The following is a 135,365-nucleotide window of genomic DNA, read 5'->3' on the forward strand; positions in this document are numbered from 1 at the left end:
GCCTGAGAACCCCAGCTTCTCGGGGTCTCTGGAGCCCAGTCCCTGTTGGGTGACCCTCTGCCTCCCCCTGGTGGTGAAGAGCCCACACTGCCGTGGGCCCGGGTCTCCACTGGACGGTGGAGCAGACCCCTCCAGGCTGCCCTCCACCACGCATCTCACCCTGGGGCGTCTGCTGAGAAGAGCCCATTGCGCCCAGAACCCAGGAACAATGCTGAGCCTGCGTGGCCCACTGTCCGCTGACCGATCTAGCGGCCGACCCCTCCACTGTGGGCCCTCCCGCCTCTCCAGTGGGGGTCCTGCTGTGATGGGCCAGCCAGCAGAAGACCTCAAGTACCCGCCTCCCACCACCCCCCGCCACTGCCGCTGGTCCAGATACACCCACATGACCCACACGCAGCCCCTCTGTCGGTCACCAAAGGCTCAGAGAGGGCAGGGCCCTGGCCCAAGACCACCGAGCCAGGCAGCAGAGTGGACACTACAAACCCATCTCTGCACCAGGCAGCCACCCTCCCTGTCCCATGTCACACCCTGGCCTCAAGTCCCCAGAGTGCCCGGCTGAGACTTCAGCACCCCTTAAGGGCAACAGGATGCAGTGGGAGCTCTGTGGGTCCCCAACATACTCAGCCGGGGACCCCGTCTGCCACCAGCCTGGGGAGTGCTGGTGCTGAGCCCCTGGGGACGGTCCACCAAGACCGCCACAATGGGCTCCCACAGTGGTTGGAGACAGCACAGACAAACAGGGAGACAGGCCCATGGAGAAGTTCCTCTCCTGGGGTACCCGAGTGAGGGCAGCATGGGGCAGGGACTCAGGGTGAGCTGCAGGGGGTCTGCTCCCCTTTGACCTTCGCTGACCTGACTGTGCCCACTCCACCAGACATGGGGAAAGGCAGTGAGCCCCCCTCCCTGTGGGACACCAGGCCCAGGCTTGGATTCTTCTGTCCCCTCTCCCCTCTGCCCCCAGGCAAGGTCACAGATCTCAAGCTTTGGAGATCCCCACTTGGGGCCAGTCCCTGAGTGCAGTTGGCACAGACCTATCCTGTCCCTGGCTGAATCCATGCAGCCAGGTCAGGAAGCAGGCCCAATGCCCATCTAGGAGCATCCAGACCAGTTAGAGAGGGTCAGCACCTGCTCAAGGCCATGGGCACATCCCCACCGATGCATAAGTGGACGCTGGGTAAGACCTCAGGCCAGGCGCCAGGCCGCCTGGGAACACGTGGCGAGTAAGAGAGCGAGCCCAGTCCATGTGGTCACTTTCTTTATTGTGGCAGCTCAGAACCCACAGGGAGGAGGGTGCAGTTCCCCACCCCCACGGTGCCCGCCCTGCCCAAACTAGGGGCAAGGGTGTTCTAGCCGGCCAGGCAGCTCACTCAGGGGTCCTGCTTTTGCTCCTCAGGGACAAGACCCTGGACAAGCTGAACTTGGACTTCTTCTTCTGGTCTCCACTGTTTCTCTGGAGGTCTAGTGGGGGAAGGGGATAGACACTGAGGATACTCACCACCTCTTGGCCACCACCCCTGCCACATTTGTCCCTCCCGCCCAGTCCTGGGAGCCCTCCCTGGGCTCCCAGAGCCTGGAGGAAGCCAGCCCCCGACAGGAGCCCTGAGCCTCAGCCCTCCCTTGGGGAACTGCCTCTGTGCCTGCTGTTAGAGCTCCCGCTGGCCTGGGCACCCTCCTACCCTGACCACATGGTCAGCAGCTGCCTCTCAGCCCCACTGAATGATGGGAAGCTAGCTCCCTTGGGGTGAGCCTTCCTGTCCTCAGGCTATATCTGTCCATGGGTCCTGGCCCCCACCCCCACAGGAGACCCAGCCCGGACCCCCCACCTCTGCCCTGGCCCCCCCGTTACCCAGCCTCTGGATCATGTTCTGTAGCATCTCGTCCTCCTCTAGCTCCCTGAAACAGGAGAAGCACAGCAGTGAGGGGCTGCCCTCAGGGGCGAGGGACGTAGGGCTCCCTGTCAGACTCATAGCCGAGCCCCCAGCCCATGGGACACCTGGGTCAGCTGTCTCCCATCGGCCAATAAGGCAGCGCCTGCCCCCTCTGGGCCTGGACCCTCATCAGTGGCACAGGGACAGGAGGGCCCTGAAAGGATCTGGACCAGGGCTCCCTCAGCTCAGATGGGAACACGTTTAAATTTGGCCACTGACTCTGTGACCTTGGCAGGTCCCTCCTTTATGCACAGGGACAGATGTGCCCCTAGGAATGGTCAGGAAGCCGGCAGCTGCCCCCAGGGCTGGTTGGAAGCCAGAGGCCATCCCCAGGGCTGGTCAGGAAGCCAGCAGCCCAGTGCAGCACCAGGAGACATGGGTGGCTGTGTGTATTTAAATAAAAATAAAATCTAAAGTTCCACTCCCCTGTTGAATGGATCCCAGTGAGCCGTTCACATTGTGGAATGTTCCAGCAGCAGGTGCTGACCCCTGAGGGTCAGGGAACATGGGGCTTGGTTGGGGGGCAACCTCTAAGACAAGGCAGCCTGGGTCTGCCCTCGGCCTCAGGGCCCCCTCCTGCAGGACACAGTGTCGGGGGGGGGGCATCCTCCCTGCTGATGGTGGGGAGAGGCTCTGTGCAGAAGGTGACCAGTCAAGGCCTGGCAGGGAGGAGCTGGGGTTCTGGCTGCCCCTCACCTGGGCCCCAAGCCCCGCCCTCACCGGAGTCGGTCCTCCTCCAGGAAGTCCACGATGTTGCTGCGGTCATCCACCGTGCTGATGTACTGGCTCAGCAGCTCTTCCTCACGCTGCTGGTCCTGGAGGGACTTCAGATACTCTGCAGGGACAGCCCGCCTTCAGTGGCAGCCCTGCTATCCCCACCCTGCTCAGGGACACAGCGTCCCCATCCTCGAGGGTCAGGCTCCTCCCCTGGAGGTGGGGGAAGGGTCTTGGGGGCAATGGGAACAGAGTCTGCCCTTCTGCGGTGAGCTCTTGGCTACGCCAGATGGACAGATAAACGGATGGATGGGTGGACAGCTGGACAGGTGGGTGAGTGAACGAATGAATGAATCAGTGGAAGAACGGCCAGATCAGACCCAAGTGCCGCTGCCCCCATCCCACAGCAAGGAAGGGCAGGGGCAGGACTGCCGGGCTTCAGCCCCACCATCCGCAGTACCCAGAGGCCATGCTAGTCAGGGCTTACAGCCTGCACACCCAATCAGCTCGCCTAACCACTGCAGCTGATGGGCGTGGAGGTGGTAATCACTGTAGTGAGAACAGAGAGGGTGAGTGCCCTGGCCAAGGACACACAGCCAGGAGAAGAGGTGCTGAGACTTGACCCTGGGCAACCCATCAGCCTCTGCCAAGGTGGCTGCCCAGGTAGCCAGGAGGGGCCTGGGAGAGGCCGCCCCCACCCGCCCACCCCGCTGGCTGTGGCTCCCTGGGGTAGGCAGGACTCACTGGGCTTGGCCATCAGCTGCCGCAGCTCCCCCTCGAGGTCCAACTGCTGCTCCACCAGCCGCTGGTCCCTGGCCCTGCCGAGGGGACACAGGCGTGAGGCCCAGCCCACCTGGCTGGCCACCCCCACCTGCCTAGTGCCTGAGCTGGGGTGGCTGGAAGAGGAGGTGGCCGTCCAGGAGAGGGCCCCTTCCGGGGGAGGAGCCTCTGGACCCCTCACTTGTACATCAGCTCCGACTCCTGCCGCAGCAGCAGCTGCTTCTTGTGGATGAGCTGGAACCAGTCCACCATGAGGGCGTCCTCGGAGGCATCTGTGGGGAGTGGAGGGGCCAGGATGGCTCAGCTAGGACCAGGGCGGCTCCAGGGCAAAGCTGGCTAAGGCCAGGCTGGGGCACCAGGCAGGGTATGGGCTCACCTCCCTCGGCGGCACGGAGATGCTTCTCCAGTTCCACGCCCCTGAGCTCCAGGGCGTCCAGCTGGCTCTCGATGTCCTGCATTTGCCTCTGGATCTCCTCTGGGGGCATGTAGTTAGGGGGCAGCTGCAGACAGAGGGCTGGTGAGGGGCCGTGGGAGACGCCGGGCCATGCCCCGGTGGGCGGCGTTCCTGGACCCCCTGTACCGGGGCTTACTCACCCTGGCGGAGTTGGTCACTGCCTTGCCGGGTGAAGAGGGGACGCCAGCCGAACCCAAGGGCTTCCCTGCTAAGGGCGAAACAAGTTTCCTGGACCTGGCGGCACCAGGCCCAAAGCTGTGTTGACCCCACCCTGCCTGCCCAGCAGCCCTGCTCGCCCCTCACCCTGGCAGCCCTAAGCCGTGCCCTGCTGGTGCCCAAAAGCCAGAGCTCACAGACGATCCAGGCACCATCCCCCCGGCCCCTGTGCCCCCCCGTTAGCAGCCCAGGCACCCCAAGTGCAAATGCTCCACCATCACCAGGAGGACCTCTCTGGTCCTCCCCTCCCTACTGGTGGGCAAGGGCTCAGAAACAGGGTCCTCCAAGCCTCCTGCCCCACCCAAAGCCCCTCTGACACCACTGGGTCGTGTTCCCCAGGCCGGGCATCTGGAGCCCCCGGGTTCCCACCCAGCATTACCTGAGGGGCTGGGCGGAGGTCTAGCTGCACCCACTGTCCTGTCAGGCGAAAGAGGAGTCGGGGGAACGTGGACGGGCCCCTCGGAGCTCTCACGGGCCTTCCCAAGTGCCTCACCGGTTCGGGGCATCCGGGGCTCTGCCAGGACCCTAGACAGAGGGCAGGAGGTCAGCTGAGGGAAGGACAGGCTGCCCCCACACCCAGGTGCAGACAGCCTGAGGTAGGGATGAGCTCGTGACCAGCTGCGACCTTCCTAGAGCACAGATGTGTATTTCCGTGAGCACTCACCTGTGGGTGTGAGCCGCGTCCGCACACCTGGCGCAGGACCCCACCCCTGCTTCGGGCCCCCAGGCCACACTGCTACAGTGCACTCAGGGCGGCTGGTGTGACTGCCCCTGCCGTGACTTAGGCCGGTGTGACTGCCCCCCCATCACTCATGCTGGTGTGAACTGGCTTCTGCTACCACTGCTGAGATCCCGGCAGATGTGCACACATCCCTCCCATGGGTATGTCAGTCGGTCTGTTTGTGCGCCATTATTCACCTGCGAGCACTGGTGAGCGCCTACTCTGTGCCTGACCCTGTGTTAGCCCTCAGACCCCATGAGCACAAAGCCTAAGGCCCAGGCGCAGGTGCAGGTCCACGGGTGCGCCCCACCCCCCCGCTTCACCTCTCAGCAGGGTTTTTCTTCACAGGCTTCAGGCGGGTCCTCCATCCTGCCGGCCCGTCCTCCTGGTCTTCCTGGGGGCTGGCACTCATGCCTAGGTTGTAGGGCAGGGACACAGGTCACAGGGGGTGTTCTGCTGGATAAGACTGGCTCTCACCCACCCCCACCCCAGCTTCCTGTAGCCAGCGCCTCTTGAATACCCACACAGCCAGCCGGGCCCACAGGACAGAGTCGGGCTAGGAGTTGGGCTCAGGACTTCAAGCCTACACTGTGCTGTGTGTGCTCAGGGGAATCGCTCCCCTCTCTGGGCCTCGACTTTCCCTGATGCCAAACGGGTGAGGGGGAGGCCAGGTGAGCCCCATGGATGCTGAGTGCCCATGTGTCTGTGGGACGGATGGCTAACGTGGGACAGCCCATCTGCTGGCTTCCTCGGCTGAGAACAGAGTGGCTTTCTTACGGGGGGACTCGGCTGAGGGAAAGACCTCGGTAAAACACTGAGCATGGGGTGTCATGTGAGCCTAGCTCAGTAACGCCAGGGTGCCCGCAAGAGATACCCAGGCACCCAGAAACAAGGTAACTCCACAGTTACCCCAAAAAGTGTATGAAACGGCGCCGGGAACACGAGGCCACAAGATGGTAGTAAGTGGTGGGAGGGGCCTCTGGGAGGGACCCAGGCTCAGGGGTGGCTCCAGGACGCAAGGAGCCCCGGGGCACTGCTGTCGGGACAGAGCAGGAAGGACAGACACACACAGGAACCATGGACGCGAAACCCCAGGGAAGAGGGGGTGAGGCCACGACCAGGGCAAGGCAAGAGAGGAATCACGGACACCCTGGTGTGGTCACCAGGGACAGTGACGCCGATGACCGAGGCCATGGGGCCTCAGCAAGAAGGGCCTGTGAGGCAGGTGGGTGGCTAACAGTGACCATAAAGCCGCGCCACCCCAAGAACATCGGCCGTCCCGAAACTTGAGTCAGGCAGAGTGGGGAGAGAGCAAAGACCAGGCTGTGATCCAGGAGATACAGAGGACAGACACTCAGGGCTGGCGAGCCCAGGCGCCAGGCAGGAACCCGAAAATCACTGCAGAACCACAGGCCAGGGAGCGCCCACCCCACCTCTGCTCCAGGGGAACTCTTACCCTTCAGTGGTGGGGCCTCTGGCTTCGGCCTGGAGCCGGCACTTGCCCGACTGGCCCCGGAGCACACAGGCGGGCTCTTCCTGCCCGCCTGGGACGATGTGGCTGCCCCTGACGTGGTGCCCACCTTCAGGGGGGCTGGAAGCTCAGGCCTCGCTGGGGGGCTAAGGGCCCGGGGAGGTCCCAGCTGTGCTAGCTTGGCTGATGGACTTGCTTGTGGCCCTTCCGTGCTGGTATTGGATTGCAGAGCAGGGGAGGGCCTATGGGTGAGAGCGTAGGCATCAGATACAGGTGGACCCAGGAGCCCTTCCCGCCACAACCCCCAGGCAGAAGCCCCTTGGCCTCCCCTGGCAGCTGATTCCTAATGTCCACCCTCCTGACAGGGACAGACAGCTCCTCCAAGGGAGTAGCCAAGGGCACCCACTTCTGGCACAGGTGTATACGGCCCTGGATATTACCTTCCCATCTTACTCTGGTATGGGCTGAGATTAAAACACCCCCAAAACACACTGTGCACGGGGTGTGGGGAGGGGCCACACCCACAGCCCTGCCCCCTTCCAACTACCTGCCCAGAGCCAGGATGCACTGGGCCCGCCTAGCCCCATCTGAGAAACATGTGTGAGGCCTCCCCATGGGTGGCCCATCAGCGGCCATCCTGCACCCTCTTGGGGCACATGTGTGCAGGAAGCAGGACTGCCAGCTCCCAACAGGGCCCGGGGCAGGGGGCTGGGACCTCCCCAAATCAGAGCAGCTCCTCCATGTGCCCCATGATCCCTAGGAAACAAGTCTCTCCCTCCTGCTTCTCCCCGCCATCTGAATGCATGGTGACCAGGGTAGCCCTAAGCCAGAATGCCGCCCCCAAATAAGGGGCCCCACGAGGTAGCAGGGATGGCATCGTCAGCCAGCCTGGTGTGCAACCTTCTTACTCACTAGGCCACCGTTGCATGGTGAACGGCTCCCCACTCCCCGCCCCAACATTCACATCCACTTGGAAGCCCAGAGCATGGCCTTATTGGGAAACAGGGTGTTAGCAGACGTAACCAAGTATGGATGAGGTCATCCTGGATTAGGGAAGCCCTAAGTCCAGTGACGGGTTCCTTATAAAAGACAGAAAAGTAGAGGACACAGACACAGAGAAATTCAGGTGACCCTGGAGGCTGAGAGGGAGGGTATGGCCGCAAGCAAGGAAAGCGGAGCCACCAGGAGCTGGCTGTCCAGTAGCCTCCGCACATGACCGCGGGGACACTCCATCCATCAGGGCCCGTTCCATGTCCAGCGTGCAGAGGGGACCGGGGGAGTTGTGGGGGGATGCGCTCTGCCCAGGTCAGACAGGACACTGGGACCTCTCCCATCCTTTGGTTCCCCATTGGGTGTCCTCCACGTGTGCCATGTAGAGGCCCCAGGGGACAGCATCCATGCCCCTGAAAGCCGAACCACCACAGCTCTAAGTGACAATGGTGTCCCCTCCTGATGACCACCGGGCACTCTGGGTCCCGTCTTATTCCCACTTCCCAGACAAGGAAGCTGAGGCTGGAGAGCACACCCAGGTAGGGCCTGGAAGCCTCCTCAGCTGCCCCTGACCCTGCCCAGCCCCTCACCCACCTGCCAGGCAGCTGGGCCCCGGTGTCCCCGAGCCTGGGAAGGGCCTTCCGGAGGCAACTGAGCGCCTGCTCCCTGCTGCTGTCCCCAGAAGCCACATCTGCTGGAGCAGGGGCCCTGCCCGCCAGGCCGGGGCTAGGGGTGGGCCTGGGAGTCTGGAAGAATCTCTCGCGGGCCTGCTGCATCTTGGAAGTTGATGGGGTGCCGTCTGGGGCGTCTGCTGGGACTGGAGACGCTGGGCCCACACTGACCTTGGTCTGGGGGACTGCCACATGGGGGGTCACCGGGCTTTGCGGGGTGGCCAGGTGCGAGTCCGCGGCACTTGGCATGAGGGCAGGACGGGGACTGACAGCTGCCTTGTCCTGGACCAGCGGTGACCACCCCGCTGGGGAGCTGTTGGCCACACGCATGTTGGCTTTGCCACCCTGGAGGCCCGCCGAGAAACCGGGCCTGGCTGAGCTACCCGCGTGGACGTGGGAGGAGGCGGAGGCCGGAGGCTCAGCTGGAGTGGGGACACCCTTGGCCGCTGAGTTGCCCACCACCGGCTCCAGGGCCGCTGGCCTGGCTTTTGGTCCTGTGTCTCGGAGCCCATTTGCCTCCTGGGCCTTGCACGGGGCACTGAGCGGCTGGGAGTCCGAGGGCACAGCCCCTGGCCGTCGGGGGCCCGGGGTCCGCAACGTGGGGCTTGCGGACGTGGCTTCCAGGTCGTGGCTGGAACACACGAAGACGCCGGGCTCGCCGGTGGGCCTGTAGGCCCCAGAGGGCAGCGTGTGGGAGCACTGCTTACACCTGAGGAGGGGCAGAGGCAGACCCGTGAGGATGCTCCAGGCAGGCACGCGCGCCCCACTCACGCACACGCCTGGGCACAGGTTCGTGCAGCCCCATGTCCACGTGTGTGGCGGGGACTCACTCGACAGGCAGCCCTCCTCGGGGTCATTTGTGTCTGTGCCTATCAGCGCGGCATACGCACACACACATGAGCACACGCACGCGCCGGCCCCACCTGAAGCAGCTCCGGTGGTAGAGTTTCCCGTCAGCCAGGTGTCGCTGCACAAGGTGCACGTGCTTGCCGCAGACCCCACAGGTGCTGCTGACTGAGCTGCTCGGCGAGGCCTGGCCCATGGGAAGGGTGCCAGCTGTCATTTCTGAGCACCCCCCAGGCCTCCCTCCTGACCGCTGCCCCATCAGTGGGTGAGAAGATCCCACTTTACAGACCAGAGAACTGAGGCCCCGAGGGGAGAAGCCTGCCAGATGCTGCCAGGAGGGCCCATGCCCCAGCTGGCCAGACTTCAACTTCAGGGTCTGCAGCCCAACCCCAGCATAGGGGGTCTGGGGGCACAGAGGACAGGTTCATGAGCTCCTGCAGCCACGGGAGGGGCAGCAGCCCTAACAGCAGGCTCGAACAGCAGGGGGCGCCCAACCACAGCATATTCCCTGCCTTGTCCCTGCCTCTGAAAGTGGGGATACCCTAACGTCCTGGGCAGGCCAGGAGGACACACCCAGGATTCTTTCCTGGCCCACCCACAACAGAGGGGCAGAAGGTCACAAAGGTCAGGACTCAGGGTCCCAGCTGTGCTCAGCCTGCACCACCTCCCTGGGCCTCAGCGACCTATGAGTACAAGCGGGGTCCTATCCCGAGGTCGGGATAGGATCCCACTCCCAGGTGGTGTAGAGGTCACACTCAGTGCCAGGAGCCAGAGGGAAGGCAGAGCTGGGGCACTTACGGTCTTTGGCAGCAGGCCCCTTGAGCTGCCGTCCTTCCACTGGATGGTGGGGTTTCTGTTGGCTGGAGACAGTGGCTGCTCCTGGGCTGTAGTGGGTGAGGGCCTGGCCGGCTGGGATGTGGCCTTCTTCCCAGATGGCTCCTCGCTGGACTCCGATGAGGGTCTCTTGATACCAGCCATGCCCCCAACTGCCATGACACAAGCAGGGTCAGGCTCTGAAAGCATCTGGGGCCACCCCTGGTCCAGGTCTCCTGTGGGAGCCCAGGGCTGCTGGGAAGGGCAGCTCCCGCTGTCCAGGGGCGCGGGAGGGGTGGCCGAGAGCAACTGGGCGCACATTCCCAGCGGGGGCCTGGCCTCTCCCACAGCCCTCCCCTCTGGCTCTGAGAGCCCCGATCTGGGGTCAGGGAAATGGAACTTTTCTGTTTCTCCACAAAGTAGAAAGATCAAGGAGGGGCTGGTCCTGTGCCCAGAGTGATTCCGGGGATTTCTGAGGCCTGGATGAGGAATGTGGGGGGAGGGGAAGTGGCTGAGCTTTGGGGTGCACAAAGCAGCTAGAATAAAGTCCCTTGGGCCTGTCCCTCACCCACGTGCCCTGCCGGAGGCCCTGGCTTGCCAAGGCCAGCCTGGTGTCTATAAGGCCAAATGTCAGGACCAAATGGCGTGGTAGGGGGTGCGGCCTCTGGAGCCAGGCCCGGGAGCCCACACAGGGTCTGCCAAGCTGCCTGAGGCAAGAGTTGTGGGCACAGTTTCCAGGCGTGTAGATGGGCAAGCTGAGACCGAGAGGGTGAGCAGAGGCAGGATCTGGGTGCATCCGTTTGGTGGACAGGTGTTGGGGGGCCTGCAGGGTCTGAACCCATGCTCATTACTTCCAGAGCATGGAAGGGCCTTGCTCCCCTGGGGAGACCACACCTCAGGGAGCCCCACACATGTGGCACCAGAAGGGCCTCCCTGCCCGCTTTCTGCCCTACCGGGCAGCACTGGCAGCCAGTGCTGAGCTGGTGCGGGGGGGTCATGAGGGCCAAGAGGGCGGGTGGGCCTGGCCGTGCGGGCCGTGCAGAGGCAAGGTGGGAGAGGGCCTCCTGACTCACTGGGGGAGCGTCCGTGGAAGTAGTTGTAGTACTGGGACACATAGGTCAGGATGCTCAGCCGGTCAGGCACCTTCAGGGCCACCATGTCCTCAGCGTCCAGCAGGGCTGGGATGCCCAGTTCCTCCTCGGCCACACGGAAGGCCTGGTAGGGGGTGGTCAGCATGGGTGGGCTGGGGGACAACCCCTCCTCCTTCCCTGCCAGCCCACCAGTTCCTCCAGGAAGGAGGCCAGAAACCCGCTTGAGCCCAGATAGTTCTGGGTTCAAGGCTCACGCTCTGCTCAGGCTGCATGACCTCCCTGAGCCTCAGTTTACCAGTCCGTACAACAGGAACCATATCCTGGCCACGCAGGAGCCGGTCCCTGCCGGGGCCAGCCTGCCGTCTCCTGCCGGCAAATGCCCGTCCCTCACCTGATGGTCCTCGAGTCCCACGTGCACCCTTCCCCTAATGGCTGACACAGCCACACCACACCTGAGGGCAACACCTCAGTCTCCAGGTGTCCGAAACAGGGCTCCAGGGGTGACCTTCCTGCCATGCTCAGGCCAAAAGCCTCAAATCTCCTTTGACTCCCCTTCAAAGTACATTCAGAATCTGACTCGCGGCCATCATCATCCCCTTGCCGCCCACCCCGCTATCAACACAGTTCCTGTGGACCCCGAGCACTCCCACAAAGCAACCCAGGAGAGGAGGCCAAGCGCTTCCCATGCTCTGCCAGCCCCACTCTGCTCCCACCGCCTCCCTCACTCTGTTCCAGCCTTGCTCCCACTCTGTTCCCCGCCTCCCCAAGTCTGTTCCCACCGTGCCCCCACTCTCTTCCAGCCGCACCCCGCCTCGCTGTTTCTCCTCCTACCCAGGTCCCTGCCTGCCCAGCGCCCTGGCCCGGGGAGCAGCCCCCCCACCAGGCACGCCCCTCCCAGAAGTGCCCAGGGGGCTCCATCTTTCCGGGGCCGGACCTGCCCTGTCCCCTCATGAGGCTGCACACAGCTCTGCCGCACTGTCCCTGCATGTTCATCCTGCTGGCGCACGCTACAATGTCGCTACAGGACTTCCTGCCGCGACGGACGAGCTCCCGTCCAAGCTGTCCATCCTGAGGGCGACACGTGGAGAGCGCGGCTGCAGAACTGAATCTGTCCTTTATTTCATCTAAATTAAGTCAAATTGAAAGGCAAACCACCAGAGCCCAGTCCGACACCCCACTGGAGAGCCGGCTCTGGGAGGAAGGGCGTGAGTCTGTCTCTCTAGGCAACGGCCTCCAACGACAATGGGGTGTGTTCTGCAGCAAGGAAACTGAGGCAGGGAAGGGTCTGGCGGCAGCGCGGCAGGCAGTGTGCCCAGGACCCGGCAGCCAGGTGGTAGGCAGGCTCGCACTGCAGGTCCCCGTAGGGCAGGGCAGGGCCACCGGCCCGCCAGGACCCACCCCAGGGCTGGTCCTCCCAGAGCCACCTCTGGCCCCTGTCTGCCGTGGGTGGGAACTGAGTCCCGACCCCTGCCTTCCCCCACAGGAAGAAAGGGACCAGGAGGTCCAGGGTACTAGACCAGAGGCTGTATTTCTAGGGTAGGGTGACCTGGCTCAGGACAGGCTGCGGAGCTCAGCAGTGTGTCTCTGGCCACCAGGTGCTCACCTGCTAGGCCAGGAGCTCCCACAGCTGCCCTGGGGGCGCCCAAGGGGATCTGGCACCTGCGTGACAGTGCAGGAAAGACTGGAGAAACGGGGGCACTCACCAGTTTGTTGTTCTCATAAATGTTTTCCTTCCTGAGAGCATTGAAGTCTCTGGAAGAGAGAAAGACAGGTGTCTGAAGTAGCTCAGGGAGGGAGACCGAGGCACGAGGTCACCCAGCACCCCAAGCGGGCAGAGCTGGCCCTGTTCCGGGCTCAGCAATGCTGGTCGGCACCTGGGCAACCAGGCTGACCAGCATGCTCCAGGCAGAGGGTCCCCACAGGGTGGGGAAGGGCCACAGCCAAGGCAGGATCCACCGCAGGGCCCTGTCTTCTGAGAGCCACCTCCGGTCAAGACAAAGGCACCAGCCTGGGCAGCACAGCCAAGCACATGTCCCAGTGGGCTGCTTCCAAATTCCCAGAAGCCTGTGGGCCTCGTGGGTCACCGGAGGCCCGTGTCCCAGGGGTGAGAGCAGGGGGTGGACATAAGAGGCAGTGGGGAATGGAGCTCCACGCTGCCCACTAGTCAGGGCACCGCCAAAACCTGACCTCGGGGGTGCTGAATGTCCGAGGTGCCAGGCCCAGCCTGGACGGGACTCTGGATCCCCGCCCAACGCGGGCACACCTCAGCTCACTGCCCCCCTGCAAGGTGGCTCCAAGCAGGAAATATGGCCGGCCCGGCAGCCGCCCATCCTGACACAGGCCACTCAGATACCCACTCGCGGGGCCTCTGCCGCAGCTCAGCCCCTTCAGTATGTGCTGGACGGTTCTGGAAGCCCCGCAGCCTGGGGAAGGGCTCAGGCTGGGAGCTGCATCCTGACCCAGCTGGGCTGCGCTATTGGACCCAGGGGGAGCCCTCTCCTCTCTCTCTTAAGGCCTTAGTGTCCCCGTCTGGGAGGAGGATGGCAGCTTCTGACCGGAACTGGGGGGTCTGGCTGCAGCGGGTGCGGCAGGGAGGGGACGGGGCTGCCGTGTGCCCAGCTTCCTCCAAGGAGGCCCCCGCCAGCCTCCAGCCCCGCGTCCATCTCCCTGCCCTGCTTTGGGGAGAACTCGCCATCTGCTCAGACCACCCCCCAGGTAACGTGTTCCAGATGCTAAGACCACCCCATGAGCACAGACGGTGCTTTTGTGCATGGGACAAGATGGAGGCAGCTCTGTCTCCAGGAGACAGAGGGGCGGGCACGGCACCTCCTGGTTCTTCAGCGCAGCCTCACGCAGCTCACCCGGGGTCTGTCCCACCAGTGTCCACAGCACACGGAGGGGCCTGTCTCCACCCGTCGCCCAGGGGGCTCTCGGCAGCTGGGGCCTCCGTCCACCGCCCCCCTCCCTCGCCACCCCATCCCTTTGAAAGTTCAATCTCTTTTCCAGACCTGCCCCGGGTCACTGACCCACACGGCCGTGTCCTCAGCAAGATGCCCCGGTGGTGGGAGGGCAGGATAACAAGGTCTGTTTTGTCTGCAAACACGCGGGGAAGGGGGCCCCGGCCCCTGCATCTGCCGTGGGGAGGGGGCGCAGCGGCTCGCCTGGCGGAATGCGGGGAGGGGGGCCCTCGCTTCGCCCAGACCCCAAGGGAGCACCTCTCCGTGATGGTGCCGACCCCGCTGAGCAGGCGCCAAGATGGGCAGGTCAGAGCCTACCCCGTGGCCCTTCCACTCAAGGTCAAGGACCACCCTGCCCCCAGGACCCTGGGCCCTCAAGGCCTCCACAGTGGGCCCAGACTCCCCCGGCCAGTCTCACGGCAACCACACCCTTCTGCCCAGGGTCTTGCCCTCCCAGCCTCTTGAGCTCAGCCCACACTGCCCCCTCCGTGGGGCACACACTGGCCCTGCCTGATGCACCCGCCACGGCCCCTCCCCAGAGGCACCCCCCCGCAGGGCCCCAGCAGACTCTTCTCTGCCTCTGGCTGGTGGCCGTGTGAGCTCACACCCCCACAGCAGGGGCCTCGGTTGGCGTCGCCTTTGTCCCCGAGGGCCGCCTGGCCCGGCGCTCTGGCAGAAATCCCTGGACTGAGTTGCCCAGCAAACCCTTCAGAGACTGCCAAGGAGAGACCACACCCGTCCCTGCCAGGAAGTCCAACAGGACCAGCTCTCCACCCTCGGGGACTCTTGCGGGGACTGGCGGAACTGGGCCCCCCACAACGATCTGTTGGAGAGTAACCCCTGCCCCGGGACCTCAAAACGTGACCTTTGGAAACAGGATCTTCTTTACTGACAGAATCCCGTTCAAATGGGGTCATGACAGTGGGCCGTAATCCAGGACGACTGGCGTCCTTATAAAAAGGGAAATCAGGCCCCGGATGCAGAGGGGAGCCGGCCCTCCACCAGCCCAGGGGGGAGGCCCAGAGCCTCGGGAGGGGCCCCCCTGCTGGCTCCTGACTCAGAGGACACACGTCTGTTCCAGCCACCCCATGTGTGGTGCCTCGTGGAGCAGGCCTGACAGACAGACAGCCCGGCTTCGGCCAACCCTCCGTGGGAAGGTGGCATATAAGGCCTTGCTGGACCAAAATGCATGAGCTGCACCCTCAGGGGCCGTGCTGGCTGACCCTTGGTGCGACGGCTGCGGCTCAGAGCACCCCCACCCCTTCTACCCCTGTTAGATCGTGTTTTAGTCGAATTCCTGTCATTTAAATTCAGTTCCGTTCTGGTACGACTCCCAGGTGCCTGGGGCTCTGCACACACTGGCTGATGAATTAGTTCCCAGGCTCCCCGAGCGAGGGGACTTCTGGGGCGTCCATCTATTCTTCTGACATGGGCCAGCGAACGGACTCATCGCGTCTCTTCGTGTGTCCTGTGGCCGCTGACTGGTCTGCTGTCAGCTGGGCGCCGGCGTGGGCCCGGCCCTGGCCTGGCCATGAGAGCCAGGACACAGCCCCCCACCGCTGGCCACAGCTGACCACGACTGTTGACCTCACGACTGTTGCGCCAGCCCGCCTCCTGCCCCCACGTTTCGGGGCTCTTAGGAATGCGTACCCCCTTCCGAATTCCTGGAGAGCTGACCTCACGCTGTTTATTTCCCAGAACAAAACGCAGCCACGCGGGGGGTGGGCGCTGGGCTGGGAGGGGCTGCCCGAAGGGAAGGCGCCTTTTCCAGGCACCCCCAGTACATCTGGAGTTAATCCCACAGGGAAGGGGAGCGGAGAGGAAGGGGAGACACAGAGACAGACACACAGAGATGGAGAGGGACAGAGACAAGACCGAGGCCGCACGGCAGAAGGGGAGGGAGGCACTGGGCAGACTCTAGGACAGACCTCGGCAGCGTGGACGGCACGGGAAGGAATGGGACATGACAGGCGCCGGAGGCCCGAGGCAGGGAGAAGGGTCTCGGTTGGTGCAGGGCCCAGGGCCCCACCTCCTTGCACCCGGTGGACAAGTGAGACCCCTCAGCCTCACTGCCCAGCCGCAGGCCTCCCCCAGGCGGGAGTAGACCCTGACCCCGACCCTGGCCCGGGGCAGGGCCCAGCCAAGAGTCAGCCCTGGGGCTTCCGTGGTGGCCTGAGGCGGGTATCACAGGTCACTGGCCCCAGGTGGCCCCAAGGAGGTGGGCTGGCACCTCCTGGAGAGTCTGGCCGGAAGGAGGCCGCAGGGGCCTGGGCAGCAGGCCCTCAGGCCGGGGAACAGAAGGCCTCTGTCCCCAGGCAGCTTCCCGCTGGCCGAGAGGCTGGTGCGGGAGGGGAGGCCAGCCCGGCCGCCTGGGCCCAGCCCACCCTCTGCTCTGGCCCAGGAAGGGAAACAGTGCTGTCTCCAAGCATCTGGGTGGGGGGCTCTCCGGACTCCGGACTCCGTGTGAGTTTCAATGCATGTCTCAGGGAGCCCCGCCGCGGCCGCAGCATCACCGTCCCCCCCACCGGCTCTGCCCCAGCCCTGATGTCGGCCTTCCGAGCTGCAGGGACCTGGAGAAATATCAGGTCCCCCCACCTCAGGAGTGAGGGGCTGGGAAGGCCTCCTGCCCCCTCTTCCTGGTGGCAGCCGCCAACCCTACCTCCTGCATCTCCCCTGAAAACCTCAGCCACTTCTGGTCAGACCAGAAGAGGAAGGAGCCTAGCCGCCCGCTCCAGCCCTGACAGGTCTACCGCCCGAGGCAGGAAGGGGCTGTTTGTTCTGGGTGGCTCGGGCATGTACCTGGCTGCTTGGCTGAGGTGGCATCCCTGGGGACATGAGGCCCACCTGAGAAAGCCTAGCACTCTGGGGCAAGCTGACCAGAGAGGGGCCCTGGCTGCTGCTGCCTGGCCAGCTCTGGTGGGGTATCTCGGGTACGCTTGCCTCCCAGGGTCCCCGCAGGCCACCAGCATGTCACACGTGCCTCCTGGAGCCAGGCCGCAGGAGCAGAGCTGTAGTGTCAGGCAGCTGACCACCACCTGTCCAGCTCAGCGCCTGGGCTCCTTCACAGCTGTTCCCCAGGAAACCGCGGGAGGAAACGGTTCTGGTGTAGCAGGAAGGCTGGAGATGGGGCGTAGGGAAGGACTTCCTGGTGGCCAAGTCAGAGGACACAGAGCCGGATGTCCACTCTCCTGTGGCCAGAAGGCTTCTAAAGGACAGGGAGCCTAAGGGGGAGGGTCTTGTCCAGTCTGGCCTTGGAGGCATCCTCCTGGAGACAGCATCCTGGACTACTCCTTACTTAGTACTTCCTCCCCTCCCCACACCCCTAGGCAGTGGGTCGGGGGTGGGGTGGGGGGCACAGGGACTGGGGCGGGGGAGGGGTGCGTGAGCACAACAAAGGACACATGTGTACCCACAGTCAGCATGTACACAGCACCAAGTACATGCACAGCCTTCCACCAGCCCTCCAGCGCCTGCCATGCATTAAAAACTACTAACGTTCCACCAGTGACCACAAACAGAAACCCACTCCCTCCCAGTTCCGGAGGCCAGAAGTCCAACATCAAGGCACCGGCAGGGCTGTGCTCCTTCCGGAGGCTCGCAGGGAACAACTGTTCCTTGTACCTCCCCATGGGCTCCAGGCGTTCCTTGGTGTGCGGTCCCATCACTGTGTCTTGGCCTCCATGGTCACGTGGCCTCTTTCCCCTCCCCCCTGCACACAGGCACCTGCAGAGCCCCAACCTTGCAATGACACTTCCCAAACCCCTACTGTCCCTACAGAGCCCCAAGTGCACGCCCTTATCTGTAGCTCTCCAGCTATGTGCTCCTATCCACCAGACACCTGGCAGGTGCCAGACACAGTTCCAGGCACTGAGGGCAGGCAGTGACCAAAAAAGACATCCCCACCCTTTTGGAGCTAAAGGGCAGTGGGGGCAGATGGACAAAAACCAAGTCAGCAGTAAATGAGATAACTGATGCCCTCGATGTCACTCCCGGAGGCAGGGGCCAAGTTCACCTTCTTCAGTTTGCAGTGCTGAGTACACAGCAGGCACTCATTAACGGTTAAAGGACCAGTTGCTTGACGCCTGCTTGTGCCAGCACGGTACACACCCATATGTGCACACCTGTGCTCACGCTTGGGCAGTGCCTGCTGGGACAGGCTCAGGCGCCACATACACACCCACACACCCATAGGGGGGCCTCTACTCCAGCAGAGCAAGGAGCAGACAGAAGGCCCAGGGCTTGGAAAAGCCCTAAGTCTCCAGTGACACCCACAGTGTCGTCCTGAGGCTGACAGCCCGGAAACGGCCATACCCCATTTGCCTGTAACTGTGGATTTCTCCTGCTGCTCGGTCCCAGCTGCCTGGGCTCGGGCCCCAGCCAGCCTCACCTCAGACCCTCCATGCTCGCCGGGGGGCTCTGCCTGTCCGGGTCCTACCCTTAGCCCTCCTCCCCATCAAAGCTCAGCTTAGGATTTTCACTGTGGAAGCCCACTCTGCCCAACAGCTCTGCCTCCAGGCGTGACTGAGGTGCACCCCTGGGCAAGGGGCAGAAGCTGCTGCCTAAATGCCACATGGGGCGTCCCCAGGAGGCTCCAGTAATGCATTTCACAACCTGGGGCAGGAGCAGGAAGTAGGTGCAGGCCTTTGTCAAGACGAGCTTCCCTGTAGAGTGCCTGGGAGTACAGAGTTCCTCTGAGTTCAAGGGAGGGGCCCCAAGGGCCAGCCCCGGCTCCGCGGACGTGTTCTGTGCCCTCAGCAGGCTGTTTGGCCTCTAGGCCTCAGTTCCCCAGTCTGGGCAGACAGGGGCCTCGTGGAGGTACTGTCTCTGGCCTCTCCTAGCTCCAAGACCACCCTGGCAAACACACACCCCAGCCTACCCCTGGATCCAGCCACAGCTTCTCAGAATGCTTTTGAACATCATGCCTCTTCCGGAAGGCAGGTGGCCTTCAGAGGACCCCCTTCCTAAGCCCTGGTGCCCCCAGTCCAGGCACCCTCCCCTGGAGCTTTACCCATCTCTAGTTCACGAGTCGGGGGCCAGGCCATCAACACACAGACCTCTGCCCCAGCAAGCCAGGTCCCAGTCATTCAGCCGAACAGCATTTGCTGTTCGTGACAGACGTGGGGACAAGATCCAGCCTGCGAGCCACCAACTCCAAGAGCCTCCTGGGGCAGTCGCCCTAGTCCCTTCCCCTGCCCACGTTCCTTGTCTCCCAGGCATAGGGGCTCAGCCTCCACCTCATACCTGTCACTCTGGGGTGCCCAGGCAGGCCTGTGGGACAAGAGCTAGGAAGTCTGGGGCTTTCAGCTCTGTGCCTGTCCCTCTCCCACACTGTCCCTGGGCTGCATTCTTAAAGGTGCCTGGACCCCCTGGGGCAGAGACACAGCTCCTTCCATCTGGGGGGAAGTCCCTGGGCAGCAAGGCGCTGGGGTGGGGGTTGCACAGAAGGGCAGCCCTGCCTGCGCTCTCCCGGGGAAACCTCGGGGTGGGCCGAGTGGCTGTGTCCGGAGCCCAGCCTGACTCACGGACTGACTAAGCCAGTGGGGGCGGCCGGCCGGCCAGCCTGGCTCCAGCCCCGCTCCACTCGGTGGACGGTCAAACGCCACAGGGCGGGTCGTGATCGCAGGGACCCGGCTCCGCGCCGCCCATCCCGCGGTTCCGCACACACACCCCGCCCGGCGGCGCCACAGGCCCCAGCCTCAGTTTCCCCGCCTGCGGTGCACTCACAGGAGGTCGGGCCGGTGGCGGTGCAGGATGGCGCAGAAGGCCAGGCCGTCGCGGAACGACGTGGTCATGTTGGTGATGTTCACGTCCCGGTAGCCCTCGCACTGTTGCCGGCACCACTGCTGCAGCGCCTTGGTGGCGGCCATGCGGGCAGCGGCGCGCGCCCCGGCGGCGGCGGGGCTCCGACTGCGCCTCCCGGAGCCGCTGGCCGCTGCCCGCGCCCACCGCCAACTCCCCGCGCCGGCGCCCGGCGCCGACCGCCGCCCGAGCCCAGCCCGAGCCCTGCCGGAATCCTGCCAGAACCCTGCCGGAGCCCCGCAACCACAGCGAGCCTCAGCCGCGCCGCCGGCGGGAGTGCGGCCCGAGCCCGCCCCCGAGAGTCCCCGCCCCCGAGTCCCCGCCCCCCTGAAGGGCCCGCCCCCGAGTGGTCCCGCCTCCAGGAAAGGGCCACGGCCCCTAGGGTCCTCTCCCTCCAGGCTCCGCTTAAACCGACCACGCCCCCTCCAGGGCCCGCCCCCGCCCGGAACCACGCCCACCCCACGTGCCCTCGGAGCCCCTCTGACCTCCACTGCTCTTGGGCTGCTTCGGGAATTTCTTTTCTTTTTTAAGAGTTTTTGTTTGTTTGTTTTTTAATTTGACAGACAGAGATTACTAGTAGGCAGAGAGGCAGGCAGAGAGAGAAGGAGGGGAAGCAGGCTCCCTGCTGAGCAGAGAGCCCGATATGGGGCTGGATGCCAGGATCCTGGGATCATGGCCTGAGCCAAAGGCAGAGGCTTTAACCCAGTGAGCCACTCAGGTGCCCCCGGGACTTTCTTTTAAACGCTCTCCCACCAACAGTCGTGGAGAAGTCGGGGACAAATCCGATCTACAGACGGGAAACAGGCTAGGAAGTGTTGGAGCGCCCCGGCCTGCCTTTGACCTTGGGCACTCTTGACCCCAGGGAGGCCTCCCCGAGCCCCCCAGCGCGGGAACGCCCCTCACGTTCCTGGGCTTTCAGGGGTTTTTCCTCCCGGGTGCTCACGCTGGCGGGGGGCCAGGCTAGGCGGTGATCTCGCCTCTCCGGTTACAGCCCAGGGCGCTGAGGCTGGGAAGGGGGCGCGGTCCCCTCGTGGCCCTGCCAGTGTGCGGGAGAGGTCAAGCCCTCCAGGAGTCTCCCCCCACGGGCCTGTCCACAGGGCTGTTCCCGGGGCTCTGCGACCCTCGCAGGTCATGCTGATCCATTGTGTCCTGCTTTTCCACCCAGATCATCTGTGACAGAAGTCATGGGGGAGAGGCACCTCCTGTGGGACTCCCAGTTACCCAGGCGGCTTCCTCATTCTCATTTCTCATTCTCATGGAGCCCTGGCTAAGGCCAGGCCGCTGGACAGCCAGAAACACTGATACCAGAAATGGAAGATGACCTCACCTTCCCGGCCCCCCAGCTCCAAGGCTTGTCCAGACAAGGCCCACAGGAAGGAAGGTGTTTTCCCATGATTGGGCCCTGGCAGGGCTAAGAGGTAGCTTCTCTGTGCCCACCTGAAGGAGCAAAAACCATGGTCTTCTAGGCCAGAGCCAGGACATGGCATTCCAGCTCTTTACAGCACCTGGGCCCTGACGGGTGGACATCCAGCTGCCCAGCAATGCGAGTGAGGCCTGTGTATGGGTGGTGAGCTCCCCATCACAGGGGACATGCAAGCAGGTGCTAGACAGGGAGCCCTCAGACATGGGATCAAGGCTGACAATCACCACAGCCCTGACCTGCTGGGGGTTTCCCAGTAGGAGGACAAAGGACAGTGTCATGCCAGTTTAGCCAGGCTCATAGCTGGTCCTGGAACGAGGAACCAACTGGGTTTTCCTGCCTCCCAGGGCAGCAGTTAGGAGAACTGGAAAAGCCAGGGAGGAAGGGAGAGGCCTGGGGGGGAGGGCAGGGGGTGAACACAGGGACTCACAAGAGACATACAGGGCTAGAGGCCCACCTCCCTCAGAAGGAAGAGTGGGGAATGGCTGGAGCTCTGGTCCCAGGGGTTTAAGCTACATCCTTGCCCCTGCTGGTCACATGCAGCTTCCTCTAGGGACAGTGACTTAGAGAGCTGCATTTGTGGTGGGGTCCTCATAAGCCTGTCATGTCCTTCCATTGGCCCTGCTCCCTTCTAGGACCTCCAGGCCAGGGCACCCTGGTCCGCCCACTTCCTCCTACTGCCCCCTCCAGCCACCATAGCCCACTCCTCCCCAGCAGCCAAGGGAGATTTCTAGAAAGCCAACTGGACAAGCAGTTTCCTGCTTAGCCTCTGCAGCACTCCGAATCAAGTTCAGGCCTCGTCATATCTCCTGGTCCTTATCACGCCTGCCCTCCCTGGCCTCACCCTCCTCTTCTGGCCTCAGGGCCTCTTCCCTGCTGATCCCCTGAACTCAGCCCCTCCTCCAGGACCCCAACCAAGCCCTACCCACAGCTGGCCACACAGTGGTTAATGGCTCCTTCTTATCTGTTCCATGCCCAAATGCAGTGCAGCAGAAAACCAACCATGGCCACCCCCTCCACCGCCACCACCTGGTATGAGCTTGGATTCCCACTGGAAACTTCTGACCCTGCCTCTGCATCAGCTTTGCTACCTAGAGTGTATTATCAACCCAAAATCTGGAACACTGGGAGTGAGAGCATGCTCAAAGTCTCCTCTGCTCTCTAGGAAGGACATGTCCCTCTAGCCATCAGAGCGGCCATCCTCCCCTCCTTCCCGCCGGGGCCTCTCTGCCTTTCCTCCCATGGCTGCGCTCCGCCCCCCCCACCAAGCTCACTGTCCTGCCTCTGGACCTCCACATTCATGCTTTCCTCTGCTGGGCTCTGCTTCTAGCATCTCCTGCAGGACAGTGAGGCCTTGGGGCTGAGTTCTGGCTAACAGAGGGGACAGGCACACCTGCAGACTCGACTCCCCATCTTGCCTGGTTTGCCGGCCAGGTGCACAGGACACGCAGGTGAAGGCTGAGGCCTCACTGGCCAGAGAAGGCTATGTGGGCCTCTGGGCAAGTGAGACATGGACACCCACTGGGCTCAGCTGTGGGCCTTTTGCTGGCACAGCCAGCTGGCTTTCCCTTCCCATGACACATTCACAAGCAAAGGTAAAAGTGCCCCTAGCGGGACACCTGGGTGACTCAGTGCGTTAGAACCTCTGCCTTCGGCTCAGGTCATGATCCCAGGGTCTTGGGATCGAGCCCCACATTGGGCTCTCTGCCTCTCTGCTCAGCAGGGAGCCTGCTTCCCTTCCTCTCTCTCTGCCTGCCTCTCTGCCTACTTGTGAGCTCTCTATGTCAAATAAATAAAATCATTTTTAAAAAGTGCCCCTGGTATGGCACCCCAAGGGCACACAAGGTGCCAATCACTCAATGGTAGAAGGACTCTTGGTTCAGAAGGTGGCAAGGGGGTATCCCTGATGAGGGAGCACAGGAACTGAGACCTGAAGGATCCACAGAGAGAGGGCAGGAAACACTTTCCCAGGCAGAAGGAAGGGTGTGTGCAAAGGCCCTAAGGCAGGAATGATGGGTCTGAGGAATACAGAAGGCGAGGGCAGCTCCCACAGAGGAACTGGGGAGAAGGGGGCAGGGCCACCAGGCCCCCTACTCCAGTCTGTCAGTTTCACACCCATTTCCCCTTTTAACACAGCCATCCTTTAAAAGTGGGTTGATCAGGGCACCTGGATGGCTCAAGTGGTTAAGGGTCTGACTTTTTTTTTTTTTAAGATTTTTATCCTTTTTTTTTTTTTTTTAAGATTTTATTTATTTATTTGACAGAGATCACAAGTAGGCAGAGAGGTAGGCCGGGGGGTGGGGGGGAAGCAGGCTCCGAGCTGAGCAGAGAGCCGGATGCGGGGCTCGATCCCAGGACCCTGAGATCATGACCCGAGCCGAAGGCAGAGGCTTGACCCACTAAACCACCCAGGCGCCCCAAGATTTTTATCTTTAAGCGCTCCTCAACTCAGGTCTTGATCTCAGGGTTGAGTTTAAGCCCTGCTTTTAAGCAAATAATAATAATAATAATAATAAGTGGGTTGATCATCCCTTTCCTGTAGCCCAAGAAACTGAGGTCCCAAGAAGAGAAGGGACTACCTGACTAGCAGGAAGAACCCAGCCCGGAGAAGCCCCAGTCCCAGTGTGGGGCGAGGACCCGAGGAGCCTGGATCAGCACAGGCCAGTGCTGTCCTGCCTACGTGGTCACCCTGGTGTTGAAGGCAGGACTTCCAGGCCAGACAGCATCAGTTCCCCTACCGCCTGCTTCCAGAACATTCTGCCCCTCTTAGTGATGATGGGACCTATTCTGGGAGGAAGGGGAGGGACAGGGACAGAGACATTCTTAATCTCCATCCAAAAGCTAACCACAGCTGGTGTGTCAGTTTGGTTTCTGGAGGAGGCATGGGCCACTGGGCCCAAGGAAGAGTCCCAGTGGTGGGCTGGGACCCATAGACTTGTCAAGTGGATTCCACCCCAAGTAACTAATTTGACCCAGGACTGATGGGCCAAGCAGGAACAGCAGCACCTTAAGCCTCTGAGGCAGAGAGGAGAAACCGGGAGAGAAGCAAAGGCTGGGGGGACCCAGGGGGGCTCGAGATCAAAGGGAGGTGTCCTGGCCCTACAGCTTTCTCTGCAGGGCTTCTCAGAGCCTTTATGTCCCGCGGTACACCAGGATGCCCATGGAAGCAGCCACACTGCACAGGGGTGCCCACAGAACTCCACAGAAATGGGGGCCCTGGCTCCCTCCGAAGATATGGCTTGGTATCAGATGTGTGGGCCAAGTTGGCGCCCTTGCTCAAACACGAGTTTGCTCTGGGACCTTGTGAAAGGCTCCCCACTTCTGGGGCTTCCTCATCTTCCTGGTAAGACATGGTCTCTCATCCTCGGGCGTTTAGGGACGATGGCACCAAGGGTGACTGCTGGAGATATGGTTTCCTGCCCGGGGCCACTGGCCACAGCAGTCATGGTTGCAGGAGATGGACACTTGGCGGGGCGAGCTGGGCAGAGTGCCCCCGGAGTGGACCACAGCCCGCTTACACGTGGCCTGCACAGGAAGGACATTTGAGGGGGGTCACGCTGGCCTCACTGCGGAACCTCAGGGATGTCCTTCGTCCCCCGGTTCCCAAGGCCACAGTCAGGTCGGCCGCAGCTTCACCAGATTGCAGGGGATGCCAATGCCGTGCGGCCCGGGCAGGGGAGGGAGCTGGAAGCTGTGACACCCCATTTTCAGGGGCCACCCATTAATTAATTAGGCCCAATGAATAATGCATGCCGCCTGGGGTATATTAATAGCATATTTATATGGCGTACTATGGGTGGTACACATTCGCGTCGGAACACCTCACAAATAATTCATGACCCTGCTCCTTTCCTGGGCTCCAGGAGAGCCTGGCCAGTGCTTCGGCGAGGGCTCGTGGGTTGCTTCCGACAGCCAAATTTTACATTTCATTATAAATGGCTTTGCTGGGCATGTCGGTAACTTCTCCATTTCCATCCACTTTATTATTAATGGCTTTCCTGAACTGTAGCAGCCCAACGTCGCACACAATGCGTTATAAATATTTGATCCAGCATCCATAGTCTGCCATTTATCATTTATAACGGGTTACAAAAACATTATAAAACATTTACCGCACATTTATAGATCATTTTCGGCTACCGCGACGATGTGTTATAAATACATTATTAATCCTCCTCACGCCGTTTATAGGAGCCCCTTGTAATGAGGCCTGGCCTGCCCAGCCCCTGGTAAACAGAGCGTGCAAGGGCTGGTGGGGGTAGCCAGGCGGCAGGCCCAGGGCCCACGGAAGCCCGGCCCTGCTTCTCATGGCTGTGTGTCCTTGGGCGGCTCACTGCATGTCTCTGTTCACAGAGCAGGTCATTTACTGAGCACTTCCTGTCAGACGCTGCTCACGGCCACCCTGACCCTTGGCTTCAGGCCCATTTCACAGATGTGGACGCAGGCTCTAGGAGGAGAAGGAGGTGCCCGAGGCACAGCTGGGCTGGTGTGAGAGCCGGGGGCAGCCCCAGGGCTGGGGATGAGAGGTCAGGCGAGGCTGCTCTGGCCTTATGAGAGCAGGACTGAAGAACTCAGAAATTTAGGGTTGGGGAACACCCCTCCCACTGGCCTCTGACCAGGCGGCCCCTTGGCTCCTGCGGTGACATGCTTTGCTATCCCAGAGGCTCTCGGGGCTGCAAGTCTGGCCCGTGGGTTCCTGGGATGCGGGCTGTAATGCTGACCAAGGAGGAGAGGGTCTGAGGAGACTTTGGGACCCAGCTGCCCCTCCACGGTACCCCGGCTCCAACTCCGCATCCTCGGGAGGCCTCCAGGGAGGCTGAGGTCAGGGGCAGCAGGCTGGGTGTGCAGCTAGATGGAGGTCAGCCCTCTTACGGTCACGGGGACCCTGGGCCCTGCAGCTTAAGTCCCATGCTCACCCAGATCCTCTCTGCCTGTGGCTGTGTGACCTCCCGACGCCTCCTCTCCCCATTGGGAATAGCAGGACCAGACCACTTGCCAGACAAGTGACCACCCAGGCCCACTACGTGTAGGCCGGCCCCTTGTTCCCCACTCAGCCCCACCATCCCCCATAGGCCAGGAGGGCACAGGCAGAGAACCAGCACCGCGCGCTCACCACTCACACCCAAAGAGAGACCAGAGCCCGGCGGCTCCAACTGTAGGTTGATAGGCGGAGTCCTCGCCTGAAAACTCCTATTCATCCTTCAAGACCCACTTGGCAATCTACCTTTTGTGAAGAACTCTTCCTGACTCCCCAGGTGTAGGCCTTATTTGTCCCCTGGGGGCCAAGCTGGGCCAGGCACTGGGGTCTGGACAGGTGAGTGGGCTCTGGGGTAAGGGAACTGGACAGTCCTTCCAGAGCGGTCCTAGCAGGACCTTTGTTCAGGGAGGGAGGGAGAGGACAGCAGGCCCTGGGGAGGCCTCGAGCCACACTCTCCCTTTCGACACCTGAAATAACCCCACCTCAGCCTGGCTGGGCCTAAATGGGTCAGTCCTCGGTTGCTCTAAGGAGACAAGGAGGAAGGTCCTGACGCAGGACCTAAGCAGATCTGCCCTGTGAGCCCTCGCTGCCCTCATCTGTGAAACCGGGGTGTCAGCCAGCCCTCCCAGGGCACGAGGCCTGGAGAGCCTGGTGGGGAGAGCGCCAGGCCGGTCAGGGTCCACCCCTTCCTGGGACTGAAAATGAAACCAGGTGTTTGTCCTGACACCTGTTGGGAAGCTGTTGGGAAGTGGTGCCCGGTCACTATGGCAACGCCTCACCCGGCCCCACCCCTTCCCACCTGCTGAAGAAAGCCCAGTGACTAGCTGCCCTTGCAGTGGGGCTGGCCTTGGCCTGGCGTCCTCCCCGGGGCCTCCCCTCTCTCCTACATTGAAAGGGGCCACGAGTCTGGTGCTGGACTGCTTCGGAGCCCCAGAGCGGAGTGGTCCTGACCACACTGGCCCCTGCAACAGCGAGCTCCCTACCCCGCTTACCACTGGGCTTCGCTGATGGCAAACAGACAAGTGGGGGCCCATCCTCGGGGGTCCTGTTAATGTTCCCTCCTCACAGCTGGACCTTGGGGACCCTGGGCTCTGAAGGGGGGGGATCAGAGAGACAGAGGCCAAGGTCACGGGTGGGCTCTGACAGCCCGTCCCGCCAGTGGGAGCCCCCGGGGAGAGCCCGGGTGTAAGGGCCGAGCAGGAGCATACACAGCACGGCGCCCCCAGCCCCCGCTGCCAACCCAGAGTCTGGAGCCAAGCCTCCCAGAGACCGGACCTCCTCCTCTCTCTTGGCTGCTCGGCACGGCAGCCCCACCAGGAACAAGCAGCCCCACAGCCAGGACCCCACCTCCAGCCTGCCGTGGAGCGACGGGCAGCACTGAGCCCCGGGTGCTGACCTGGTGAGAAGATGATCAGGACCCGAAGGTCCTGACTGCGCTGAGCTCCAGGTACCTGCTAAGCCTGTGGCGGCAAAGACCCCACGCTCAGGCCAGGGGCCGAGTGGGCAGGGCAGTTCATGACCCTCTGGGAGGTGAGATGACCCCAAGTGGGGGGCTCAGCTGGCCCCACGCACCCTCGCTCCTGTGCGCTCCCTCGCCTGGAACCTGGGGGCGTGCACACCCCTGCCGGGCCCCTTCTCCCACACTTGGCCCGGCCTGTGCACCCGGTGGCCGGGATCTCTGCCATCTCCCCACGCGAGGAGTGGCGCTGGTGGTGGTCACAAGCAGACTTTGGCCCCACGGCCCCTAGCACTCGCGTCTCAACCATCCAAGTCCCGGCCAGAGACCCCGAGCCCATGACTCCCACCGCACCTCTCGCCTGGACTGCAGTGCCCAGACTGCCGGTGACCAGGAGCGGGCATCCGGCCGGACCACCTGCAGCGACGTAACAGCCAGCGCCTCAGGAGCGCCCTGCCCGCAACGGCCAGAGCCTGCACACCTGCGTCGAGCCCCGCCATCCCTCTGTGTCTCACCCTTGTGCCCGGCTCCCTGCGGGCCCTCGGGCGACCACCACGGCCAATGCCGTAGCGAGCGGCCTGCCCACCTACCCCCATGCCAGGACACCGTGGTCTTCCCCACGCTGACGGGGGCAGGCGGCATTTCGGGGCCACTGGGGCTCCCGCATTCCCCATGGCAGAGCTGAGCCCCTGCCTGTCGCCCTTCTCTGTCGCCAGCTGTCGTGCAGTGAGGGGAGCAGCAGGGCAGGCCAGGCCAAGGTGGACAGGGGCCTGGGCTGTATCTGGCCCTGAGCTCCCCTGGACCTTGGCCTTAGGCCGAGAGATGGGTGAGCTGCCTCCCTGCCTGCTGGGACCCTTCCCACACGTCAGTGCCAAAGGTTCCGTGCGCCGGCTGGCGGGCAGCCTGCCACCCACCTACTGGAAATCCTGGGGCCCCCTCGGTGAGGAGGCACCACTCTGGGGCACTGCATCTGTGACACGATCCCATTAGCTGGGCAGCCTCTCAGAGCCCACCCTTCTCGGGGTCTCTGGGCTGTAGTTGGGGGGTGGGTTAGGCCAGCGTCACTTGCCCCGGACCAGGCACTGTGAGCCACGTGGGATGGGGGACAGCATGTGAGAAGCGACAGGATCTGGACCCGGGGGGCTGTCGTGGGGTCAGGGGCATGGGGGCCGACCTCCGGAGAGCTCAGAACCAGCAAGCCAGGGTACCTGGGAAGGGACTCTGGAGAAGGAACGGGGCACCAGCCGGCTGCACACAGGGAGGGGCATGGCAGCTGTCCCTGTGCTGAGGCCAGGCTGGGGTGCAGAGGCCCGTGGAGGGAGGGGCGAGGAGCATGGAGCAGCCGGGCACATGCCAACTCTTACCACGCTCGAGGGCCAGCCCTCCCCTGAGGCCAAGGCCGAGGCCGAGGTTCAGCCCCGACCATCCTGCCTCCCCACCAAGGCCCAGCATCTCTGGGGCCAGTTCAGCCCTGGCACCCCCTGGTAGCCCCACTGAGCAGAAGGAGACCTTTGGGGGTGGGGGGTCAGCGACTAGCCGGTAGGAGGGTAAGGTTGGGGTGACATGGACGCTGCTGGGAACCTGCCGGGGTTCATGAGCTCTCCGGTCCCACCCCAAACTGGTGAGATGCTAATACAGCCAGGGACTGGGGCCTCATGTGAGGGGCTGACTTCATGGGGCACTGGCCCAGCCCCGATGCCTCCAGGTCAAATTCTGGGGCAGGGCCCCCATGCCAGCACCCACAGCTTCACTGGGGAATACTCGCACCCCAACGATCCTTCAGGGCTGCCCCTCCCCTCGTGAATGGGATCATCCGGGGCCCCCACCCAGTGCTCGGGGCAGTTTGGCTGGCTTCTGTACAGGTGCTCACGGCCAAGGGTCCTGGCCTGTGGCCCCTTCTGGGGCGGGACGGGAGTCAGGTTCCCAGGTGCCACCAGCAAGCCCTGCCCAACCCAGGCGCCCAGGAGCTGACACCTCCCTCTCCTGACTGCCCAGAGAAGGTACTGGCGCGACAGTAGGGACCAGAGGCGGAGGGAGTGAGTGCCCCATCTTGGGCCCTGCTCAACCCCCAGACGACTTGAGGGAGGAGAACACAGGCAGCCAGCACTCGGAGAATTCAGAATGTTTCATTTCAGACCAACCCCTTGCTGAGGTTCGCCAGGACATCAGCCTCTGTTCCTGTCACTGCAGGCATGGAGCCACGGGCCATGGATGCTGTTGCAGTGGCTCGATGTTCTCCATGCCCCGGAGGAGACCAGTAGGCAGCCGGAGGAGGAATGCAGGGGCAGCGTGCGGTCAGACTGCCACACCGGTTCACATCACCGCCTCCATGTGCAGGATCCTCAGGGCCTCAGAGATCTGGACGCTGGTGTCCATCTGCCCATACATGCCCACCAGGAAGGCCCGGTGCAACAATACAGCCGCGTGCTCTGTGCGGGAGACAGGACAGGACACGTCTGGCCCCGATGAGCTGGTGGCTCTTGGAAGCAGGGCATCTGGGCCCCCCTGAGAGCCAGGCGTCAGGGAGCAAAGGCCTTGCAGGCACTAGACACCCTGGGCGGGCCAGGCCGGGCTCACCTTGGCAGAGGAGGGTGTACTCAGGCAGGTTCCTGAGGGCCGTCTGCACCACCTCGAAGTCCCGGCTGCCCAGGCAGCACATGAATGTGGGCAAGAAGTCCGCTGCAAAGCTGAGAAGGCGCACACTCAGGCGGGCACCTCTCCTGCGCCCGAGATTGCCCTGGAGAGCCTCGGCCAGGACCTGAGCTAAGGGGGCCCAGACAGGGCCGGGGCCCGGGGTGCTGGGGATGCTGGGCTCACCTGGGGTTGTTCTGGATGGAACGCAGGGCCAGGCCGAAGGCCAGGTTGCGGCAGGGCTCCTCGGCAGAGCTCATCAGCCGCTGCAGGTTGGTCTGCGGGGGGCGGGGGTGTTACTGGGACCCCCTCCTGCCAGGAGCTCAGCCCCTCAGCCGCCAGGCCGCCAACAGCAACCATAGACCCTGCTCCCCACCCCCCCACCCCCGCCGCCACGGCCTCAGGACCCAGGGTGGGAAGCACTGGTAGTCTGCAGGCTCCAGCCCAGGCCACGGGTAGGCTCCCACCTCAACTGTGAGCCCCTGGAGCAGGGCCAGTTCGGACGCGTGGTGCCCCGTCCCCTGGCCTGGCACGCTTCCTATCAGAAGGCTGATGGACTCCCCTGGCCCCCAGCTCACTCACCGAGAAAAAACCCAGGATCTCCGGTCTCCGCCGAGACATCTCGTCTATGTCGCTCAGAACTTCCAGCACGTCTGAGACAGCCAGAGAGGCACGTGAGGGCCACGTCGTGGCTGCTGGACTCAAGGTCGGACCTGTGTCCCCACACAGCCCAGACGCAGGAGGGGGCAAGCCCCGGGACCAGAGCCTGTGGTGTGGCAGGACCCCGGCCCATGCTGGTCCTCACCCTGCCTGTGAGGCAGGGGCAGAGTGGAGGCTCCACAGGGACCCTGGCCAGTCCCTGGTCCAGCGTCAGCACAGGTTCCAGCAGAGGGACCCTGTGTTCCAGCTGCAGTACGGCCCCTCAGAACGCCGGTGCCAGGACCTCCAGAACCTTCCATGCCACCTGAATGCTGGATAAGCCTAGGAGTCCCCAGCGCCTCCAGATAAAAAGCACCAGGACTTAGGCTAGCTTCCCAGTCCCACCAGGCCAGCGACCCCAGAGTGTAGATGCTGGTTGACTGGGAGGGTTTTGGAGGTACAGGCTCCCCAAACTGTTGTCTGGCAAGTCTGAGGCGCCCAGTGGTCTGCGCTGGAACCCCCTGCCAGCTGCCTATCCCTGGCTGCCCAGAGCCACTCCCACTGCGAGGTAGCACCCGGCTCCCGGAGTTCCTTTCTGCACAGGGACACCAACCCCCAGATGCACGGCCATTTCTGAGGGTCGCCAGCACCATGGTACACCCAACAGCCCAAATTTGTGCAGCTGCCCTGCCCTCTGTTCCCCTGCACACTGCTGGCCCTCCCCCTACCAGCCCACAGTCAGGCCTCCCTTCTGCAGGTGCCCCTCAGCCCTGGGAGTCCCTGATCTCCTGCCGTCTGCCGACTGCTGCCCCGTAAGACCACCAGCCAAGCTGCCCGTCCCCGCCTCAAGCCCCTGCGTCTTCCCTATAGGCCCTCTCTGGCCCCTGACCATGAGGAGACAGCCCTGCTCCTCCTGAAGCCTGGCAGGGACCCTGCTGTCTTCTGGAGAGCCACAGCACCACGGAACTCCGATGGGAGCCCACCAGCCACCAGGGGCCGACCTGGCCTGCGGGAGCTCGGCTTCCAAACTCACCCTCAACAGTCTGGCCCCGGGAAAGCCTCTTCATGTAGGGGGCCATCTCTGCTGCGGTCAGGGGGGTGAACAGGGAGACGCTGACCAGGGGCAGGGAGCCGGCCGAGCTCTCATCTGGAAGCCAGGAAGTCAATGCCATCAGGCCGCAGGTAGAGACCGTGCCGGGAGCACAGTCCGGCCAGGGCCTGCAGGGAGGTCCGTCCGGGGGAATGGCCGGCCAGCACTCAACACCCAAGCTCCAGAACCCGCCTGTAAGCAAGGGCTGTCCCTGCCAAGCAGCCCCTAGGACCCCACACAAGTCCAGAAGATGCGGTCACTGCCCCAGGCCTGAGCACAACACCCGGGACACAGTGAGCACCCATCAAGGGTGTGGGAACCGTGAGCCCACTGGGACCTGCCCCCCAAGCCCCTCAGCCGCTGCATGGAGCGCAACCTCACGGCAGGCACAGCGATGGCCCAGCTGAGGCCTGGGCACGCCCACAGACACCGGATGGTCCGCAGGGCTGCCAGGCCCGCAGAACCCACATGGGCCCTACTCACCCTCGCCCTCCTCGTCCAGGCCCCGGTCGGCTCTGCCATCTCTGCTGGGAAGGCTCAGCCCCGCAAGGAGGGACTTGAGCATCACCAGGTCACTGCTGTCGAAGGACAGGTCGCTGGGGAGAGCACAGGTGCTCTGTGAGGACGCCGCAGACGGCAGACAGGGCAGGGAGGAGGATGGGTGTGGGAGGCCAGAGCTTTGGGAAGCGGGTTCAGAGCTGCACGGCCCCAGCCCCCACCACCCTGGGCTCTGGCCCTGCAGGCCCCCTGACCCCGTGGCTCGGGAGGCCCTCTCCCCTGCAGCCCAGCAGCGGGACCCTTGCCAGACGGAGCCCGAGTGCCCGAGCAGGCCAGGCCGGACGCACACACACACTCACTGCAGTGCGTCCGCGTGTTTCTGTAGGAAGGCCACAGCCGCTGGGGCGTTGCAGGTCACGTACTTGTGGGTGAAGTGCACGAACTTGTGGATGAAGGGCGCCAGGTGGCGGGAAGACTTCCTGTAGCTCTGCAAAGCAGCAGCCTTGTGTTCACAGCCAGAGCACCCCCACCCTGCCCCCCGCACTTGCCCAGGTCTCAGGACGGACCACGGATACCAGCAATGCCTGTGCTAAAGATGGCCTTGCCATTTGGGAGCCACCGGTGCAGCCAGACAGGTGTCTAACGAGCACCGGCAGCAGCCAGCCACAGAGAAGACAGCGCTGAGCCCGACCATGGCGCCTGCTCAGCCCTCTGCAGAACACGCGCCTTCCCCGGGCATGCCACCAGCGAGGAGCTGGTCCCCAGGGCGGGCAGCAGGAAACACTAGAGATCTGCCCTTGATCAGAGCCCACGTCCTGTGACTGCCCTCACCCGACAGCCTTGGGCAGAAAGGTCAGGCCAGGCCGGGCAGCAGAGGGGGCCGCAGGAGGGGACAGCGGGCAGAGGAGGGATGGGACACATGGGCGGGGCCGGGCAAATGTCCCACGTCCCCACCGTCCCCACCGCCCAAGCAGATGCAGGCAGCAGGACGCACCAGAAGCAGGCGGACGAAGGAGCGCATACAGTCCCACAGCGCCCCCTGGTGCTCGTTCTGGAACACCTGTGGCTGCAGAAGCTCCAGGACCCCCAGCACGTGCAGGAAGAAGGTCAGGTGGTTCTGCTGGCGGAACTCCTGGAAGTTGAGGTGGGTGCGGCCGTGAAGGAGCGCAGCGATCATGGGCAAGTGCCTGGGGACGACCAAGAGCGCTCACTGGTTCACGCCCCCAGGAATCCAGCACCCCTGCCTGGCCCCGCAGGAAACCCACACTCGGGGACACGACAGGCAGGCACAACCCAGCTTCCCCATGGGGTCTGGGGCTTGCAGACATGTCCCCTTGCAAGCTGGCCACCCTGTCTGTCCCACCTGATTCCGTGTCTATAAGGTGCTCTCTCCCCCAATCCCCACCCCAGGGCTCTCCCGGCCAGGCTCTGCTTAGTCAGGAAGCAGCCGTCACTGCCCTGCACTGTGCATGGCAGCTTGTAGACGCAGACCCCGTTCCTGCACAAGCCCCCGAACGCAGGAAGAGCCCCCAGAGGGCCTCCCGGGCCTAGAGTGGAAGGGGCCCGCTGGGGCGCCCGTACCTGAGCAGCAGGATGGGGTGCGCCACAGCCAGCTTCCGGCAGGCCATGTTAGCGTCGGCCACTCTGTTCTCCGAAGACCGGGAGTCGCTGGTGTCCGCGAGGAGGGTGATGAAGCGGTGGATGAGGCCGTCCAGCTGAGGGGATGGGGGAGGTGAGCCCCAGGAGCCGCCCGCAACTCTAGTGTCCCATATGCCTGCCCCCCACGGGGCCTAAGGCCACCACAGAAGGGCCCACAATGGGGCTCACTAGGGGCGGGGTGCCCCGGGTCCCCTGAAGGCCTGGCATGGCCGCCCAGTGACCAGAGAAGCTACTCACCCCCAGGCCCCCTGCTTTCTGGGTGCACGAGGGGCACGTGCCCAGACAAACTCCAGGGGGGGCTGCCTAGAAGGGGCTGGGGCGGGGCACGGGGATGCCCAGGTGGGGGATATGCAAGGAATGGGCCCCTCCGGCGCACACAGTCGCCACTGGGCAGCAGGCTGTGTGTCTCCAGCACCTTGGGAAGGAGACACAGGGCTGCCGGCGGACGGCCCCTCTGCTCGCCCCACAGCCTGAGGGGCTGCTTGAAGGAGAAGAGACGGCTTGTGGCCCTCGGAGAGACATACCAGGCCAGGGGGGTGGGGTGCGAGGCGGGCTCTGCCCTCAGGCGCCGACGAGGGCAAGGACAGCTGCCCAGAAGCGCCAGCACTGCCTGCATGTCGTTGTCCTCCTCGAACCCGAGGAAGCGCACTTCTCCACGACCCGGCTCGGGTCTCTACACCAGCAGTAAAGAATGGAGGTGGCCCAGAGCAGCCCCTCATCAGGGCCACCCCGCGCCTCCCCGCTCACCTTGCAGGTGCTGCCGCTGGTGGCCCCTCCACTGTGCGGCAGGACCTCAGGCACGGGCACCCGCAGCTCTGGCCACTGCAGGTAGAGCTGCACCAGCAGGTCCCGGCAGCGCCTGCCCAGCACACTGCAAGACACGGGATCAGGCTGCTGGGTGGGCGGGGTAGGCGGGGCTGGTGGTGCCCAGCCCCGGGGGCCTGTGGGCAAGGGGGCCAGAGACCTCACCTGTCGCCCCACTGCTGGATGCAGCCCGTCAGGTGCGCTGTCACCTTCCGGACGCTCTCGTCGTGTCCCCGGCAGCAGCTGAGCAGCAGGGGCAGCCGGGCCTGGAGGAGGCTGCAGGCGGCGGCATCCCCGTCCTGGCTCCTGGCCTCGGCCTCCGCCAGGATCAGCTCCACCAGGCCGATGAGCTCGGCCGCCTGCACCCGCAGCACCAGCTCCTCCCGCCGCTTCTGTGAGCAGCACCACAGTCAGCGCCAGGGTGGGCGGGCCGGGCCCACGCTCGCCTCTCCCCACCCCGCAGGGCAACGTGCCCAACACCTGCCTGGGGCGTGCGCTGGTCCCTTCCCTGCCAGATTCGTGGAACGTGGATGCAGGCCCAGAGGAAGTCCAGAGAGGCTGAAGGATCAAACCTGCAAGCACGTGGGAGCTTTGCCTCAGTTTCCAGGCAGGAGAGGAGAACAAACGGTAAGATGAGGCACGGTCACAGGAAGTTCAGGCCACAAACACCACCTCCCGATCAGCAAACTAGACGGGCCCAGGTCAGCTGTTCGAGGACGTGCATCTCCCACCCACAAAACCAACACTGGTCCTGCTCATCATCAGGGCTGCTGGTCACCCAGAGAGGACATCTGACTCCCCTGCATACGGCATGGACGACAGCCACGAACACCATCCGGGGAGCAGACCGTCTGCCCTTGGTGGTCACCCAGAGCAGGCACACCTGGACCAGGTGGGCTCTGTATCCCCAGGGTTGTGACAGCCACTGCAGGAACCCCCTTCCAGGGTGCCAGTGGGGGGGACGCTGGGCCAGATGCCCAGAGGGCCCCTGGGTGCTGCCGTCATACCACCTGGCCTGCCAGGCAGGGGTGCGGGGAGGGGGTGCTCACCTCTGCTCCCGGTTCTTGCCCAGCAGGATGTGGACACACTGGTGCAGTGTGGACCAGCTGGACTGGTGAGTGAGCAGGGCCAGCAGGTAAGGTCGGAAGGACGGCACCTGGGGGCCGGGATGACCTTTGCCCTGGGAAAGAAAGATACGGGGATGGTCCCTGTGCAGCTGACTGGCCACCTGGCCTTGAGGCACTGGAAAGCAGAGGGAGAAGGCTGTTTCCAGAAAGACTCAAGAGTTCCTGCCGGGAAGGCAGCCTCGGCAGTCTGTGCACCACGTGGGGCCCAGCTGGGGCGTGCGGGGAAGGCCACGTGTGCTGACCTGAACCAGCTCCTCAGAGATAGCGAGTGCCCGTGAACGAAGACAACCAACCAACCCAAACCCCCAACTCCTGCCTCCAGAACCCCCCAAGTCTTGTCCGAGGCCCCCAGCTGCAGGAGCACCTTGAGAGATTCAGGGACACAGGAGGGAGATGGGGGAGGTCTCTGAGACCCCCAGCAGCCCCCACAGGGTCAGGGGACCCATCTCCGATGGGGTGCTGGGCTCCACTCTCCACTCCACGCAGTATGGTGTCTCCCATCCCGGCAGGAGGCCCTGGGCCACAAAGCTCTGGTCCTCCTCCTCCCCACCCGCCCGAGCAGCCAGATCCGGCTGCTGCAGCGACTGGTCACTGGGGACGGGACACCCGTCCAGGCCAGCGAGAGTCAGGCCCAGGCTTTTGCTGGAACCAACACAAAGAGACTGTCCAGGCAGGGGCTGCCGCGGGAGCCCAGCCCCCACCACACCCAGGGTCGTGCTGGTTCTTCGTCCTCGGCGCGGAGCACAGCCCACCTTGCCCCGGGAGAACAGCAGCCTCTGTTGCAGCTCGGGGCAACTGCTGATCACCTCGGGGTCCAGCATCTCCAGCCAGTCGACGAGGAGCCCGGAGCAGGGACCCAGCTGCACGGCCTCCAGGCTGAAGGGAAAGCAGGGAAGGCTCAGCAACGGCCAGCCAGGGGCGCACACAGACCGGCCACAGCCCCGCCGGCTCACCTGCAGCCATCGGCTTCCGGGTCCCCTGGGGCTGGGGGCTCCTTCTCTTGCAGCAGCAGGGAGCTCACCACGGCGACGGGCCGCAGGGTCGGGGACGCGGGGGCAGTGGCGAAGAGCGCGGCCAACAGCTCCTCCAGGTGAGGCGACCCCCCCTCAATCAGACCCTGGAGGACTGTGGGGACAAGGGTGCTGGGTCGCTCCGGTTTGGTGGACAGACAGGCAGGCTCCAGACCACCTGACTCCAGGACAGACAACCCCTGGCCCCTGTAAGACCACCAAGGCCCCTGCGTGCCCAGGCCAGGGCAGCCGGCGGTGAGCACGGACTCTGGCGGTGGGCTCCCCACGTGCACACGATGCCAACAGCAGAGCCCGGGCACGGCTGCCATGCTGGGAGCAGGCCCTTCCTGCCAGGCTGCCGCTCCTCTCTACGGCTCCCATTTCAGGGACACCTCGGAGAAGAACCTCTGCGCTGGCAGCCAAGCTGGGGGTCCTCCCAGTTCCCGGCCCCGAGGTACCTTTGCCGACAAGCTCGGGCTCCACGCTACACTTCTCCCCTGACTTGAGGGTGGTGACCACAGCCCGGACGGTGGAACTGACCACCTCCGAGTCCCCTCGAAATGCCAGGGCCTCGGCTAGGCGCAGGAACCCACTCCGCACTGCCGGGAAACACGGGTGTGAGCCAGGGGATAGGCCCTCGACCCACCGCTGTGGCCCACCCTGTCCCGGGAGCCCCCGGGCCTCACGTGTGTTTCCAGCCAAGGATCCTACCTCGCTCCCCAAAGCCCTTGCTTTCCAACCATCGACCTGTCCACACTGACGCTCCTCCAGGGCCCACAGAGCCCGAGGGCTGACAACCCTGTATCAATGAGGCTATCACCCCCTCCCTGCTGCCCCTGGGGGAGGGGCAACAAGCCCAGGGCCCCCACCCGAGGACGCAGCCGGCCCTCACCATCGCTGATCCTGTGGCGCGCGGAGTACTGGACGGCGAAGAGCTTGAGCTGCGCCCGCAGGGGCCCCCCCTCCCCCGTGGGGCCGTCCAGCCACTGCAGCATCTGCATGAGCACTTTGAGGAAGAGTGACGAGAAGCCAGTGTCCTGGGGCACACAGCGCTGTGGGGACAAGCGGCAGCCCAGCATGGGCGTGTCACCCGGCTGTCACCCTGCCCCTCCACGTCACACACAGCCTCTCCGAGCCCCAGCTGACAGGGTACCCCACTGCTTGTGAGTCACCTCCGTGCAGCTTGGAGAGAAGAGACGCCCCTGCACCCGCAAAGGCACGTCGACAAGCTCACACGCTTGCACAGGCAGAGCAGTAGCTACAGCAGAATTACCACACCCGGGTGCACGTGGGCTGGAATGACCCCCGCGGCTCCTATTTCCCGGAAAGCTTCTGTCAGCAGAGAAGGGGGCTCCACGCCTGTCTCTGCAGGAGCCCGTCTCCTCCGTCCACTGCGAGCCAACCCCAGGCCGCGGAGGCACAGAGCTAGGGTGCTCCACGGGCAGAGCTGGGTGGCCGTGGGCAGATGCACAGCTCCGGGGGATACACCGCGGCCACTTGCAGGCCCCTGCGGACCCGGGCTCTGCGGCGCCCGCACCCACCTGGTACTGGCAGAGCTGGCGCATCAGGGGGCAGGCGAGGAAGTGGCTCCGGTGCATGGACATCACCAGGGCCCCGCTGTGCGGCGAGTTGAGCAGGGTGGCAATGGCCTGCAGCAGGCGTACGGCGACACCCGTCACCTCGGGGCTCCCCTGACGGACGCGGGCTAGCTCCTGGCCCAGGGCCTGCTGCAGTGCGAGGGCAGCGGGGCGGGCGCTGGAGCTCTGCCACCGCGGGCCTGGGCTCAGCGGGAAGATCTGTGCCAGAACAAAGGGCAGCATCAGGAGGACAAGCTCGGCCCCAGTGAGCCTGCTGTGCCCTGCACTCATGATGGGACCGCTCACGCCCAGTGGGCCAGACCCTGCCTGGGCACCGCTGGCAGCTCCCCGTCCCTGCCAGATGCCCCTAGGAGGTGCAGGGAGGGGACCCAGGACTCCTGACGGGCCTGCACGGGGAGCCCCACTAAGGCTGGGACCACAGGCAATCCCACCACCCGGCAAACGCTGCCTGTTCCATTTACAGAACCGGGCACCGACTCCAGAGTGTGCGCGGACTGCAGCCGGCAGGTAAGGGGCGCTCCAGGCTCCAGAGAAACCACTGGAGGTAAAGAGTGCACGCAGGCACATGAGCAGGAAGACCCACACTCGGCAGCGACCGTCGGCGTGTGAGCAGGCGAGCTCCCACACGGACTCCGGGTGGCAGGCGGCACATGTGCAGCATGAGGGGCAGAGGCGCAGCCGCAGAGCAGGGGGACGGCCGGGGCGGGGGACGGCCGGGGCGGGAGCGCTCACACGGCTGTTCTACACACACAGCTCCCAGCAGGCTGAAGGCTGGGCGCCGGCCGCTGCAGCAGGAGCAGCGCCCACGTGGGCACAGCACGTCTGGCCTCAGGACGCCGCTCGGGCCGAGCACTTGTGCCAGCCGCGCCTCCAGGCCCCGCTCCCCGAGCGGACACAGCCCAGCGAGGGGACCATCCCGGCTGCAGTTCTGGATGAGCACGCTAAGGCCTGTGGCAGGTGAGCAGCCAGGCTGTGGTCCCCCCAGCTCCCGCCCAGCGACAGGCTCCCCATGGATGTGGAGTTTTGGGGTGAAGCCCCTACCCCTCTCTGGGCCCAGGGCACCCCCTTCTGCAGAGCTTGTCCCAGGTAGCGGCAGCAGTACCTGCAGGAGCATGCTGGCCAGGTCGTCCTCGGGGCCAAGCACCCGCACCTGGGTCACAGCCCGGGTCCGCCCCGGCCCCGAGGGCTGCTCCGGGCTGCTCTTGGGTTTGGGCGCCTCTGCACTGTCTGCAGAGAAATGGGGAGAGGCTTCAGCCGGTGACACTTCCCGGCCGGCCTCCAGCAGGGGACGTTCCCTCAAGCACCCCAGCCTCTCTTGGGCCTGCTGAGGCCCAAAAGAAGCAGGGCCTTTACACAGGAAGCCAGACAGTGGCCGGAGATGAGAGTGGGCCCCAGGTCTCGGGAGGCCCCAGGCTGGTGAGTGCTGAGCTGTGAGGAAGGGGGACGGGCCGGTACCTCGACGTGGAGGCAGGGAGGCCGTGAGCAGGGAGTGGAAGGTCTGGCCTCCGGAGGCTCCTCTCTCATGCTGAACTTCAACCAGGTGAGCCATGTAATCTGCGAGCCAGCAGCCAACAGTTAAACACCTGAGCCCTGAGGCAGCGACGGCCCCCCTGCCCCCAGAAATCTGTGCTGGAAACACCACCCTGCCACCCAAACACCCCAGCACAGGGTGTCGCAAGCTGAGCTACGGGATCTTTTAGCCAAGGACCTGGTCCCACAGAACCCACCCCTGTGGTTCCTCTCTCCTCAAAGCCCAGAGCACACACGGACGCCCAGGGCGCAGGGCAGCCCAGCCTCTCCTAGGCGTGCCCGCCCCCGGTGCCTCCCACCCCAGACCGCCCATGGCTCGTGCTGGGCCCGAGCCTCTCAGTCGGGGTCTGCAGCACGCGCGAGGCCCCCGGTTCTCACTCTTGTCCATGATGTTCTGCTCCAGGGTCTGGGGGTCGTGGGCCACCGCCTGGTCCAGGTACCGCAGCAGTTTGCTCATGCTGGACACGGGGATGCCGAAGGACTGCACAAACAGCAGCAGCTGCTGCGGCTCCAGGTCCTGCAGGGCTGAGAGGGGTGCTGGCTCGTGGAGCCCCCACCCGGCACCCCGGCCCTCCCCGCCTGGCTCACCGTGGGCTTGCCGACCCTGCTCCCTATGGCTCCTTCCCTCTGGCCCCTGAGATCCCCCGGAGTCGTCGCTGGCTCCCCTACAGCGTGCCCTCCCCACACTTCCCAAACTCAGCCCACCGTGCACCCAACTGCCTCCCAGGCTGCCCCCCCCCCGCCCAGGTGCCCACTGGCTGCTGGGGGACCGGTGCTGCTCCTCAGGCGGGACACCCCCAGCCACTCGTCCTCCAGCACCAGCACAGAGGACCCTTCCCTCTCCCCTCGATCCCTGTCCTGTGGCACCGTGTGCCCCTCCCTGCCTGCCTGTGAGGGGCCGGCGGGCAGGGCCCGGGCAATGTGGCACTCGCCCCGAGCGCCAGGGCGGCCCCAGGCGCAGCGGGAACCCTAGATGCGCCTGCGGGATGACAGACGCCTGGTGCCAACAAGGCTGCGGAGCTGTCCTCTCGCACACGCGGTGGTGGGAGCGCCCAGCCCGGGGGGTGGCGCAAGGCCGGGCAGCCCCGTACCGGCGTCCACCAGGCGGGGGACCTCTGAGCGGATCATGCGCAGCTTCAGCCAGTCGGGCAGCAGCAATGCCTCCTCTGACGTGTCCACCAGGAAGGCCGTGGGCAGAGGCTGCTTCTCCGGGAACCAGATGTCCAACAGGGCCTGGAACTCGCCGTCTCCGGCTTTGAGAGAGATGATGCGGTGAGCAGCAGGACAGCTCGGCCTCGGCAGCAAAGGCGCGCTGGGCCCCAAGGGACTGGAGGCAAGGCTGGGAGAGCCTCCTCTCCCTGCTGTGTCTGGGGGAATAGAGGCTTCACGGCACAGGAGGGCCAACGTGAGCTGCACCTGCTCCTGGTCTAACCCACGACTCCCGCTGAGGGCACGCAGGGACTCAGAAGCTGGCCAGTCCACCCTGGGGGGCTGTGACATGGGCAGGCACCGTCCCGGGCTCCCGGGCCTTGCTGAACCAACTCCCTTCCCACTCCCAAGCTCCGAAGACTCCCCAGGGCTGACAGGAGGCCAGTCCCCCCTAGTCGCCCAGGGCTTGTGAACTCCTGTCCTTCTGAGGGGACACATCCTCTTCACCAGCCCCTGACGGGGATCACCTTCCCAATAGAGCCAGAGCCCCTGCCCTACCCTCCTGGACACGAGCATGTGGCAGACTGGTCCATGGCAGCCAGCAAGGAAGGGACAGAGGGAAGGCTGCCAGGCCAGCAAGGGTGCAGCCACCTGGAGGGACACAGGCCACGGCCAGCGAGGGGCAGGCCTGTGCAGAGGAGCTGGACCCCCCAGCTCTGGAGCTCAGCACACTCAGCAGACACAGCAAGGCACTGCCTCCCACGGCCACTCTGCTACGGGCCAGGGTGGCGAGGCCGGAGATCACGGGCTTGTTAACCTGCGGACCCTGCCGCCACCCAACGGGGACCGTGGGGGGTGCAGGCGCTCTTCCCGCTCCGCAGGGTGGGGCTGGCGCTCACGTGCCTTATGGAGGAGAGAGCCCCCATAGGCTCGGACCCCGGGACTGGCCCTCATGTACCCACCAGCCACTCACCACGGGGCGGCCCCAACGTCAGGAGAATGACCATGGCGTGGACCACCAGAATGTGCATGGTGGCTGTCTCCCCGCTGGTCCAGCGAAGGAAGACCTGGTCCTGGGACTCGGACTGCAGGAGAAGGGGGAGGGTGGCTGGGCTGCGCCACGGCGCCCCGGACAGGGGAGGGGCCCGACCGGGGAGCAGCCGCGGGCCTTACCCAGCTGTACACCTCCTCCCCCTCCTTGCTCTTGCGCATGCGCTGCACGTAGCGGGAGAAGATGGAGAGCAGGGCGACGAGCACCGCGTCCGACTCCGCGCTGCAGGAGCGCTTCGAGAACAGGTGGGACATGATGGTGGAGCGCTCCACGACCAGCCGGGCCACGTCCTGGGGGCAGCAGCACGGCCGTCAGAGGGCCTCCCCCGCCGGCCCTCATCTCCACACCAAGCCACAGGCAGCGGCGGCCTGCCACGGCCAGGGTCACCAAGACCCAGCTGCATGCAGTGGGCGGGCACCCGGGCCACCAGAGCAGACTCGGGGCGAGGTGTCCGGGTTTGGGCTGCTGTTCCCACCCAGCCCTCAGCAAGGAACCCAGACTTGGAAAGAAGCCCCCCTCCAAGGACCTCTAGCTGACTGCATGCCTTCATCCCACAAAGCCTGGGGTCCTCAGGAGCCGCGTGAGGGCCAGAGCAGGCGGATGCGACAGTTAGGTCCCAAGAAAGCTGACCAGGGCAGCGGGCGAGGAGGAAATGGCCAAGCCCTGGGCCCTACTGCCCATCCTGGAGGGAACTGCCCCACGGAGAGGCAGCAGGTCCTGCAGGCGCCCCAGCACCTGCCGCTGCTTCTGCTGTCCTGCCCACCCCAAGCCAGTGTGCCTGGGTGGGGGGTGCACAACCCACCCCAGAGCCCAGGCACCATCGCCCCGGGGGGGCAAAGATAGTGTCGGAGCCAGCCGGTGACCCCAACGGCTATGCTGGCCCAAGCATGCCAGGACCCTCACACCCCTGATGCTGAGTATGGGCAGAAAGTCAAGGGGAAGTGAGTGGGGCACATGCAGGCCCGCCCCCCCACCCCGGGGGCTGCCCTACCATTCTCCTCCGCAAAGGCCTGGGGCTGCCCCCACCCCCTCACCAGCGCCAGGTCACTGTGCTGGCCCTGCTCCTCCACAGGCGTGTGCTGGGACAGGTAGACCAGGTAGGCACTGATAGTCTGCGGGTCGGTCTCCATGTGGATGGCCTGGGGACGGAGGGCCACATGAGCTCTGGCAGCAGGCCGTGCCCCCCCATCCCCATCCTGGCACATCCCCCACCTGCTGCAGCGCCAGGGCGGTGGTGGGCCTGACACTGTCGAACAGAGGCAGCCGGGGCAGGTCCCGCAGAAGCCACTGGTAGCCGCGCAGTGCCTCCGGGTCCCCGGGGTCATCCTCCATTGGGGGCTCTTTCTCCTCGCCGTCCCGCACACTGCCCTCCGACAACACCAGGGACAGACCCTGCAGGCAGACATTCCCAGGCCACGTCTTGGCCCCAACCCGCATGTGGGCCTCGGGGGACGGACACATTCTCTCAAAGCCCCGGGAAGACGGGGGCCACCCGACTAACGAGGACACCGTGTCCGGTCACAAATACTTGAGCCGACGTGACAAGAGCAGCGAGAGCCGGTTCCCTTGGACAGTCGCCCAGCCCCTCAGAAGACAGGGCAAGGATGGTTATGAGGTTGCCCAGTCCCTCTTGGGGTCCAGCTCCCCCCCGACGGCACCCCATCCCCCCTCCAGTGTGCGGAACCCACTGGACAGAGCCCAGGGGCATACAGGCTTGCCCACGCCGTGGAGCGAGGTGCGGGGGGGCCAAACCTCACCTTCATGGCCAGCACCCTGGAGGCCACCTGGGAGGAGCCGAGGCGCCGCAGGAAATAGTCCAGCACCTCACACGTGGTCTGCTCATCGGCCTTGGGGCCCAGCAGCAGGTCCTGCAGGCGCCCCAGCAGCTGCCTCTGCTTCTGCTGCCTCTGCAGGGGCGAAGGAGACCCCTGGTGGGCCTGCGGGGCCACAGGCAAGAGCTGGCGCCCTGGGGGGCCTGGAGGCAGGGGGAGGCACCAACCTGCCGCTTCTTGGCCTTTTGCTCTCTGCTCTCACCCTCTTCCTCCTCCTCCCCAGAGGTGGCGTCGTCAGCTGCGTCGTGCAGCAGGAACTCACACAGGCACTGCACGGGCAGTACGTCCAGGGAGCCCTCGCTCGACTGCACCAGATCGGCCAGCCATGGCATGGACTGCGAGGAGGCCTGGGCGGGCGACACACACATTCAGCCTGCCCAGCATGAACGAGCCTGATGCTTCCCCCACTGTGGCCCATCTGCCTGCCTCCCCGCGTGCCCACGGCCACAGGGCATGGGCTCCGCTCGTGCGCGGGCAGCTGCCTACAGCCACGGAGCCCGTCCTCTGCGGCCCGGAGTCCGAGGGTGCCCTTTTCTGGCTATAGTCTCACTTAATGCCAGAGCCTGGGACACCTCTGCCAGGCCCCTGCCGCACACCCTGAGCTGCCAGGAACTTGCCTGCCTCTGGATGATGTTGAGGAGGAAATCCGGGCTTCGGCTCCGACACAGCAGGTGCCCGAGACGCAGGGACTGGTTGAGGCCTTTCACTTGGTCCAGGATGTGGGGCGGAGGCCTCCGAGGGGGTCCTCTGAAAGTCCCAGAAGACACGAGTGTTAGGAAGCCACGTGTGCACAGAGTCCCCAGAGCAATGGCCACATGCGAGGGCAGGGGGACAGCTTGTGTCCCACCTGAGGCCACCACCCACAGAGGCCCAGCAGTCCCTCCGTCCACTCCTCCAGCCACGCCCCCCCCACAGCCCCGCCACCGCCCAATCCAGCCTGGCCCCAGGGCGTGGGCTCCACGTACTGAGGGTCCAGGCTGGTGAGCTGCGACAGCAGAAGGCTGCTGCTCTCAGTGATGGTCTGCTTGGTGGAAGCCGCCGCCAGATGGCCCTCGAACGCCAGGATCTCCTGCTTTTCCCGCTGGGAGGTCTGCAGCTCCCGATTAATCATCTCCGTCCGGGTCTCCTCGTCCGTCAGGGTGCACGGGGGGTATGAGTAGTTGCTGGGGACCGAAGAGAAGGAAGGCGCTTCTGTGCCCGTCTGAGGCTTATGGCCACCACACAGCAGCCCATCGGGTCAAGGATAGCCACAACTGATGCCCTGCAGATAGCCTCGGCTGCCAAGTGCTCCAGAGAGGCTAGCTGGGCTGTCAGCAATGCTGCCGGGTCAGGGCCCTGGGAGGGAGCCCCGTGCCCGGCAAGCCGCTCTCCCTCCACAAGGCAGCACATAAGCCACCCCCAGAATCGAGCCTGGGAGGCGTCAGAATCCTGGACACCCGCTCAGTCCTCCCCACGCCAGAACTGCTTTCCACACGACATCTGCAGGCCGACCAGCTGCTCCCAGAGGCACACACAGCTCCGCCGAGCAACCCAGCTGTCATGGGTTCTGAGATGGAACCCACCGCCTGTGACGGCCACTCAGGAACATATCACATGCACCCGGCCCCCGGCTCGGCTCAGCAGGAACACAGCGGACAGCAGGGCGCAGTCACCCAGCCCAGGCGCGAGCACCCATGCCCACCGTGTTGCTCGGCGGCTGTGGACCCCAGGCAGCCTTCACGTGTGCACCCAGTCCCCCAGGCAGACTCACTTGGTCATCACCATTTCCATGAGCATCTTGAGCGTGGGGTACTCCTCCCAGGCAGCCAGGCCTAGGGAGCAACGAAACTGCGGGTGGCGGCCAGCACACAGCACTCCTGCCCATCTGGGGTCCCAGCCCACCGCCCAGTCCCTGGGCAGGCTCCACCCCAGATTCCAACAAGCAGGAAGTCCCGACAGGACGTTAAGAGCAGCACCCGGGGTGGGGGGCAGGGGAGTGACCGCGAGCTGGCCAGAGGGAGGCTCACCGATGTTCTCAGGGTTGAATGCCGCGACCACCAGCAGGAGGGGCCACGCCTTCCAGTAAAGGGTGGAGATGGCCAGGTTCGGAGGCTGGTACCTGAAACGCAAGGACACCCTGGCATGGCTTAGCCTCGGCAGTGACAGGACTCCGTCCTGACCAGGGTGGAACGGCCCAGAGACAATGTGGTGATGGACCAGCGAGGAAACTACTTAAGAGATCAAAATGTCGACACCTGTGACTCCACAACCCCCGCACCTGGTCGTTCAGGAACACCGGCGTCCCGGGAAGGGCACAGCGGCCACTATGACGCTGCCCAGAGCCCAGCCCCGGGACTCACCGCCCAGGTCCCCGCGCCGGCTGACCCCCGGCACACTGGCTGCTAAGTGCGAGCAAGGGCGGTCACGACACGAGATCTTAGTGTTCCCTGTGGGTCTTATTCTCTCCGTTGGAGAGCCAGAAGCAGCCCTCTATCCACCCAGACAAACTTTAACACCGCCTCCGTGACTTAAAAATCACGTTTACAGCACACTTCTGATTAAAGTACAGCTCTTTCGGGTGCCAGAACATTCTAGAGAGTGAAGCAGAACGCCACTGCTGCTGAGTACAGAGGAGATCCAAAAAGCCCCAACTTGGAGAGATAAGTGAACGGGCTGCCACGTGAGAGCGAGCAGGTCGGGAAGCAGAGCACGCACCAGCAGCCCGAAAAGGCAACAAAGAAATGAATGCCGGGCACGACAAACAGCATCGGGAAGAAAAAAAATCCTCAGGTACAAACAACGGAAAATGCGCGAGACTAACCCATTAGAAGCGGCAGGCCGATGCTGACAGGAGGAAGAGATCTAAACGAACAGAGACCAGAGCTTCAGCACCTTGAACCTGGCCACACCCCCCAAACCCAGCTGTACTCACAGTGATACCGTCAAAGCCCCGCTGCGCTTTTTTCTAGAAATTAACAAGCTGACCTGAAAATTCACGGGGAAACACAAGGACCCAAAGAGCCAAAATTGCCTTGCAAAACAAAACTGGAGGACTCCCACCTCCCAGTTTCGGAACTCAGCCTGGCCAAAGGTGTGAAGAGAGCGGCGTGGACGCGGCACAAACACACGCACCAACAGAACAGAACCAAGAGCCCAGAAGAAAACACGCGTCATCGTCACCTGATCGCCGACCAGGGTGACAAAACCTTCAGTGGGACGGGGAAAGGGGACCAGCCTTCAGCGCACGGTGCCGGCTCCATAGGCCGGGAGAGAGGGAGAATGAAGTCGGACCTGATGAGCTAAAACTCTTGAGTTCTTGGGAGGACACCCGAGAGAGCTCCGTGAGCCTGGGTAGGCCACGACAGCCACGCACCAGTACAGCAGCACACGGGGCCATGTCGTCAGTGGGTTGCTGCACGGATCAGAGTGGGGGCGCCTGGACAAGCCACGTGAGCGCGGCCAGCAAACAGAGCTGGGCAATGCCTCGTCCGCCATGGCAGAGCGAACCTGGACCCGGCCTTTTGGTCCACACAACTAACTCGGGGGATCAGAGGCCTAAATTCCAGAGCTGAAGCCATAAAACACAGATGCAAATTTTCATGATCCCAGACAAGACAACAGTTCCTTAGAAATGACACAAGAGGACAAATGGGAGAGAACCAGCAGGCTGGGACTTTCCCACAACTAAAGCATCTGTCTCTCAGAGGCTCAAAGGGCACGATCAGGAGCTCCGAGGACAACCCACAGGACGGGAAGACGCGTGCAGATTACAGACCTGTTTGTGGTCTACACGCAAAACAGAGAGCTCCCAGCAACAAAAATCCAAACTCCTCAACTTAAAAATGGACAAAGGACCCAGACAGACATCTCTCCAGACAAGATGGACACATGGCCAAACAGCACACGAAGCGAAGTTCAGCGCCGTCCATGCTCAGAGACGCGCCCATGGGAACCACAGCAGGACACCTCCACACACCCGCTGGGACGGTGAGCGCAGGAGACACAGGCGCTGGCAGGGCGAGGACACAGCGGGACTGGAGCCCCCGGCGCTGCTGCGGAGAAGTCGGCAGCACCTCAGTTAACCATGTGACCCCTGCCCCCTAGTAGGAGCCCTGGAAACACAGGTCTGCACGGCATGGCAGTCTCGGGGCACCGGGAGCTTAAACAGAGCGTGGTATCCGCATGGAGCAATGCCACGCGGCCAGAAGAAAGGAAGTGTGGCTGTCTTACACCCCGGCTGAACCCTGGCTAAACCCCAGCGACGTGCAGCCTAGCGAGGGGGGCCAGACGCAGGCCATGGGTCACCAGCTTCTGTCACTGTGAGGTGTCCAACAACGTCCCAGCCACAGGGACAGAGTGCAGGTCAGAGGCTGCTGAGGGCTGTGTGGGGCGGGGCAGGGATCCCGGTACAGGCTTCTTGAGGGGGACAGACACGCTCGGAACTAGGACTGCGGCAGCAGCGGCACAGCCCCGTGCATTTGCTGGAACCAGTGCATCAGCAACTCTGGGTGAGGCCTATGTGGACCCCAGCTCGATAAAGTGGATGGGGAACTCCACACGAACCCCTGCTGTGTGCCTGGGAACGTGTGTGTGTGTGTGTGTGTGTGTGTGTGTGTCCGTAAACAGGAGAGGGAGACAGCTGGGCTGCGAGTCCCTGAGATGCGGGTGCGGGCAGGACAGCAGGCCTGGGGACCCCGCAAACTGTCCGGCCCCACGTCCAGCCTTGCCGGCCTTGTAAGGCATCTGCACCCAGCATGCCCAACATGGGAGGAGGGGCGGGGAGGGAGGAGGTAGGAAGGGAAGGAGTGCCTTACCCGGGGGGAAGCTGGATGTTCTCGGGGTGGTGGTAAGTGCACAGGTTCAGGACCGCGTCGATCAGCTGGATCCTCTCCACCTTCAGCACTTCCACATCTGAAACCGAGAGCCACGGGCAGCTGCCAGAAGCCCGCTCACACGCACCAGGGGGGTCCCGGGGCACAGGGCTTGGGCCGCTGGAGGACAGTGGGCAGACAGGGCCTCGCTCTCCAGCAGCCAAGGCATGGGCAGGGACAGGGATGGACACGGGCGGCCCAAGCAGGTGGGCCAAGGGCGCAGACGCGGACCCCGCAGCAGCCGCAGGAGGCAAGCAGCTCTTGAGGCATGGGCGCTGTCCTCAGGACTGCTGGTGCGGCCCTTTCTGGGGGCAGATGCAGCACCTGCCACCGTGCATCCCACAGACAGCAAGCGCAGACCCCAGGGCTAGCCCCAGACATAGCGCCCTGAGGCACTGCCAGATGAATGCCCACTGCCCCATCCCCAATTCCAGGGACCAGTCGGGTCCAGCGGGCACGGGGCTGTGGGACGGAGCAGACACCCGGCTAGACGCCAGGAAACAGGCCCACCGCAGCAGCCTGGGAGATGCACATAGGTGCCCAAGGGGCATCTGCAGGGATGCGAGCAACAGAAGCCCACTTGGGGAGGTCGTCACTGAGGGGGTGCCCGAACCATCAGAAGGGACCCTCACCATCTGCCTGCACGGCCGCGGCTCGCTTCACCAGGTGGTCGGCAAGCTCCATGGCGTCTGCGGGGCCCAGTGGGAGCTCCCGGGACAGCCCGATGACCAGGATGCGCATCAGCGTGTCCTCCAGGATGGGCACCTCTGAGCAGAGGCGGAGGAAAAAGCTGTGGGCAAAGCAAGTGGGGCTGGCTTGGGACGGGGCTGCACATGCCCCCCGACCCCATGCAGGAGAGGCCCCGGCTCCAAGTCTCGAGGGGGCAGGGAGGGGGCACCATCCTGCTCCTGAGGCCTCCGTGGACAAGGCCTGGCCACGCCGGGGAAGAAGGCAAGAAGGTGCCCAACCCCCAGGGGCACAGATGAACCAGCCACCAGCCACAGCCGCTCACAGCACAGCACAAGGAGGGGCAGGGAGCACAGGGGTAAGAGGTGTGCAAGCTGGACCGGGCAGCAGGGACCCAAAGGTAAGGATGGCCGGGAACCACTCAAGAACACTTGGGAGATGAGGCCACGACACCAACCCGGGGAGGAAGGGCGCGTGCACGTGGCTGCTTGGAGGCCCAGAGGGAGCAGTGAGTTTGAGGGTCCCATGGACATGGGCCGGCTGGAGCCCTGGGAGTGGACGGCACTGCGGAGGCACGGCAGGGGCAGCACAGCGGGGTGGGGGAGGGGACAGGGATGGCGATCTGGGAAAACAGATGGGCCCCCCCCCGCCACCGCCCCTGCGCACACGGGGGGCACGCTCACTTGCGGTCGCTCTCGGGGGGCCAGTTGTCCCACTTGTAGTAGGTCTCCGGCTGCTCCGTGAAGAGCACCTTGTGCAGGCTGGTGGGGACAGAGGGGCTGTTGGTGCGGGTGCCCGGGGCTCTCCCCAGCCCACTGGGCTCCGTGGGCTGGAAACTACATGCTCTAGGCAGGGACTCCGGGGCATCTCTCAGAGCCTAGGCAGACCAGACCCTACAGCTGAGCCCGTGTCCCCTGCTCGGGGCACATCTCTGGCTGGGAGGCCGGCGCCAGCGCATGGCCACATCCAGCGTGGCAGGCTCCCGTGGGCTGGGCCCAGGGAAGGGGCCTCCGTGGAAGCAGAGCGAGCCAGCCCGTACCAGTGCACGTAGTCCTTGGGGGCGAGCTTGCTGATGGAGGGGACAACGGTGTGCAGCCACCACACGGCATCCCGCTGGATCGCGGCGATCTGGTTCTGGAAGGAGCGCAGTACCTCGAGGTCTGAAAAGGACATGCAGGGTCACGGTGTGCCTGCACCGCAGCCTCCCGGGGTCGGGGGTGAGAAGGGGCAGGGATGGGGGTCTCCGAGCATCCATCCTCACGCCTCCTACAGGCTACAGGAGGGACACACTGACGGACACCAACGCAGCTGGAGGAACACTCAGGGAGCACCGCGTAAGCCTCCTGTGGGCCGGGGAAATTCCAGACAAAGGAAATCCCCAAATTCCCAAGGGTTTCATTCCTCACATTTTTCAGGATTTTGTTAAGACAACTTGGGCAGCCTCTGCCGCCAGACTCCCAGCACGCTGCGTGATGAGACCAAGCAGCAGGACTACCCACCCCGGCCTCCTGCTCTCAGAAGTGGGACTGCAAGTCCGAAATGGCCCCCAGTGAGCAGATGACCCGAGCAGACAGCAGGCCCTGGGCCCAGAGTATAGGCAACGGCAACTTCCAGAAGCTTCCTGCGTGTCCAGGATGGTGGGTGGGTCCCCCAGGAGTATGGCCTGCAGCCTTGGGAATGGCCCCCGGCCCTGCTCTCAAGCTGGGTGGCATCCAGTCTGTCCTGGGTCCTTACTTTTCTTCTCTCCTTTGTCCCAGGCGGTGCCAGCCTCCTTCACCTGCGCCGTGATGCCCAGCATCATGGCCACAGCCAAGACGTCTGTGACATGTACCACAAATCGCTCCTGTAAGGACAGCCCCGCACAACCAAGTTCACGTGAGGCAGGGGCCTGCAGTCCAGAGGCCCTGCTCAGGCCCCCAGCCCACAGGCAGCCGGTGCAGGACGCCCAGGGAGCACTGTGCCTGGAGACAACGTGCGCGAGGAGGTACGGGGACCAGGAGCAGGTCAGTGAAAGGCTCAGACCACGGAAGAACGTTCAGCCGACAAAGCCGGGCAAGGCCCACCATCTGGAGCGTGCGGCCATCTGCCAACTCGCCCCTATGGCTTTCAAGACCCTCCACAACCTGCTCCTGTCCTCCTCCTCTCCCTCCGCACCTCAAAGTCCAACACTTCCCTAGGGCACACCTGCGGCTCCAGCAGCTCCAACTCTGTCCCCAAGTCCGTCCCCAGCTCCATGCCTCGCCAGAAGGTCACCCATATGCACCCAGTCCCTTCTCAGACGCCACATAGAATAGAACCCAGGCCACCCTCTGAGACCAGCCGCTCCACAAGGGGCGCCACCCTCGGATGGCAGACGAGGCCGCGGAGCACGGGGTGGGGGTGGGGCACCTTGAACTCCATGTCCAGGTACTGGGGCTCCTTGCGCTCCTGCATGAGCCCAAGGCAGAAGGCCTGGAAGTTGACCTCGTGCTTGGTTTGCTTGATGATCTCCCGCAGCAGCGCCCGCGAGGCCCGCAGGTAGTCGTCCTTGTTGGTCAGCAGGTCCTGGAACACCATGGCCAGGAACTGGGAGGAGAGAGGACACCCAGGCAGGTCACTCCCCACCGCCACCGGCTCCCCTACTGTGGCAGGCCTGCCGTCGGGGCCTCCCTTGGCCCTGCACAAGGCTTCCCACAGCCCTGCCGGGAAGACGGCCCTGTCTGTCTCCCTGGAGCACGCTGGGCCTGAGCAAGCAGGAGCGCTTCCACACTGGCCGCTCCCAGAGAGCATGGCACAGTGGAGGACACGGCTTTCACTCTCAGGGCAGCCAGTTCGTGGGGGACCAGGCCTCGTTAAACCACTGCCTGGGGGTGAGGTGTGCCAGGCTCCCGGGCTGCGGGGTGAGTTTAGAGGGGATGGCAGAGTGGTGGGGAGAAGTGGCTCCCTGCGCAGACGCCGTTTACAGCCCTAGCTCGCTCCAGCAACAACCCTAGGGCTGCTCTCGGCTCTCCCTTCACAAGTACCTGAAATGCAGGGGACTCTCATACTGGGGCCCCGAAGGCCAATGCCAGAGATGCCGGTCCCATTTGGGAAAGACCAGCCCTCAGAAGGGTGTTAAACAGGGGCTTTTCTGGGGGGCTCAGTGCTGCCTCCTCCCAAACAAGCTGAGCCCCGGGTCTAAGGAAGATGCCCCATGGCGAGGCTGTTCCCGCTCTGGACCTGACCCAAAGTCAGGCCACCGGGTGCTGCTACCTGGGCCCTCTATGCCCCCCCGGGCTTTCTTCCGTGCAGCTCGGCCCACACCACCCACTGCATCCCAGTGCCCGGGGCTGCAGCTGCCACCGAGTGCTCCTCTCCTCTCCCCACGTCCAAAGGGGCTCCCGGGCTTGCGGCTGGCCCCCCGCACTGTGGAGCACCCCACCTTGGGCGCCAGCTCCGAGCTGTGCTGCAGCACAGTGTACAGGATCTGCATGTTGTTGGGGTTCCGGGCGTTGGAGAGCTCATTGAAGACCACAAACTTGATGGTGGTGCCCAAGTTGTCCTTGTGCGCGCTCAGCAGCTCCCTGGACACAGGGCGAATCAAGGGGCGCTGGTGCGGACTGCGGCTACCCACCCTGCCACCCTCCCGCCCGCTGGCTCCCCTGCCACTCCCCTGCCCGCCCTCGAGCTCCCCACCTCTGGCCCTGCTGCCCTCCCACTGGCTCTAGGCCGGGCCGCACCTGACACACAGCATGTAATGGTTCAGGAGGACCTTGGGCTTGAGGCGGATCTTGATCAGGTGCGAGATGACGTCCATGTCCTCCACGCCATGCGTGTTGCAGTTCATGCACACGGACATCAGCAGGTCCTGGGCAGGCCTGGTCAGCTACAGGGGGCGGGGCAGTGCCCCATCAGCCTTACGCACAGCCCAGCCCCCACAGCGCCCCGAGGAGGAGGCCCCGCCCCCGCCCTCACCTTGGGGTTCTGCAGCCACATCTCCAGCCTCTGCACAGCCATCAGCCGCACCTCCTTGTAGCCGCAGGTGGAGGTGAGCAGCCGCAAGAGGTTCCGCGACACGTTGTCAATGGGCTGCCGCCGGTTCAGCTGGTCACGGAGCATGTCCAGGACGTACTCCTCCACGCTCTCTGCGAGGTCGTCGTACCTAGGCCAGAGGGGCGGGGAACGAAGGAAGGAGAGCTGGCTCCCCCCACGGGCCCAGCCCACCAGCCTCCCAGCCACAGGCAGGGCCCCACGGGCGGGGGTGCCGCACAGCACGCCTACCTGGGCATGAGCTGACCCTCCTGCTCGGGGCTGAGCTTCTCCTCAGCGATCAGGAGCTCCGTCTGGCTGTCCTCCTCCTCCGTGAGGGAAGGGTGAGGGCTGCTCCCTGCGGAGCCAGCCACTTGTGGACACATCCCCCAGCCACCCTGCGAGCACCCATCCCCTCCAACAGCGGGCTCCGTGGAGGGCGGCGACCTACCCTCCACCCCGGATGCTCCCTAGCCCGGCCACCCAGCGTGTCTTACCAGCACTGAGATCCCCGCCACTGCGCGCCACCTCCCCCTGCAGAAGCATGCTCTTGGGGGGCATCTTGGTGTTAAACGCCGTCTGGATGTTGTCCACAAAGGTCTTGCAGTGCTGGCTGTCCACCCAGATCCGCTCACCCAAGGAGTCTTCGATGTACACCTGCATGGGACAGACATCCGCACTTCTGGCCCCTGCTGGGCAGTTCTCTTCTGCCCGTGCTCTGTGGCTCCCAAGACAGGTGCTTCCCCAAGGACCTCCAGTTGCCTGGGGTGGGAGGGGGCTCCCAGAATGACCTCCCCAGCGACCAGCACAGGAGACAGATGCCCCAAGCTGCCAAATACGCAGCCTCCCAAGAGGACACACTCAGGTTGGCCTCTTTTTCCTCCCGGGGTCCTGCGCTCTGCCCCCATCACCCCAAGCAGGGTAGAGGTCCCAGGGAGCCACCCAGGAGAGATGAACCCACCTTGACAAAGATCTCCGGCCAGTTCTCATCCTCTTCGTATGCAGCCATGAGCAGGTTACAGGCCAACACGGACACTAGACTGTTCCCCTTGGCCTTGAAGTTGATGGAGGCGTCCCGCCGCAGAAGGCTGCACAGAGCCTACGAGAGACAGCATGTCATCAGGAAAGCAGTGCCCTGCACACAGGGCAGAGCTGGCAAGCTTCTGGAGAAGCGGATTGGGGTGGGAGGAGACGGGACACGAGGCCAGAGTGAGGGCCCGTCTCACTCAGCCTGGCCCTCACCTCAATGACCCCCTCTGTGGCGAAGATGTTGGGCTTGATCTTGGCCAGATACATGAGGCTCAGGTACAGTGCGCCATCGGGCTTGGCCCGCGTGGCCTTCAGCTGCTTCACAGCCCCACACAGCACGCCCTCGATCCGGCCGTCATTGCCCTCCAGCTCGGCGGCCTCGATCTCGTCCAGCAGCACGGAGGGTGGCACTGGCAGGTAAAGAAGGGCCTCATTAGAGCGGGCAGCCAGGAGCAGAACCCACCTTCAGAGTCCCTCCCAAAGCCAGGGGACAACAGGGTAAACCTGCAGAAGCCCAGTGAGTGAGGGTCTCAGGACTGTGCCATGGGTCCCCCACCTCCAAGGACAACAACAGTCAGGGAGGGAGCAGGGTGCATGCTGCCCGCCTCACGGGGCCCAACCCAGCCAACAACGGGCCACCACGGGAAGAGCACCCTCCAGACTCCGAGCACCGGCCCAGCCACCTCCAGACCTATCCCTACATCCCTCATGGCTACTCTGGGTTTAGCTGCTCCTGTGCTACATTTTTCTACAAATAGGTCAACTTTTTCCAAGTTTTCAAATTAACCAGCCCAATGCCATTCATTGCCTTTCCTCTCAACAACGGCCACTTCTCTGCTGGTCTCCCCGCCTGGCGCTGCTGGCCCTCTCGACTCAGATCCGTCCCGCAGGGTTTTGCTTCAGTGGTCTCTGCTCCTTGGGTTTTGACCTTCTCTCCCGTGTTCACTTCCACCATTTCTTCATGCTTCCTTTCCCCCTCACTTGCTGTTGTGTGTCCGCGGCACACGGAGCTCACCAACCTCCCTGCGCGGTCAGCCCCCAGAGCACGTCACAGGTCCACCATGCCCCTTCCTGGTGCAACAGTCCGTATCGCTCTGACACCGAGACTACAATCCCCACCGTAGCATCTTTTCTGACCTGAGAGTGTGTTCTGGTGGTTTTTAAAGATGCAAACACGCAGAGGGAGGTGCTGCCGTTGGTGTGAGTTAACCGTTCGAGGGCAGAGGACTCAGTGATACCCACTGGACGCTTTCCAGGTGCCTGGGACACGAGGCAAGCAGGCCGCGCAGACGCACTGGATGCAGTGAAGACCTCAACCTTCCACATGCCCGGGTATGCACAGCTGTGCTATGTTCCGCCTTCTGTTTGCTTAACACGTTTGTAAAGTGTTTCATCAGCTCTGCGCATATTTTCCGTAACTGCGTTTCATCTCATCGCCAGAAGCACCTCGTCCAGGAGATGCCAGCCGGGGCCTCAGCCCTCGTTGCCGGGAGCAGGTGCCGTGGGGCTGGCAGGGCGGTGGCCCGGGGAGGGCTGGGCCTGGATGAGAGGTCTGATTCACCCCTGAAGCCCAGCAAGCCCCAGTTGTGTCTTCTGCTCCTCCTGCCCCAGGGCTCCCGGGCACGGTTCCATTCTCCAGGACACATGCCTCACTCAGCGGCTTATTCTCTAACGTCCTCAACCACCCGTCAAAACCCTGTCCAGACTTCAAGGCTCAAAGTCACAGATCCCTCATAAGTCTTCCCTGTGCCAAAGCCGTCGTGTGAATTCCTCTGTGCTCAAAACCTGGGGCTGGCTTGATATTTCACAGATCTGATCTATAGGGTATCATGGAGCAGCCAAAAGTCATCAATAGGAAGATAACACAGAAAAGCAGGCCCAACCTGATGTACACATAAATTAAAAGCTCCTCTGTAAATAACGGAATTATAAGTGATTTTTAAAAAACGCTCCCTGGACATCACTGATGTTGTAGCACCTCCTCCTGAAGTGAAGAAATGGAGACAGATGAGCCCTTCACTGTGGAGGTCACTGAAGTCCAAACGCCCACGCAGCAGGCAGAGAGGGGAATGCACGAGAACACAGAGCCCACAAAACAAGGCTCTGGTTTCCGTTTCTGCTGATGTCCAATGCACAGACCAGACACAGAGGATGCGCGCAGCAAGCACATCAGAGAAATCGCCAGGCAAAGGATGCTGCTCCCCAAAGAACAGCTGCTGTCAGCGCAGCAGGGACACCCCCCTCCATGACATGGGGACAGCTGAAGAGTCACCATCCATCCATCTCCCAGCTGACAGAACACTGGCACAGGCCGCTGAGCTCACTCGCCAACACGTGCTCCCGCAGCACGTCGGGGCCTGAGACCCGCCTGTGCCATGCTGCCCTGGGTCCCATTAACACTTCCCATCTCCATCCCAGTTCGGAAGCACATGGCGGGGCGATAAAGGGACCTGCTTGGGGAGTGCTTTGCAGAACAGACTCCCTGATGACTCCTCTCCCCCTTCTCCAGAGAACCTGTGCTCCACTCTGGTGCTAAGCCGAGAAGCCGCCTTCAGTGAATCCCCGGGAGGCAGCCACAGGGTGGGATGTGCTTTCTGGGAAAGGAAGCCCAGAAACCAACTTTACCTTCAATTGGGACCACAGATGGCTCTTTAATGGATGGAGAGATGGCACGCTTTTCCGCCACTGCAGCCTCAGCCAGGCGTCCCAGGGCACTCAGCGGGGGTGTGGACGAGAGTTTGGGGCGCTTGGTGAGGCCGGTCAGGGCTGAGGCGCCTGCCAAAGCAGCTGCAGCATCCCGCTTGCGCTCAGAAGGCAGGCCAGAAGGGGCAGGCTTCAGCAGCGTGGACGCTGTTTTGGATTCATTGGCCTGACCCTTTGAGCCCAGAGCAATGAAGTCTCCTGGTGGAGGGTGCCCTGCAGAGAAGGGGGGGTGAGCAAACACACACTTTACCAGGTGGCGGTGGAAAGGGTGCTGGAGATGGACCGAAACCTCCCACGGTCTCCAAGGGGATTAAACAAGGGTCAGGGCAGGCAAGGGACAAGTGGCCAGCAAGCCCAGGGTGCAGCCGTGTCTGGAGCACTCAGGGACAACAGGGGCTGACAGTCACGCCGTGCTCACCACAGAACAGGCCTGGGCAGGACCGTCAGCCAGGCCGCGACCTCCGCGTTGCAGAGGGAAACAAGGGACAGACCGAGCTCGCGGTGGCAGAGCCCGATCTGACGCCAAGCAAGCCCCCGCCCTGGACTCCCCCGCCCGGGATGTGGTGCGCACAGGGAGCCCGCCACCCGGAGCCCCGCCACGGCCGCAGCCCAAGCCCACACCTGACGGCTTGGCCGCCGCGCTGGGCCTGCGCACCGTCGCGGGCTTGGCGCGGTTCATCCCGTCCCCCGCCCCGCGCTGCCGCTGGCCGCCGAGGTGTCAGCCGCGGAGAGAGCCGGCGCCGGGTCCGCCGTCCCCGTTCATTCATTCATTCGCCCCGGGGCCGTCGGGCCTGCGATCTGCGGGCGCACGGGCAGGGACCGCCGCGCGGGGCGACTCCGGGAGGCTGCGGATGCCCGCCTCCGATCGGCCGGACGGGGAGCTGCGTCGCCGGCAGCCGGGGCCCACGAACTACCGTCCGCCAGCACGGGCCCGGGGCAGCCTGCACGACCGCCCCGGAACCGGAAGTCGCCGCCACCGCCCTCTGCAGCCCACTTCCGGAGCTACCGGAAGCAAAACTGCGCCGCAAGGGTGCGAGGGCGGCGACGGGCCCGCGACCGCTACGTGCTGCCTGCGGCGCTCTCTGGCGGCGGGAGGCCGGCCGGGTGCCGGGCCGTCTAGCCCCTGGGGCTAACGCAGGTGAGGGTGACGTCACTGGGCCACGCTCCCGAGGACGCGCAATGTGGGAGGGGGGCACGGGATTCTGACCCCGACGCGCTGCACCTCCAGGGTCCTGCTGTCCTGTTTAGTTGTCCAAGGGCAGGGTCTGGGGTGCCCAGAGTGGAACGTGAGGAGGGGACTGGGTAGGGCTGGGAGTGGGCACGGCCCTCATTAAAACCGGGTTGTGGGTGGGACGCCTGAGTGGTTCAGTGGGTTAAGCCTCTGCATTCGGCTCAGATCATGATCCCAGGGTGCTAGGATCGAGCCCCGAATTGGGCTCTCTGCTCAGCAGGGAGCCTGTTTCCCGTCTTTCTCTGCCTGCCTCTCTGCCTACTTGTGATCTCTCTCTGTCAAATAAACAAATAAAATCTTTAAAAAAAAAAAAAATAAAAAAAAATAAAACTGGGGTGGGGAGGAGAAGAGGCATCTGTCCCAGCCTCAGTTTTCCCACCTGCACAGTGGGTCTCTGCAACCTCTTCCAGTCCCTTTGGTGGCTGAGGAGGAGTCCAGCCTCCTAAAGTGAGGGCTCCATGGCAGCAGAGAACCCCTGGCTCTACTCCTCCCAGGGGTCTGGGTGTGTCCAGGGGGTGTCTGGCTGCAACCCCACCAGGCAGCAGGAACCAGGCCCAGAGCAACTACCAGGCCCACAGCTCTGCACTCACAAGCTGGTGCCTTTCTTTATGGAGCGGACAGCCTGGCCTGAAGGGACAAGCCATGTGCACAGACTGAGCTCCAGGTTCCTACCAGAACGCGTGCTTCAGCAAGGCAGAGGCTAAGAGAACTTAGTCCATTTTGGTTGCGGGAAGGAAGGGCTAGCTTCACGGGGGAAGGAGGGTGTGGAGCTCAGGTGAAGGCAAAGGGCATGCACCGTGGAGGTACGGCCAACTGGGTCCAGGGGTGGGTGGTGGCCAGAGAGGGGAGATGGGGCCCAGCCTCCTGATGGTCCCATCCACAGAGGTGGCAGTGGGTCCCTGTGTGTATCCCAGAGGGATTCAGGAAAGCTCACCATTACAAGCCTGTGTTGGCCCTGCCTGGAGTCTCTCCGTCTGTGGGCACTGGTAGGACCAGTGGCCTCAGCAGGCAGAAGGAAGGCTCCTTTGTCCCAGGGAGAGGGTATCACTCAGAGCTCAATCGCACTCTGGTGTGGCCGGTGGGGCCCTTCTGCCCACTGCAGGGGGAAGGGAGGTGGTATTGGGGCCATGTTGCTGGGGGCAGTGTAGGGTGTAAATTGGAAAGCCTGTGGGAGATACCCGGTGGCCAGTAGTGCTCCCACAAAGAGGGCCCACTCTCCCTGCTGTGGTTATCATCATTACTCAGACCCTCGGGCTCCAGGAAGCAGGCCAGGAGGTGAGCAGGGGAAGGAACTAAGGCCCAGGGTGTGTGCAGCCCCAGGGCTAGAGGGTGGGACCCCTGTGATGGGATTAATGTCCTTTTGAGAAGAGACTGGTGAGTCCTCTCCCACTGCTTGCCCCCAACAGCACACACACACCCACGGACACATAAGCACCTGTGGCTAGGTGCTGTGTGCGGGCCAGGAAGTCTGCTCTCACCAGACGGCAAGGCTGTGGGCAGCTGGATCTCTAATGACCAGCCTCCAGAACCTGGAGAAGGAAGTGTCTGTGCTTTGGGCCCCTTGTGGTACCATGCTGTAGCAGCCGGAACCCAAGCCTTCCTCCTCCTGCTTTTGTGGCCTTGGGAGAGGGAGACAAGGGCACTAGTTCCAGCAGGCAGAGGGCAGAGGCGGCCAGAGGCCTCCTGAGGTTCCAGCCACACCTGCCTGCAGCACCCCCCCCACCGACTGCCTTCCTTGTCTCCCCCACCCACAGCCCCTGCCCCTGCGGGAACGCCAGCACCCACGTGCATGAGCTCGGAGGACAGGATGGGCACTGCGTAGGAGCTCAGGGCGGGAGGATGACCACTGCACCCCATCACCCCGGCGAGGACAGACGCTAACAAGTGCGGGTAAGGACGTGGTGCTGGTGGGACATGGGCCATTGGTCACGTGTGAACAGAGCGGCCACAGGACCCCGCAGGTACACTCCTGAGCGCAGACCCCAGAGAACCGAGAGGTGGCGCTCAGATGCACACCCGGTCACGGTGTTCACGGCAGCACCACACACAGATGCCAAGGGGTGGGGCCAACGTCCGTCAACAGGTGAAGGGACACAGAAATGTGGTCTCTCCGCACCGTGGAATATTATTCAGTCACGAGAAAGAAGGAAGCGCAGATCTATGCCATGACACGGGTGAACCCCACAAACTTGCTGGGAGAAGCCAGACACAAAAGACCTTGTGTCGTCTGGCTCCAGGGATGTGAGATGTCTCAAGTCCGCAGAGGCGGAAAGCAACCTTGAGGGGGGGGGGTTGTGTGTGCTGGAAGTGGGAGAGGGGCACTGGTCCACAGGCTCCGGGTTTCTTTTGGGGCGATAAACACATCTGGGATTTGATGCTGGCGCTGGAGGCAGGACTCGGGAATGCACTACCAGCTGCCGGATCATGTGCTTCGGGATGGAGAACGTTACAGTCTGTGTCCCCGAAGTTACTGAGAGAGGAGCAGGAGCGATGATAAGTAATGGGGATTTTTTCCTGTAGCGAGAAAAAAACGGGCTTTTCTGAACTTCATGGATGTGTAATTGACAACAATTATAAGCGTGTAAGGTAGAGAACGTGACGTTTGACCTATGTGCTGTTTGTCAAATGATTTCTGTAATCCTGTGGATTCCCGGTTCCTTGGCGTCGCCTGGTCACTGCTTGGATGGTGCATAGTGGTTTTGACACAAAGCTGTGTGAGCCCCCCAATGGCGAGAGGTGGGGTCCCATTGCGTCCCTCTGGAGCTGGCGCCCCTGAGGGCTCGGCCCCCAGAACTCAGCAGCCGGGACACCGTGCCCACCGCCGTGCCCTTTTCCTGGGATGGTGGCTCCTGGAACCCAGCCACATCTCGGACTCTGTGACCCTATGGAGGGGGTGGCAGAGACCCAGAGCACAGACCCATGAGCAAGGTGGTGACCATTGTTACTTTAACTCACTAAGGTGTTTTTTTAAAAGATGTATTTATTTATATGAGGGAGGCATTGGTGGGAGGGGCAGAGGGAGGCAGGCTTCATGCCCAGCAGAGTGGGACTCAATCCCAGGACCCTGAGATCTCCGTCTGGGCCGAAACTAAGAGTCAGATGCTGAATGGACTGAGCCCTCCAGATGCCCCTTAAATCACTAAGGTTTAAAAAAAAATGGTGAACGTGATTTCAAACACAAAGAGTCTGTAAGAACGGAGCCCAGCGTTACTGGATAGTCTTATCCCAAATCCCTCCCTGTTAACCGCGTGCTGTCTTCATTTTGTTCTCTTCTCTTTCCCCATAATTTTTCCTGAACCATTTAAGAATAAAGAGAAAATGGGGCGCCTGGGTGGCTCAGTGGGTTAAACCTCTGCCTTCAGGTCAGGTCAGGATCTCAGGGTCCTGGGATCAAGCCCTGCATCGGGCTCTGCTCAGTGGGGAGCCTGCTTCTTCCTCTCTCTCTGCCCACTTCTCTGCCTACTTGTGACTTCTCTCTGTCAAATTAAAAAAAAAAAAGAATAAGGAAAAGATTCCCTTAACCCCCAGACACTGAGCGTGTCTTTCCTGAAAACAAGGAACTCTTACGTGAGGACATCGTTGTTACCAGCATCAAAGAAACAACATCAGAGCGACACTGTTGTCCACCTAAGGCTTTGGGAGAAACCGTCCATTGTTCCAGCAATATCTCTGTGGCAGAGATGATCCGAGATCCTGCACTGCATTCCCTGGCCCCATCCCCTGCAGACCCCCAGCCTTTCTTCTAGAAGTCTCCCAGCCATCCTGGGTCATTCAGGACACTGACGTTTTTGAAGTGTCTGCCTTGCTCTTTTGTCAAATTCCCGTCCAAGTTCACGCACGGGCTCATGATTAGGCTCCCGTTATGCACTTCTGGCGGGAATAGGGCACAGATGCTTGTTTCTCTCCCATCTAATCAGCAGGCACGTGACTTTAACTTAACTGTAGTTTATCTCATTCCTGGCAAAGTTAACTTGATTCCTTGGTTCAGGGCGGGGAAGGGGTGTCTGCTGGATTTCTCCTTTCTTTCACTGCCCCCCCCAACTTTAAGCCACTCGGATTTAGCTTCCTCTGAGACCCTTGCATGACTCCGTCCTGGGGATCACTGATCACCGTCGGCAATTGGTGCTTTTTTGGCTTCCCTCTCCATCCTGGGTTTGTGGGCCGGCATTCCCACATCTGAAGGAGCTTCCCTCCTCCCCGCTGGCCCATTACTTTCCTTCCCATCAGGATGGACTTGGAGATTCCTTACCCAGCAGATTAGCATAACCCTTCACCATCATTATTTATTTGAGGCACAAATGCCCCAGATTTTGAACAGTGGGGCCCTGCCTAGCTCACTTGTGGCTTGTGGCCTTCCAACAACTCATCGTTATGAAACTTGTCCTTCCTACTTTCCCCTCTCCTCACTCTGTGAAGCCACTAAGCATGGAGGTTGTTTGGTACAGACGGCTGGGCTGGAGGACGAAAAGAGTGAGGGGCAGATGGGTCAGGGTGGGGAGGGAGTGGGGCATCCTCGGTCGCCTGAGCGATGGTGCGGGAGCACAGGCCGGGTGGCAGCTGAGGCGAGTGTGCTGGACCCAGGAGGGGCTACTGTCAGCCTCCCCACCTGCCCCTTCCAGGTTCCCCATCCTCAAGCCTCCCTGTGGTGGGTGGATCTGGGCTGCTGGCAGCTACAGGGTCGGCGGACAGCGGGAAGGGCCAAACCAGGGCCAGACCCCAACCGAGGTTCCGCCCGCTGACAACAGTGGGTGGGCAAGATGGGATGTCTGGCGAGAGCCATCAGAGAGCGAGTTGTGCCTGACCCCTGATCCCGGGTTTGAGCCCAAATATGCAGAAATGCAGGCTCCAGCTTGACCACCACGGGGCCCGGCATCCAGCCATGCCGACCGCTCAGTACAGCTGCGGGGCGTCCAAATGCCCTGCGCCTCCGAAGCTGCTGTGAGAGGCCCACGCCCACCCTCCAGTGCCAAGATGACCAGACAGCGGGAAAAGGGAGCTGCTTATGGCCCCGTCTGCGTGCTGCGACCACCTCTGTCGCAAGTGGGAAGGAACGAGGCGCGGAGCTCACAGGGGCGTGTGCCTCCGTTTTTGCAATCAGGTGGATTTCCCAGGGAAAAGGAAGTTTCCGACAGGAAACTTCCGACAGGAAACAAAAAGGCTGGTGGGCTGTGTCAGACCCCGGCCCGCAGAGACCAGGGGGCCGCCTGGTCTGCCTGGGTCCCAGGACCAGACACGAAGGCAGCCCCACCCCAGAGGTGAGGGCTGTCAGCCTCGCACGTGTCCGCATTCCACGGGATCCCCATGGACACCAACACAGGGACTCCTAGGCTCCTGGAGATGTGCTGAGTCCCCTCCAGGGGCTGCTGGGGAGAGCTGAACAATGGAAGTTCATTCTCCCCCAGAGCTGGAGGCCCAAACCCGAGATCAAGGTGGCAGCAGGCTGCGTTCCCTCCAGGCCTCCAGGGAGGGTCCTTCCTGGTCCCTTCCAGCTCCTGGGGGGTGGGTGGCACTGCTTGCCGCCCCCCCCCCCGGCCTGCTCCCCAGCCACCAGCCCCTGCTGCCTCTTCCCACTTCTTCCATGGAGGTGGCCTCTGCCCCTCTATGTGCCTGCCGCCTGCTCCTCCTAGTGGATGGAGGGCCCACTCCGGGCCGGGGTGATCTCAGACCCTTACCTGACTTACATGTGCAAGGACTCTGCTTCCCAGTAGGGTCCGTTCTGTGCTTGGGGGCCGCTGCTGCTCCATACTGGGACCTGGGGGTGCTGAGGGCTCTGCTTTCTGTTTCCATGTCAGGAGCCCCCTGCATGCCCAGGGACACCCTTCCCCTTCACTGGTCTTTGCTCAGTGTGGCCTTCTTCCCTCCCACCCACAACCACGCCCCCACCCCCGGACCCGGCTGGCACCTTGACCGCCTCTGGTCACTGCCGAGAGGCTGCTTCTCACCCACCAGGTGGCCTGACTCAAGTCCCCAGTGGCCCCGGCCGCCACCTCCCGTTGCATCGAGGCCACAGGCCACGCGTGAGACACGTGGGCAGGACTAAGAAACAGGCCCACACAGAGCAAGCTTCCAAGCAGGAAAGCCATCACTGTTCGGAGCTGGGCTCAGCCGCAGGGGTGCGTCAGGTGGGTAAACACAGGTCTCTGAGGCCCATATGCCCAGTCCCCTTTGCTGGGGCCCTGGGTCACCATGAGAATCTTATCCGCCGCTGACCCTGAACTAGCGGCTGTGTGGCGTGCTCACGTGGCCCCGAGAGGGAAGGAGGGAGGTTCTTGCAGCGGGGACCAGACAGGGCAGCCCCTCCCAGAACCTGAAATGCCGGGGGGCTAGTGGCCAGCAGGGTAGGGGGCAGAGGTGAACAGGGGCTGGCCTAGGCGCCCCTCCAGGGAGTGGGAGGAGTTGGGGAAGCACAGGTCTGCAGTTGCCTGCGGTCTAACGACCTCTAGGCCAGGAAGCAGCTGCTCCCGCTGCCTGGCCTGGGCCCCAGGGCTGGGCTTGGACTTGGGCTGTGTCTCCCCGGGGTCCGGGTCTCCCCGCCTGGGTCAGGTGTCCCCAGACCCGGACCAGGCGGGGCCTTTCCCAGCGCTCACATTGGGGGGACATGAGGCGCAGGGTGCCCTGGGGGTGCTGGTCGGTTCCCAACTACCTTGTCTGCTAAATTTAGAAAGCGCTTCACCCGTGCTGGAAGCCCCAGTGACTAGGTTTCAAAGCCCTGCGTCGGCAGTTATTAGGGCTCAAACGCCCATGTCCTGGGGGGGGGGTCGGTCCGACTCGGAGACTCATCACGCTCAAGCGGATGTTTGGGCCTCTTCTCCACTAGCGAACATTCTGACAAGGAGCGCTCAAGACCGGAATCCACCGGTGAGATGCCCCTGTGGTGGGGCCAGCTGGCGGCGCCCAAGGAGGCCCGTCAGGACAGCTCTCCTGGTGCCCGGGAAGGCTGGGCGGCGAGATATCCGAGACTCTGCTGGGCAGACGCTGGCCAGCGAGCGGAAACTCCGGGGAGGCAGCCTCTGGCTGGAGGCGGGGAAGTGCTTTCCAACAATTGTCTGAAAATAGAACGGGCTGGCTCACGAGGAAATGAGTCTCCCGTCACGGGAAGGGAGCAAGCAGCAGCAGGAAGACTGCTTAGCAGGCAGGGGATCCAAGGTGTCTGAACCCGCCAGGCCCTGAGTCCCGTTTCTCACCTGCTGCTCCCTGCCCCCAAATGCTTGGGGGCTGGAGATGAGAAAGCAGGAGGGGTGCAGGCACCTTTCTCCCAGTCATGCTGCGGGGGGCGGGGAGCTGGCGGAGAGCACTTTCTCTGGGATCGTGGGTGTGCAGAGCAAAGGAACCAATGGTCGGGGGGGATCCGTGTGGTCCCATCTGAAGGCCCTGCACCCCTCTCCCTGAGCCTCAGCTTTCCTTTCCCTTCAGTTAGCATTAGGCTGCAGCTCTTGGTGCCGCACACCGACATCCAGGGGCTCAGCAGCTTGAACGCCGAGGATCCCATGCCAGGGTGCAGGCAGCTGCGGAGGCTGAGCGCCGGGCGGCCAAGCTCTGGGCTTGTGGGTGCAAACGCCAGGAGAAGGAGGCCCACGCTTTTGTCGGGAGCCAGCTGTGACTCCCCACCTTTGAAAGACCATGAGGGGACCTCAGGGCCCCTCTTCATGGCTTGCCCCCATGGGACCCTGGGGTTCCGGGGAACACAGTTTAAGAACCAATGACAGTGTGGCTGCAGACTGAGTAGGGGATCCCACAGCCCGGCTACACGCTCCCAGCCGGCATCCTGCTCACCTTCTGAAATTTTCCCCTGGAATGGCTGAGGCTTCCTTTGGTGGCTGGTGGGAACCCACGCCCCTGAGGACACCCTGTGCCCAGTCAGCTGTGGTGGGAGGCAGAGGGCAGAGGTCACGGGCATAGGGCTGGCTAGGCTGGAAGTTGCAGCCCACGTCAGGCAGGACCGAGAGGTGGCCTGGGTGGGGAGAGTCTTGTCCTCTGGGGGATGGCAGATGGAGAACCTGGGTCCCCGCCCCTGGGCCTGTGCCTCCGTTCTCTCTCCATCCTGCAGCTGGGTGGGGGGGTGGGAGGGGAGGCACCGGGGCGATGATGGCCTCCTCCTGCCCTGCGCAGCACAGACCTGACTCCATGCCTTTGTCTCACTGTCCCTGTGCACCATCCAAGTGTCCCCATGCTGTCAGGGCAGGGGCCACACACTGTTTAGTTTCCTTGTCCGGCCTTGTGCAGATTTTCTGCCAAGAGCATGCGGTATACTCGAAATGAGAAAAAGGCCCTCCTTGACGTTTCTTACAAGGAGATACATCCATGAAATGCACGTCCCAGAAATTCCGTGCCCTAATCGCAGTTGCCAGGGGTTATCTTGTTTATGGAGAAGCACCACTGCACGCCCACACTGCGTCCCGCGTCCTGACTCGCGGGGCAGCGATTACCGTCAGTCCATGTGACGTTCTCAGGCTCCGCGGAGGACGAGGCGTGTCCGATTTCCAGGGGTCTTGACGTCTCCTGCAGGTCGGCATTGCTTGTGCTGTTGGTCGTTTACAACCCACGTTTGCCCAGGGGACCTCTGCGGTGACTGGTCACGGCCGGGGTCCACTGGGCCCAGCTGGGCTTGTGCCTGAGGCTGGTCATGTTCCTCCCAATGTGGCGCGGGGCTTCCCGAGCAGGAGGCCAGGCAGAAGCTGCGTGGCTGTGAAACACGTGGAAACAATGAGGATATGTTTGGTCCAGGGTCCTGGCACCAAGCTCCTACAGCCCTTGAGATGTCCTAAATGGTGGGAGCCTCTTTTGTTATTCCTGAAGAGCCCCCTTGACCTTACCTGAGTTTGTGCTAAGGAGGTGACTACAGGTGGGGCCCCTGGACAGCCTCAGGATGGGGATGGTCTAGGTGGCATTGATTAGAGGCCTGGGCCTCCAGGGAGAGGAGGGGTAGAGGCGGCCAGCCCGCTAGTCCGTTCCTGCTCCCCTAACTGATCTTCGAAGCAAACTCAAAGACTGGAACAGCTCCGCTAGCCCAGGGTCGCGGCCTGGGGAGGGTGGGAAGCGGAGCATCCCTCTCCCCCTGTCTTTCCCCCGCATCTCCTTCTCCGGCTGTTGCTGCACAGTTTCCTTTATGGTTACACCGTACCTCTAGGTTTGATGCGCTCCTGCACTTTGCGATTTGAGCCTGAGCCTGATTTTGTTGTTGGCAGACGAAGGGGGGTGACCTGGGGGCCCAGGGCCTGTGATGGGTGTCTGAGGTCGTGGGGGTGGCTGGTGGGACCTAGCCCTTCACCCCTGCTCTATGCAACCCTGGGAGGTCATGGAGGACTGCAGTGAACTGTGGGACACCCAGCAGGTGCTGGAGAGCTGGAGAACTGGTTGGTGTTTGGGCAGACAGAACACTGGACCTCAAGCCCACTGCCTGTCATAGGTCAAGACTACTGGGAGGCCCACGCCCAGCTTCCAGGAGAAGATGCATGGTCCGCTTCCGGCAGGGAGACGCTGCCACAGCTGTCCTGGGAGTTGGGGTGTGCTACAGTACATGGAACGTGGCTCCTGGCCTGCCACGACCACAGACATCCGGTCAGGGGCCACGCCGGCTGGTTGCGGGACACGTGGGTGATCCCACTTGGCAAGATGATGAGTCAGGCCAAGAGAAACGCTCACGCAGGAGCCTCCCACCCAATCCAGAGTCCACCTGCATGGCTGCGTCTGGGCCCAGGGTCTGGCTCTCTGATGCTCCCCAACCTGGAGATGACCGAGCCGTCTGGCCAGGCTCATCAGCAGAGTCGAACAAAAGCATGCCAAGTACTGAAGCCCGCGTCTGGCCCATAAGAGGGACTAAGACTCGCAGCTGTCGACTGCTAGCACTGTGGCCCTTTAGAAGTGAGGGGACGATGGCTGTCGGATGGTGGCTTCCCGGTCCAATACCCGTCTTTGGTGCCGGATCAGTCTCTGTGTGAGGGGCCGTCCTGTGTGCAGCGGCATTCCGGGCCTCTACCCGCTAGATGCCAATAGTAACCCCTGGTCCCCCAGCTGCCACTACTGAGGATGGAAGAATGTCTCCAGACTGGCCAAAGGTCCCCTGGGGGCCGAGTCCCCCTGTGGGTGAGAACCACTGCCCAAAGCGTCTCCATGTTCCACAGGCGGGAACGGGGTGTGTGGTTTGCAGGGTAAACGGCGTGGGTCCCGGGGTGGAGGGAGCGAATGTGGCACCCAGTCCCTCTGCCCCAGAGGTGCCAGGCAAGGTGCCCCCTGCCCCCCATGGAGCAGGCCAAACTCTCCTGTGGCTCTTGAATACTGGACAGGGCAGGGCCCCAAGTTGCCATGGTGGCCACAGACATGAATTGCCAAGGAGGGCGGCCAGATGCGCCCTGTCCACTGGGCATGCTGGTGGCTGGTGGGCTGGAGATCGTGACCAGAGGCAGCAAGAGCCTCACTGGTTTACAGACAGGATGTGGCTGCTGCCCCTCGAGGGTATGGGAGGGGTGGGGGACAGCTATCTTCTTCAGGAATCTTGATCCAATTGCTCTCAAAGGATGAATGGAAATCAACTCTATTACTTCATAACAACTTAATATCATCACAATGATGGAAGTCTTTTCATTTGAGAACTCTGAATTTTACAAAGACCTTCCCATGTCTGATCCTCAGTCAGTCCTACTCCCGGGGTCAGGATGTGCAGACAGGCTCAGCGACCCGGCGACCGGCCCAAGGCCACAGAGCTGGCCAATGCCAGGGGAGCGTCTATAAGCCCACTTCTGCTTCTGCTCCCCCCAGGATCTGAAAGATGGAGAGATCCCTTTCCCCTGGGCTAGTGGGAAAAAGGTGGTTTCAAGACCGGCCCCTCCCCAAGCCGAGCCAATCACCTCCTTTGCCCCCCGAAGGGAGCAGGAGACAAGCAGACAAAGGCTCTCAGCCACCCCCAAGCCCCCACCATAGCCATCGGCCACTTTGTGGCAGAGGACTCAGCCTGCTGGAGCCCGGCTTCAGGGAACTGGGCTGGACAGGCACCCCTCTGGGGAGGGGGCGCTGAGGTCCCGAGGAACTCCCCAGCTAGGCTGAGGCCGGGCCCTGAGAGCAGGTGCATAGTGGCGTCAGAGGCAGAGGTGAAGGCAAGCGCATGCCCCCTGGGGCGTGGGGAGGGGGGCTTCTCCCTCGTCCTCAAGGGCAGTCCTGGACAGCAAGGGGTGAAGGAAGGGCATCGCTGAGCGCTGCTGGCCTGCACAGAAGCATGAGTCATCTGTTCCAGGTCAGCAAACATCCGCCTACAAAGGCTGCCCCCTTACAGGGTGTGGGGTGAAAACACCCCGCCCCACTGACTTCCTAGAGGGCTGTACCAGTCCGCCCAAGGTGGGGGGGGGTGTCGTGCAGCACGTTGTCCCCAAGGCCAGACTATCCAAGTTTTAACCCCTCACCTTCCTGGGGTCAGGGCTGGGATCAGGGGGGCCCCTTCAGGGGGAGCAGTCACCCCCACAGGCTAGAGCTAGCACAGCCGCTGCCTCTCCTTTTCCCCCAGAGTGATTGGTGTCCCTCCCTCGCCCTGGACCTTGCCCAGGGCCACCTGAGTCCACCCTGTGGCACTCCCTACATCAGTTCTCTGGAAGGAGGGCAGGGCAGCATGCCCAGCTGGCCAAGGGGCAGTTCTGTTGCTCCCCAGGGCCCAGCACCCTCGGGTCTCCCCCACCCACACCCAGGGTGAAGAGGGACACTTTATCTGGTACAAGCAGACGCTTGGTATGAGCTTGTCCTTCCTGCAGTCTCCCTTTGGCAGGGACAGATGTACAGACACCCGTTTTATCTCCCTCCTTCCTCACGCTGAAGGGGGGACAGTGTACATACTGTTGGGCACCTTGCTAGTCATTCACAACATGCCCCACGTCCCACACACCTGTGCCCTACGCCCCTCCGCATGGATCTTCGTGGAACTTTCTCTCCTGCCTGGTGCCCAGGTGCCCTGGGCCCAGTGCTCACTTAGCTGGCCCTTGAGCAGTGATGACTTGATGGTCCCGCCTTTACCTATGACTCCCGGTGCCACCACTGTGAGCCGCGGACACCCCAGGTTCACTCACAAACAGGTGCACCTGTGGCACGGGGCTCTCAAAGCGGGTCTGAGGTCAAGTAAAGGACAGAAGGTGCCTCCGGATTGCCCTCCTGCACCCCCACCGGCAGCCTTGCCGTCAGAGGACACTCTCCTATTCTTGGGCTCTGATGGACAAGAAGCGGGATTTCAGTTCTGCTTTAATATGCATTTCTGATCATGCACACCTTTCTCTATGTTTGTCTTTTAGGGCTTTTTTCTGTGAGTGATCTGTGCCCATCCTGTGCTCCTTTCCATTTGGTCTTCCTTCCTTCCTTCCCAGGGGCCTTTTGTAGATTGGGGAGATAGACCTGTGCGCCATGGGTTGCAAATATTTTTTCCTAGTGTGTACTTTGTGTTATGACTTTGCTTAGACTAATTTTTGCCTTAAGTCTTTCTCGTGTGTCTGGGTTTTGAACCAGGATTTAAAAACATTTTTCTTGCCTTGGAGTTTTAAAGGCAGACACGCATGTTCTCTGCAAATATTTTTAATGGCTTTCTAAAATACATTTTTTTAATTGTGGTAAAATATACATAACCTAAAATTTACTCTTTTAGCCACTTGTAAGTGCACAGTTGAGGGGCACTTGTACGCCCCTATGGCTGTGCAAGCAGCAAGCATCTGCCACCTGTTTCCAGAACATTCTCATCATGTCTGGTTTCTTGTTAAAAACGTACGTCTTCGATCCAGCTGCGGTGTATAGGGCTGGGGTGCTGTGTGAAGGGTCATCACATTGTTCCAACGTCACTTACTGATGAATCCATCCTCGTTCTGTTTCCCCGAGCCCATTTTAGAGCTGGGGAAAGTGAGATTAGGAGCACGTGCCCTTGGGCTGTGTCAAAACTTCCTACGTCACAGAAGGAAAAACAACCAATCACCCAAGGAGGACTTCCTAAGTTTATTGTGCACACACCAAAAAGACACTCAGCAAGCCGGGGAGCACTCCCGCTGGAGCACGGGGCGGGGCTCTGGGGTCACTCAGCCCCTTGCAATGTGAGAGCCCAGTGAGTGTTTTGTTCGCAGTAATTGGTTATCGTATCAGAAGTTTCCCAAATGACCGGGACCTGGGGCACCATCCTTTCCCGACAACTTTAGGAGGCAGTTTCGGTTTTGCTTATGATTTCAGAGGCACGAGCAGGGGATGACCTGGATCAGCTTGGCCTTGCAAAATAAGCTCCATGGAGCCTTCTATGACTAAACTGGGACTTTTCAAGGTTGGTCTCTTGTTTTGGGTTTTAGCAATTCTTCCCTGTTGGTGATCGTGTCAGTGGGGTTCTCTTGCCTTGGCTGCTTGAGTCTTCAGGCCAAAGGGTCGTGTCGTCCCCATCTTCATTGCTTCTGTGGTTCTTGTTGACTTCATCCAGGTGTCTGGTCCTCCCGGACACCGTTCGGCACATGGGTGGCTGCCCACCGGCATTGAAACGCTGGAGAGTGTGCGACCTATTGCAGAGGTCAGTCCGACCACAGTAAGAAGGACAATAGCCAGGATCGAAGAGTCCCCGGGAACAGAGGTTCCCAGGAGCCAACAGCTCACCAATCAAATACACTAAATGGGTTACAATTGTCTGAGGTTATTTACAAAGGCGCACGTGAGCCTTAGCCATCCCGCAGCCTCACCGTCACGCAGGCCGGGGAGAACTTGAGGACACCGTCCGTCAGACACCTATGTTGTAGGTGGGCTTCCACCAAATCAGGTCCCCAAATGATGTAAGCAATCAGGTAATTTAATGACAGACGCGCCCACAGAAACACAAGAAAAACAAAGGTTAGTACTTCAGGCAAATTACAAATTAGTTTCTGAGTTTGGAGAGCAGCCGGCTGAGTTTCTGGACATTGGGTTTGGAGCATCTTCAGGTAGGGCGACTGCGGGCCACGGTGATCTAACCCATCTTCCTGGTTTGCAGTGCAAACGTCCCCAGTAATTTTTCTAAGCAGCCACATGGCAGCAGACACAGAGACTGTCCACACACCGGTTGCTGTGGCGATTTCTCCGAGGTTGACATCAAGGAGTCGAGCTTTTGGTCGCCCAGCTCTGGGACGGTTTTAGTTTCATAGTGATTCTGAGTCAAGAGAGTAGGAGATCTGGAGATGATAGCTTGGAGAATTCTAGCCAAATTCTGGAGGAAACTGAAATTCAGGATCTAGTCCCATCTATAGCTATAAAACAAAACTTCTAAGACAAGAAACAACACTAGAATCTGATATCCCCAAGGATCACTATTATTGAAACACAATTTTTCTCTCTGTAATCATCTCCCATTTCTATCAAAGTTAACCGTAGTAAGGCTAATTTGTTCACAGATTAAGATCAGCTTCAATACGCTCAGTCCAATTATTTATACAAATGCACAAGAAGAGTGATCGATCATATAGGTGCTTTTAACGCTGCTTTGCTGGAACTTTTCACAAGGAAACTCAGATTGGACTTTCAAGAACCTCTCCAGGCCAGGAAGCTAAGCCAGTTGTGTTCTGTTATCGGGAGAACAGATTGTTATCCAGCCAATGCTAACATGCATATTGTCATGAAAAATAAGAATATTTAATAAGAGTTTCTGAATTCTGGGGGCGCCTGGGTGGCTCAGTGGGTTAAAGCCTCTGCCTTAGGCTCAGGTCATGATCCCAGGGTTCTGGGATCGAGCCCCGCATTGGGCTCTCTACTCAGCAGGGAGCCTGCTTCCCCCACCCCCGCCTGCCTCTCTGCCTACTTGTGATCTCTCTCTCTGTCAAATAAATAAAATCTTAAAAAAAAAAAAGTAAGAGTTTCTGAATTCTGGAGGATCAGATAGGTGGAAAAAAGAAACAGGTTTCAACCTCTGCTGTAAAGAACAACTTTACAGATAGCTTAAGACAGAGGAGAAAAGGGGTCCTTTACACCCAGAAAACAAGACACCAAAGAACCAGCAGTGCTGTAATCCAGGTCGTCCAAATTACAGTCCCCTCCATCCCTTCATCCCATGTTTTGTAATCAATTTTTGCTTTGCTTCATCTTGGGATAGTGGCTTTATGAATCAATCCATTTTCCATTAAAGTTTTAGAAATTCTTGCTCAGTTCAGTGCTACGGTCTTGAGGTTATCAGAAGAGCTGCATTCTAGAATGCTTGTCAGAATCTTTCCTGGGAATGTCTTTGAAGAAGAAGCATTTTTGCCGGAACATTTCTGCAAAAGCATTAGAGCAAAACGATGAGTGTCTGTAAATGGCAAAAAGACTTAAAATGGCCATGGCTAAAGAGCTGTGAGAATCTGTTATAATGCCATTGACAAGAAAGGTTGATTATTTCTGTGATACATGTTAAAACAGTAACTAGAATCATGATGGATAAATTATAGCAGGACATGTCAGGTTTTTAAGAATCTCATAGAATTTCTGGAATGCACATATTCTTAACATGTATTTGTACAAATATAAGCTAAAGAAGGTTTATTTTCACATCTTATTTGACAACGTTTCTCATGTAATATAACATATCAAATAAGCCTAATTAGTTCAGCATTTTTCTGTTATAAGGACAGAGAACAAAGATAGTCCAGGGGCCCTTTTTAAAATCCCAAAGTTAGTTTGAGGTCAAAAGAACTTCATTTAGAATTTGGTTTTTGTGGGATGCCTGGTGGCTGGGTCCGTTAAGCATCTGGGATGGGGTCATGATCCCGAGATCCTGAGATCGAGTCCCACATCCGGCTCCCTGCTCAGCAGGGAGTCAGCTTTTCCCTCTGCCACTCCCCCTGCTTGTGCTCTCTCTCTCTGACAAGTAAATAAGTAAAATCTTTTGAGTGCCTGAGTGGCTCAGTGGGTTAAGCCTCTGCCTTTGGCTTGGGTAATGATCTCAGGGTCCTGGGATCGAGTCTCGCATCAGGCTCTCTGCTCGGCGGGAAGCCTGCTTCCCTCTCTCTCTCTCTCTGCTTGCCTCTCTGCCTACTTGTGATTTTGCTCTGTCAAATAAATAAATAAAATCTTTTAAAAAATCTTTCAAAAAAGAAAAAGAAAAAGAGAACGTGGATTAAAACAAACAAACAAAAAAAAAAAAGAATTTGGTTTTTGAGAAGTTTGTCAAAAATAGCCCCAGGGTTAAAACACTTGCTCAGATAGGATCACAGTTCGCCATGAAAACAGTGTCTAGTCATCCACTGGTACCAAAGTGACAACTAAAAATTTTAAGAGCAAATACAGAAAGTTATTGAGTTGCAAAAATGACCTTAGTTCTTTTAATAGAGAAGATTCAGTTGTTTTTTTCTAGGTAATCGAGGACTTGGTAAAGACACTGTTAAGTACAGGAAAATTATATTCCTAAAATACAGAATCTTTGTTTCATTCCTAAAATACAGAATCTTTGTTTACATTAAAAGTAAAGGAATCCTTTGTTTAAAATTTCTGATTAGGGGCAGACAGATAACCTAAAAGAAAATTTTGTGATTTTAACCAAGAAAAAAACAAATTCTAATTTTGTACCAGTGTACTTCTGATATTAAAAATCTGTTTTTCTTTTTCTAATTTAAGTGCCCAACATGAGATGAGGCTTGAACTCATGACCCCAAGATTAAGAGTCACTCACTCTACTGACTGAGCCAGCCAGGCACAGTCAGTAGAGTGAGATCTATTGAGGTTAAATAAATTCATTCCAATCTTAGCCTGCTTGGCCACACATTAAATTGCTTTCTCAAGATCTTTTTCCACAAACCTCTTGCAACTTTCTATATCCATTTAGGCTTTTCCTATCTTTTTCCTTTCTTATTCCAGAATAATCATTTTGCTCTAAGACGAACTTATTTTCTTGTTCCTTTACCAATCCTCACTGCCACCCCCGAAAACAGAACCCAAACAAAAACAAAACAATAACAACAAAAACCCATGTCTTTTTTTTACTTTTTTCTGTCTAAAAACTCATTCGGAGACAATGGGATGCATTCTTTAAGGGGCATGCTGAAGCTGCTAGAAGACGAAAGGACTCCCAAAACACAGCTCCAAAGGGGTCCTCGCAGGATGCAAAATAGAGAATGTTTCACAAAACCCCTTGGCCATCTGGGCAGGTATGCACACTGAGGTTGGAGAGCTCGGAACACCAGAGAGCAGAGCTCAGATCTGAGAGACTCACCTGCAAACCTCAGGGTTGGCGAGAAAGCACTGAGCGCTGTGGGCTCTGTGGGAGCCAGGACCTGTCTGCACAGCAGTCTTGGAGTCATTGTGTGTGGGGGGAGGGGGAGGATTTTTTTTAATCCCACTTCTGACACCATGAAATGTCAAAAGATGTCACGTAACAGAAGGAAAACCAACAAATCACCCAAATAGGACTTACTAAGTATATGATACACACACCAAAAAGACACTTGGCTAGCTGGAGCACTCCCATGGAAAGAAGGGGCAGGACTCAGGGGAGCCAGGAGCTCTCCCACCAGAACACCGGGCACAGCTAGGGGAACCAAGAGCTCTCCCACCAGGCATGGAGTGGGACTCTGGGGTCACACAGCACCTTCCGTGGTGAGAGCATAGTGAGTGCTCTGTTCATGGGGTTAGTGGTTCTCATACCAGAAGTTTCCTCCATGACAGGGACCTGGGTCGTGATTCTCTCTCAACAACCTCGGGAAGCAGTTTCGGTTTTGCTTATGATTTGCAGAAGCAGGGGGATGACCTGGGTCATCTTAGACTGGCAGAATAAGCTCAATGATGCTTTCAATGACTAAACTGATTTTGTCTGTTCAGAGACTTTTCCAGGGAAGTCTCCGCATGTTTTGGATTTTAACAGAGGGGACCTCTCCCCAGCTTTGTCCTCTACCTGGGACAGAACCAGGCTACTCCCTTCTGGAGCCAGGAGCACTGTTCTGGGCTTGCCTTTGCAACCATGAGCTGGGGCTGTAGCCAGGCACTCTTCTTCAGGCCCCTGGGGCCTTGGAGTCCTTTGCGTTGAGGCCCTGAGCCAAAGCTGTTTATCACCATACCTATAGAAGAGAAATAATTCTCTTTATCCTCTTCTTTTTTTTCCAAGATTTTATTTACTTATTAGACAGAGTGCACAAGCAGAGGGGAAGGGATAGAAGGAGAGGGAGAAGCAGACTCCCCACTGGACAGGGAGCGAGATACTGGACTGGGTCCCAGGATCCTGATATCACGACCTGAGTGGAAGGCAGACACTTGACTGACTGAGTCACCCAGATGCCCCTCTTTACCCATTTCTTGATCAACAGAGAGAAATCAAAGGACAGATGGGGATGTCCCTGGGGGGCGCAATGCCGGCTGCCCTTTCCTCGCTTGTGGGCCTGTGGCCCTGGAACAGGGGGGTGTGCCCCGAAATGCGTCCACTCCTCTCTGGTCAGCACACTGTCCCCTGGGGCGTGAACTCCAGATGGACTCCTCTGGGGAGCCCCCTGACCCCAAGGCAGGAAAGCGCTGGGACCACCCCTGGGGACAGCAGGGTCTTCTGAGGGCTCCATGGGAATGAGAGAATGCACCGTCGGGGAAGTGGGGCTCCAGAGGAGAGCAACACGGCTAGGGCGCTCTGTGGTGGGAGGTGCGGGTGCTTCCGGGTGGGCTCACTTAGTGGGGACGACTGTCATCACGGGGGGCTCAGGACACCTGCGGGCACAGGTTGCAGCCGCCCGCCTAGCACAGGCGGGGCAGCGGGGCTGGAGCTCCGCAGACAAGGGGCGGGACCCAGCGGTGGGCGGGGCCGAGAGCAGGGTTGGGCGGTGGCGGGCGGCGGCGGGCGGTGGCGCGCGGTGGGCGGGGCGGCGGGCAGGCCCGGCGGCGGCGCGCGGTGGGCGGGGCGGCGTGACGCGCGCCGACGCCGATCCCGGAAGCGGTGTCAGATGCTGGGGAGCCGGGCGGGCGGGCTGGCGGCGGGCGGCGGGGGGGACTTGTTGTTCTTCGCGAAGTCGGAGCCCCAGAGCGCGGCGGAAGCGGCGGTCGAAAAGGAGCGCGAGAGTGAGCGCGAGCGCGAGGAGAGCGCGTGCCCGCGAGGAGCCGCCGCGCGCCCGCGCCCCCCGCGCGACTCCAGGTGAGGAGCGGCCGCGCGGGGCTGGGCCGGGCCGGGTTGGGGGCCGGGGGCGGGGCGGGGCGGGGGCGGTTCGGGGCCGGGGCCCGCGCGCGGCTGAGTCACGGCCGCCTTGGACCCGCGGCGAAGTTGGGCGGGACCCCGAGACCCCGGCCCGCGCACCTGCCGTCAGGTGCCCTGCCGCGAGCGCTTCGCGCGGGCCAGGGCTCCTCTTTCTCAGGCCCGGGAGCGCGCCCCGATCCCCGGGCCACTCCGAGGTAGAGCGGGAGACGGTGGGTCCTCCCGGGGGCCGCGCTGGGGGAGCCCGGGGCGTGTCGGCGGGCCCGGCGCCCCCTGTCGAGCCCCCCACCGCCTGCTTTGGCTTTAGCCCTGGGAGATGCGCTCCGAGGCGGGAAGGCGGGGGTTGAAAATAAACAGCCACGTGCAGGGGAGCGCGTGGTCGCGCAGGGCGATACGGCCGGTGCTGCCCTGCCTGGCGGTGGCTTCCCACCCGCGCTCGGCGGGGATGGGAGAGAGGGCGGGAGCGCCAGGACTAGGGGAATCAGGACCGATGTCGCGTTCAGAGCCGCTGACCTGCCAAGGGTTCCCAGGAGGGAGGCCTTGGTATGGAAGCTTTGGGGTGGGGAGGGGGGCAGGGCAAACGTGTCACTTTCCCTAAACCCAACGGCCTGCAGTCTTCTCTTCCCCACCTGCGAGTGGGGGTCTCCATCTCTCCCAAGTCCCAGCTGCGGGTTCTTCTGTGACCCTGCTGAGGTGGGGAGACGCGGTGTCCCCGCCCGCGGGCTTCCGCAGGCGTCCCCTGGAGGCTGGGAGGGGTCCCGGGCATGCTTCACTCTCCACCTAGCTCTAAGGTGCCGCAGACCGCTTTGCCTTCTGTCTGTCATGGTGTTCTCTCTGGCCACGTGTTGTGAAGTCTTTTCACAAAGCGGTACACAGTCGTGGAGCAGTTGGTGTTGGGGGTTGCTGGAAGCTCCCTGCTCTCCCTGTCCTGCAGTAATGATTGTATTCTTGTTTACCTTTCACATTGCTCTACGGGGCCAGGCAGGAATGCTCCATGCTGAATGAATTGTTAGTGCAGAAGGTCCCCACACTCAGCTGCCTTCTCTCGCCAGGCGCCTGGCCTCAGGAAGCTCCCACGGCTGGTGCACCCACGCCCCGCACGGCAGATAGAATCAGTGGCTTCCTGAGCTGGTGTGGCTTGGCTGCCCAGCCTGGCCGCCGTCCCCTGTCCCCACTATTGGCATTGGCATTGGCGCGGTTTTGTTGCTCCAGCCCTCATGGGGAGCACAGCTGTGTGCCCTGGGAGCTGGGCCTTCTCCAAGCACCCTGCCTTCTGGGGTGGGGCTTTTGAAAGTGTCCCTCTAAGCAGGTGGGAGGGGTCTAGGAAGTTTAAGGTGGGCTGTGCAGGTGGGTGAGGCACATCTCCAGCCTTGGGTTGCATTGTGGGTAGCTGACACCTTTTGGAGAGCATCCCTCCCTGGGCAGCCCAGGAGGTGTGTTTGCTCGAGGGGGAGGTCTGCTTTCAGATCCTAGCGCTGGGCCTCTCATGATCCCAAAATACAGTTCCCTGACTCAAAAACACATGTAGGGCTTCTCTTTGGAACACGTTTACTTTCTGTGCTTGAATGTAGCTGGACTTTGAGGGACGCGATCCAAGTTCAGCCCCACTCACTCAAGGTGGTTGCTAAAAATGGGAGTTGAATTGGAGCTTCTCAGGGAAGCCGTTTCCGGGGCTTGCTGCGTCCCAGCACCGTCTCCAGGGCCCAGCCGCCTGAGTGAGCTTGCTTTCCTGACCCACCGTTTTCCCTCTGCATGTCCGTGGCCCCACATGTGCTCGTTCTGGGGACTCCGGGAGCTGGAGAGTCTATGAACTGGCTCCCGGCAGCGGAGTAGTCCGGCCTGCGTCCTGGTTATTCCTGAGTCTGAAGGTTTCTGGAGTGGACTTGCTGGCTTTAGGGTCCAGTCCACACGGGAAATGGAACCCGGCAGCTGTGAGCTTCTCTGTGTGCTGCTCCGAGCAGTAAACAGTGACTCACCCTCCCCTCTGCTCCCCGCCTCCCTGCTCCCGGCCACTGGAAGATGCATGGCTCCCGTGTTTACTTTTGCTTTTTGTAAGTCACAGACTCGTCATATTTCCTCTTTCTTCTAGTTTCAGGAAATTGAAAGTGTTCTCTTCAAGTCATAGATCCTTAGAACAGGTGGAAATAAATGTAGGGATCACACAGTACACTCTCCTGCACCCTCACTTTAGATGAGGACACCGAGCCCGGAGCCTCCCCACCTGGCCTGTGGCAGCAGAGTCTGATATCCGGAGGGTGGGGAAGCACCCTGCCTGCTTTCCTGTGCCATGTGTGGGCTGCCCTGGATGAGGGGAGCCAGGAGGTCCTGAGCTGGGGTGCCCCCGATCCCCTCCCTTCGGTGCAGTGCTGGCATGTGTGCTCAGGTGGCATGCCCCTCCCTTGAGGAGAGTTGAGGGGAGCAGGTGTAGTTAAGAATGTCCCCTGCCCTCCATCCAGCAAGGGAGGCAAACCTGGGACGGAAAGACCAGGACTAAGCTCTGGGCTCAGCCCTGATGTGTCCCCGTGAGAGGGTACCTGCCTACCACAGGGAGGGCAGGAGGGCGCCTTCTGGTGAAGCAAGGGTTGGGGGAAGAGGGTGGGAGCCCAGCACTGATCGCGGAGGCTCTGGAAGCCAGAGGTGGGGGCCTGGAGGCGACAGGTGGCCAGGGGAGTGAGGGGCTCAGGAGGGCCTTCGGCCAGGGGTTTCTTCTACCTGCCCTGGGGCCCTCATTTGAGGGACCAAGGCCCAGACAGAAGCAGCCAAGGCCTGAGCCAGGTAGTGCTGGAGGGCCAGAGCCTCTGCAGGAAGGTGGGCTGAGGCTAGCCGGCCAGGCTCAGCAGGCGGACATGGAAGGAGAGGTGAGGCGTAGGGGATGATTTCTGCATGAGTGCCATGATGGGTCCTCATGCACTGGAGACACAGGATGCAGGCAGGTATGGGGATAGGGCGCATCTCCAGGGCCTGTCAGACATGTGTGCTGTGTAACCTTGGCTGGACGTGGAGTTTGGGGCCGGTCGAACCCCTGGGCAGCCATGGTATGGACAGAGCCCCAGAGTGGAGCCTGGAGACGGGAGGACCACCCTGAGGGTTCCTGGGGGAGTGAAGGGCCGGGGTGTGGCCAGGGAGGTCCAGCAGTCAGCCTGCTGTCAGCCTAGCAGCCGCCTGAGTCACCTCCGGACAGAGCCAGGATGACACAGCTTCCTCGAACTGCAAACGCAAGGTGACCAGACGTCCTCCAAGCCAGGCAGACAGTCATGTCTTGGCGGAGGGCGGCCAGCCAGGGCCAGCCTGCGGACTGGGTGTGGGCCGGGCTGGTGGGGTGCACCCCCACATGGAGGGGAGTGGGGTGGGAGGTACGAGTCCTCCTGTCCTGAGACCAGCTGAAGACAGGACAAGCTGGCTCTGTCACCCTGTGCTTGTGGGACATGGGCCCACTGTGCAGCCAGCTAGGAGGGGTGCCCAGCTTTGGGTCTCCCCCTGAGAAGGCCCACAGCCCCCCAGAACAGAGGTGGTCACATCACGGTGGCATCTGGCTTTGGGGTTTGCACCCATCAGGGCGAGTCAAGGTGCTTGTTTTCTGCAAGGAGCAGAGATCTGCTCCAGGACAGAACCCTTTCTGTCCCTTCCCGTTTTCCTCCTGCCCTTCCCCCTCTCCCCAAGGAGACCCCCTTGGAGAGCTGGGAGAGTGGGCGTAGAACAGTTGACTGGGAGGGCTGGAGGGGGCAGGCACGGGGAGTGGCAGTCACCTTCACTCCACACAGAACAAGAATGAGAGTTTTTTGATAGCCCACCCTGCGGGGTGTGGGCTTGTCCAACCGAGGTAAGGGTCAGAGCCCTGTCAGACTCCAAAAGCCCCTTTTCTGTGACATCCTCTAGACCTCGGGCTGTCTGGGTGGGGACATTGTGCCCATCAGCCGCCTGGCTTTGCGGGTGGACCAGATGTCCCCCCAGGGTCCCGAACCTGAGTCCAGCCCAGTGAGGGCCAGAGCGCACTGCGGATGGCCTGGGCCCCGAGTTGCCCCAGATGAGCTGAATCAGACAGTGGGCTAGCAGTCGGTGTTTGTTAGGGGGTGCAGGATCGGGGATCCTGGCCTCCAGCTCCCCTGGCCCTGGGAAAGCCCTTCTGGACTGTTGAACCCGGATGACCTGGTCCGTTCTTTGTGCGGCCCGAAGGGAGGGCTCCCTAACTTGTTCCCAGCTGTGCCGTCCCCAGAATTGACTCCCCATCTAGACTGCCGGTCCCTTTTTTTTATTCTTTTTCAGCGCAGTCTTTCCCTTGACTTTGTTTAGCTGCACACCAGGCCTTGGGTTGAAACCAGCCTCCCTCAGTCAGGAGAGCAGTCCCCCAGAAGGTGTTTCGAGCTCTCAGGGCTGACCACGCAGCCCTTCTGACCAGCAGTGTCCCCACGGCTGTGGGAGTGGAGTGTGGAGGTTCACGGTTGCCTTCGGGGGTGTCCCTGCCTGACTCTAGCCGTGGAGCTGCTCAGGAGGCGACTTTACTGGAGTTCAGGAAAGCCCGTGGGGAGCACGTGCATGCGTGGCTGAGGTTCTGTCAGTCGGTGGTGGCAGGACTCGGTGCCCGCAGTGTCCTCTCGTGCAGTTGCCGGAGAGGCGGGTGCCGGCTGGTGGCTGCGGCAGAAGGGGCAGCTGTGTGGCTTGCACTCTTGCCCGGCCTGTCGGGGCCTCGGTCTTTCAGCCCAGCTGGGGTCTGGCTGAGGCCGGAAGGTAGTTCCTCCTGCATGCGCTCTGGCGGCCGCGAGGTTGTGTGAGGTTCAGAGCTTTACATGCGCAGTTTGAGGGCAGTTGTTCTAAAATCAGTGGTTGTACAAACTCGCACACATTTGAAATGCGTTTCTGAACCTGATTTCAAAAGCAAACTGTCGGGTTTTTTGCCTTGCATGTTAGCAGGGACCTCAGGTCACTGCTGTCTGCTGGGCTTGGCAGAGGGGCGTGATGGTGCTGCGTCTGCCCAAGTACTGAGCTCAGGAGAGACTGGGCAGTGCCTGGCCTACTCCTCACTCCCCGAGCCGCCGCTGAGTCTGCGAAGTGCCCCTTGGGGCAGCCCACCATCCAGCAGCTGGTGGGCAGGGGGCCGTGGGACAGTGTCTGCCCCTGCCTGGGACTTGCCCACCCGTGTCAGGGTCTCTGGTTTCACAGGGGGTTCCTGGTGCAGGCCCCAGGCCCCTGGGGGTGGGTGGAGCCTCCAGTCAGGGTCTCTCCTGGCATCACCTGCTCTGCCCAACCAAGGTTGCAAGCTGGACAGAACCCTGGGACCCCTAGTTCCCATTCCCTCACTTTCAGAGGAGGAGAATAAGGCCTGCGGAGAGAAGAGCTTTATGGCTTATCCCCCAACTTTGTCTCAAGGCGATGATCACCTCCACGTGTACTCCCATTCACTCTTGGGCCTCACATTGCTCTTGTTGACTAGGAGCTCTGACAATGGCTGGGGTTCCCCAGAGGTTAGACCCAGTGTGGCACCCTCCCACAGAGAGAGGTGTCCCTCCTCGCTTGGACCCCAGGTGGGCCCCATCTATGCCGGGGCTGTCATCTGTGTCCTGTGCCCAGAAGGCAGATGGGGTGCAGAGTTGGTGGACATGGGGCTTTGCCCAGGTGACCTCAACCTTGCAGACATAGCCAGTGGACCCTCCTGGGGCCTCTGCGGAGTGGAGGGGGCCGAGCCCGTGGAGTGCTGTGGCCCTGTCCCATGACCATCCTGGTTGCCTGGACATTCCTCCAGGCACTGTCATGGAGGGCAGGTTCTCTGAGGAGGTGTACCCGCCCTGAATGCAACCCCATGGCCCCGGGTGCTGACTGAGCCGGCCCGCCGGTGTGGGGAGGCACAGATGCCCCTGCTGCTCCTGCTGCTCGGGGTCTGAGCGGAGGTCCCTCCTGTGCTGGGGCCTCCCTGTTCTCGTCAGGCGGGCTGGGCGGTGCGTGTGGGGTGGGAGGGCCTTCGGTCTGTGGGAATGTGAGCTCCTCGCTCTGTAAACAGCCGTGACTCACCGCACAGCTATGTGCTGGCGGCTCCAGGCCCTGTGCGCTGACGTGTGCTGGGATGACACCCAGCCCGTGGAAAAGTTTCTCAGGGCTCTCCCGGCTGCCTGGCTCCTGCCAGCCCTCCAGGTGGTCTTTCTGGCGCAGTAGGACCCCTGCACCTGGAGGGAGGAGTGCTGGTTGTGGCCCCCGACCCAAGAGGCTGGGGGTCAGGCTGCTGTCAGGAGGCAGCTCCTGGTCCCTGCTGCCGTTCCCCCATGCTGCTGCATGTCTGCGTGTCTGTCTCATGCACAAGTGTGGGGGGTGCAGGGGAGCCCGGAGCCCCCCGAGGGTGGGCCCCGCCCCGGCCCTGCTGCTGTGCCGCTCGCTGTCATCCCGTGTCAGCTCCCGGGCAAGTGGCCGTGTTGCCTGGGCGATGGGGGGCCCAGTGGCCTGGGCACTGACACCCTCCGCTAACGGCAGGCTGGCAAGGTGCTAGAGGCAGGAGCAGTGGGAGTCGCGTCTAGGCCATGCCACACGCGCGGTCCCAGGGCTTTCGTCCCAGGGCGAAAGAAGGCGAGGTGGAGACACCCACCCGAGTCCTGCTCACGCTGGAGATGGAGGCTTTGGTGAGGCTCACCCCCCTCCCCCGCCATGCGTTTCTCTGATGTTCTTTCCGCTCAGTTCATCTTGCCTAGTCCCTAACCCAGTGACAGAGCGTGCCAGCAAGTCTAGGGCCCGGTCCCCTCTGCCCACCCTCCCCCCAGCCTCGGGGGCGCACGGGTTTGTTTACTGTCCCACAACCTGTGATGTCTGTGCCGCCTGCCCAAAGCCATTGTTGCTGTGGGCTTCTCCGTTTCCATGACGACCATCAGAGGTTGGCTACGTCCCAAGGTCGCCATGGCAACTATCAGAGGGGAATCATGCTTGGGATGCTTTGGCTGGCTTTTTCATGAATGATTAGAATGTGTGACACAATGCAGACGCGAAAACTAGAAGGGCGGGCTACGGCGGGGGCTGGCGGGCGCCGGGGACAACTCCCGCCAGACGGTTCGTGAGCTCGCACAGTGGCGGCTCCCCACCACCCGGATCCTGGCTTGGCCGCTGGAGGGGGACCCCGCCCACCTGGTGGGCCTCAGGTCAGGGCTGTAGGGCAGCCCAGGGCTGGTGGTGATGTCACAGCTGCCGTGCCCTGTGCAGAGGTAGGTTTGCTGGGAAGGGTGGGGCTGGGCCAGGGCAGGGGCGTGCTCCCCCCAGGGCCCCTTCCTCTCCAGCCAGGCTACATCAGGGGGACTGGGGGCTTCTGCCTGGGCAGGGTGCTGTCCTGGGGGCCAGCGATGCTCTTTAGGTGCTGGGTGCGGCCCGTCTCGGGAGGGGGCTCTGCTGCTGCGCACTTTGGCCCTTAAACGTGGTATCCTGTGCCTCGTGGTGCCAGCGTCTCAGCTCCGAGGGAGAGAACAGGAAGTCACAGCTGCTCTCACCCAGTGGTCCCCAGGCGCTGGTGGCAGAGACCTGGCAGGCGGGGCGGCATGGGACTGCGGTGTGGCTGCTGGGCGCCTGGCCAAAGTGGGTCCGGCCAAGGGGGGTCTGGGTTGCTCCACGGTCTGATGCTGGAGTGTGTGGGGGAGGTGTGGCCACCTTGCCCACCCTGCGGAGAGTCCCTCAGCACTGGCTGGCTCCTATCTTGCTTTTGGGGTGACATGGAATGAGGCGATGAGCCTCCTCAGAGTCACTCTGTGGTGGGGATGTCCCCGCTTTAGGTCACTTGTGACGGCAGCAGGCCCCGTCCCCAGCCTGGCCATCACCTAACCTCACTCGTTTCTGTGTTCTTGTGTGATTTTCTAGTTCCAATTTCCAAGCCCTTCTGTTCGGGTGACTGTGCCCAGGTTATGACGACTAATCCCAAACCAAACAAGGCGTTAAAGGTAAGCGGGGGTGTGGGTAAGCAGACCCCATTTCTGTCCCGGGCTCAGGCCTAGGAAAGGTCCCTTCCGGTTCCAGCAGCGCCTCTTTCCCAGGATGGCCCTGAGTGTGAGGAAAGAAGCCCTGTTCCCTGGAAGGGGCTGTCGGCTAGAAGACGTGTTATAGAGCAGTGGTGACAGAATTGGGGGTCGTGGCCTTGGGAGTGGGCAGCTCTGACATCTGAGGGGATCAGTCCTTGGGAGCGAGTCGAAGGGGTGGGTCCCCATTGGCTAGGAGGTGTTCATCACCCCAGCCCCCAGGCGTGGGTAGTGTGGCCTCCGTCCTGTGGAACCAGGGCCCAGGCAGCACACACCCTGGCTTCTGGGGTCCAGCTCTGGCCAGCCACAGTGTGTGCTGGCTCCTCGGGCCTTCCCCGCTTCTGGGGCCGGCAGCGTTTTTTTGAGTTGGCTGTCTCATCCTGGGAGCAGACCTGGGTCTGGCAGGAGAGGGGGCTCTCCAAGCACGCCCAAGCCCTTTCTGAGGTTCCGCTGGGTCTGAGGGGTGTGGAAGGATGGGCTGCTGTGCCTTCCCGTGCCCCACCTGCCTCTGTGCGTCCTGCCTCCCGGGAGATGTACAGAGCAGGGCACACATGCAGGCCGCAGCCTTGCAGAGTCTGGGTGGCCGGTGGGAACCAGGCAATGGCCAGGTGTAGTCAGTGGCCCCCATCCGAGAACCGTCAGCATGACGCTGGGTGCTGGTGTCCCATGACCCTGCAGGGAGCAGCCCCGTGCCCTGCCAGCAGACTGGAGGCCCACTTGCACCACAGAGGGCCTGCTGCCAGCTCTCCCCAGCCCAGACCCGGGCTCCCGTGCCCACACGGTTTGAGCCGTCCTCCGGGCTCCCGCTGTGCCCCTGTGCTGACCGCTGTGCCGTGGCCCCTGCAGGTCAAGAAGGAGGCGGGTGAGAACGCCCCGGTGCTCAGCGATGACGAGCTGGTGTCCATGTCAGTGCGGGAGCTGAACCAGCACCTGCGGGGCCTCACCAAGGAGGAGGTGGTGCGCCTGAAGCAGCGGCGGCGCACACTCAAGAACCGGGGCTACGCCGCCAGCTGCCGCATCAAGCGCGTGACGCAGAAGGAGGAGCTGGAGCGGCAGCGCGTGGAGCTGCAGCAGGAGGTGGAGAAGCTGGCCCGCGAGAACAGCAGCATGAAGCTAGAGCTTGACGCGCTGCGCTCCAAGTACGAGGCCCTGCAGACCTTCGCCCGCACCGTGGCCCGTGGGCCCGTCACCCCCACCAAGGTGGCCACCACCAGCGTCATCACCATCGTCAAGTCTGCCGACATCTCCTCCACCTCCGTGCCCTTCTCGGCCGCGTCCTAGTGCCCAACCGGGGGTGGGGGTCTGGGTGGTGCGGCCGGGGCACTGGGCAGGCGGGGGGCACCTCCTTCGTGCCCATCGGAGGGTCCCATTGGGAGCAGACCCCTTAACACCCGAGTACAGTATAGACTCATGGCGGGGACGAGGTTGCTGGCTGAAGATGGGGTCTTGTGAGACCGTGTGCTGCACGCCTTCCCACACGCACGCACACGCACACGCGCACACGTATGCACTCGGCCTTCCTCGGGGCCCCGCCAGCTCTCTCCAGACTGTCCTTTTCCGGGGGGGGGGTGTCTCACGCTGGGGGGCGTCGGGAGGTATGGAAGGAAGGTCTGCCGGAGGTTCCTGGCCCTGTGGCCCAGACGGTGGGGGCTCTGTCCTCCACGTGTCCCAGGAGCGGCTGCCGCCGTCCTTCAGCTGCCGCAGGAACCCCCCTCCCTGCCCTGAGCTCTGGTGCTGCAGGAGGAACCGATTGTCCGTGGGGACGGAAAGCACCACGAGCCTGCTTTAGCCTTAGCGGAGACTGCACCGTGCAAGGCAGAGGGAGGGAGGGGGGCTGCCTAAGGGGCTGTGTGTGCGTGCACGTGTGCTCGGGGACGCACCTGCCATTGCACCGGCACCAGCAGCACCGGGCCCTTGGGGGAGCAGCTCAGGGGGCTAGTCACTGGGGGGCCTCCGGGGTCTATGCAGCAGGAGTTACAGGGGCATTGGGAACTGTCCCTCTGTCTGAGTGACCCCAGGGAGTACCCTGTTGGACCAGGAAGGTGGAGCCCTGAGCAGGGAGGGGTGGCAGGGCCTGGAGTGGATGTGCGGAGGTTCTGTGTGGCGTGGGGTGAGGTGGGCAGGGGCCTTAGGACTGGGTTGTGGCTCTGCTGGGAGGGGACGGGCAGGGTCTGAGAATGAGGAGGGTGCGGTGACAGGGGAGGTGACACGGCACGGGGCCTGAACCTTTCTCCTGGGGGCACCTGGGTGGTCTCTCAGTGCAGAGGACAAGGGGACACAGCCACCATGGTGCTTAACCCTCGCCCGGAACCTTTACTTGCTCTTTCAGGCACCTGGAACCCCATGACCTTGGTGATCCTTGCTGGGGCTTCCCACCCCTACAAGCCTCGATCGATTGGGGCTTCCAGCTCCCACGTGCTGAGCTTGGACTGCCTCTCGCTGGCCTTGCTGGAGAGAGGCTGGGGCTTTGGGGCCTGGGGGTGGGCGGTGAGCGCAAGCTCCCAGCCTCCTCTTGGCCCTGCCATCCAGCTCTGAGGGAGACCCCCAGCAAGCCACAGGCCCCCCGCCCGGGAAGAGGAGGCTCAGGCAGGGCTGATGGCCCCAAGGGCTGCATCTTCCTCTTGCGTCTGCTGTCGCGAGCGACCAGTGAAGGTCTGGGGCCTCCGTCGCATTGCATGTGGCCTTCACCTTGTCCTGGGGAGAGGTGAAGGGTCTGGGGTGCACTGGATCCTTACGGAGCAAAAGGCCCAGTGTGTAAAAAAAAAAAAAAAAAAAAGCTGTTGATACCATAGCCATGGTAGGTAATCCACATTGGATATCGATAAGGACCATGGGGAAATATTTAAAAGAGAGAAAGTATATATATATATAAAATTATATACACATTTTATCGTACAGATTTTTCGTAATTTTCCTGTTTTTACTGTAAATCCCTAATAGAGCAGAGCTACAGTGGGGGTGGGGGTGGGAGCCGGTCGCCCCTGGCTCTGGGGAGGGAGGCCGGGGCTGCCTGCCCTCTGCCTGTCCCCGCCGCCTGCTTGGCCTTGGGGGGACCCAGGAGGAGGGAAGACCAGAGCCTTCTCGTGCTCTGCCTTCCAGCTCGCTGAGACTCCACTGTCACAGGTTTAACGTATGGATGCTCTTTATGTAAGAGAAAAGGCAAGGACCTCTGTCCCTGGGGTATGTCCCCCCTGCCTTCTGGGCTTCAGATCCGTGGGTCCTTCCCGGGGGCGGGGCCTCCCGCTTCCTCGCCTCTGCCGCTCAGCTGCTCCGTTTCAATATTTATTTTTGTGCTACTTTTATCATGGTATAAATTATTGAGAAGAGACCCCACGTTGTGGTCCTCGTCCGTACGACACATGCCCCGCGCCTGCCCCGTCCCCTCACGGCCACCACCTAATTTATTGCTGTACATCTCTGCCGTGACGCTTTTGTACCTTTGCAATAAAGAGTTTTCTGGTTTCAGACCTGCCTGGTTGTGTGGTTGGTGCAGGGGCAGGCGGTGTCAAGTCCCTGAGTGCAGGGCACTGCTGTTCGTGAGGGACTGCCACTGCCTCCATGTCCTGCCCCCCCGACTCGGTGGTCCTCACCTGCGAGGTCCATCAGGACAGCCCTGAGGTGGGGAGGGGGTCAGGCCCGTGGAGGCGGCCGGGCTGGCTTTCCAAATGGTGGGCCCAATTCCCAAGTGCCCTGTCTGCCCCAACCGGGAGCCTCCAGCCTTCGGACATAGCATTCTCCAGCTCCGATGGCTCCCCTCCCCGCCCCCACCAGGTGGTATGTGCCCCAGTCTTGGGCCACGTCCTGCCGCAGGTGCGGAGACAGACACTTGGCCTGGGGTAGACAGCAGGGTGCCTAAAGTAAGCGGGCTGTCCTGCAAGCCGGCATTCCCCATGGGCCTTACCCACCCCTGTCCCTCTGAGGGGCAGACATGTCAGCACTTGGCCTCAGCCTCTGCAGGAGGGCAGACTTGCAGGCCAGGTCTCGGGGTTTCCAAGACTCGCTGGCCCTCCTGCCTCAGCTCTGCCTGAGCTGATGGGACCGCTCCCGCCCACGGTCATTGCCAGCAGCTCGGGTGGGGTGGGGTAGGCTCCCGGGGGCCTGTTCCCTCCCTTTCCAGTCCGCTGGCTCCCTTCTGTGAAATGGGTGGGGAGTGGAGTGTGCCAGCCCTGTGGGGTCGCTGTGGCCCCCAACGTGGCCAGGCCTGCTCCCCCTGCAAGAGCTCTGCACGGTGGCCCAGTGACTGGAGCTAGGGCAGGCCTTGACCCCAGCCCTGTCAGGGCCCCTTGGAAGTTGGCGAAGGCTGCTGCTCCTTCCGGCCCAGTCCGTCTCTCGGGGTTGCCTCCATTGGGGTGGATTGCTGGGGCCATTTCCCAGGTGAGAGCGCCGAGGCTGGGAAAGGCCCTGTGTGGTGGGGCCCAGAACTGGGAGCCCACTTTGTCGTCATGGATGGCAAGACGTGCCCCCCTTCCTCCTCCTCGAGAGCGCCCATACTCCTCATCCTCCCCGGGGAGGACGAAGCCAGTGAGGTGGGGGCGACTATGATCTACCTGTGGGTGGTGGGGCACGGCCTGACTTTGTGTCTGAAGGAGAAGCTGGGCCTCGTCCCACAGAGAAGTCTGTGGGGGCTGGACGAGTGTGAGCTGCCTCTGTGGGGCTAGTCTGTCTCTTGCCGGCTGTGTGATCAGGCCCCTTTCCCCGGGCTTGTGAAGATTCAGGGCAGGCTGGGGTCCGGGCCCCGCCCTCAGCACACTGTGGACACAGCACACGGGGCTGCTGGGGCCTGTGCTGAAGGTGCCTTCTAACTGGGAGCCCGCACTGCGTGTGGTCACTGGAAGGGAGTTCCAGCCCACATGCCCCATGCATATGGTTTAGGCAACTGGGGCCCTAATGGGGTGACCCTCCCCAGGCGGGGGCCTGCAGGGCTGCACCCCCATTTACCCACAGGGGGTCTGGCACTGGCCCCCTCTGAGTCCTCCAGACAACCTCCTACCGTGGTTGCTCCCAGAGCTGCTGACTGAGCCGGCTGTGCTGGAGTGTGGCCCACCGTAGTCCCGCAGCCGGGATGGCATGATAAGGCGGTGTGGGGGTGCTCTTCAGCTGGGTGGCGTGGTGGTGGCCTGGCTTATCTCGCCAGGCAGCCCGGTGGGGCCTTCAGAGAAGCTGTGGCCTTGAGTGCTAGGTCTGCAGGCCTAGGGAGCAGGGAGGCTGCGGGGCGGCCCCCTGCTCTGGCCAGGGCCGGGCTGCATTTCTTCTGACCCTCAGGGGTCTCCCCAGGCACCGGCCTGGCACACAGGAGAGAGAAGGACGGGGGAAGGCGGGCTCAAGCTTTGAGCTCCGTCTGCGCCCCTTGCACTCCCTGGGCCTGTGTCCATCTGTGGCCTTCATGGACCCACTGCAGGCAGGGCTGGCTGCAGGTCCATCTTAAGGAGGAAGCTGAGCTCCCAAGGGAAGGGCAACGCTCCGGGTCTCTCAAGGGCGCGGGGCACAGCCTTCGGTCTGCTTGTAAGCTCTGTGCCCCACTCGGCTCTGAGCAGCGCCCCGGATCCTTCCCCCAACAGCAGACTTAGCACTGTGGGGCTTGTCTGAACACCCCAGTACAGCTGGCTCCTCCAGGGCTGACCCCATGGGAACAGAGGCCACTGGAGTCTCTAGAAAAGACAGGTGTTTATGTACAAATAAGTGTGATTCATCCGTGAGCTGCCTGTGCCCTGCGGACTGGTCAGGACGAAGTCCCTGTGCAGGTGGCCCCGGACACCTCCCAGACCCACATCCGCACGTCGGGTGGGGACTTTCAGGAGTCTCCTTGGCTGGAGGGGCTGCGCGGGGGCCTGGTAAGGCCCAGCTGAGGCCCCTACTGGCCCACCTGTCCGCACCCACAGCTCCCATGATCGCGGGGTGGCTGCTCGCTCTCCGGAGGCCGCCCTTCCCTGCAGAGGCCCAGCCTGGAGTCCGTCCATCCTGCTGGCGCCCGCTTCACAGCAGCCCCGAGCAGACGGCCAGGGGGGCCCAGCGAGTCCCAAGCTCATCAGATAAGCTCCGATGTCCCGTCTGGAGCCATGGGCCTACAGGGGAGGCAGGCTGGACAGTGGCCGCACATTCCTGGAAGGAAGGCTCCCAGAAGGCTTCCCCTCTGGCAACAGGGCTGGTGGGTGAGGGCTCTGTGCTTGGCCAGAGGCCCGGGCAGCCAGGTGGCAGCCAGGTGTCCGGTGACCTGTGGCCCTCCTACAGCTCCTCCGCAGGGATCAGCATCCGCTTCTCCACGTTGCGACTCTTCCGGATCCCCCCGGGGCCACTGGCTGCACTGGGGTGAGCGCTGGGGCTCGGGGCCTCGTGTGTGGCCTGCTGGGTGTAGTGCTGGTAGGTCGGCGAGAAGTTGTGGACGGCGTCCTGCACGATGTCCTGTGGGCTCATGGTCTCTTTGAGGCCGCTGGAGATGCTGTGCATGGGTGCCTCGGGGGCTGGGGGCAAACGGCACATGTATGGGGTCAGTGGGGGGTGCCCAGACCCGTCATGTTGCGCTCAGACCCCAGCCCTGGGGACATGGCCCTGCTTCCCACCAACCTCTGGGCTGCCCAGGCCCTGGGCTTGGCCAGCAGGGGGTGATTTCAGGACCGCTGAACCCCAGCCTGGCTCCTCCCCTCAACCCCCTGCCGGCCTGTCCCAGCTCAGACTCCCCAGGGGACACATTGAGAGACCACCTTGGCCGGCTCCTGCCTTCTCCCCAGCCCAGAGTGAGCCCTTTATGCTTGTGGTCACGCCAGGCAGCCGGAGCAGGTGCAGGCCATCCCTGCCCGAATGGATCATTCCCCAGGGATGTCTAGGTCTCTGGGTGTGGTGGGCAGGGCTCCCCCAGGCTTGGGAGGCATCAAGCCCCCCCACTGCCAGACATCCAGTCCAGCCCATCTCACTCAGAGCTTGGGGCCTGGGCCAGATGCAGATGTGGGCCCTGTCTAGGCTGGAGTTCTCCCCAAGGGTTGTCTGTCTGTGCTCCTCCCCGGGCCCACTGTCCGTGCGCCCACCCACTCTTGCACAGGACCCAGCCAGTGCACCTGGTGAGTTCTCTTTCTTCTCTGCGTACACCTGGCAGCTGAAAGCATAGCGCAGGGCAATGGAGGCAAACAGCATCTCAATGCAGATGATGAAATTCTGGTAGCCAGCGGCCAGCGTGCCAGCCCCGACCTTGCTCCCATCGATGACCTGGACCTCAGGGATGACCCCACACTTCTCCAGGATGGCCAGCAACATCCCTAGGGGATGGTGACAGCCGCTCAGGCACCCACCCTGCACAGGCCTCGGGAGCCGTGTGGGGTCTGTGGGGGAGGACGAGGTTCTGGCCCTGCAAAGGCTCCCCCAGGTGGCCCTGGGACGTCTCATCCCTGTGATCCTGTTCCATGGAGGGAGAGGCTGATGTTCAGGGGTGTGGGTACCTCCCACACCATGGTCATGGCCCAGTGGGCATCTGGCTACTCCCCACATGTCTGCTCTGGCCTCCTGATCCCAGAGCTGGAGCTCACCCCTACCCCCCCAACACTGTCTGCGGGGTGAGGTCCGGGAGCACCCCCATCGTGGCCCCAGGCCTTTGCTGGGCCTTTCCACCCACAACAGCCAGTCCTGCTGGGTGGGGGACTGGAGATTTCCCCTGCACCATGGCTTCCAGCTGAGGGGGTGGTGGTTCTGACCTGTGCTCCAGCCAGGGAAACTGAGGCCAGGCCTGAGGGCACATGGGGAACTGGGGACTGAAGTGGGATGGGGGCAGGCTCTAGGCTCCACCGGGGCCCCCACAGCACACCTACCCTGCCAGAAAGAGAGGAAGATGACCGCCTTGATGGTGAAGAACTTGAGGACAGGCTCAAAGGGCTGCAGGAGCTCCCTGGTGGCGAAGTAGAAAAGGAACAGGGCGTAGAGGGCCAGGCTGACGGAGACATTGTAGATGAGGGTGACGTAGAGGTAGCCACTGTGGATGCTGGGGCCAGAGCAGATACCGGGGTCAAGGCAGGCCCCAAGCCCTGTGCCTTCCCTGCTATCCCAGCCTGGGCCCTCCCTGCAGACCAGGCAGGCAGGGGGGCAGCACCCGAGCACAACGGCCAGGGAGCTGGGGGGGTCCCCATGCAGCTGTGATGACGTAGCCCTTCTCCCTACAAAGGCCGCCCTCCGTCCCTCTTCCCCGGTCCAGCTGTGCACAGACTGAAGGACTGGGCCTCTACACTGTGCACACACCGGAGATGTGTGCTGGTGTAGGAGTGTGTACGTGATGTGCGTGCACCTGTGGGTGTGTTCACACACACGTCAGCATGGAGCATGTGAGGGTGTGCGTTCATGTGAAACCACGTGTGTGCCTGCTCATGTGCACGTGTGAGCATGTGTGTGAGCGTGTGCACCTGCTCGTGTGCATGCGTGTGCGTGTGGGGGGGCTTGTGTGCGTGTGTGAGGGGGTCATGCGCGTATGTGCACGCATGTGTGTACCTGTTGTGTGCGTGTGTCAGCATGCGTGTGCAGGCTTGTGTGCATGTGTGAGCGTGTGTGCATGGGCTCGTGAGCCTGTGTGTGAGCACGCTTGTGCGTGTGTGCGCGTTCGTGTGTAAGCATGCATGTGTGTACCTGCTCGTGTGTGTGTGCATGTGTGAACGTGTGTGCATGTGTGCACCTGCTGTGTGTGTGTGCGTGTGTGTACTTGCTCTGTGTGTGTGTGTGTGTGTGTGTGCACCTGCTGTGTGGACATGGTGTGGGGCTCCTGGGCTGTCCGGGAGGTGCCACCAGTGGCTCCCTGGGCCTGAGGGCCTGAACTCCCCCTTGGCTCTCCTTCGGGTGGGTGGGCTGCAGGCCAGGATTGGGGGTTAACCCATGGCAGCAAGGCTCCTAGCCCTGTAGTCAGGGGCCCACTCCTCCGGGTCCGTTTGCTGCAGCCTCACACTGGCAGTCTCCCGGGAGCACAAGTGAGGACTCAGACTCGTGCTGAACCCCCTCCCTGACCTGGGGCCTGCACCCTTCTCCCGCCAGGCTGGCCCACCCCTCCCACCCCTCCCAGGCCAAGCAGCCTGGCCTTACTTGAAGTCCCCGTCATGGTATTTGCCGAACGCCTGCAGGACGATGGTGACCAAGGCCATGACCGGCTTCACGATACAAAACTGCAGTGTGGCCTGGGGAGGAGGGAGTAAGGGTTGGTGGGGGGTGTAGCTGGGAGTGCCAGGGCAGGGCAGGCCAGCTCCCTACGCCCCCCACTCACCTGCTTGCAGAATCGCAGGAAGCCAATGGAGTAAGACATGCCGTGCAGGCAGCAGGTGCCATAGACGCAGCTGGACCTGAGTGTGCAAGTCCGTGAAGCAGGGCCCGCAAGGACCCATCCCCAGCCCAGCCCTGCTGCCGGAGTGCGGGGGACCCCTATGGGCTCTGGGGCAAGATGCTCACCGGATGGGCTTTCCCCGGATCTCTGCCATGATGGCACTCTCGCCCCCCAGGTACTGGAAGCAGAGGCTTAGGAAGCTATAGATGACAAAGGCTGCAGGGCAGGGGGCCGGGCGGGCAGCAGTGAGCTTGCGCTCCCCGAGGCCCCCTGCTCCCTGGCCATCAGCAGTCCCTGTGGCAGCGAGGCCCCACCCCGTCGAAGGCCCCCCGTTCCCCCCCAATCCAGGTCCTGGGCCAGCCCCGCTGCAGGGCCCCCACCCTTGGTACCCCCAATCCTGACCATCAGGGGAGCTGACTTGGCCCTGGAGGCTGGGGTTCCCGAGCTGGCTGAGGCCTCTCTGCGCCCTCCCTGGATCTCGCAGGAGCCCGGAGCCAGACGGCGCTCACCTTCATAGCAGTCACGCACTGAGTCCAAGTAGATGTAGTGCTGGTGGCCCCCCAGGAGGAGGAGGCTGAGCCAGGAGTCGAAGGCGTAGACGGGCACAATGAGGAGCAGGCGAATGATGTAGCGCTGCTCGTTGGGAACCGTGTAGGAGCGCAGGTGCAGGTAGATCTAGGCAGGCGGAGCAAGGGCAGGCTTGGGGCACGATGGGTACGTGCCCTCCCACCCCCCCACCCCCCGTGTGGAGCAGCGTGGGAAGCAGCGCGAGCTCCCCCCGGGTGCGGCCGGCCCCTTCTGCCCGCACACTCTGCCGCGGGAACGCCTTTTTGCTCACGCTCTTGCTCCTGTGTTCGTTCATTCCAGGCCGGGGGGCATCTGTGGCCCCGGAGTTTGGCATCTCAGCATGGGGGGGTCTACAAAGTGCTGACCCCCTGGTGCCCTTTCGGGGATTGGCCCCATGGGGCAGGTACATTGGGAAAGCAAGGGTCTGTGTAGGAGACCGACCCTGGCAGCGACGTGGGGGAAGACGCGGTGGGGCCGGCTGGGTCTTGGACGGCCAGTGAAAGGGGCATCCCAAGATGTCCATGGGGGACCTGCTGTGCAACAATAGGGCGTGGAAGCATCAGAGGGCAAAGCGGGTGTGACCCCACGCATGTGGGAAACACAGGGTGAACATGAAAGGAAAGATGGCACTGTCCTGTCCCTGGGCGGTGGGAAATACGGCTGATTATAGTCTGTCTGGAGACCTTTCTTGACTGTCCACGTCCTCCAAGGGGAGATGGAAGGGCAGCGAGAGGGTCTTGAAGAGGAAGAGGTGCCAGGGAGCCGGGCACATGGCACCTCTGGAAGGCTTCCTGGAGGAGGTGCCACTGAGCATAGGTGGAGAGAGGGCCGTGGCAGAGCAGGCTGTGTGTGGAGCCCTGCGTGCGCCGGTCTTCAGAGGGCACAATGCAGTGAGTGGCAGGGGCAGACTGGCATCCGGAACAGTCCCTTATCAGTCCCTGCTGCCTGGCTGAGGCAGTGGGAGCACCTGGCACGGGCGGCCCCTGGGAGACGTGGTTTCTGTCCTGGGGCTGGCACTACCTGGCGGGGCGGCCTTGGCAGGCCCTCTCCGTCCTCTACCCCCTTACCTTCCCATCCTAAAGCCAGAGGATGAGTCCCTCTCTGTACTTGGGGGCCCTGGAAGGGCGGAGATGGCTGCCCTCCTGTCTCGGAGGGGCTGGGGCTGGGGGCAGAGGCAGGGCTGCAGCCCACGGGGTCTCTGTCTGCCCCTCTGGGGAGGCCCAGGAGTCAGAGACAGACACACAGAAGTGCTGGGGTTAGGCTCACACAGAGGGGGCACTGAGAGGTAGGCACTCAGGACTCTGGGGCCTGCCCCTGCTGCTTCTGGTCCCATAAGTCACAGCCTATCCCAGATTGTACTCGCCACCCAAGTGCACACGCACCACCCACCAGTTCAATCTTCCCGGCCAGAGCCCCAAGAGCAGCTCGGTAAGACTCTGTGCCAATCCTGCCTCCTCTGGGCAGCCCTCCCGATTGGCGCCCACTGCTCTTGCCTGTACCGTGCCCCCCGGTCCCCCTCATACCCTTGTGTCTACTTCTGATGTGGTTGTTTGAGACCACACAGAAGGCGGCTCTCACTGAGAAAGGAGTCCGCTCACCCCTCCCTGCCTGCCGGCTCGCCTGACCACCCCTGCCCCAAGCTCACACTCTCACTCATTCCCTCCCCATCCCGAAGGCCAGTCTTCCCTGGGTCCCACACCCTGCGTTCGGGGGAAATCTCCCTCCGCCGCCCATGCACGCTGGCCTGTTGCCACCCCTGAGGGCCCTCCCTGCAGCCGGGCCTCTGGTGGCTGCCCCGGATCCCAGCACAGTCAGCCAGGGCCATGTCCCATGGCCAGCAGGGTCCCAAGAGAGGTGAGGAAGGGAGGGCCTACCTGGTGGCAGGTGAGCACCAGGGCAGTCCACACGAAGACCCCTGAGACGCCACGGGCCAACGCGGTGGTGAGGAAGAGGCGGGAGGCGCCCTGGGAGCTGTTCCCAATGGGGTCCATCTGTGGCCCGCCGGGCACGGAGGACGCGGAGGGCACGGTGGGCATGGCGGGAGGGGGGCTGGGCTGTGGCCAGGTTGCTGACACCAGGGGGCCGCGGGCTGTTCCCATGAGCCCTGAGGCATTAGTCATCTGCAGAGGTGAGGGAGGACACAGAAGGAGTGAGGACAAAGGTGCACCCAGGCAGCTGGCAGCCCCAGTGCCGGCCCAGGGAGGAGGGGTTGGGGGCAGGGCAGGAGGAGCTCCTCCTGGTGGCCACGCACAGGCCACCGACAGGCCGGGGCTGCCCTGGGCGTCCCTCCCTATCCCTTCTGGGTGGTTCGAGCCTGACCGTTGTGCCTACTCCCCTGACTTGGGCTCTCCTTCCCAGGTGGGACTCAGCCGCCTGGGCGCAGAAGCCGGGAGCAGACCGTGGCATCAGGTGGTCCTAGTGTCTGCTGTTCAGACTTGTGGGAGCCCACGTTTGGGGACCCAAGATGTCTGGGAACGTGAGAGAGCCCCGCTGCCCTGCCTGCCCGGAGGGGAGGGCAGTCGGAGAGAAGGCTGGACTGGTGCAGCCCAGCAGCCCAGCAGCCACCAGCTCCCCGGGCCCTGCCCGGCTGTCCGGGCGCCCGGCTGTGCTGCAGGGCCCTTCAGCTCCCCAGGCCTGCTCGCTTGCTCCGGATGCCATCTCTCTGGTCACTAGCCAGCCGGCCGGGGCACCGGCACTTTGCCCCTCCCATGCCAGAGGCTGACCTGGCCTCTCCCCCGGCCTCCAGCCCACAGCAGGTAGGGGCCCAGTGCCTACCTCTCAGGCAGGAAGCTCTGGCCGGCCCTGGGAGGCCCGGCCTCCAGGGAAGCCTGGCTGGTCATTTGCATGGCCACGTGGCCCAGGGCAGCCCCACTGGGGGTGGGGCAGTGCTGCTCTCTGGAGTCTGTACCAGGCTTGGGGAGGGGGCCCGCCAGGGCTGGCGCCTGCAGGAAGGGACCCGGTTGGAGGGGGAGGAGCAGAGGCTTGTCCCCTCCCGCTGCTGCTGACATTCTATCTTTGCTCAGCAGCAGCTGGCTCCCAGGAAGCTGCGGGCCGCCAGGTGCCCTCACCTGCCTTTGGCAGACGGGCAGCCACGTGGCCTCTGCCTGGGCCCCAAGCAGGCAGGAGGGGTTTCAGGGGGCCAGGCTGGTGTTTGCCTAAACACAGGTGACTTTCTGTTGTGAGACTCTCGCCCAGTCTGCACAAGGTGCACAGGAAACACTGCTGGGATTGTGGAGTCGGGAGAGGGGGACAGGCAGGTCCCTGGGTTCAGCTGGATGCTGGCGGCTTCTTTGCAAAGAGGCTCCCCCGACTCTGTCTCTGGAGGGTCCAGCGGGTAGGGGCCGTGCTCTGCACATTCACGCCGCCGCCCCCGCTGCTGCTGCCGGGGGGCACCGGGACAGAGGGTCTGCTCTGTGCCCTTGACAGTGCCACACGTTCACATCCTTTGTGGCCACCTGACTCTCTCTGCGGCCCTGGGCCATGGGTCAAGGGCTGAACTGTTGGAATGACTGATCCCTTTTCACTCACAGAGGCTCATCCACACCGGTGTGCACAGGTGTGTGGGAGGCTGCAGGCCCAACCCCTGGACACACGAGCCCACTCCTCGCCCCTTCACCCTCACCAGCCCCCTGCCCCCCAGGAGCCCCCAGAGGGCCTCCTCTGAGCACTGCCTGGAAACTTCCTTACTGACTTCTCTCCCAGCTGTCTCCTTGTCCTACCAATTCAGATGTCACCGTTCAGTACTGTCCCCCCCTTATATCCCACCCGGAGTTCCTGTCCACCTGTTGGCTTTGCGCTTGCTGCCAGCACTCCCTCTGTGGGAGCTTCCGGAACCCTGTGCTAGGCACACTGTGCAGCCGGCCCTCTGGCTGTGGCTCCCACCAGCTCTGGCTGGGGCGACGGGTGTGGTCTACACCGCATCCAGTCAGAGTAAGGTTCCCGTGTGCCCGAATCCCATCACCTGCCCCGGGTGCCAGGAGCATGGGTCAGCGCGTGCGGAGGCAGCACCCTTCAAGGCCCCTAGTGACGATGGCTTGGGGACCCTGAAGGGTGTACACTTAGCTATGGAGTCGTGGATGGGGCTGGCAGGGGCCCAGGGATGCCCCACCCCCCGTGCCACAGGTGGGGAAGCAAGGCCTAGGGCCTTCCCAGGCTGCTGCTGGGGGACTGAGCCTGCAGCAGGACACACTCAGGTCAGAAGGGCTTCCTTGCTGGCCCCAGTGGGGCCAGGCCTTTGGGAGAGCGCTGAGGGGCCCTGGCCCTGGGGAGGCTTGAAGCCTGGACCCTGGACAAGACGGAGGTACTTCCAGAGCTCGGCCCTTTCTTCAGAGCCAGAAAACACTGTGGGGAAGGACAGTGGATTCTGACCTGCAGGTTGTACATGGGGGTCAGGCCCGCCTGCCAGCAGCAAGGGGGGCCAGGGGTCCCTGATCTGGGAAGCCCCTGCCGCCCAGGGCCATCCCTGCTCTCCTGGTGGAGGCCAGGCCCAGTGTCACTTCTGGGTTGTTCCCGCAGCTGCCTTACTCTGAAGCCTTGTTCAGCCGTTGCCTCCAGGAAGGCCTCCAGGGATCCCTGGCTCCGAAGCCTCCCCACACCAGGACACTGCGCACTCCCGGGCATGGCTTTGCTCAGGGACCCTCCCATTGGCACCAGGCCATGTGTGTATTGTAGAATCCCAGGCCTCTGCTAAATGGGGGCCTTCTGCCCCCAACCCCTTTCTCTGGGTCCTGATCTGTTGCTCCAGAGGCAGCCTTAGCCCTCTGTGCTATGCTTTGCCCACGTTCTCGGCAGCCACCAAAGCAGAGCCCTTCACCTCTCTGGGCCTCTTCTTTCCCGTCTGTACAGATGAGTCTGGGGTTCTCCCGCTGCACCACCGTGGGGTACAGCAGGTGGGTCCCTGCCATCACTGTAGGCCTGGGACACCCCTTTGCCTTGCTCTGAGCTCTGGGAAGGACCTGAGCTGCCTGGCCCTCCCAGGGCTGCCCAGGTGTGACACAGAGAGCAGCCCAGGTCAGGGAGGCGCGGGAGATTGGGAGGGGAAGAAGCCAGACTCTGCCCCACAGAGTGCTGGGCTTCAGCACCGGAGTCACCAGGTGGTAGGTGCGGGAGAGCTGACCTGCCTGAATTCGGCCCTGTCTCCAGCAGCCAGTGTCATGGCCCATGTGCACTCAGCAGAGGTGGCTGGGCCGGCCCGGCCTGATTTCCCTGCCCGGGGCTGGACGCTGACCAAGCCCAGCACAGGACAGACCTGCCTGCCCGGGTCCAGGGAGCTGGGGCCTCTGACCCCTGTTGCTGGTGACCAGGTGACGAGGCTCTGGGCAGGTTGTTGCTGGGGCGTGGGTGGCTAAGACGCTGTGGCCGCTGTCAGACCTGTCTCCTCATCCCCACGCCTGCCTTTCACTACTGGTGACCCAATGCCCATGGCTCCTTGACCTTCCTGCTGGCCCTGGAGCTCCTTCCAGACACACCCTGCCACGGGGGACCCCTTCTCAGCCAGCATGCCTTCTGGGGACATCTCTGGGAGCCTATGGCTCCTTTTCTGCCGCCGGCCCGGTCCAGCGTGCCCCCACCCCCCACCGGGCAGGCAGAGACAAGTTGGGGGAGGACAGTGGGGGCATCAGGACACCACGCTCCCCAAGGCCAGACCCCCGGGGTCCTTTCGCTCTCCGGGGTGCCCTCCTGCTGTATCTGGGGAGCTTCAGTCCCAGCACCTGTAACCGCCCTTGACTTAACCAATAGCCACTGTGGCCAAGGGCCTGGGGGTGACTGGCCCGGGGGCACTGTCAACCAAGGGTCCTGGGTGCTCAGTTCTTTAAGCCACTCAGGTGGGAGCTGGGAGAAGTGGGCAGCAGCGGTGGGGCCCCCGGGCCTCTGCAGGCCATGGAAGGAGCCTACATCCCAGGGAACCCAAGCCCCTTCTCCCCTCCTCTGGGCCTGCAGCAGGGACTGTAGGTCCCTCCAGCTCCAGTTCTGGGATTCCTTGTGTGGTGGACAAGCTGGGCCCTGGGCCCCAGAGCTGCAGGAGCAGGGCCCTGGTTCGGACACACCAGGCTGGGAACCTGATGTGGCCCTCACGGTGTCTGTGACCTTCCTTAGTGTCCCCTGCATCTGGAACCCTACTTGCAGTAGGTCAGCGCTCGTCCCTTGCTCAAAGGTGGATCCGGGTCAGTGCGGCCCAGTACTGCTCTGCAGTCAAGGTCACTGAGGCCCAGGACCGCTCTGTGGCACTAGTTGTCTCAGTCAACCCGCTGTCCTGCCGGCCAGATCACCGTCCCGGGGTTTCTCTCGGCCTCTAGGCTGGTCAGCCCAGGGGGAACCCCACTTTGGGATCTCGGGGACCTCACTCCTTCCTGGGGCTTTCTGTCCCTTCTGCGCTGCCTATTCCTAGCCTGTGTCTCTCCCCTGGGCCACCTCCCTCCCCCAGGCCTCTGTCCCCAGAGAGGAGCTGTGTCCCTGGAGCCTGCCTGTACCTGCCTGCTCTCCCAGAGCCAGCTGCCAGCCCTGGGTGTGTCCCTGGGGGCAGCCCTCCATGCGGGGCTGGGGCAGGGGTGCAGCCCTGAGACCCTTTTTGGTTACCAGGTGGTATCCCAGGGCCTGGCAGGACCCTGTCATCGTGGGTGGAAAGGGGGTGGGGCAGAGAGGCCCAGACTCTCAGAATTTCACCGTGCAAGATTTTTTCTCCAGGAATCCCTGCCCCACTAGAGTGAATGGGACCCCGGCCTGGACCCCACCCCTCCTGTGGGTGTGCACACTTGCACACACATGCGCGCCTGTGCTCACCTCTCTGGTGGCTCGGTCAGCTGTCTGGTTAGGCCCCTCGGGCTGCTCTGCTCAGGGCTCCAGGCCCCGGGGGGTGTGGGTGGGGGTCCAGCCCTGATGTGCAGCCTCTAGACCTCCGTTGCTCCTCCTCACAGCAGCCTGGGCTGGTCCAAGGCACTGCTGCTCCTGGGGGGCGGGGGGTGCCGGCCTTTCCCTGATCCCAGGAAACACCTCCTTGCCACCGCCCACCTCACCAGGCCGGCCCTGCCAGGCAGAGTGCAGCCCCGGCCACACCCTCTGCTGGGCCCTGGGCCTCCCTCCCATCCCTCCGGTCGTGCACTGCCTGGCGGACGGAGGGGTATAAGCCGGCCTCGGAGTCTCTGACGTCCGGGTGTGGCCTTGAGTGGTTGCATCTCTCCATCTGTGTGGGTGGTGGTCCGATCCACCCCTGCCCCGGTGCAGTGAGGGGTAGACGGGGGGTTGTCTGCCTTCACCGAAGGACGGCTCCTGGCTCTGAGCACCCCACACAGGGGATCCGAGTGGCCTCCCCAAGAGATGCGGAGCCACTGAGAGGATGGCCCGCCGCCAGCTGCTCCCGCAGAAGAGGGGTTTCCATCTCATCACGATCTCTCGAATCAGTGGGGCCTCACTTCCCACCGAGCCCACCTCCTCCCTCCCTGCCGCCCTGCAGACCCATCTGTCCACTTCGGGTTCAGACTATGAAGCCGCAGGGGCTGAGCGCCTCCCCACAGTCCCTCTCTGGTCGCTCAGGGCCCTCTGACTGCACACATGCCCTGGGCATCCTAGTCGCTCACTGCATGCCCCCTTCTGACTGCCAGTGTCACTCCGAGGCACTGAGATGCTCAGCAGCTCAGCGGTCCTGCACGTGGCTGTCTTTGTCCACTGGCTCCTTGTCATAACTGGTTTGGGAGGCTCGGGGGCTGCAAAGCCTTGGAGAAGCCGCTCGGAGAGATTGCCTACAGCGGCTGCCCTCCCTGGGTTCTCTTGCTCGCCCTCGCTTCTGAGCCACGTCCCTACATCCACTAAGAAGAAGGAAGGGCATGCAAGGGACATGCAAGGGACGGGGTCTGGAGTGGGGGGCGGGGACTGTGCGCAGCTCAGCGCAGAACTAACAGGGCAGATGGCACTGGAGGTTCAAGGGTGTGACCTTGACGGAGGAGCCCCTGGTAGTCTGGGCTGGAGGGGCTGCAGACGAACCCCCGTCTTTGACTTCCATGGGCCTACGGATTGCTGGAAGGTGTGATGACAGTCTGATCACTGGTTAAGCGCCGTGTACAAGAATAAATCTACATGGCACCAGCCACTGCCTGTGGGAGCTACAGATTCACCGGTGGCTCCTCCTGAATCGTGGCGGCCAAAGCAGAGGGCCCTGCACCTTCCCACCCCGTCCCATGCCTGCATTTATAAGGCCAAGGAGTGTGCAGGCTTCAGGGACAGGAGCGTGTAGCGCCAGGCTGTGATTGCCACCAGCCACCAGCCAGCTTCCGGCAGCTGTAAGGGTGGGGCGTGGAGAAAGTCCTGGGGGCCCCGCTCTCAGTTCCACGCCGGGTCCACCACCCCCTGCCAGGAAGTGTCCATGCCGCCGCCCAACTGCCTCTCCTTCAGGGAGGCAGCCAGGGGTGGGAGTGTCACTCCTTCACACGGTCAGACTGCCATCTGGCAGCAGTGAGAGGTCCTGTGACCCTGGGGTCAAGCCCGGTCTCAGCCAGGGCAGCTTGGCGATGCTGCCTCCATTTCCGTCTCTGGAACACGTGGATGATGAGAGGAGTGAGGTTCCCGGGTCCGAGCGAGGACTGTTAGGGTACATGCGACAAAGGCTGTACCCTGAGCCTGGTCACTGTGATAGGCAGGTGTGCTAGTCCCATAGAGATGAATTTAGGGACCACCAGAACACCAAAAGCTGCAACTCTGAACCCAGACTCGGATTGAGACCCTCTCCGTGCCTCAGGTTGGGTCGGGTGGGAGCAGTCGTGATCCCACAGCACAAACACCTAATTTTTAGATGAGCACTGCATAACTATTGCTTTGAAGTATTAATCTGAGGATATCAGGCCTCTGCTTCTGCTGTCCTCCCCACCCATCGGGACACCCCAGGCCTTGGGGGTCCACATGTGTGTGAACATCTCCTCCCTTCTTCAGTCGGCTCCTGTGTCCTTAGACCTGGCCCTGGTCGCAGTCCTGCCGAGGGACACACCAAGTGGGGTTGAGGGTCAGAATCTAACCGGGGGAATGGCAGTGTGGACACAGGTCAGGTAGGAGCAGCCAGGCTGGATGCAATCTGCCCAAGAGGTCGGGAGGTGGGGCAGAGCTGGCCACAAAGGAGTCCTGTGTCTCTCAGGGACGGGCTTGCCTGTTTCCCCTGATCACCCAGGCTCCCTGCAGCAGCAGCAACATGAGGGGCCTTCCCTGCTCAAGCATCGGCACCCACTCTGGGAAGCTGGCAGGAGTCCCATGGGTGACTCCTGCGGTCACGGTCAGCCAGTCTGTGCTCCCAGCGGGACAGGACTGACGGTGGTATTTCTTTTTTTTTTTTTTTTTTAAAGATTTTTATTTATTTGACAGAGAGAGATCACAAGCAGGCAGAGAGGCAGGCAGAGAGAGAGGAGGAAGCAGGCTCCCCGCTGAGCAGAGAGCCCGATGTGGGGCTCGATCCCAGGACCCTGGGATCATGACCTGAGCCGAAGGCAGAGGCTTTAAGCCACTGAGCCACCCAGGCGCCCCTGATGGTGGTATTTCATAGGCACTGTCTGCTGACAGAATGAGCCCTTGAAAACCTTCCCTCTGTCTCATCTTCAGCAAACTCATGCTTGCCTCTAGACCAGACTGGCAGGTTGAACCAGTTGTTTCATCGCCTCTTGGAGAGGAGTTTCTAAAGTCAAGAACTTCAGGGTCTCAGAAGCTGTTGAATCTGAGGGAAACCAAATAAAAACATCCCCTTCTGATCTTATGAGGACATGGACGCCACCCAAGGTGTTTTCTGTACAGAGATCTCTTTTAAGATTTTATTTTTAGGTCATCTCCAGGTCCACCGTGGGGCTGGAACGCACAACCCCGAGACTGAGTTGCATGCTCCACTGACCAAGCTAGCTGGGTGCCGCTCTTTACACTGGGACCCCAGCTTCCAGACCCCGAGCCCGCATCCCCTCTGGTCTCCGATCCTGTGGGGCGGACTCACACGGCACATACACAGCGACGCGCCACTAGTGGGGGATGAGGACCAGCCCAGAGGGTCCAAGCTGCTGTCTGCAAGGGCAAACGCCATCCCGAAGCCTCACTGGACCTGTCATGTAGCAGGACAGTAAGAGATGTTTGCGGAATGGAAGTTCATAGCTGTCCAGAGAAGTCAGAGAAGGAGGAGCAAAAGAAGTGTGTAGAGCGTGTGAACCTTGCTAAACAAGGTCTCCTGCCACTTCCGCATAGTGTCCTGCACCGTGGGATGCTAGTTCTCAGTACCGCCAGGAAGACTGGTGAATTATTTGGGGGATAGATGTTTATTGTGAATAAAAAAAATTTCCTTCAATGACAGATACTGCACATGGAGGGCCAGGACTCCAACCTAATGATTCATCTCTAGTCTCGAATACACGCAGCTATTTGGACCCTAGTAAAAACCATTCACAATCCCCCAAGACACACTCCTCAGCTTTCCTCCATCCGCGGGTACGTTAGTGCCCAAAGTACAGGTCTGCCTGGGACGGGCGTATTTCCTCCAACTTCTAGAGCTAAGCCAGAGTTGTTCCTCCCGCCTAACCGAGGGAATGCTTCCATATCAAGAGAGTATCCGCGTGTCCCCTCGGCTCGCTGAGTAGCAGGTGCAGCTGCTGCCTCCAAGGTCACCACACCTGGCAGGACTGGATCACCTCCTTCAAGGCCTTCAGCCCCTCCACACTCCTGTCCTTCACGGCCAGGGCCAGGAGGACCGCTCTGTTTCCAGCCTCCTGAGACACAAACGTCACCAGGTTCTTTGCAAAGACGTGGATGAGAGGCTGGTAAAGGGAAGGAGAGAAACCATTTTAATTGTGACAAATATGTTTTCCTTAGTGCCTTCACAGAGTGTCCCTGAGGAACCCTCCTGACTTCCTGCACCCTCAATAATCAACCCCCTCCATGTAAGTTCAATGCAACACTGGTTTAGCGTTCAACCGACTTCAGAACACTCCAGTCCTAAACAAAACACTAGAGAGGCACCATTACACTCATTTCCTTGGTGCCTTATGATTCCTTGCTCTCTTCTGGCGGGCTGTCATCCAGAAGGAATCATGGAAGGTATTCTACAGGGATGGCGTGGGGTCTGTCAAATCTCACCGGCTCCAAGGTCGCATGAGAGGGTCAAATTTTACAAAATCAGTACTGCCTCTCTGCTAGATAAAACGCTGGGAAAACGCAGGTGACCTCTGCTAGATAAAACGCTGGGAAAGCATGCACCAAGGGCAGGCCAAGTGCCCTCAAAGATACATAGGCCTCAGAAAACAATATGGAGCCTGCAGGCTCCAGACCCTACTCACAACCCGCAGCCACACAAGCAGTTTTCCCTCCAGCGTGGGGTCCCCTTCCCACCACTTTACCTCGTCCTGCCCAAGAAGGACTTTGGTGGTGAGCACGGGCTTGCTGATGTCACCAGCCACGGTGCTGGGCTCCAGGGAGACCAGGGTACCCATCTTCCCGAACTGGGTCACCACCACCAGGATGTGACTGCTGAAGGATGTGCAGACCACCTGCGTGGGGACCCCACACACCACCTCCGTCTTCTGTTTGGAAGTCAGCAAGGGTTTGCCTTCCATGGATGGGCCTTTTCAGTGGCACTTTAATGTTTACCAAGCAAAGAGAGGAAAAAAGGTCACTCAAACCGTGTCGGAGGTGCTCGTGCTCCAGCATTAGCACCGCCTGGTATTCGCACAGAGGCACGAGCACGCCCACCCGAGCAAACCCACCCGAGCAGGCGCCCGCGCGTGCCCGCCGCCTTCACCGGCAGCCCTCAGAAGCCGCTCCAGGGAGCGCGTGTGTAGACGTGCGGGCTGCGCCGAGAAGGCGGGCCGTCGGGGCACTCGCTGGTCTCTGTCCCCGGACCAGGCTCCACGCCCACCCGCCGCAGGCGCACAAGCCCGGGCTCCAGCAGGGGGCCGCGCCCCCGCCGCCCTCTGAGCATCCCCTTCCGCTTGGGAAAAGACCGCCCCCGCAGGACAGGGAAGCACCCCCGCGCGGGCTAAGGGCAGAGGGCGGCGGGAGGCCGGGGGCCCCGCGGGGCGCCCTCGTTACCCATCCCACCCGCCATGCCGCCCGCGCTCACCGCGCCGCGCCCGGAAGTGACGCCCGGTGGGCGACGCGGGCCCGCCCCCGCAGGGGCCCCGCCCACCGGCCCTGCGGCCCACTCCACCGGAAGTGCGCCTGGGGGTTTCCGGTACCGGCGGGGCCTCTGGCTTCTCAGTGGTGCGGTTCCGGGCTGCGGAGAGGGGACGGCGGTTCTGGGTGTGGGGCTGCATCCCCCACCCGCGAGTCTCGGCCACCCGGCCTCTGGCTGCTCCCCCGTGGTGTCCTCGGTGGTCGGGGGGGCTGCCTGGCTGTGGGTTCCCTACCCCACGTGGCGGCCCTGGGGCTGTGGGAGCGGAGCAGTGCGGAGGTCGCCCCACGGAGAGCGGGCACAGGGACTTGGGTGTGTCCGGCGGGAGTCTTATCCCGGAGCCAGGGCACGGGGTGTCCTGCTGACCCGGGCGGGTATGCGGGGACGGCGCGGTGGCCCCACGGCAAGGCCGAGGCCGTAGGGCTCCGGGGCGGGGGCGGCCCGTGGGGGGGCGAGCCCTCCGTCCCCTCTCCCGGGGACCCCAGCCCTCCCGGGGCGAGCTGCGGGGCGGAGGCGAGCCCTCCCCACTCTCCCGAGGTAGTCTGGATGGCAAGCTTACCGCCCCACTCCGCGGGGGCACCCAGCTCTGCGTGTGTGAGAGAGTGTGTGTGTGTGTGTGTGTGTGTGTGTGTGTGTGCGCGCGCGCGCGCAGGCGCCCGCGAGCCCTCCATCCCACTCTCCCGTGGGCCCCAGCCCTGGGGGGCCACCTGAGCCAGCCTTCCGGCTCCCATCCATCAGATTCCTCAGGCTGCGGTGGGTGACAGGCATTGTGCAAAGTGTCCTGTAGACAGGCTGCTCAGGTTGGGAAAGCTTGCCCCGGGTCCTAAAGCTGGTAAGGGTTGGATCCGGGCTTCTGTTGCTCACCCTGAGTTACTGGTCTGAGGGCTCTGCGCCCAGGTGCCCAGGTAGGGATAAGAAGGGACCAGGGTGGCCCCTGTGGCAAGAAGATGTCTGGTCCACCCCCTCCTCTGACAGCCCCTGAGGGCTCATCCTTTCTCCACGCTGGCAGTGTGTTGTCAGGGTGGGGGAGTCTTGCACTGATACTGGGGTAGCTTGAGCCTGCAGACCCCTCCTTAGGTGAGTGACAGCACTTCAGCACCCCACACTCCCAGGCCTTGCCCTCCAGTTTCCTGACAGTCCCTGTGGGGGTGCGGTTCCCCTCCACCTGGTCTGCCCACCCCACTGAGCCCTGTAGGAAGCCTTGGCATCCCTAATCTTTGCTTTAATGATTCCTTAGACAACCCGTGTCAAGTCCAATGAAGCATGTGCCTTCCAAAACGATTTCTGGTGGCTTAAAATAAAAGGCATGTATACAAAACATTATCAAAATAGAAATAAAAATCAAAAGGAACCCGCTTTTGAGCTTTCTTGCAGCAGGCTCACAGAGGGAAAGATTATGACTTTCCAGGTGCCAATACTCAAAAAGGAGGAAGGGTATCAATTTCTCTGGAGAGTGTTTTTGTTGGAGCTAAATTTAAACCCACATCCACCCACACACACCTCAAAGCAAATGGCCAATTCCTTGCTCTGCGGTGGGAAACATTCCAAAGGCGAGTTGACTGCTGTTCACCTATTCATGCATCCTCTCTATGCAAATAGACACAGTTTGACACCTCCCCCCCCCAAACCCAACTCTGACATAAAGTTCTCACCATAAAAGATGGGCAAGAGCAGAGCAGCGGATGTCTTGATGACACTTAAGCAGTTTTGTCAGTGTCTGTCGCCTGTTTGTTGGTCTAGATCTGGGGAAGAGGCTGCATATGAAAGAAAGGAGCTGGGAAGTCTAGGAGGGGCTTCCTGGCAGCGGGAGTGGATGTGTGGGCAGGACGTGGGCACTTAGAGTAACTGGGCCCAGCTCATTGCCTGCAGTTGGCCATTCTCCAGAAGGAGGCGAATTCCCTTAAGTGAGTTCACTTAAAATGAGAGCTAAGTAGCAATAGTGTCACCGGTGGGGCAGAAGAGTTCGAGAATTTATCTTAAAAAGTGGTGACCAAAGAAAATATCTTGAAATTGTCTTGTATTCAAGGAATTCTAGGTTATGAATGCCATCCTCTGTTAATTTGTGCCACCAAAGAACCAAGCGTTGGTTTGGCAGGGTCATAATTTTTCCAACAAATCCTCCAACAGCAACGTTCCCAGCTGTGTAAGGAAGAGGGTGGTCCAAGGGCGCCATCCATTTACCCCAGAGCTTCTCCTAATCTTGGGATATGCACGTCTGCCCTTGGAATGTTGTCCTCTCAGCAGCCGGCCCCGCCGCCTGCCTGTCTGGCACTGCCAGGCCCTCCCACACTTGCCGCCACGTTCCCTGGTATTGACCTTCACCAGCTTTCTGAAATCTCGCGTCTTTCCCCATGCGCCGCTCGCCCACAGCCTCACAGCGTGCTTTCCAGAACTTGCAGCTCTGTGCCTGTGCGTGGGGTGGGGGAGACGGAGGGGCATTTCAAGGGGGCCCAGTCTTGGGAGACGGAGGGGCATTTCAAGGGAGCCCAGTCTTGTAAACGGTCAATGCATTTGGGAAACGCTCTGTGTTGTGATGACTCTGTTTCCCTCCGTGGGCTCATGTGCCCAAGACGTCAGCCTTGGAAGTTTCCGGAATCTACCCCCTCGGCCCTTACTAACGGTGCCGTGGGCAACTTTCCCCATGGGCCTCAGCTTCTTGGCTCAGAAACGGAGAGGCCACGTGTGCCGGCCTGGCCTGGAGCTTTATGGAATTAGCTCTGACTTTACGTATTTTCATACTTACACATATATGCATTATTTATTACCTTTATTATTAATCATCTGTCTTCTCATCATCAGGTGAGTAACATCTTGCTTCCACATGCCGGGTGAGGAACGGCTTGAAAGCAAATCAGCCTCGGGGACTCCGAGACCCTTGACTGGCAGGTCTGCACGCTCCTTGCCTGCAGGAGGCCCTCTGAGCTGCTGTCCCTGGGTCTGCCAGAGGGAGGGTCTCTGCTGTCCATGCCTCCCCCCACCCCCCGAACCCCGTCTGCCCCAGCGAGGGACTCTGCTGCGGCCCGGGAGTCTGCCCAAGGGAGGGACTCGTAGACACCGCAGTGTCTACACCGGCAGTGAGCCGGTGTGACAGGTGGAGGTGTTACTTGTGGAAATGATTGCCCCTCTCACGTGTCCTGGCCAGTCTCCTACGAGAACCCGGGGATTCGGAGAGCTGGAGATCATGCCTGTGATGCAGGCCCGAGACACGGCATCAGATAAGTGCATTTTACCCCCGTGAGGCGGTGAGACTTAGGACTGCATGAGGGGAGGGGTTTCCATTAGGGTTCTTCCAGGCAGAGGGGACAGACACCTTTGCTCCAAAGGAGGACAGACGGGCTCACTGGGCAGCTGGGAAGTCCCAGGCACTTCGACAATTCTCTCCATCTCTCAACTCCAAGATTGCTGTTGTTTTCTTCCCCACAATCTCCGGGGAACATCCAGGCCAGTCTCCCTAGACCAGCCTGGGCCACACGCCTGTCTCTGAACCAACCACCCTGTGGAAACTTGGGGAAACGAGTTCATGTACGAGCAGCTCCCCCAACACCTGAAAGTCAGCAAGACCTTGTCAGCAACCACATCGAAGGAGATCCTAACGGACCCAACCAACTATCTGAGCGCCCCACCCTCCCAACTGCCCGGAAACCATGCACCCGCTTTGTGTTTCCACAGATTTGCCCATGTGGACAATGCCAGCAAGCCCCTCCCCCCCCACAAGCCACGTGGCCTTCGTGGCTGGCTCCATCCACTCAGCACAGTGTGGACCAGGGTCATGCACGCCCCTCGGGCACGGGGGGCTTCTCTCCTTCGGACAGACCAGCTCTTGGTTGCTCGGTAACTGGGAGGATTCAACGAGGTCACATGCAAGGGCCTGGTGGACACCCCGGCTGCCTTCCCTTCACGGGACCTTGTGCGACTGGTGGCCTTTGCACTGGGGGCGTTTGTGGGGAGCTGACATTATCGCATGGCCATGTTTACCCATCTGCCCGGTCCCCTAATGCCCCCAAGACGGCTCGGGAGACATCTAACTGCGGGCCCTGATGCTGCCAAGGCTGTGAGTTCCTCATGCCCTGATCCTGTCCCTGGGAAAAGGTGGTGGTGTTTTGGAGGATGCCCGGGCAGGGTTAGGACAGAGTGGGCATGAGAAGCCCCAGGGGTGGCAAGGGCAGGCACGTGGGCATGTCCGCCTCACAGCCGTCTGCGAATCTGCGTGGTGTCCCAGCTGCCACCAAGGCTGGGGACACCCTGCCCTGGGGGCCCCACATTTACCCCAGGCCACGTCTGCCCTTTCTGTGCCTCAGCAGGGAGTGATGCCATGCACGGCGGTCGTGGACACCCTCGAACACACAGTGGCACGGAATCAGAAGCGGTTCTAATTAGGGTTCTCCACAAGACAGAAATTACCTTCAGCAGCACCCGGTTTTCTGGAAAACAATGAACAATTAATTTTTTTTTCCAAACCAGGCTTATCCAAGCAGAGGGAGGGGGGCTGGGGATATAAGAAACACAGGCCGCCAAGGTTTTCGGAGAAAAAAAAAAAAAAGATTAAAGGTAACCAATCGACAATTGCATATATTTTATTACAAAAACAAAACTCCGGGTGTCTGTGAAATTCAAATTTTTCCCAAGGGAAATTAATGAATACCATTAAAACTGAGTCCAGTTTATAAGGATCTGGGGAGCGGTTCCTCCAGAAAGGGGATAAATCCTCTTCCCAGGGAGCATTTAAAGATCTTTTCTGGAACGTCTGCAGCACAGGGTAAGAAGGAGCAACATCATTTTCCCGTGGAGGCCGATGGTGTTCCCCGTTGGGTGTAGCCTCCGCTCAGCCGTGGGAGGCAAGGGCTGTGTGGCCTACCCGGTCCCGAGCTTCAGAGTTTTATGTCGGTGGGACTGTTTTCACTTAACGCTGCACAATAAACATTAAAAAAACCCCTTGTTTTTGGATCCGGTTCCCTGCCCACCTGGACCCAGGAGCTCTGGGCGGCGCGTTGATCCCCCTCGAACTCAGTAAAGCTTGGCCGGTATAACGTTCTGTTCCCAGAGCGAGACTTTCTGGCCTCCTTAGAAATGCTGACAACGGCCTTGCACCCACGTATTTGTTTAGCTCCTTAATAAATGAAACCTTAATCCATGCCCAATTTCGGGAAGCCTTTCTTTCAATAATTTAAGCGGTTATTTCCCCCGGCGTGGAACCTGTTGCAAAGCTCGCCTGTCCGCATGGAGGCCCGGCTTCCGATCTGTTTCCAACCAGAAGAGGGAAGCCAGTGCTGAGTGCCACGGGGCCTCAAAACACGCTTGTTGGACTGGACCGCATTCGGGGGGGGGGCCCGCCAAGCCTCGGCTCGAGGGGCTGGGGGGCTCAGGAGCCAGGAGGACAAGGTTGAGGGAACCCGGGTCTCCAGGGTGGGCTCACCTGTGGCCTTGAACCATTCCCTTCCCCTCCCTGGGCCTCCAGCTGTAAGCCCTCAACTGTAAAATGGGCACATGGGCCATGTGGCCCCCAGGTGCCTCTCATCCAGTCTTAACGGCTGCGCAGCACGGGAGGGGCGGGGCCCTGGAGGAAGAGGCAGCCCAGAGACTGTGGCAGAAGGGACCCAGCAGGGACCGGATGGAGCTGGCCGGGAAGGCGGGAGGCGGCCTCATGGCTCTGAAGCCTGTTCCACGTCTGTGGACTGCTCCACTGCTCCAGGCGGAGGCCCGAGGGGGGCCGACCTCGGCTTGAGGACCTGCCGACCAGAAACTCCAGGACCACGCCTGGGAGCTAGTGAGTATGCTCCCTTTCGAGGGGATGGAGACCAGGTGATTGGTCGGCTGGGGTATGAGGGGAATATCTGCATTTGGGGGGCTGGACGCAAAGTGTTTGGGGGGATTTTGAGTCCAAATTGCCTGTAGTCCTGTGCATGCAGAACTGATAACACAGGGAGACACTTAGCCCTGCTGGAAGGTTCCAGATGCAACAAGACGCAGACCTGAGCCAAGTAAGAACCGGCTGCGTGCAGGGCCGGCGGGAACGTGGGATGTCACGGGCACTCTGGAGAGTGGGTTAGTGGTTCCCTGGAGAGGTGACCACCACCTCCCATGTGTCCCGGCAGGGCCATTCCTTGGCCTACAGCCAGCAAAAGACCCCCATGCGCCCCACGCACCCTCGGCAGGGGCGTGCCGACACAGAGGGGTGCATCCATGTGATGGGAGGCTGCTGTGTATTCGCAAGAGGTGAAGGACTTAGTGGTGCCTGCAATAGCACAGGGGGACCCCCAAAGCCTGGGCTGAGAGCAAAGAGCCGAGTACAGAGTCTGTGAGGCCCGACCACGCCTCTGGGGCTCTGCGAGGGCCCACTTATTAGAACCGAAAGTGGGTTCCCGGGGCTGGTTGGGATTCAGGGATGGCTTTGACAACAGACTCCAGAGGGGACCATCGGCACCTTGGCCGTGGCTGTGCTGACATGACTCTGAGGGTTCGTCTGCACCCGTGAAACCATACCTCGCAAACCAGCCTCAGGGTCTACGCAGAAAGGAAGAGTGAACACCATGTAGGAGCAAACAGACATGGCCCCTGACCGGCAGAAGCGACGGGAGGTCTCCCCCTGCCTCGGGTCCCACGTGGAGAACGTGGCCTGCCACCGGCGCCAGCCGGCCCCTGCCCGGACCACGTCACCCACAGCCCCTCGGGGCACACGGGTCTGATTCCTGCCGCCGCTGGGGCCTGCCCTGCCTGATGCCCTGAAGGGGCTGCAGTCGTCCGTCTGTCCAGGAGAGAGAGGTTTCTCAGGCTCCCACGGGCTGACTATTTGCAGCCGGGAACTGGCGCGAGGGCCCTGGGCTGCGGAGAGAAGGCAGGTGGCGAGCCGGTGGCTGCAGGTCCCGGCAGAGAGGTCGGCACTGAAACGGCACTGGCGGATCGGGGCTGAAAGGAGGAGGAAGGTGCCCGAGGGAGGCCGCAGTGGGGGGGCCCTGGGCACACAGGGTCTGTGGCCTGGTGGGAAAGGCTGGTTGTGACACTGTCAGGAGCTGGTCCTGGGTGGGGGGAGGGGCAGCGGGTGTAGATGTGCTGGCACTTCCCACGTCCATCGGCACACGTGGACCCTGTTGTATTTTGTTCTCATAGTCAGGAAAGGATATGGGGCAGGAAGCATGCTTGTGACCTCCGTGGCCTGGGATCCTTGTGCCCCGAGGATGTGCCCACAGTCCCATGGAGAACCCAGGCGGTTTGGGTTGGGTCTTGGCCCAGAAGGAGGTGCAGGAGGGCTGCGGGCCCCCTCCAGGGAAGGCTGGGCGGAGAGAGCCTGTGTTACCAGCAAATACCTCTGGGGGGCAGCAGAGGCCACAGAACGCTTGAGGCCTGCAGAGCCCTGTGTGGGTGGAGGGACCCTGGTGTCTGTCCTGTGGTCCTCACTCCCCACCAGGGAAGCGGGGCTTCTGCTTCCCCCAGCGATTCCCGCCCCCTGGTCCTCCAGCCTGTCTCTTCTCTGGGGCAGGGGGGGCAGATCCCCGAGGAGCCCATCTGCTCTCTCACTCCCTCCGTCCTTCAGGTCTCAACTTCTCGCTCCCCCTTCCCTCCCCATCTCTGTCTGCCTCTGCCGTATCTAAATGTCTCCTTCCCCCCAGCGGCACGGTCACCTAACCCCAAAGACCTTGAAGGTGTTGTCACCGGCATCTGCTGAGCCCATCCTGAGGGCCGGACCTGGTGCCGCTGCACTGTAAGAGGGGCAAGAAGTTCCCTGGGGGGACTGTCAGGTGCGTGCAGCAGGAGGCACGTAAGTCCTCAGATGGGGGCATCGGAAATCAGGAGCAGTAAGCTGGACTAGACAGTCAAGGCCACGATGCAAACACAGAGGGGTGCACGCTGGCCTTTGCTCCCCCCAGAGTTGCTATTATGGGGTCTCAGGTGTAGCTCTGACCTTCCTGGGAGCCACAGAGAAAAGGGAGACAGGATCAGGTCCCCGGTGTGTGGGTGGTGGCACAGGGGACCCAGGGCTGCGTGGGGTCAGGATTCAGTGCAGCCTCCCATTCCCTACCCCGTGCGCCCTTGGTAGCTGCCGGCCCCATCCCCAGAGCCCCTTCACTGCCTTCCTTCCCCTGTGGATAACCCCTTGGGGACTCCCGCCCACCCTGCCTCATTCTTCCTGACCTGTCTGTTGGATCATGAGCCACATGCTTTTTTTTGGGATAATTTTTAACTGTGGTAAAATCAATATAAGACTTAACCCTTTAACCATTTCTCAGCGTTCAGTTCAGGGACACCGTCCTCATGTCCAGCTCCAGAATGTTCCATCCCCCCATGGAGACCCTGTCCCCGTGACGCATGGACCCCTGCCTGCTTCCCCAGCCCCGGCCCCGCCATCTGCTCTCTGTGTCTGTGAGTCTGATCACTCCAGGTCCTCGTGTGTGTGGGGTCCCCATGCGTGGTGCTGCGGGCAGGGGCTGCTCTGGGGAGGGAGAACCCCCACTCCAGGCCTTGGACTTGGGGGGCGCCTAGGGCCAAAGGAAGGTGGGCTTGGCTCACGGTGGCGCTGCAGGGGGTTTGGGCCACAAGGACAGCTCGGTGTCTGCTACCAGCACCTGCTGGTCTCCTGGGAAATCAGGCTGGGCTCTGTCATTGTCCCCGGGAACCAGTCCTGCAACAGTCTCTTGTGCACAAGGGGGGTGTCCCGCTTTCTCTCCCTGCCGCCGTGCTTCTGGTTTCCCTCTGCAGCACCCCCAGGGGCCGCGGCCCCCCAAAGCCTGCACTTGGGGAGCAGAGCGCCCTGAAACCAGAAAAGAGAACACCGGAGATTTGGCTTAAACTCGTTAAAGCCAATGAACCCTCCCGCCAAATGATCCCAGTCTGCGCCAGGCCTTTTAATCTCGTTCGGGCCTCGGGATAATTTGTTTAGCCGTGCTGATCAGTTGAAGGTTAATTCAATTGGACTTGGGTTATTTATTTGTGCCTGGATTTGCTAAGTGTCACTGGAGGTACATGAGGTCTTCATTATGGTGGTACGATGGCTTCATAAGGGGGTCGGCCACGCCTGCTGGGCCCCCTTTGCCCTTCTCTGAGCATCCGGGCCCCTTCCTGCCTGGGGAGGGGGTGGTGGCCATGGGGGCTGGGGACACCGGGGGAGGGGCGCCGCGCACAGTGTCCGGAGGAGACCTGATACAGACTCTGTTCTGGTGGCGGCCCTCCTGTGGACACCGAGCTGTCCTCTGTGGCTTTGGGTGACCTGCTTTCCTGGCCTCATCCCCCAGGCAGACCCTAGAGGCAGCCAGGGCCTGAGCCACAAGCTGGGGACCACCGCCGTCTGCCGTCTCGCTGCTGCTCCTGGGGTGGGCTTGGCGGGCTGAGCTGGCTCAGTGAGTGCACCTTCCGCACCCACGACTTGTGCACATGGACACCAGGGTCACGGCAAGGGCAGGCCGCTGGGTCCCTGCCCAGAGCTGGGATCTCTTTCTGGGCGGCTGTGAGTGATGGATGGGTCTGTGGTACCCACCCCGGGGGGGAGCGGGGCCTGGCGGTTTGCTGTTTCCTGTGCTGGGATCAGACGCCCCGGTGAGTTGCTCTTCCCAGTACCATGACCTTCTAGCTGGTCAGTCCTGTGGCGCCGACGGTGCGGGCACCAGGGCCCGTCCCTGGGACACATCCCATCCTTGGGCTCTTTGGCAGTGTGCACATGTGTCATGGAAAGATAAGGGGTTCTGGGTGCAGCTGGAGGGCTCAGGTCACTGAAGTCACTGAAGTCGAAGGAGCTGAGCCTGAGCGAGGGGTGGCAGGGGTCCCCAAGGAGGGCCCCGCATCCCCTGGGGGTCACCAACTGGGCTGAGTGTGGCCAGCCAGGACATACGCCGTCTTGGATTAGGTGCCCAGAGCAGGGAAAGGTGGGGAAAGCGCTAGAACAAAGATCCACATTCATGTGCCTCTGTCCCAGGGCTCCCCCCACAGACCTGGGGGCTTGTCCTTCTGTCCTTTCCAGAGACAAACCAGATTTAGGGTGGAGGCGGTCCTCGGGGCCTTCTTCCTGAGCAAACACCCTGTGTCCTAAGAGCTCGGGGCGGGGGGGATGTCTCGGGATAGAGGCCAGTCCCTTAGCTGAATAGTGGAGGAAGCTGAGGCCCAGGGAGGGAAAGTGACATGTGCCCCAGGGGGTGAGTGGGACCCATGACAACAGTCAGACAGGAAGATGCTGGCGATGACCCAGGAGCCCAGCCCTCCACGTGCAGATGTCCACTTGTCCTCACTTCACGACAGCCCTGTGAGGGGTAGTGATTACTGCCCCTGTGGTCGGGGGAGGACAGAGAGGTTCAGAGAGGTTGGGGTTCTGGTTGAGGTCACACAGTTGCCCCACTCTAGAGTTGGCTGGGGCCCTGTCTGCTTTTCCCGGAGTCCTCTCCTTGCCTGTGCTGGACAGGTGTCAGGCTGTCCTCGAGAAGACCTGGGGGTCCCCAGACATAGACCCCAAAGGCAGAGATCCCCCCAGTGTGGGTGCAGCAAGGCAGGGGTGACAGGTGAGGGCCATTGAGGGTCTCTTCTTGGGGTTCCTTCCACCTGGAGTGGGATCCCTCTCTGGACCCCGGTGCTGCCTGGTGGTTGCTTCATGGCTGCCCCAGTGACACTGCCTGGTGACCTGCACATGTCCCCCTATGGCAGGGGATGTTGCTGATGCTCCCAAATGCCCCCGCTTCCCCGCATGCTGTGGGGACAGGGAGAGGGCCTTCGTCTGGGTCTGTGCCTTCACACTCTGTCTACCCTGTGTTCCGGGCACCACTGCTGCATAACACACCCTTGTCCCCACCCCAGCCATTCTGTTAAAGCTCACGGTTTTGCAGGTCTGGGATTTGGGCTGGGCTTGGCTGGGCGGTTCTTCTGCCCCACGTGTCATTGACCAGAGAACACCAGGTGGTATTGAGGCCAAGGGTGGGCAGGTCTGGAGGGCCCCTCCCATGCCTGGCACCTTGGTGGGGCCTGCTGGGGGCTGGGCTCAGCCAGAACTGTCCCCTGCGGTTCCCGCCTGGGGCCTCTCAAACTTGGCCAGACTTCCGACGTGGCCACTCAGGGTTCCCGGAGCCTGTGTTGCGAGAGGCGGGAGCTGGAAGCTGCTGGTCCCCCTGAGGCCAGGGCCACAGTGCCCATTCCCTACCCTCTGGCTGTTCTCATTGTGGTAAACACAGAGCTCCCTGCCCATGGGAGGCTGACAAGAGTTTGCAGCTGCCTTCCACTGCCAACGTCATGCTTTGCAGAGAGAGAGAGAGAGAGAGGAGGCTGCCACAGAGACAGTCGCATGATGAGGGGGTAGGGGAGATGGGGCCCCCAGGGTCTGGGGAGGCAGGAGAGACCAGGCTGGGTCTGCGAGGCTAGGCTGGAGGCCAGGCACCAGGTAGGGATGCCCCGGGAGGGAAAGCAGGCCTGGAGGCTTCTGGATAGGGCTGGGGCCTGCCTTCTGGAAGGAATAGGGCTGTGGCTTCCAGGGAAACTCTATAGGGGGTGAATTTGAGTCTCTTGGTTGAGGGGGAGGTGATGAGAGGGGCCGGCCCGGCCTTGCTTTCTCGTGCCTGTGCAAGCAAAGTTGGGAGACATTGGGAGGGTGTTTCCAGATGTGCTGGGGGAGCTGGGGTTCTGCAGGTGGTTATGTGGCCGGCCCTCATGCTGAGTGGCAGTGTCTAGGGGCGGCCCATGTGGGCTGGAGTTGGTGCTGGGCCTGCGCTCCTCTGTGGGGCCTCTGCCTGCGGGAAACCAGACCAGCTCCCTCGTGGGGCTGTCTTAGAGTGGACTTCCAGGGGCCCAGACCGAAACCACAGGCCTTCTTGAGGTCAAGCCGTGGACACGGGGAGCCTCGAGGGAGACCTCGAGGGAGGGGAGAAAGACACTCACTACCCTCTTGGTGGGGAGCAACTCCTGTGCCCATCTCTGAGGGAAGTCTGCCCCCGGGGTCATGGCTGGCCAGTGTGCAGTGGCAGGATCATGGGACCATGTTGCCGTGGGGGTGGGACACGGGCAGGGGTGCCCACTTGGAGGAGGGTGGGCAGGGGCAGAAATGCAGACAAGTGCCTGAGAGGTAGAGCCATGGCCCGGGATCCACACGGGCCAATGTGAGCATTCAGGGGACTCTCGGGCTATACTGGCCACCCGGGGAACCAGAGATGGGGGACCGGCCAGGCTGGACCCCAGGCAGGTGTGGCCCGGAGCTCCTGCTGGCTGTTGCTCCAGGGCCAGCAGCCACCAGCCAGTGTCCTTCCCTGCCCCGTGGTGCCCATGGCGCAGGTTGCCCCCTCCATATGGCCCACCCCCTCTCCCCTCCTGGGCTGGGTCTTCCTGGCCCGTCAGCCAAGCCTGGTTCCCCTGACGGCCTTATCCACAGGGCGAGATGCACCTGGGCTTCTCCCAAGTCTGTTCGCTTCTCCCCAACGCTTCAGTTCTGGGCGAGGAAGGCTTGAGAGGGGCGGTGGGCCGGGCCGGGCCGGGCCGGGCCGGGCTGGGGCAGCCTGGGAACACCTTCCCTGACCCGGTGTGGGGCGGAGGATTGCAGGTTCCCAAGGGAACCTGCAGGGCTGTTTGCTGGTGATGGTAGGACTGAGCTGTCCATCCCTCTGTCTGCACTGTCCAGGCCCTGGGCTCGATCAGGCCGAAGCAGCCCTTCCTCTGGGAAGTAGAGAGCCCATTGGCAGGTCGGGTGCTCTCCACGAGCATCAGTGGACTTATTGCATGGAATCCTGAAGGTTCACCCTCGCCCCCTGGGGACCCCATTTTGTCCCCAGGTAACCATGGCTCAGGAGGGCCTGTGATAGCCCAGGTCACCCGGACAGGGATGAGCCCAGGGCGGGGCCAGAGCCTAGGTCTCTGGAATTTCAGTTTTGTCTGGAGGAGAAGACATACCAGCAGGGAGCTGGCAGACTCCGGGGATCGTGGCCTCCTGGGGGGGTAGAGGGGCCTGCCTGGGGCACCAGATCGACTGCAGAGAGGGGGTTGGGCCGCAGATGGGGGCTGCTGTGCCAAGCCAGCTGCTGCGAGGCTGAGGCAGGAATCCTCAGGAGGTTGGATTGAAGCTGGAGCCCAGCCCAGACCGGGCATCTTGGACCTCGAGAAGCTGTCCCCTGGGCAGGGCTGGCAGCAAACCCCACAGGAGAAAAGTCCTGACTGACGCAGACCCCAGGCCCAGAAGCACTTGTGTTCATAGGCCCCCTAGTTCCCCGCCTTTCTGAGATGGTCCCAAGGCCCAGCCAACAAGAGGGTCAGAGCGCAGGATGAGGGCACTGCCCCTCCCTTCTGCCGGCCGGTTTCCTTCCATCGTCCTCTATCAGGACCAGGAGGGGCCGGGCGCTGGAGACACAGTGGCGGGGAGAAACCACAGAGGTCAGGCCTTGGGAGAGCCTCTGGGCGGTGGGAGAGAGGGCCGGTGTACAGCAGTTGCTGAGCCCAATGGGGCTGCTTTCCTGGGGAGCAGGGTGGGGGTGTGACGAGGGGAGGGGAGGGGGTGTGACGAGGAAGATAAGCTCTGCCCACCCCCCTTCACCTCCTCCCTGGGCAGGAAGCATCTCTCTGGTTTCTCAGGCTGACCTTGGGGGGTCAGGCTCTCCCAGTGTGTCTTCAGCCCATTACGCAGATTATTTTGCTCGGGAAGTCACAGCGGGAACTGAGGGCTTTCATCTCTAGAAGGCCTTGCAACCATCCATCAAGGAAAGTTAATTAAAGCATTTTCATCTCCAGATGCCTCCAGGCTGCACTGTTCCCTTCCCGCATCCGTCCACCCGCCAGGAGAACAACAGCCATGTTTGCCGGCGATGGGAGGTGGGGGGGCTGCGCCCAGCCTGCCATTGCATGGGGACCGTTCACAGCACGGCACGGCAGGTGGCAGGAGTTTGGGGAGAAGTGGTGGAGCCCGTGTGCTCCAGGCTTGTGCTTTGTCCCCGGGGATCAGGTGGCCAAGAGAGGGGGTGTGTTCGGCTGCAAGGCCTGGGGGCCATGGGCATCACTGGGCTTCCTGGGGACTTAAGACCCAGCCGTCACTCTGCCCCATCTCCAAGGCGGGGGGTCGAGGAGGAAGGCGGCGACGCTCCAGGCAGAGCAGATGGTTCCCACATGCAGACGCCATTCCTCCTGTGAAGCCTGAAACCTGCTCCCCGCGCATGAGGGCCTTCCGCGGGGCCCCCTGACCCACACTGGTCCCTGAGTGCACATGCTGTGGGGCACACGCAGGCGGGGTGGTAAGCAAACCTGTTGGACATGGGGATCCCCCCACAAAGGGGCTACCCAGGAGGCAGGCGAGGGTGTTGGGGGTGGTGGGAGAGATGGGTGGCATTTCAGCTGAGACCTAGAGGCCGAGCAGAAGTCAGCTGGGTGCAGGTCAGAAAAACCTTCTGGGCAGAGGGAACAGCATGTGCAAAGGCCCTGAGGCCTCTGTGTCTTCGTTCCCTGGGGCTGCTGGAATAAATGAGTGCAAACCAGGCAGCTAACGCAACAGGAATTCACTCCCTCCCAGTCCTGGAGATCCAGAGAGATCCAGAGTGTGACCAGCGTGTGGGCCCGGTAGTTCCCCTTGGGGGCTCCGGGGGACAGTTGGCTCTGGGTCCCTCTCCCAGCTTCTGGTGCTACTGACCATCCTGGGGTGTCTGAGCGTGCATTGTCCCGACTCCACAGCTGTGGTCACCTTGTGTGCTTGTGTCTCAGGCCTCCCTCTGCCCCTCCCTTGTTGGGTTCTCCCAAAACCCAGGGTGGCCTCACCTTGAGACCCTTCACTCGATGATGTTTGCAAAATCTCTTTTTCCAAATAAGGTCCTTTCTGGGCTCTGCACTTGTAGGGTTGGACATACATTTTCAGGGACACCATTGGACTCCCTGCCAGCCGTGTGCAGTCGGCGTGTGGTAGGGATAAGAAGAGGGTCATCTCGGGGCGCCTGGGTGGCTCAGTGGGTTAAGCCGCTGCCTTCGGCTCAGGTCGTGATCTCAGGGTCTTGGGATCGAGTCCCGCATCGGGCTCCCTGCTCAGGGGGGAGCCTGCTTCCTCCTCTCTCTCTCTGCCTGCCTCTCTGCCTATTTGTGATCTCTCTTTAAAAAAAAAAAAAAAGAAAAAAAAAAAAGAGGGTCATCTTGATAGGATGCATGAGTGCAGGGGCAAGCCCAGATGACATCTGGCTTTGGCCCAGGGAAGGGCTTCCCATAGTTCCCAAGTGGCTGGTGGTCATTGCAGGGTTTGCAAGGGTTGGACCCTATCTGATCTCCCAACACAGACTGGCCTGGCTGGAGGGGGCAGAGCGGCTGTAGGGATGGGACGGCAACAGCGGGGTGACTGGGGCTGCGGCTTGAGACCAGAGCAGGGGCTGGATTCCAGACTCGGTTTGGAGGGAGAACTGGGGGATTTGCTGGGGGAGTGGGTGTGGGGAGCTGGGGCCTCTCCCTGTGGCTTTTGGGAAAGCAGAAGGCCTGTGGGATATGCGGACACGCGGACACCCGGCCCCCCGTTTGTGGAGGCGAGACCCAGAGGAGGCTGGCTCGAGGCCCTGGGGCTGGATGGGGTGTTGCATGACTTTAATACATTCGCTAAAGAACAAAACCACTCCCGACCCTGAGGGGCCGCATCACTCTGCTTCTGCTCTATTCTGGGGGATACTCGAGGAGCAGAGGCTGGCGGGGGGCAGATGCGCTCTGTGACTCCAGTCTGCTGGGGTCTGCTCCCTCGCCCACACTCAGACCCCATCCCCCCTACATGCGAGGGAAGCTTCCTGCACACCGCTGCCTGGCTGGGTTTGCGCTCCCGTGTAAAGTCCGTGTCCATGGAAAGGTTGAACTAGTCATGAAGTTTCTCTGGATTCCATCTGCTCTCCAGGTTTCCGTCTCTGGTGAGACCATGAGTGTCAAATGCAGCCTTTGGAAAGCAGAGGGCTGGCCAGGGCAGGCTCAGTGGGTGTCAGAAGACACAAGAAGGTGTATGCAGGGGACCACACACATGGTGTGTGGGCGTGTGTGTGCATGGGTATGCATGGGCTCCTTGACCCAAGACTCAGCCCATGTTGCCGAGGCCTCCAGGGCCTGGCGGGTGCGCGGGACCGTCCTCCACAGACCACACGCTCACATGCAGGGTCTAAGCAGATGGACTCCTTGTTAACGTACAAGGAGAGGCAGCAGGACCCAGGACTATCAGAAGAACACGCACAGGGCACCGTTCCTGTATGCACCAGGTTGGAGAGAACCCTCCCGGCAAAGTATAGCAGGTGGGGCTGCGGGATGGGTCATGGAACTTCGGCAGGTTTCAGGCTGCTCTGACCTCTGGGCAGCTGGCAAGACTGGTTCGCGCTTCTGGTGACCGGAAGGAAGTCCAAGGTCAAGGGTCTCCCCTGGGAGGCCGGCGTGAGGCCAGGGTGACTCAGAACCCCTCTGATGATGGTGCCACCACCCCTGGGAGTGACCAGTGATGTCTGTGTGCAAGTCGGGAGTGGGGGTGATTCTGGGGATCAATGGCCAGGAAGGGAGGCCCCAGAGTGATGTAGAAATAGTTGTAGGAAACAAGACCCCAGTGTGGGGAGCCAGGAACCAGAGCCAGAGTGATGAGCTGCTGTGCCAAGTTTGGGGTGGGGGAAGAGTGGCCTTTTGACTGGCATGGCCTCTGGTCCTGGCATGGCCTCTTGGAGCTGTGCCACCTGGGGTAAGTCACTCACTGTCCCTGCACAGCAGGTTCCTTGTTGGCACAGGCCGTATGCTCTAAGAGTTAGAAATCCTGTGGGTGCGCAGGTCCCGTCATCGGTGCATGTTTGCGCATGGGCCATGGGTGGGCCCTCTCTGGGGCTGGGGAACACAAACATGGGCAGGGTCACCTTCACAGAGCTTACCTCCTAGTTGGAGGGACAGACACTCCAACAAGCAGCTTGAATCTAGTGTCCTCAGTGCCGTGATGGGGAACGGGGCTCAGCCTCACTGAGGGCAGGGGTGGGGGTTCTTGGGGGAAAGTTCTGTGAGGAGCTCTGCTAGCGTAGACCTGACTGTTGAGCAGATCTTCAGGCGAAGGTATTCTAAGAGTTCTGGAAATGGAGACAGCATAGGCCTCGGCCTGGAGGTAGGAGAGGGTCTGCTTAGAGCATGAGTTGATGATGGCGGTGGTGACGATGATGGTGATCATGATGATGATGGTGGTGATGGTGGTGATGATGGTGGTGGGGATGATGGTGATGGTGATCATGATGGTGGTGACGGTGATGACGGTTATGGTGATGATGGTGGTGATGGGGATGATGGGGATGATGGTGATCATGATGGTGGTGATGGTGATGATAGTTATGGTGACGGTGATGATGGTCATGGTGATGATGGTGGTGATGGTGGTGATGATGGTAATGAGGATGATGGGGATGATGGTGATCATGATGGTAGTGATGGTGATGATAGTTATGGTGATGGTGATAATGGTTATGGAGATGATGGTGGTGATGGTGGTGGTGATGATGGTGATGGTGATCATGATGGTGGTGATGGTGTTGATAGTTATGGTGATGGTGATGATGGTTATGGTGATGATGGTGGTGATGGTGGTGGTGATGGTGATGATGGGATGATGGTGACGATGACAATGATGGTGGTGATGGTGATCATGACGGTGGTGATAATGATCTTCATAATGGTGGTCATGATGGTGGTCATGATGGTGGTCATGATGGTGATCATGATGGTGGTGAAGAAGAGGAGGTATGGGAATTTGGAAATATGATCCTTCTGGGGTTGCTACAAGCCCTCAGGTTACCGCCTGTGGCCATGGTACAGTTTCCACAGGGAAGGAGACTTTGAGCTTCTGCCTCTCATGGGCCATGTGTGCCCACGTGGGGCCTTGCCGGGGAGACTGTGGTCCTTCCCCCTGTGATGCAAGTTGGCTGAGAATACAAGGCACGGTCCCCTGCCCAGGATGGGTGCCTCAGTCATTCCACCCACTGTTACTCATTTTCTTGGGACCCCCTTGGGGTGTCTGGACCCCATCCTGCACCCACCCATCACGTGCTGTGTCAGGGACCCAGCGGGCACCAGACAGCGTCTCTTTTACAGGACGCCTCTGGGGCCAAGCGCACACACTTGCCTTCTTATGATGAGAAAACTGAGGCCGCGGGGGCAGACCTGTCACACTCCAACCCCAGACACTGAGCCACAACGTCACTCCTGTCCCAGCTCACCTTGCTCCCACTGCAAGTGATGGAAGAAATGCTGGCACTGCTGAGACGGTCATGTTCTTGTGTCCCCTCGACGTCTCCATCTCTGGTGCTGAGCCCCAAGCCTCCAAGCCCCCAGGCTGGGGAAGGAGGGCAGAGCTCATCACCTAGAGTCCTGTTGAGAGTGCAGGGTGAGCTAGCTCCAACGTGGATGTGGCTGCACAGAGGAGCTTGGGTCCTGGTGGCGGGGGAGGCAGGGACGTGAGGAGGAAGGAGGGGCAGAGAAGTCAGGATCTTGCCCCTCTTTCAAAGCTGGGATCCAAGGGCTCTTAGAAGCCTCCAGCTGGGTGTGGGGACCATGGAAACATGGAGAAGGTGGGGTCTGTCCCAGCTGTAGCTCTGGGACACCCGAGGCCCCTTGCAACATGACAGGGCAAGGAGGGTCTGTGGGAGGAAGCCGGGACAATGGGACCGGTGGGGTCCTGGTTCTGTGTGCCCTGTGTGGGTGTTAAGCGCATCCCGAGTTCCCGAGAGGTCGGCAGGTCGGCAGAAGCGGGGGTGTCAGGGTGCAGAGTCCGTGGCCCAGGAGGACGTCGTGACCAGAGCAATTGGCCTTGAGAGAGGGCGATGCAGGCCATCCTCGTGAATGTGGCTGCGGGGCGGACGGCAGTGCCCCCACCCCCGGATGTCCCTGCAGAACTTGCTGTGCTCATGAACTTGGCAAGCGTCTCCCAGCTTTTAATTTGTGGGAGAAGCGACCTTTTATATTTCAGATCACATGAAGTTAATTTGCACTCCAGTTCAAGAGAGCTCCTGAGAAGGTACGAATGTGATTTCTTAACAGCTGTTACTGTAGGACTCAACATGACAGAAATGATGAGAGGCAAGAATTCATTTTTAGACAGGAAGATGCATACGCTTTCTCCCTGGAGCTCGCCCAGGATGGAGCAATCAGACGGGAAGGACCTGAGGGAGCATGAGGGCCAGCCACTCACCTTGTGTGATGTCCCTGACCCACAGCTGTCCCACCTCTGCTTGCATACCCCCACCGATGGAGAGCTCACTACCCCAGGAGCAGCCACATCTAATGCTGGTCAGCTTTGGCTGTGAGAAAGTCTTTTCAATGTTAGGTACAGTCTGCTTTTGTTGATTCTGTTCTGTCACCTGAAGATGCACGACATCACCCCCTTCCTCCTCCTTACGGCAGCCTTTCCAGCGTCTGCGTGGGCTCCACAGCCAGCTGGTCTTCCTCTCCTGCCGAGTACCTCTGATTCCTTACCCACATGTCCCTGAGCTGATGTCCGGGCCTACCATCCTGTCCTTGGGGATGTCTTGGTTTGCCAGTGTCCCTAAAATGAGGCGCTCAGGACCAGACATCCTGTTTCTTTTTTCCGAATGACTGGCCAAGATTCCCATCACGTTCCTACTTCCGGACACCATACCTCCAGCCAGAGGTCACCTCCATTGCAAGACTGCTTGGCCATATGGTTAGTATCCTTAGAGAAACCGCCGCGTGCCTAGTCCTATGCCCATCACCACTGGGGGCCAGAGCAAGGGAGGAGGCCTGCAGGAGGCTGAGTCTAGTCCGGTGTCAGCTGTCGGTGTCTGGACGAACCCGCCAGCCCATGCTGGCCCAGCTAACACACATTCCTGGGCAACCACCCTGGGCCCTGCTGCTTGGAGCAGAGCTGATCACCTGACTCAAGCTAGACCATTCCCCTCAGGAGCTGGGGGACAATGGGTCTGTGTCTGCAGGTGGCCGTGGGGCAGCTTTATTCCCCGAGATCTGAAGTCTGCAAAGGAAGGAGAGAGTTGGGGGGCAGGTACATAGGAGGCAGAGAAGACTAAAGCAGGTGCACAAATGCACAGAGAGGGGCGGTGGGCGCGTGCCCAGAGCCCGCCTGTGACACCTGCTCTCCCGGGTGCCGAGAACCAGGACAACCCACAGTGGGGATGAGGGTGCTGAGGAGCTGGCCCTGAGGTCTGGCTCCAGCCCCTGTCCCAGTCCTCCCCGGTGCCAGGATTCTGCAGCATCCTTGAGAGCCGGCTCAGCCCTGTGGGAAGATCTGAGCCACGGCAATGGCCCCCAGCCTCACAGGGTCCAGCCCTCCATGCTGCCCAGGGTGATACAAGTCAGCGCCCACGAGAGACCAGCAGCCTGTCACCTGGGGCTCCTCCTGGCTGTGTTGTCTGTGCCTTTTGTAGTTTGTGCCCAGCCACTCCCTGAGGCCATTGACTGGCTGCTGGCCATGGTCCTGCCCAGGTGTGGGGCCAGGCGGGGTGGCGAGGTCAAAGCAGTGGGATTCCCAGCGTGGCCAAGACTGCTCAGTCCCATCTGTGCCCTCTCCGAGCCTCCTCTGTAGAATGGGGACCGCAGTGCCCCCGCCCCACAGACCTCCTGGGACAGTTTGGGAATCAGCACGGGTAGAGTGCCCAGCGCTGGCAACCGTAGGCGTGTACCTTCCAAGATGGCGATTCATGGGACTGGTAAGTTGTCCTTGGCTGTTGGCAGGGAGTTTGGCCAGATGGGGTGGAGGGTCAGAGGCCTCTGGCTCCTCCCCAGGTGGCCTCCCTGTGTGGTCTGTGCTCCCAAGGCCAGTGGACCAGGTTCTGTGACCCTGGTGTCCTGGGTCAGATGGCTTTTGTCACAGGCTGAATGGGGTCCCCTCCTGAGGTGGCTGAGCTTTGATGAGATCGTTCAGTGGCCCTAACGTAATGGGACTGGTGACCTCTGGAGAAGAGGAGAGCAGGACACAGGGGTGCCCAGAAGGACAACCACATGGGGACGTGCAGAGGAGAGAGGCCTTGCTGGTACCTTGATCTCCTGGCTTCTGGAACTCTTGGTCCACGTCTGTGGTCTGAGCCACCCAAGCTGACTGGCGGAGTGTCTCTCCACAGCTGCTCTGTCCATCGAGGGGATGACAGAGGCCTGTCCAGGTTGATGGGGGGCGCACAGCAGACCCTGACTCCTGCCGGGGAAGGCCCTAGAGGAGCCTATCGCAGGGGCATAGCGTTTGTGGGGACATGGTTGGTCCGCGGCAGCTCCCCAGCGAGTCTGAGAGAGGGGTGCGCTCCTGGGGTGGGGTGTTCAGGCAGGTGGTGTCAGGAGAAGGTCAGTGGCCCAGACGCAGCGGGAAGGGACGCGTGAGACCAGGGGGGAGCTCAGAGCCCTCTGGGCCAGGCCAAGGTATCCATGGAACATGGCCTGCTGCGGCGACTGTCACCCCGTGTGATGTGGGCCTTGGGGCTGTGACTGGGGACACTTGAGAGCACAGTTCTAATCTCTGTAAATGAGAAACGTGCATCTTGGGAGAGAGGAGAGGCTCTCCACCCTCTCGACCTCCGGGTCACAGTGCCCTGGGGTTCCCAGGGGCCAGTCCTTGGAGGGGGACACCGCTCTCCTGGCTTGGACATGTTCCTCGGCATTGGGGTCTCCTGTGAAGGCACTCCGGGCGCTGGGTCATAACCACGGTCTGCAGTGCAGACAATGCAGTGTGGGAGGCCTTACTGGAGACTCAGGCAGAAGTCTGGGCTCCAGTCCCCAGGGCAGAGCGCAGCCCCAATGTGGGAGACGAGGTGGGTGTCCAGGGGCCAGTGGGAGCAGAGGGTCCCGGACCTCTGAGCGGGGGAGGCAGACCTCAGTAATGCAGCCAAAATAGACCAGCACCCACCTTCACGGCGTTCTTGAGTGTGCTTGCTTTTGTAAAATATATAAAACGGTGCCTGGCACATGCTTAATGCTCCATAAATGGTAGCTATTAAAAAATGACAAATGTCTTATGAGCCCCTGCAGCTCTGCTTCCTCCAAGAAGCCCACCAGGCATGCACAGGCAGGGGCTTCCTCCATGCCTTCCATCTGGGGCCACTCCCCCCTCTCATTTTTTGTGGCATCTCTGTCTATGGGCTCCGCAGTCATCCCAGAGGGGCCTCCCCCCACACCCCACCCTCACCCCCGCTGCCCGGGGAGGCCAGCAGCCGAGCACAGGCCGGGGGCTGCCTCCGGGAAGCGTGTGGATTTCTGACCCGGAGGACAGGCTGGCAAATCCACGGGTGAACACTTGCAGATATCATTAAACTGGCAGAATGGCTAATAATTCAGATGATATTAAAACTACCCAGCTTTGTCTGTGTAAATTACAAGAATAAAATGAGATTTATTAAGGGGAGAGCCAGAGCAATCCAACAAAAAGAGAAAGAATCAGAAATAGGAAAAAGAAGAAATTGGAAACAGTGGAAACACAGGGAAGAACGAGGAGGTCGTCTCTGATGAGAAATGGCATGTTAAGCATCGTAAGGAGCCCTCCAGGTCCGCCGGGATGTGCAGAGCCCTGGGCGAGCCGGCCGGGGCCTCGAAGCCCAAGGGACCAGAGGTCCAGACAGAGAAGCAGGCCCCGTGTGGCGTGTGCCCCAGCACGGTCTTCACAGGTACAAGGACCTACTGTGCGCAGGCAGGGGCTGGAGTGCTTTGTCCTACTTTGTCCAGCACACATGATGGGCGGGGCTCCTTGGAGGCAGCATGTCAGATGCCTTGAATAGTTCTCTACGCCAGGGGTGCCCACTCCTAAGTTACGGATGGACGGACAGGCTCAGAGAAGTTTGCCCACTTGCCTGAGGTCACACAGCCAGGAAGTGGTAGAACCAAGGTGTGGGCCCAGAGTGGCTGGATTCTGGAGCCCGTAATTCTTCTGACTGTTTGACAGCTGAGTCGAGTGCATGTTATGCACAGGGGTGGGGGGTGGGGCAGGCGCCGGGCTGAGTGGGGCTCCTACCCCAGGGGGTATGGCGGAAAAGGAGACAAGAAACCAGCAGAGGGTCATGCTATGGTGTGATGGGTCTTCTGCTGGCTAAACCCGGTGGCTTTGGGGGAGCGCGGGAAGGCCTCATAACTCACCCTGGCATGTGAGTCAAGGGAGGCTGCTGAGCAGAATGGCCAGGAGTTAGCCAGGTCTTGGGCATGGGTCATGGCAGAACCCCTCTGAGCAGATGAAACGGTCAGTGTGAAGGCCAGGTGTCCTGGGAGGGACATCAGGAGCACATCATTGCTCCTGATGCGGGCCTCTGGCATGGAGGGGACAGTGGGGACAGATACGGCTTGGAAACCATGCCAGGGTGGGAGTGTGGGTCACGTCTTGGACCCTGGGGAAAATTGGGGGTGCTGTTGAACAAGCAGGGCAAGAAGCTCACATGTGCACTTTAGAAAGATTCCAAAGAGCAGACTGAGGGCTTCATTCGGAGGTGGAGAGATAGGCTGGGGACGGCCACAGAAGCTATCCCTGAGGACTTGCAAACCAGGGGAGCTCACCTCCAATGAGAGTGTGTGGAAAGGGGGACCTAGTGGGTCACCTAAGTGGGGACAGTGACCACCAGAAGTCCCCACCTCCCATCCTCCTGGGAATCCTTGTCTCTGGAAGAGAAATCTTGGAAAAGATGGAGGCATGTGACATCCCTGAGCCGGTTGCTATGCCCAGAGAATGGATTCTTCAAGGGTCAGGTTGGTCACCAGCAAGGCGGGGTTGAGCCCGTGGCTGACAGCCCCAGCTAGACCCCTTGGCCCCAGGAGCCCCGAGGGCACACCGATGCCCAGCTCGCTGAGGTCAGGGCAGCAGGTGGGAGAGGCCTGGGCCGGCCCCAGGGAACAGGGCAAGGAATGGCTTCCAGGGACACTTAGAAGATCTGTTTGGTGGCTTTGGAAGGATTGGCAGATGTGGGAAGAGGGTAGGAGCTGGAAATTATTTCTAGGGTGCTGGTTTGATCAGCTAATTAGGTGGTGGGGCTGTCTACCGATGGGGGCGATGGCACGCATGTTGAATTTGAGGGGCCTGCAGACATCTGGGGAGCTGCTGTCCAAAGAGAGGTCCAGGGCAGAGAGTCACGTGGGAGACCATCATTGGGGTGGAGGTGGGTCATAGTGTGTGTGGAGGAGGTCCTCAGGGGCTAGGGAGGGAGGGAAGGAAGGCAGGAAGGGACAGAAGTGCGGGCGGAGGCAAGGGAGGAGATTCAGGGGGAGAAGGTGGTCAACCAGCTGTCTCATTGCCCAGCAGCGTCCATGCGTGTGCTGGGGACCCTATGCCCACTCACTCCTTCTTGGGACATCTTGGGGGGACTTGCAGCAGCAGCAAAAGTTCGTGGGCTCGAGGGCCCCAGGCTGGAGTCTAGCAGATGGTGCTGGTTGCCTTGGGGTCGCAGCATGGCCTGCAGGCCTGTTCTGGAGGGCCTGATCCCAACAGGCAGCCCTGGGGTTCCTCATGGGCCCCTTGTGCCGGGTTCCCGCTGGGCTTGGGAGAGCTGAGCACGTTACCAGCTTCTGAGTCATCAGGAACCCAATTAGGGGAGTCTGAGAATGGGTCAGGCTGCTCTGCCGGTTGTCCAAGCCACGGGGGCTGGGCTGGCGCACCTGCTGCAACCCGACCAGCTGTAATGGGGCTTTGCCGGGTGGGAGGCTGCATTCCGTCAGTGACCTGGGGGCACAGCCAGCATGGGTGGGGGCCCTGGTGGATGACTGGCCAGTCAGCGTGGGTCTCGGCACGAGTGTCCTTTCTGCCCAGCAAGGGGGGATGATGGGTGGGGTGGTGAGCTGGGCTGCTTGGAGGTCCACCAGGAACCAGTCCCAAAGGTTACAGTTCCACTGGACGTGGCCCCGAGTGGCCATCGGGTTGACCCTGCGGTTTACAGTGGGAGAGACAGAGGTCCTCAAGATGGGGGAGGCGGAAAGGTGAGCCTGGTCCCTCTCTGTCATCCCAACCAAGTGACCGTGCAGCTCAGACCCTTTAGGACGGAGCCCACTTACTACCCAGTTCATTCTGCCGTGTCCATGCTTACCCGCAAACAAGAAGACACCCAGCTTGAATTTGCTGAGACAAGGAAGGGATTTACGGAAGGTGGGATTCTGGGGTTTTATACACAAAGGAAGGCTCTGTCAACACGTAGTCTCCTGTAGAGAAGCATCTTCGCCTGGCCTGGTGTGCAGGAGGCGACATGGCCCCGGCCCCATGGTGCCCAGAACCTCACACTCCACGAGGTCTGCCCCAGGCAGGCTCCGCCCCCAGATACGGTCAGCTTGCACTCCTCTAGCTGGTTTCCTTGGGAAGAACCTCCGTTAGTCTGGCTCAGTCAGGTGCTCTGCTTGAGGCTGCCACTGGGCTGTCGTTAGGGCCGGCCTGAATCATGTCCCCTCCCAAGTTGGTGTCAAAGTCCTACATGTGACCGTATTTGGAAATAGAGCCCTTACATTGAAGTGAGGCTGTCAGGTTGGCCTTGTCCATTGCATTCTAGGCAGAAGAAACAGCCCGTGCAAAGGCTCTGGGGTGGAAACAGATTTGGAGTGGGTGCCAGAGGTGGCCTGTGTGGTCCCTGGAATGTGGCAAACACAGGGCAGGCAGATGGAAACAGGAAGCCGGACAGAGTCATTAGCGCCTTGTCCATAGGCCAGGGCGGGCAGTGACGTGAGAAGCCGCTGGAGGTTTGAGCGGGGTAGGCACGCGATCTGTGTTAGGAAAGACTGAGCTGACATCTCACTGGGAAATGGAAGGTATGGAAAGGGAGGGAAGGAGGGAGCAGCCGCCAGAGTGATTTGGGGTGATCCAGGGCCCTGGCCCCTAGCTGGAGGGCTGGGGATTGGGGGCTGCTTTCAAGCTGGAGACTTTTGGGGTTTGCTTCTGGGTCGGAGGGGAGGTCATCGCTAAACAGCATGAAATGGAAACAGACTATTAGAAGGGATAGGCAACACTGGGGTTCATTGTCTTGTTCTTGCATACAAGCTTCCTTGCCCCCCCCCAACCCTGCCAGAAAGCTCTGATGAGTCTACTTTGCACACAACGGTGTGAGGCCTGGGCTCACTCAAGTTAGCAGGGTGAGGACCAGCCCCAGGAGCCTGGGCCCCTGGTGGGGCTCCCCAGCCCACCCGTGCAGGACAGCTGCCCCAACCGGTGGGGAGGGGACACTGGGAGACCCCCCTGTGGGGCCCCCTTCTCCCTGAGCACTGTGGCCTCACACTGCAGGGGTCCAGAGTGCTGGCCTGTCCCCGAGCCATCAGGGGGTTGCCCCAGCAGGTTACCAGGACAAGAGCCCTGGAGCCCTGGGATGGGGGTGTCAGCCCTGGGTGTGCAGGGACAGAGCATTGCAAAAGGGGTGGCTGAAACCACAGAAGTGTGTTTGCTCACGTCCTGGGGTCTGGAAGCCAGAGGTCCAGGTGTGGGCTGGGCTGGTTTCTCCTGTGGCCTCTCTCTGCAGCGTGTAGATGCTATCGTCTCCCCGTGTCCTCGTGTGGTCATCCCGCTGTGCAGTCTGTGTCCTCATGTCCTCCTCTTATAGGACCCCAGGCCTCCTGAATGGGGACCCACACTTGGGACCTGTTTTACCTGAATCGCCTCTACATTGTGCTGGGGACTAGGACAGTGATGTGTGAACTTGGGGAAGATACCGTTCATTCAGCTTTGAAGGTGGGGTGCACAGGGAGGGAGGGGTGTGAGGGTGGTGGGACCTGACCCTTGTTACCTGCTCTGAACCCTGGTCGAGGTTCTGGGGCTGGGGGTGCACGTGCAAGGTGTGGCAGACTGTGTGGGTGAAGGGGGTCTGGGGTGTGATGGGGGTGGCAGGTAACGCCGGGGAGAGATGGCCGGCTGTCCCCAGGCTGCAAAGCGGAGCAGAAGGAGCAGGGAGAGCCCTGGAGGCCATGTGGCCATGGGGATGAGGATGCCTTGGGGGCCTTTGAGGAGCGGGGCGGTGCAATGCCCCAGCAGCAGGTGGCGCGGAGAGCCAGCCTCTCTCCACACACATTTAGGAACTCAGACCCAAGTTCGTCAAGAGAAGGGAGGGGGCCCAGATGAACTGAGGCCACAGGCCTGCCTCCCCTCCTCCCCACCCCCCTGGAAGAGAGGAGCCTCAAGGTCGCCCTTTGGCGGAGTCACAGAGAATCCTAATTGTTCCCAGTTCAGTTCCGGAGGCAGCCCTGCTCACGGTCTGTCTTATTGCTTCTCCTGGGTCTTTGTGTTTGGCCCAGAGCTTGGACTTCAGCCACCGAGAAAGGCCAGTCCGACAAGCCAGGACAGAAGGGTCCAGCATGTGGTGTCTGGGAAGGGAGGGGTCCCGGGGGCCCGTCTCCCCGCCTGCTCCATCCTGGGCCTGTAAGTGGATCTGGGCCCCGGGAGCTTTAGCCTGGGGATGGGGGTAGGGGTGGGGTGGGCTGTGTTCCCAGAGTGGCTGGGTGGGTTTAGACCCCAGGGAGGAGAGGTGGACAGCAGCCCCTTCCCCGGAGCCCAGGAGGGCACAGAGCGCAGAAGGGCCCCTCATGGGCCTGCTTGGGGCTCCTTCAGGTTGGCATGGGCCTGACACAGCCCTCTCAGCCTCTGCAGAGATTAGCAGAGAGGCCCCCCCCTGCTGAGCCCCTGGGAATTAGGCATCTCCTTCTGACCTTGATGGGGGGATTTGACGTGGGCTCCTAGGCTGGAGGCTGGAGAGTTCACCAGAGATCCCCAGCGGTGGCCCAGACACTCCCCTTGTTTGCAAAGTATAATATTAATTAAAAAAAAAAAAAAAGAAAAAGAAACTGAAATGACCTGCCAAGATTAGAAATGGAGAGATTTTACATTAAAATCTTACTTCTAGCTTCTTGGAGGAAACAGAAACCCAAGGCCTGGGAACCCTGGGGTCATGTTTGGATTCTGTTCAGACCCTCCAGCTACTCACCTGGGAAGAGCCCTTTGAAGCCCCCCGTACCCCCATCTGGCCCCACTTTTCCGTCTCCTGCCCCTCCCTCCTGCTCACAGCTCGCACCTGCCCCTTGCTTCCTGGGCCAGGGCCCTGCAGCTGCCTGTCCCTAGCCTCACGCCTG

General features: G+C 61.6%; 5 protein-coding genes across 15 annotated transcripts; 1 reads left to right on the top strand and 4 right to left on the bottom strand.

The window, feature by feature from the left end:
- Positions 1–1,238: 1,238 nt before the first annotated feature.
- On the bottom strand, positions 1,239–19,560 carry MICALL2 (MICAL like 2). 3 transcript variants are annotated; one of them, XM_044233134.1, is made up of 16 exons: positions 19,377–19,560; positions 12,399–12,447; positions 10,678–10,819; positions 9,590–9,777; positions 8,869–8,978; positions 7,869–8,654; positions 6,270–6,526; positions 5,137–5,227; positions 4,472–4,617; positions 4,017–4,081; positions 3,799–3,922; positions 3,604–3,694; positions 3,387–3,460; positions 2,649–2,763; positions 1,847–1,893; positions 1,239–1,458 (listed from the first exon to the last, which is right to left on the bottom strand). In XM_044233134.1, exons 1-16 carry the CDS (start codon positions 19,517–19,519, stop codon positions 1,364–1,366), a joined length of 2,523 nt encoding a protein of 840 aa, XP_044089069.1. In that variant the 5' UTR covers positions 19,520–19,560; the 3' UTR covers positions 1,239–1,363. The 3 variants fall into 3 exon arrangements, 2 of the variants coding, with proteins under 2 accessions (XP_044089069.1, XP_044089068.1); XM_044233133.1 differs by having other exon boundaries at positions 4,017–4,084; XR_006382240.1 differs by having other exon boundaries at positions 1,418–1,458; positions 2,625–2,763; positions 4,017–4,084.
- Positions 19,561–29,412: 9,852 nt separating this feature from the next.
- INTS1 (integrator complex subunit 1) lies at positions 29,413–58,096 on the bottom strand. Of its 2 annotated transcripts, none has more exons than XM_044234131.1 (47): positions 57,801–58,096; positions 57,102–57,392; positions 54,690–54,886; positions 54,409–54,546; positions 53,945–54,104; positions 53,700–53,805; positions 53,394–53,580; positions 53,159–53,304; positions 52,861–53,002; positions 51,849–52,025; positions 51,195–51,303; positions 50,500–50,620; positions 50,144–50,221; positions 49,406–49,563; positions 48,717–48,813; positions 45,930–46,021; positions 45,674–45,734; positions 44,889–45,086; positions 44,541–44,670; positions 44,091–44,270; positions 43,849–43,998; positions 43,304–43,483; positions 43,126–43,230; positions 42,214–42,381; positions 42,014–42,125; positions 40,983–41,144; positions 40,270–40,416; positions 39,817–39,915; positions 39,464–39,588; positions 38,305–38,559; positions 37,656–37,815; positions 37,222–37,362; positions 36,707–36,878; positions 36,506–36,629; positions 35,676–35,806; positions 35,111–35,198; positions 34,792–35,018; positions 34,570–34,693; positions 33,745–33,878; positions 33,158–33,350; positions 32,523–32,650; positions 32,149–32,261; positions 31,609–31,722; positions 30,519–30,589; positions 30,123–30,214; positions 29,883–29,992; positions 29,413–29,734 (listed from the first exon to the last, which is right to left on the bottom strand). In XM_044234131.1, the coding sequence occupies exons 1-47, from the start codon at positions 57,856–57,858 to the stop codon at positions 29,619–29,621; spliced, it is 6,567 nt and encodes a 2,188-aa protein (XP_044090066.1). In that variant the 5' UTR covers positions 57,859–58,096; the 3' UTR covers positions 29,413–29,618. The 2 variants fall into 2 exon arrangements, with proteins under 2 accessions (XP_044090066.1, XP_044090065.1); XM_044234130.1 differs by having other exon boundaries at positions 53,394–53,586.
- A 190-nt stretch (positions 58,097–58,286) lies between these two features.
- MAFK (MAF bZIP transcription factor K) lies at positions 58,287–88,944 on the top strand. 5 transcript variants are annotated; one of them, XM_044232633.1, is made up of 4 exons: positions 58,287–58,317; positions 60,165–60,300; positions 85,325–85,404; positions 86,326–88,944. In XM_044232633.1, the coding sequence occupies exons 3-4, from the start codon at positions 85,369–85,371 to the stop codon at positions 86,758–86,760; spliced, it is 471 nt and encodes a 156-aa protein (XP_044088568.1). In that variant the 5' UTR covers positions 58,287–58,317; positions 60,165–60,300; positions 85,325–85,368; the 3' UTR covers positions 86,761–88,944. The 5 variants fall into 5 exon arrangements, with proteins under 5 accessions (XP_044088568.1, XP_044088566.1, XP_044088569.1 ...); XM_044232631.1 differs by lacking the exons at positions 58,287–58,317; positions 60,165–60,300 and adding an exon at positions 77,308–77,449; XM_044232634.1 differs by lacking the exons at positions 58,287–58,317; positions 60,165–60,300 and adding an exon at positions 77,628–77,703.
- A 2,180-nt stretch (positions 88,945–91,124) lies between these two features.
- Positions 91,125–102,301, bottom strand: TMEM184A (transmembrane protein 184A). 3 transcript variants are annotated; one of them, XM_044232645.1, is made up of 9 exons: positions 102,107–102,301; positions 97,201–97,446; positions 95,269–95,434; positions 94,885–94,975; positions 94,703–94,778; positions 94,525–94,616; positions 93,273–93,349; positions 92,529–92,726; positions 91,125–91,937 (listed from the first exon to the last, which is right to left on the bottom strand). In XM_044232645.1, exons 2-9 carry the CDS (start codon positions 97,444–97,446, stop codon positions 91,702–91,704), a joined length of 1,182 nt encoding a protein of 393 aa, XP_044088580.1. In that variant the 5' UTR covers positions 102,107–102,301; the 3' UTR covers positions 91,125–91,701. The 3 variants fall into 3 exon arrangements, with proteins under 3 accessions (XP_044088580.1, XP_044088578.1, XP_044088579.1); XM_044232643.1 differs by having other exon boundaries at positions 93,273–93,442; XM_044232644.1 differs by lacking the exon at positions 102,107–102,301 and adding an exon at positions 98,102–98,318 and having other exon boundaries at positions 93,273–93,442.
- Positions 102,302–105,578: 3,277 nt separating this feature from the next.
- On the bottom strand, positions 105,579–107,411 carry PSMG3 (proteasome assembly chaperone 3). Of its 2 annotated transcripts, none has more exons than XM_044233457.1 (3): positions 107,394–107,411; positions 106,672–106,908; positions 105,579–106,092 (listed from the first exon to the last, which is right to left on the bottom strand). In XM_044233457.1, exons 2-3 carry the CDS (start codon positions 106,885–106,887, stop codon positions 105,940–105,942), a joined length of 369 nt encoding a protein of 122 aa, XP_044089392.1. In that variant the 5' UTR covers positions 106,888–106,908; positions 107,394–107,411; the 3' UTR covers positions 105,579–105,939. The 2 variants fall into 2 exon arrangements, with proteins under 2 accessions (XP_044089392.1, XP_044089390.1); XM_044233455.1 differs by lacking the exon at positions 107,394–107,411 and adding an exon at positions 107,038–107,368.
- Between the last annotated feature and the right edge of the window lie 27,954 nt (positions 107,412–135,365).

This window comes from Neovison vison, chromosome 14 (assembly GCF_020171115.1).
Source record: "Neovison vison isolate M4711 chromosome 14, ASM_NN_V1, whole genome shotgun sequence".
In the NCBI taxonomy this organism is placed as follows: Eukaryota; Metazoa; Chordata; class Mammalia; order Carnivora; family Mustelidae; genus Neogale; species Neogale vison.

Coding starts and splice junctions, on each gene's coding strand:
- MICALL2 (XM_044233133.1), bottom strand. CDS start 19,519: ATGGCCGCCACCAAGGCGCTGCAGCAGTGGTGCCGGCAACAGTGCGAG. Junction 5,228..6,269: donor AGAGGCCCCACCACTGAAGG/GTAAGAGTTCCC, acceptor CCTACAACCTAG/GCATGAGTGCCAGCCCCCAG. Junction 3,923..4,016: donor CAGTGACCAACTCCGCCAGG/GTGAGTAAGCCC, acceptor CTCTGTCTGCAG/CTGCCCCCTAACTACATGCC.
- INTS1 (XM_044234130.1), bottom strand. CDS start 57,858: ATGAACCGCGCCAAGCCCGCGACGGTGCGCAGGCCCAGCGCGGCGGCC. Junction 43,999..44,090: donor AAAAGGCCAAGAAGCGGCAG/GTTGGTGCCTCC, acceptor TCGCCCCTGCAG/AGGCAGCAGAAGCAGAGGCA. Junction 36,879..37,221: donor GCCCGAGCTTGTCGGCAAAG/GTACCTCGGGGC, acceptor TTGTCCCCACAG/TCCTCCAGGGTCTGATTGAG.
- MAFK (XM_044232633.1), top strand. CDS start 85,369: ATGACGACTAATCCCAAACCAAACAAGGCGTTAAAG. Junction 85,405..86,325: donor AACCAAACAAGGCGTTAAAG/GTAAGCGGGGGT, acceptor TGGCCCCTGCAG/GTCAAGAAGGAGGCGGGTGA.
- TMEM184A (XM_044232643.1), bottom strand. CDS start 97,446: ATGACTAATGCCTCAGGGCTCATGGGAACAGCCCGCGGCCCCCTGGTG. Junction 94,779..94,884: donor ATCCGGGGAAAGCCCATCCG/GTGAGCATCTTG, acceptor TTGCACACTCAG/GTCCAGCTGCGTCTATGGCA. Junction 94,617..94,702: donor TCCTGCGATTCTGCAAGCAG/GTGAGTGGGGGG, acceptor CCTCCTCCCCAG/GCCACACTGCAGTTTTGTAT.
- PSMG3 (XM_044233457.1), bottom strand. CDS start 106,887: ATGGAAGGCAAACCCTTGCTGACTTCCAAACAGAAGACGGAGGTGGTG. Junction 106,093..106,671: donor TCCTTCTTGGGCAGGACGAG/GTAAAGTGGTGG, acceptor TCCCTTTACCAG/CCTCTCATCCACGTCTTTGC.